The 144,179-nt window shown below is 45.3% G+C and overlaps 2 protein-coding genes across 3 annotated transcripts in view; both read right to left on the minus strand.

The window, feature by feature from the left end:
* Positions 1-30,284: 30,284 nt before the first annotated feature.
* Positions 30,285-68,522, minus strand: LOC106606328 (cdc42 effector protein 4). 2 transcript variants are annotated; one of them, XM_082976325.1, is made up of 2 exons: positions 68,199-68,522; positions 30,285-37,922 (listed from the first exon to the last, which is right to left on the minus strand). In XM_082976325.1, the coding sequence occupies exon 2, from the start codon at positions 37,711-37,713 to the stop codon at positions 36,607-36,609; it is 1,107 nt and encodes a 368-aa protein (XP_082832451.1). In that variant the 5' UTR covers positions 37,714-37,922; positions 68,199-68,522; the 3' UTR covers positions 30,285-36,606. The 2 variants fall into 2 exon arrangements, with proteins under 2 accessions (XP_082832451.1, XP_014057957.1); XM_014202482.3 differs by lacking the exon at positions 68,199-68,522 and adding an exon at positions 42,278-51,638.
* A 7,218-nt stretch (positions 68,523-75,740) lies between these two features.
* LOC106594110 (protein sidekick-2) overlaps positions 75,741-144,179 on the minus strand; it is a 150,533-nt gene continuing 82,094 nt past the window's right edge. The window contains exons 15-44 of the mRNA XM_082976327.1: positions 134,904-135,044; positions 134,528-134,709; positions 134,173-134,288; positions 133,733-133,928; positions 132,757-132,855; positions 131,135-131,326; positions 129,083-129,204; positions 128,597-128,706; positions 127,962-128,112; positions 125,453-125,690; positions 125,236-125,351; positions 124,855-125,044; positions 124,470-124,568; positions 123,561-123,755; positions 121,819-122,020; positions 120,984-121,087; positions 115,567-115,637; positions 115,258-115,393; positions 114,905-114,961; positions 114,317-114,418; positions 114,039-114,154; positions 111,487-111,673; positions 104,819-104,956; positions 99,209-99,370; positions 95,155-95,280; positions 94,835-94,999; positions 94,429-94,569; positions 91,780-91,924; positions 84,065-84,194; positions 75,741-78,115 (exon numbers count right to left, since the gene is read on the minus strand). Of these exons, the coding sequence (XP_082832453.1) occupies positions 77,582-78,115; positions 84,065-84,194; positions 91,780-91,924; positions 94,429-94,569; positions 94,835-94,999; positions 95,155-95,280; positions 99,209-99,370; positions 104,819-104,956; positions 111,487-111,673; positions 114,039-114,154; positions 114,317-114,418; positions 114,905-114,961; positions 115,258-115,393; positions 115,567-115,637; positions 120,984-121,087; positions 121,819-122,020; positions 123,561-123,755; positions 124,470-124,568; positions 124,855-125,044; positions 125,236-125,351; positions 125,453-125,690; positions 127,962-128,112; positions 128,597-128,706; positions 129,083-129,204; positions 131,135-131,326; positions 132,757-132,855; positions 133,733-133,928; positions 134,173-134,288; positions 134,528-134,709; positions 134,904-135,044 (4,663 nt within the window). The 3' untranslated portion in view covers positions 75,741-77,581. The remainder of the gene's footprint in view (positions 78,116-84,064; positions 84,195-91,779; positions 91,925-94,428; positions 94,570-94,834; positions 95,000-95,154; positions 95,281-99,208; positions 99,371-104,818; positions 104,957-111,486; positions 111,674-114,038; positions 114,155-114,316; positions 114,419-114,904; positions 114,962-115,257; positions 115,394-115,566; positions 115,638-120,983; positions 121,088-121,818; positions 122,021-123,560; positions 123,756-124,469; positions 124,569-124,854; positions 125,045-125,235; positions 125,352-125,452; positions 125,691-127,961; positions 128,113-128,596; positions 128,707-129,082; positions 129,205-131,134; positions 131,327-132,756; positions 132,856-133,732; positions 133,929-134,172; positions 134,289-134,527; positions 134,710-134,903; positions 135,045-144,179) is intronic.

The following is a 144,179-nucleotide window of genomic DNA, read 5'->3' on the forward strand; positions in this document are numbered from 1 at the left end:
GTCTAGACTGTGTACTATAGTAATGACTACATATTGTCTCTCTCTGTCTAGACTGTGTACTATAGTAATGACTACATACTGTCTCTGTCTAGACTGTGTACTATAGTAATGACTACATATTGTCTCTCTCTGTCTAGACTGTGTTCTATAGTAATGACTACATATTGTCTCTGTCTAGACTGTGTACTATAGTAATGACTACATATTGTCTCTGTCTAGACTGTGTTCTATAGTAATGACTACATATTGTCTCTGTCTAGACAGTGTTCTATAGTAATGACTACATATTGTCTCTCTCTGTCTAGACTGTGTTCTATAGTAATGACTACATATTGTCTCTCTCTGTCTAGACTGTGTTCTATAGTAATGACTACATATTGTCTCTCTCTGTCTAGACTGTGTACTATAGTAATGACTACATATTGTCTCTGTCTAGACTGTGTTCTATAGTAATGACTACATATTGTCTCTCTCTGTCTAGACTGTGATCTATAGTAATGACTACATATTGTCTCTCTCTGTCTAGACTGTGTTCTATAGTAATGACTACATATTGTCTCTGTCTAGACTGTGTTCTATAGTAATGACTACATATTGTCTCTGTCTAGACTGTGTTCTATAGTAATCACTACATATCGTCTCTGTTTAGACTGTGTTCTATAGTAATGACTACATATTGTCTCTCTCTGTCTAGACTGTGTACTATAGTAATGACTACATATTGTCTCTCTCTGTCTAGACTGTGTTCTATAGTAATGACTACATATTGTCTCTGTCTAGACTGTGTTCTATAGTAGTGACTACATATTGTCTCTCTCTGTCTAGACTGTGTACTATAGTAATGACTACATATTGTCTCTCTCTGTCTAGACTGTGTTCTATCGTAATGACTACATATTGTCTCTCTCTGTCTAGACTGTGTTCTATAGTAATGACTACATATTGTCTCTCTCTGTCTAGACTGTGTTCTATAGTAATGACTACATATTGTCTCTCTCTGTCTAGACTGTGTTCTGTAGTAATGAATACATATTGTCTCTGTCTAGACTTAGTACTATAGTAATGACTACATATTGTATCTCTCTGTCTAGACTGTGTACTATAGTAATGACTACATATTGTCTCTGTCTAGACTGTGTACTATATTAATGACTACATATTGTCTCTGTCTAGACTGTGTACTATAGTAATGACTACATATTGTCTCTCTCTGTCTAGACTGTGTTCTATAGTAATGACTACATATTGTCTCTCTCTGTCTAGACTGTGTACTATAGTAATGACTACATATTGTCTCTCTGTCTAGACTGTGTTCTATAGTAATGACTACATATTGTCTCTCTCTGTCTAGACTGTGTTCTATAGTAATGACTACATATTGTCTCTGTCTAGACTGTGTTCTATAGTAATGACTACATATTGTCTCTCTCTGTCTAGACTGTGTTCTATAGTAATGACTACATATTGTCTCTCTCTGTCTAGACTGTGTACTATAGTAATGACTACATATTGTCTCTCTCTGTCTAGACTGTGTTCTATAGTAATGACTACATATTGTCTCTGTCTAGACTGTGTACTATAGTAATGACTACATATTGTCTCTGTCTGTCTAGACTGTGTACTATAGTAATGACTACATATTGTCTCTGTCTAGACTGTGTTCTATAGTAATGACTACATATTGTCTCTCTCTGTCTAGACTGTGATCTATAGTAATGACTACATATTGTCTCTCTCTGTCTAGACTGTGTTCTATAGTAATGACTACATATTGTCTCTGTCTAGACTGTGTTCTATAGTAATGACTACATATTGTCTCTGTCTGTTTAGACTGTGTGCTATAGTAATGACTACATATTGTCTCTGTCTAGACTGTGTTCTATAGTAATGACTACATATTGTCTCTCTCTGTCTAGACTGTGTACTATAGTAATGACTACATATTGTCTCTGTCTAGACTGTGTTCTATAGTAATGACTACATATTGTCTCTGTCTAGACTGTGTTCTATAGTAATGACTACATATTGTCTCTCTCTGTCTAGACTGTGTTCTATAGTAATGACTACATATTGTCTCTGTCTAGACTGTGTTCTATAGTAATGACTACATATTGTCTCTGTCTAGACTGTGTTCTATAGTAATGACTACATATTGTCTCTCTCTGTATAGACTGTGTACTATAGTAATGACTACATATCGTCTCTGTCTAGACTGTGTTCTATAGTAATGACTACATATTTTCTCTGTCTAGACTGTGTTCTATAGTAATGACTACATATTGTCTCTCTCTGTCTAGACTGTGTACTATAGTAATGACTACATATTGTCTCTGTCTAGACTGTGTACTATAGTAATGACTACATATTGTCTCTGTCTAGACTGTGTTCTATAGTAATGACTACATATTGTCTCTGTCTAGACTGTGTTCTATAGTAATGACTACATATTGTCTCTCTCTGTCTAGAATGTGTACTATAGTAATGACTACATATTGTCTCTGTCTAGACTGTGTTCTATAGTAATGACTACATATTGTCTCTGTCTGTCTAGACTGTGTACTATAGTAATGACTACATATTGTCTCTGTCTATACTGTGTTCTATAGTAATGACTACATATTGTCTCTCTCTGTCTAGACTGTGTACTATAGTAATGACTACATATTGTCTCTGTCTAGACTGTGTTCTATAGTAATGACTACATATTGTCTCTGTCTAGACTGTGTTCTATAGTAATGACTACATATTGTCTCTGTCTAGACAGTGTTCTATAGTAATGACTACATATTGTCTCTCTCTGTCTAGACTGTGTTCTATAGTAATGACTACATATTGTCTCTCTCTGTCTAGACTGTGTTCTATAGTAATGACTACATATTGTCTCTCTCTGTCTAGACTGTGTACTATAGTAATGACTACATATTGTCTCTGTCTAGACTGTGTTCTATAGTAATGACTACATATTGTCTCTCTCTGTCTAGACTGTGATCTATAGTAATGACTACATATTGTCTCTCTCTGTCTAGACTGTGTTCTATAGTAATGACTACATATTGTCTCTGTCTAGACTGTGTTCTATAGTAATGACTACATATTGTCTCTGTCTAGACTGTGTTCTATAGTAATCACTACATATCGTCTCTGTTTAGACTGTGTTCTATAGTAATGACTACATATTGTCTCTCTCTGTCTAGACTGTGTACTATAGTAATGACTACATATTGTCTCTCTCTGTCTAGACTGTGTTCTATAGTAATGACTACATATTGTCTCTGTCTAGACTGTGTTCTATAGTAGTGACTACATATTGTCTCTCTCTGTCTAGACTGTGTACTATAGTAATGACTACATATTGTCTCTCTCTGTCTAGACTGTGTTCTATCGTAATGACTACATATTGTCTCTCTCTGTCTAGACTGTGTTCTATAGTAATGACTACATATTGTCTCTCTCTGTCTAGACTGTGTTCTATAGTAATGACTACATATTGTCTCTCTCTGTCTAGACTGTGTTCTGTAGTAATGAATACATATTGTCTCTGTCTAGACTTAGTACTATAGTAATGACTACATATTGTATCTCTCTGTCTAGACTGTGTACTATAGTAATGACTACATATTGTCTCTGTCTAGACTGTGTACTATATTAATGACTACATATTGTCTCTGTCTAGACTGTGTACTATAGTAATGACTACATATTGTCTCTCTCTGTCTAGACTGTGTTCTATAGTAATGACTACATATTGTCTCTCTCTGTCTAGACTGTGTACTATAGTAATGACTACATATTGTCTCTCTGTCTAGACTGTGTTCTATAGTAATGACTACATATTGTCTCTCTCTGTCTAGACTGTGTTCTATAGTAATGACTACATATTGTCTCTGTCTAGACTGTGTTCTATAGTAATGACTACATATTGTCTCTCTCTGTCTAGACTGTGTTCTATAGTAATGACTACATATTGTCTCTCTCTGTCTAGACTGTGTACTATAGTAATGACTACATATTGTCTCTCTCTGTCTAGACTGTGTTCTATAGTAATGACTACATATTGTCTCTGTCTAGACTGTGTACTATAGTAATGACTACATATTGTCTCTGTCTGTCTAGACTGTGTACTATAGTAATGACTACATATTGTCTCTGTCTAGACTGTGTTCTATAGTAATGACTACATATTGTCTCTCTCTGTCTAGACTGTGATCTATAGTAATGACTACATATTGTCTCTCTCTGTCTAGACTGTGTTCTATAGTAATGACTACATATTGTCTCTGTCTAGACTGTGTTCTATAGTAATGACTACATATTGTCTCTGTCTGTTTAGACTGTGTGCTATAGTAATGACTACATATTGTCTCTGTCTAGACTGTGTTCTATAGTAATGACTACATATTGTCTCTCTCTGTCTAGACTGTGTACTATAGTAATGACTACATATTGTCTCTGTCTAGACTGTGTTCTATAGTAATGACTACATATTGTCTCTGTCTAGACTGTGTTCTATAGTAATGACTACATATTGTCTCTCTCTGTCTAGACTGTGTTCTATAGTAATGACTACATATTGTCTCTGTCTAGACTGTGTTCTATAGTAATGACTACATATTGTCTCTGTCTAGACTGTGTTCTATAGTAATGACTACATATTGTCTCTCTCTGTATAGACTGTGTACTATAGTAATGACTACATATCGTCTCTGTCTAGACTGTGTTCTATAGTAATGACTACATATTTTCTCTGTCTAGACTGTGTTCTATAGTAATGACTACATATTGTCTCTCTCTGTCTAGACTGTGTACTATAGTAATGACTACATATTGTCTCTGTCTAGACTGTGTACTATAGTAATGACTACATATTGTCTCTGTCTAGACTGTGTTCTATAGTAATGACTACATATTGTCTCTGTCTAGACTGTGTTCTATAGTAATGACTACATATTGTCTCTCTCTGTCTAGAATGTGTACTATAGTAATGACTACATATTGTCTCTGTCTAGACTGTGTTCTATAGTAATGACTACATATTGTCTCTGTCTGTCTAGACTGTGTACTATAGTAATGACTACATATTGTCTCTGTCTATACTGTGTTCTATAGTAATGACTACATATTGTCTCTCTCTGTCTAGACTGTGTACTATAGTAATGACTACATATTGTCTCTGTCTAGACTGTGTTCTATAGTAATGACTACATATTGTCTCTGTCTAGACTGTGTTCTATAGTAATGACTACATATTGTCTCTGTCTAGACTGTGTTCTATAGTAATGACTACATATTGTCTCTGTCTAGACTGTGTTCTATAGTAATGACTACATATTGTCTCTCTCTGTCTAGACTGTGTACTATAGTAATGACTACATATTGTCTCTGTCTAGACTGTGTTCTATAGTAATGACTACATATTGTCTCTGTCTAGACTGTGTTCTATAGTAATGACTACATATTGTCTCTCTCTGTCTAGAATGTGTACTATAGTAATGACTACATATTGTCTCTGTCTAGACTGTGTTCTATAGTAATGACTACATATTGTCTCTGTCTCTCTAGACTGTGTACTATAGTAATGACTACATATTGTCTCTGTCTAGACTGTGTTCTATAGTAATGACTACATATTGTCTCTCTCTGTCTAGACTGTGTACTATAGTAATGACTACATATTGTCTCTGTCTAGACTGTGTTCTATAGTAATGACTACATATTGTCTCTGTCTAGACTGTGTTCTATAGTAATGACTACATATTGTCTCTGTCTAGACTGTGTACTATAGTAATGACTACATATTGTCTCTCTCTGTCTAGACTGTGTACTATAGTAATGACTACATATTGTCTCTCTCTGTCTAGACTGTGTTCTATAGAAATGACTACATATTGTCTCTCTCTGTCTAGACTGTGTACTATAGTAATGACTACATATTGTCTCTCTCTGTCTAGACTGTGTTCTATAGTAATGACTACATATTGTCTCTGTCTAGACTGTGTTCTATAGTAATGACTACATATTGTCTCTGTCTAGACTGTGTTCTATAGTAATGACTACATATTGTCTCTCTCTGTCTAGACTGTGTACTATAGTAATGAATACATATTGTCTCTGTCTAGACTGTGTACTATAGTAATGACTACATATTGTCTCTGTCTAGACTGTGTTCTATAGTAATGACTACATATTGTCTCTGTCTAGACTGTGTTCTATAGTAATTACTACATATTGTCTCTCTCTGTCTAGACTGTGTACTATAGTAATGACTACATATTGTCTCTCTCTGTCTAGACTGTGTACTATAGTAATGACTACATATTGTCTCTGTCTAGACTGTGTTCTATCGTAATGACTACATATTGTCTCTCTCTGTCTAGACTGTGTTCTATAGTAATGAATACATATTGTCTCTGTCTAGACTGTGTACTATAGTAATGACTACATATTGTCTCTCTCTGTCTAGACTGTGTACTATAGTAATGACTACATATTGTCTCTGTCTAGACTGTGTACTATAGTAATGACTACATATTGTCTCTCTCTGTCTAGACTGTGTACTATAGTAATGACTACATATTGTCTCTGTCTAGACTGTGTACTATAGTAATGACTACATATTGTCTCTCTCTGTCTAGACTGTGTTCTATAGTAATGACTACATATTGTCTCTCTCTGTCTAGACTGTGTTCTATAGTAATGACTACATATTGTCTCTGTCTAGACTGTGTACTATAGTAATGACTACATATTGTCTTTGTCTAGACTGTGTTCTATAGTAATGACTACATATTGTCTCTCTCTGTCTAGACTGTGTACTATAGTAATGACTACATATTGTCTCTGTCTAGACTGTGTTCTATAGTAATGACTACATATTGTCTCTCTCTGTCTAGACTGTGTTCTATAGTAATGACTACATATTGTCTCTCTCTGTCTAGACTGTGTACTATAGTAAAGACTACATATTGTCTCTCTCTGTCTAGACTGTGTACTATAGTAATGACTACATATTGTCTCTGTCTAGACTGTGTTCTATAGTAATGACTACATATTGTCTCTGTCTAGACTGTGTACTATAGTAATGACTACATATTGTCTCTGTCTAGACTGTGTACTATAGTAATGACTACATATTGTCTCTGTCTAGACTGTGTTCTATAGTAATGAATACATATTGTCTCTCTCTGTCTAGACTGTGTTCTATAGTAATGACTACATATTGTCTCTCTCTGTCTAGACTGTGTTCTATAGTAATGAATACATATTGTCTCTGTCTAGACTGTGTTCTATAGTAATGACTACATATTGTCTCTCTCTGTCTAGACTGTGTACTATAGTAATGACTACATATTGTCTCTGTCTAGACTGTGTACTATAGTAATGACTACATATTGTCTCTCTCTGTCTAGACTGTGTTCTATAGTAATGACTACATATTGTCTCTCTCTGTCTAGACTGTGTTCTATAGTAATGAATACATATTGTCTCTGTCTAGACTGTGTTCTATAGTAATGACTACATATTGTCTCTCTCTGTCTAGACTGTGTTCTGTAGTAATGACTACATATTGTCTCTGTCTAGACTGTGTTCTATAGTAATGACTACATATTGTCTCCCTCTGTCTAGACTATGTTCTATAGTAATGACTACATATTGTCTCTCTCTGTCTAGACTGTGTACTATAGTAATGACTACATATTGTCTCTGTCTAGACTGTGTACTATAGTAATGACTACATATTGTCTCCCTCTGTCTAGACTGTGTTCTATGGTATTGACTACATATTCTCTCTGTCTAGACTGTGTTCTATAATAATGACTACATATTGTCTCTCTCTGTCTAGACTGTGTTCTATAGTATTGACTACATATTGTCTCCCTCTGTCTAGACTGTGTTCTATCGTAATGACTACATATTGTCTCTCTCTGTCTAGACTGTGTTCTATAGTAATGACTACATATTGTCTCTCTCTGTCTAGACTGTTTTCTATAGTAATGACTACATATTGTCTCTCTCTGTCTAGACTGTGTTCTATAGTAATGACTACATATTGTCTCTCTGTCTAGACTGTGTTCTATAGTAATGACTACATATTGTCTCTCTCTGTCTAGACTGTGTTCTATAGTAATGACTACATATTGTCTCTGTCTAGACTGTGTTCTATAGTAATGACTACATATTTTCTCTCTCTGTCTAGACTGTGTTCTATAGTAATGACTACATATTGTCTCTGTCTAGACTGTGTTCTATAGTAATGACTACATATTGTCTCCCTCTGTCTAGACTGTGTTCTATAGTAATGACTACCTATTGTCTCTCTCTGTCTAGACTGTGTTCTATAGTAATGACTACATATTGTCTCTCTCTGTCTAGACTGTGTACTATAGTAATGACTACATATTGTCTCTGTCTAGACTGTGTACTATAGTAATGACTACATATTGTCTCCCTCTGTCTAGACTGTGTTCTATGGTATTGACTACATATTGTCTCTGTCTAGACTGTGTTCTATAATAATGACTACATATTGTCTCTCTCTGTCTAGACTGTGTTCTATAGTATTGACTACATATTGTCTCCCTCTGTCTAGACTGTGTTCTATCGTAATGACTACATATTGTCTCTCTCTGTCTAGACTGTGTTCTATAGTAATGACTACATATTGTCTCTCTCTGTCTAGACTGTGTTCTATAGTAATGACTACATATTGTCTCTCTCTGTCTAGACTGTGTTCTATAGTAATGACTACATATTGTCTCTGTCTAGACTGTGTTCTATAGTAATGACTACATATTGTCTCTGTGTAGACTGTTGTCTATAGTACTGACTACATATTGTCTCTCTCTGTCTAGACTGTGTTCTATAGTAATGACTACATATTGTCTCTCTCTGTCTAGACTGTGTACTATAGTAATGACTACATATTGTCTCTGTCTGGACTGTGTTCTATAGTAATGACTACATATTGTCTCTGTCTAGACTGTGTTCTATAGTAATGACTACATATTGTCTCTGTCTAGACTGTGTTCTATAGTAATGAATACATATTGTCTCTGTCTAGACTGTGTTCTATAGTAATGACTACATATTGTCTCTGTCTAGACTGTGTTCTATAGTAATGAATACATATTGTCTCTCTCTGTCTAGACTGTGTACTATAGTAATGACTACCTATTGTCTCTCTCTGTCTAGACTGTGTTCTATAGTAATGACTACATATTGTCTCTGTCTAGACTGTGTACTATAGTAATGACTACATATTGTCTCTCTCTGTCTAGACTGTGTTCGATAGTAATGACTACATATTGTGTCTGTCTAGACTGTGTTCTATAGTAATGACTACATATTGTCTCTCTCTGTATAGACTGTGTACTACATTAATGACTACATATTGTCTCTGTTTAGACTGTGTACTATAGTAATGACTACATATTGTCTCTGTCTAGACTGTGTTCTATAGTAATGACTACATATTGTCTCTCTCTGTCTAGACTGTGTTCTATAGTAATGACTACATATTGTCTCCCTCTGTCTAGACTGTGTTCTATAGTAATGACTACATATTGTCTCTCTCTGTCTAGACTGTGTTCTATAGTAATGACTACATAGTCTCTCTCTGTGTCTGTCTAGACTGTGTACTATAGTAATGACTACATATTGTCTCTGTCTAGACTGTGTTCTATAGTAATGACTACATATTGTCTCTCTCTGTCTAGACTGTGTACTATAGTAATGACTACATATTGTCTCTGTCTAGACTGTGTTCTATAGTAGTGACTACATATTGTCTCTCTCTGTCTAGACTGTGTTCTATAGTAATGACTACATATTGTCTCTGTCTAGACTGTGTTCTATAGTAATGACTACATATTGTCTCCCTCTGTCTAGACTGTGTTCTATAGTAATGACTACATATTGTCTCTCTCTGTCTAGACTGTGTTCTATAGTAATGACTACATATTGTCTCTGTCTAGACTGTGTACTATAGTAATGACTACATATTGTCTCTCTCTGTCTAGATTGTGTTCTATAGTAATGACTACATATTGTCTCTGTCTAGACTGTGTTCTATAGTAATGACTACATATTGTCTCTCTCTGTATAGACTGTGTACTATATTAATGACTACATATTGTCTCTGTTTAGACTGTGTACTATAGTAATGACTACATATTGTCTCTCTCTGTCTAGACTGTGTTCTATAGTAATGACTACATAGTCTCTCTCTGTCTAGACTGTGTTCTATGGTATTGACTACATATTGTCTCTGTCTAGACTGTGTTCTATAGTAATGACTACATATTGTCTCTGTCTAGACTGTGTACTATAGTAATGACTACATATTGTCTCGGTCTAGACTGTGTTCTATAGTAATGACTACATATTGTCTCTCTAGACTGTGTTCTATAGTAATGACTACATATTGTCTCTGTCTAGACTGTGTACTATAGTAATGAATACATATTGTCTCTCTCTGTCTAGACTGTGTTCTATAGTAATGACTACATATTGTCTCTGCCTAGACTGTGTTCTATAGTAATGACTTCATATTGTCTCTGTCTAGACTGTTTACTATAGTAATGACTACATATTGTCTCTGTCTAGACTGTGTACTATAGTAATGACTACATATTGTCTCTCTCTGTCTAGACTGTGTACTATAGTAATGACTACATATTTTCTCTGTCTAGACTCTGTACTATGGTAATGATTACATATGGTCTCTCTCTCTGAAGTGAATGTTGTAGTGTCATGTAAATGAAGAGCTAACATGGCTGTCATAGAATGTTGTAGAGTCATGTAAATGAAGAGTCTAACATGGCTGTATAGAATGTTGTAGTGTCATGTAAATGAAGAGTCTAACATGGCTGTATAGAATGTTGTAGTGTCATGTAAATGAAGAGTCTAACATGGCTGTATAGAATGTTGTAGTGTCATGTAAATGAAGATCTAACATGGCTGTATAGAATGTTGTAGTGTCATGTAAATGAAGAGTTAACATGGCTGTATAGAATGTTGTAGTGTCATGTAAATGAAGATCTAACATGGCTGTATAGAATGTTGTAGTGTCATGTAAATGAAGATCTAACATGGCTGTCATAGAATGTTGTAGTGTCATGTAAATGAAGAGTTAACATGGCTGTCATAGAATGTTGTAGAGTCATGTAAATGCATCATAATGCAGAAACATCATTGTCCCAACTCTCTGAATACACGACTCTGGATATAACTAAGAGCTGTACAGAGGGGCTGTAGCAGCAGGCTGTTACGAGGGGCTGTAACGACGGGCTGAATCGAGGGGCTGTAGCAGCAGGATGCAATGAGGGGCTTGCCTGCCTGTTGGTCACATCTCTGTAGAGACCATATGTCATATAAACTCAGCAAAAAAATAAACGTCCTCACTGTCAACTGCGTTTATTTTCAGCATAGTTAACATGTGTAAATATTAAATAAATATATAAAAAATATATAAATATGAACATAACAAGATTCAACAACTGAGACATAAACTGAACAAGTTCCACAGACATGTGACTAACAGAAATTGAATAATGTGTCCCTGAACAAAGGGGAGGGTCAAAATCAACAGTCAGTATCTGGTGTGGCCACCAGCTGCAATAAGTACTGCAGTGCATCTCATCCTCATGGACTGCACCAGATTTACCAGTTCTTGCTGTGAGATGTTACCCCACTCTTCCACCAAGGCACCTGCAAGTTCCCGGACATTTCTGTGGGGAATGGCCTTAGCCCTCACCCTCCGATCCAACAGGTCCCAGACGTGCTCAATGGGATTGAGATCCGGGCTCTTCGCTGGCCATGGCAGAACACTGACATTCCTGTGTCTTGCAGGAAATCATGCACAGAACGAGTAGTATGGCTGGTGGCATTGTCATGCTGGAGGGTCATGTCAGGATGAGCCTGCAGGAAGGGTACCACATGAGGGAGGAGGACACAGCGTTGAGGATTGCCTGCAATGACATCTAGCTCAGTCCGATGATGCTGTGACACACTGCCCCAGACCATGGCGGACCCTCCACCTGCAAATCGATCCCGATACAGAGTACAAGCCTCGGTGTAATGCTCATTCCTTCGACGATAAACACAAATCCGACCATCACCCCTGGTGAGACAAAACCGCGACTTGTCAGTGAAGAGCACTTTTTGCCAGTCCTGTCTGGTCCAGCGACGGTGGGTTTGTGCCCATAGGCGACGTTGTTTCCGGTGATGTCTGGTGAGGACCTGCCTTACAACAGGCCTACAAGCCCTCAGTCCAGCCTCTCTCAGCCTATTGCGGTCAGTCTGAGCACTGATGGAGGGATTGTGCGTTCCTGGTGTAACTCGTGCAGTTGTTGCTGCTATCCTGTACCTGTCCCGCATGTGTGATGTTCGGATGTACCGATCCTGTGCAGGTGTTGTTACACGTGGTCTGCCACTGCGAGAATGATCAGCTGTCCGTCCTGTCTCCCTGTAGCACTGTCTTAGGTGTCTCACAGCACGGACATTGCAATTTTTTTCCCTGGCCACATCTGCAGTCCTCATGCCTCCTTGCAGCATGCCTAACGTTCACGCAGATGAGCAGGGACCCTGGGCATCTTTCTTTTGGTGTTTTTCAGAGTCAGTAGAAAGGCCTCTTTAGTGTCCTACGTTTTCATAACTGTGACCTTAATTGCCTACCGTCTGTAAGCTGTTAGTGTCTTAACGACCGTTCCACAGGTGCATGTTCATGAATTGTTTATGGTTCATTGAACAAGCATGGGAAACAGTGTTTAAACCCTTTACAATGAAAATCTGTGAAGTTATTTGGATTTTTACAAATTATCTTTGAAAGACAGGGTCCTGAAAAAAGGCCGTTTCCTTTTTTGCTGAGTTTAGAATGCGTTCCTTGTCCTGCAGACATGGACCATGCTGTCCTTTGAGCGGCGACGGAGAGACTGGTAGGGGCGGAAGTGAGGGATCAAGAAGGGTACTTTCCTATAGGCCAGCATTAATCCTTGACCCCACCCAACGACCCTCTATATAAATCTTCCAGTTAGACCACCAACCATCAATGGGCTGCAGATTCATGTCTTTGGTAATATGAGCTGAATTAGAGGCATCACAGGGCTTCTGTTCCATAGCAATGCACTTCCTCTTGTTAAATGGTCACAGGCTTATTGAAAGATAGACCTATTTAAATAGGGTAACATTCTTTTTATAATCAGTACAAATGCAGCAAAAAGGAAAACTGCACAGGCAATAGGATTAGCTGATAACTGCACAGGCAATAGGATTAGCTGATAACTGTACATGCATATCTCTCAAATACACTCTTAAAGACTTCCGGATTGGTGAATAGAAGTTATTTAAAGCCACAGTCTCCCACAGCCCACACCTCTCTGACTTCAGCCTTGGCCCTATAGAAAGGGACTGGCCCACATCTCTCGGACTTCAGCCTTGGCTCTATAGAGGGGGACTGGCCCACATCTCTCGGACGTCAGCCTTGGCCCTATAGAAGGGGACTGGCCCACACCTCTCTGACTTCAGCCTTGGCCCTATAGAAGGGGCTGGCCCACACCTCCTGACTTCAGCCCTATAGAAGGGGACTGGCCCACACCTCTCTGACTTCAGCCTTGGCCCTATAGAAGGGGACTGGCCCACACCTCTCTGACTTCAGCCTTGGCCCTATAGAAGGGGCTGGCCCACACCTCCTGACTTCAGCCCTATAGAAGGGGACTGGCCCACACCTCTCTGACTTCAGCCTTGGCCCTATAGAAGGGGACTGGCCCACACCTCTCTGACTTCAGCCTTGGCCCTATAGAAGGGGACTGGCCCACACCTCTCTGACTTAAGCCTTGGCCCTATAGAAGGGGACTGGCCCACACCTCTCTGACTTCAGCCTTGGCCCTATAGAGGGGGAATGGCCCACACCTCCTGACTTCAGCCCTATAGAAGGGGACTGGGGTCGCCTCCCGAATGGCACCCTATTCCTTATTTAGTGCACTACGTTTGACCAGGGCCCATGGGGTTCTGTACATATCTTTATTGGCTGTTTTGGGAACAGTCTGTCCAGTGTTTTCATAGGGCAAACCACGGTGATGTCATCCTGCCTGCATGGACCCAGTTAATATCAGCAGTATTGGCAGAGCTGAGTGTATGTGTGTGTTCAGCAAGCCCAGATAACATTGCAGACTATTCTATTACTGTGACATCACATCCTGTTAAAAAATATTTTAAAAGGCTCAGTAAGAGCCCTATGGGCCCTAATCAGAAGTAGCCATTTGGAACACAGCCTCAGAGATCACTGATTGCATGGTGGAAACATTGCCTTGTCCTTGTTCCTCCTCAGCAGATCTCAGTAGCCTTATGAATCAAGGTGGCTGTGGGATTGAAGGCCACACACTCACACTGATACGAACTGTCAGTGCTCTACACATAGGAGGGGTACAAACCACACGTACTGAGGGATATAAACTACTACTTTCCTCATCGTCACAGAGTTGGAGAGGAGAAGGGGGAAGTACTGCAGGGTTCTGGCTCTCTGAACAACTATATACGCCAGGAACTGACTCCACACACACACACACACACACACACACACACACACACACACACACACACACACACACACACACACACACACACACACACACACACACACACACACACACACACACACACACACACACACACACACACACACACACACACACACACACACACACACACAGCCTTGCTCTTCTGTGACCAGCTGTCTTTGGGCTGCCAGCTCTGATTGGCTCAGTACACTTAACAGGTCCCGTGGCTGTGTGTCTTAGTGTGCGCGATTGTGTGTGCGGGTGTGTATATGCACAGTGCATCTCAGTGAATGCTCTTCTCCAGTAGAGAGTGTAGTATCAGAGGAACAGACTGCAGAAGTACAAAACGTTTTTCTCATCCACAGTATTCAAACATCCCTTTGAGCTCACGTCCAGCCATCATATCTAGTATTCATCTGATGTTGATGTAATATTGTGAAGCACAGTATAGTCTGAACGTCTATGAGGAGATTTATACAAAGTTGACTAAATGCAAACAGTGAGGGACAGACACAAAAAGGTGTGTGTGTGTGTGAGCGCGCTCCAGAGCTGCCATGATAAAGACTGTCTATCAGACTAGAGCTCCAGACCTGCCATGATAGACTGTCTATCAGACCAGAGCTTCAGAGCTGCCATGATAAAGACTGTCTATCAGACCAGAGCTCCAGAGCTGCCATGATAGACTGTCTATCAGACCAGAGCTCCAGAGCTGCCATGATAAAGACTGTCTATCAGACCAGAGCTCCAGAGCTGCCATGATAGACTGTCTATCCAAGCATCACTACTCTGTCCCTTCACCTGTGTTTGTTTACTTTGATTGTAGAAAGTCCAAACAGACTCAGCTAAATCAACTAGTGCAGTGGTTCCCAAACTCTTAGTCCCGTATCCCTTCAGACATTGAACCTACAGCTGTGTTCCCCCTCTAGCACCAGGGTTAGCGCACTCACAAATATAGTGTTTTTGACATCATTGTAACCCTGCCACACACAGAAAAGAGTCTGTCTTAAATCATTTTCCACACACAGTCTGTGCCTGTATTTAGTTTTCATGCCAGTGAGGGCTGAGAATCCACTCTCACATAGGTACATGGTTGCAAAGGGCATCAGTGTCTTAACAGTGTGATTTGGCAAGGCAGGATACTCTGAGCACAGCCCAATCCAGAAATCTGGCAGTGGCTTCTGATTAAATTACATTTTCACAGAACCGCTTGTTGCAATTTTGATGAGGCTCTCTTGTTCAGATATCGGTTAGTGGACTGGAGGCAGGGCATGAAAGGGATAACGAATCCAGTTGTTTGTGTCATCCATTTCAGGAAAGTACCTGTGTAATTGCGCACCCAACTCACTCAGGTGCTTCGCTATATCACATTTGACATTGTCCGTAAGCTTGAGTTCATTTGCACACAAACAAAATCATACAATGATGGAAAGACCTGTGTGATGTCCTTGTTAAGGCAGACAGAGAAGAGCTCCAACTTCTTAATCATAGCCTCAATTTTGTCCCGCACATTGAATATAGTTGCGGAGAGTCCCTAGATTCAGATCATTCAGGCGAGAAAAAACATCACCCAGATAGGCCAGTCATGTGAGAAACTTGTCATCATGCAAGCGGTCAGACAACTTTAAGCTTGTCTCTCAATTTAACAAAAACGTGTCAATACTTTGACCCTTGATAACCAGCGCACTTCTGTATGTTGTAAAAGCGTTACATGGTCACTGCCCATATCATTGCATAACGCAGAAAATACACGAGAGTTCAGGGGCCTTGCTTTAACAAAGTTAACCATTTTCACTGTCGTGTCCAAAACGTCTTTCAAGCTGTCAGGCATTCCCTTGGCAGCAAGAGCCTCTCGGTGGATGCTGCAGTGTACCCAAGTAGTGTCGGGAGCAACTGTTTGCACGCTCGTTACCACTCCACTATGTCTCCCTGTCATGACTTTTGTGCCATCAGTACAGATACCAGCACATCTTGACCACCAAAGTCCATTTGATGTCACAAAGCTGTCCTGTACTTTAAAAATATCCTCTCCTGTTGTCCTGGTTTGCAGAAGAGGACATCTTCCTTAATTTACCCCACATAAACGTAATGGACATATACCAGGAGCTGTGCCAGGCCCGCCACGTCTGTTGACTCATCCAGCTGTAACGCATGGAATTTACTGGCTTATATGCGAAGCAGTATTTGTTTCAAAACATCTCCTGCCATGTCACTGGTGCGTCGTGAAAAGGTGTTGTTTGATGAAGTTTGTCTATATAGTTTTTTTGGCCTTTTCCCCCAGCATTGTCCCAGTCATATCCACGGCAGCAGGAAGAATTAAGTCCTCCACAATAGTATGCCACTCGGTAGCTCACCATATAAGACGCTTCTAGCCCCTTCTTATTAATGGTATCTGTTGCTTTTATACATGTCTTACTACTCGAAAGTCGTCTTAACTCTCGCTCAAAAAACTCCTGTGGCTAATTTTTCAAATTGGCATGTTTTGTTTCTAAATGTCTGCACAAGAGTGAAGGTTTCATCGAGTTATGAGATAGTACTTTCGCAGATATAACACACTGTGGCTGAGGAAAGACACTACTCCCAATATAAGTGAACCCCAAATCAATGTAGTTCTCCAACGTCCCTGTCTGTTGTTCAGTGCTTTCCCGGGTAAGGGGGCAGTAGCTCTTCGGCTGCATCAGATTCACAACTGTCAGTGTCCATGCTAGCTGGGCTAACAACAAATGTAGAATTACTGATGCTAGCATTGGATGTGCTCGTGGAAGCAGAACAACTTGTGTCGTCGACAGGTGCAGGTGTAGTACTGCTGGTAGTAGCAGTACTAGTAGCAGTACTACCAGTAGAGCTGGTACAGTGAGGGAAAAAAGTATTTGATCCCCTGCTGATTTTGTACGTTTGCCCACTGACAAAGAAAGGATCAGTCTATAATTTTAATGGTAGGTTTATTTGAACAGTGAGAGACAGAATAACAACAAAAAAATCCAGAAAAACACATGTCAAAAATGTTATAAATTGATTTGCATTTTAATGAGGGAAATAAGTATTTGACCCCTCTGCAAAACATGACTTAGTACTTGGTGGCAAAAGCCTTGTTGGCAATCACAGAGGTCAGGCGTTTCTTGTAGTTGGCCACCAGGTTTGCACACATCTCATGAGGGATTTTGTCCCACTCCTCTTTGCAAATCTTCTCCAAGTCATTAAGGTTTCGAGGCTGATGTTTGGCAACTTGAACCTTGAGCTCCCTCCACAGATTTTCTATGGGATTAAGGTCTGGAGACTGACTAGGCCACTCCAGGACCTTAATGTGCTTCTTCTTGAGCCACTCCTTTGTTGCCTTGGCCGTGTGTTTTGGGTCATTGTCATGCTGGAATACCCATCCACGACCCATTTTCAATGCCCTGGCTGAGGGAAGGAGGTTCTCACCCAAGATTTGATGGTACATGGCTCCGTCCGTCGTCCCTTTGATGCGGTGAAGTTGTCCTGTCCCCTTAACAGAAAAACACCCCCAAAGCATAATGTTTCCACCTCCATGTTTGACAGTGGGGATGGTGTTCTTGGGGTCATAGGCAGCATTCCTCCTCCTCCAAACACGGCAAGTTGAGTTGATGCCAAAGAGCTCCATTTTGGTCATCTGACCACAACACTTTCACCCAGGTGTCCTCCGAATCATTCAGATGTTCATTGGCAAACTTCAGACGGGCATGTATATGTGCTTTCTTGAGCAGGGGGACCTTGTGGCAGCTGCAGGATTTCAGTCCTTCACGGCGTAGTGTGTTACAATTGTTTTCTTGGTGACTATGGTCCCAGCTGCCTTGAGATCATTGACAAGATCCTCCCGTGTAGTTCTGGGCTGATTCCTCACCATTCTCATGATCATTGCAACTCCACGAGGTGAGATCTTGCATGGAGCCCCAGGCCGAAGGAGATTGACAGTTCTTTTGTGTTTCTTCCATTTGCGAATAATCACACCAACTGTTGTCACCTTCTCACCAAGCTGCTTGGCGATGGTCTTGTAGCCCATTCCAGCCTTGTGTAGGTCTACAATCTTGTCCCTGACATCCTTGGAGAGCTCTTTGGTCTTGGCCATGGTGGAGAGTTTGGAATCTGATTGATTCATTGCTTCTGTGGACAGGTGTCTTTTATACAGGTAACAAACTGAGATTAGGAGCACTCCCTTTAAGAGTGTGCTCCTAATCTCAGCTCGTTACCTGTATAAAAGACACCTGGGAGCCAGAAATCTTTCTGATTGAGAGGGGGTCAAATACTTATTTCCCTCATTAAAATGCAAATCAATTTATAACATTTTTGACATGCGTTTTTCTGGACTTTTTTGTTGTTATTCTGTCTCACTGTTCAAATAAACCTACCATTAAAATTATAGACTGATCATTTCTTTGTCAGTGGGCAAACGTACAAAATCAGCAGGAGATCAAATACTTTTTTCCCTCACTGTATGTGTCTCTATGGACGTGTGTCTTACTTTTTTTAACCATCAATTCATTTTCGAGCAAACGGAATTAGCAGCAGCTACGTTTGGCTACATACAGTCCGTTAGTGGATTTCCCGCGAGAGAGTAACGGTTAATGTGATTGGATGTTAATTATTTGACTAGGCTACCTATATTTGACATTGTGTTGTTATTTTGCTGAACACTAGATGGTTTCATTTTATTTTTGGCAGTGAAACGAGGAATCTCAGGCGAGACAAAAACCTCACCCAGACAGTAAAAAAAAAAGTGAATCACATTTTTATTTGGCGTACCCCAACGGCATTGTACTTACCCCAGTTTGGGAATACCTGAACTAGTGTATCTGTCATTCTCAAAAGAAAAACTGAGAAAGATACAGACTCAGCTAAATCAACTAGTCTATCTGTCATTCTCAAAAGAAAAACTGAGAAAGATGTCTAAGGCTTTAAGGGCTGTGAGAGTGGGTGTGTGTTTGCAGAATGAGAGAGTCTGTGTGTATGTGCATGTGAGAGAGCTAACAGAAAGGGTGTGGGAGGGAGAGAGAGAGAGAGAGAGAGAGAGAGAGAGAGAGGGACAGAGAGTGAGGGAGGGACAGACAGACAGATAGAGAGAGAGAGGGCGTGTCAGAGAGAGAGAGCGGGACAGAGAGAGCGGGCGGGTCAGAGAGAGAGGGCGGGACAGAGAAGCATAAGACAGACAGTCAGAATGTGTTTGTGTAATATAATAATCACCCAGGTCTCTCATCTGCTGCTGTCTCTATTCTCCTCCTTCCTGAGAAGAGAAGAGAAGAGAAGAGAAGAGATGAGGGGAGTAGTGGAGGAGTAGAGGGGTGGAGGAGAGGAGGAGGGGAGTGAAAGAGGAATGGGTGAAGGGGAGTTGTGGAGTGGTGTAGGAACGGAGGAGTGAGGGAGTTGTGGAATGGAGGAGAGGAGGAGTGTGATGTAGAGGGGTGTAGAAGAGGAGGAGTGTGATGTAGAGGGGTGTGGAAGAGGAGGAGTGTGATGGAGAGAAGTGGAGAGGAGGAGTGTGATGTGGAGGAGAGGAGGAGTGTGATGAGGAGGAGTGTGATGGAGAGAAGTGGAGGAGAGGAGGTAGTGTGATGTGGAGGGGTGTAAAAGAGAAGAAGTGTGATGTGGAGGAGAGGAGGAGTGTGATGGAGGAGAGTAGGAGTGTGATGTGGAGGAGAGTGATGAGGAGGAGTGTGATGGAGAGAAGTGGAGGAGAGGAGGAGTGTGATGTGGAGGGGTGTAAAAGAGGAGAAGTGTGATGTGGAGGAGAGGAGGAGTGTGATGGAGGAGAGTAGGAGTGTGATGTGGAGGAGAGGAGGAGTGTGATGGAGAGGGGGAGTGTGATGTGGGGGTGTAGAAGAGGGGGAGTGTGATGTGGAGGAGAGGAGGAGTGTGATGGAGGAGAGTAGGAGTGTGATGTGGAGGAGAGGGGGAGTGTGATGTGGAGGGGTGTAGAAGAGGAAGAGTGTGATGTGGAGGAGAGGAGGAGTGTGATGGAGAGGGGTGGAGGAGAGGAGGAGTGTGATGTGGAGCAGAGGGGGAGTGTGATGTGGAGGGGTGTAGAAGAGGAAGAGTGTGATGGAGAGGGGCGGAGGAGAGGAGGAGTGTGATGTGGAGGAGAGGGGGAGTGTGATGTGGAGGGGTGTAGAAGGGGAAGAGTGTGATGTGGAGGAGAGGAGGAGTGTGATGGAGAGGGGTGGAGGAGAGGAGGAGTGTGATGTGGAGGGGTGTAGAAGAGGAAGAGTGTGATGTGGAGGAGAGGAGGAGTGTGATGGAGAGGGGTGGAGGAGAGGAGGAGTGTGACGTAGGGAGGTGGAGACAGCAGGGTGAAGTCATACTGTTATTGGCCCCTGGGATGGGAGGAGAGGACACACATGCATGCACACAACCCCACTATTCACTCTCTCTCTCTCTCTCTGTCTCTCCCTGACCCCCCCACACACATCCATACACAGTGATAGGAGTCACACATATGGTGAGCAGTGCAGGGTGTGTTTATGTAGCTGTGAGAGCAGAGATCTAGGTTCTGCTGCATGCCTGAGATGCCTGGGATGTGACATGCTTGAGGGGTTGGCCTCTGAGACTGGGGTGGCCCCTGTCACCCCAGGGGGGCTCAAAAGGGGGGCTCAAAAATATATATTAAAAAAACTACTTTCTGGGCCTCCCGAGTGGCGCAGCTGTCTAAGACACTGCATCACAGTGCTAGAGGCGTCACTACAGATCTGGGTTTGATCCCAGGCTGTGTCACAACCAGACGTAATCAGGAGTCCCATAGGGCGGCACACAATTGTCCCAGCGTCGTCCAGGTTAGGGGAGGGTTTGGCCGTGGGGGCTTTACTTAGCTCATCGCGCTCTAGCAACTCCTTGTGGCGGTCCGGGCTCCTGCAGGCTGACCACCGTGTTTCCTCGGACACATTGGTGCGGCTGGCTTCTGGGTTAAGCGAGCGGGTGTTAAGAAGCACGGTTTGGCGGGTCATGTTTCTGAGAATACATGACTTGACCTTCGCCTCCCGAGCCCGTTGGGGAGTTGCAGCGATGAGACGAGAGGTAACAGCGCTCACTGTTTCCTCTAGTGGCCACTTTCCATGACATCTCCCGACATCCTCAGACATGGATGAACGTCGAATACTGACTTGTATCGCGGGTGACCTGCCTGCTCCCCTTGGGGTGTGACCAGGGTGGCCTCTGTGTCTTATGGTCCCACCAGCTGGATGTTGTCTGGAGACCTACGGGGTTATGGCTATCGTCAGTCTGTCTACCCAGGGTTAGGGCTATCATCAGTCTGTCTACCCAGGGTTAGGGCTATCGTCCGTCTGTCTACCCAGGGTTAGAGCTATCATCCTTCTGTCTACCCAGGGTTAGGGCTATCATCCGTCTGTCTACCCAGGGTTAGGGCTATCATCCGTCTGTCTACCCAGGGTTAGGGCTATCATCCGTCTGTCTACCCAGGGTTAGAGCTATCATCCGTCTGTCTACCCAGGGTTAGAGCTATCATCCATCTGTCTACCCAGGGTTAGGGCTATCATCCGTCTGTCTACCCAGGGTTAGGGCTATCATCCGTCTGTCTACCCAGGGTTAGAGCTATCATCCGTCTGTCTACCCAGGGTTAGGGCTATCATCCGTCTGTCTACCCAGGGTTAGAGCTATCATCCATCTGTCTACCCAGGGTTAGGGCTATCATCCGTCTGTCTACCCAGGGTTAGAGCTATCATCCGTCTGTCTACCCAGGGTTAGGGCTATCATCCATCTGTCTACCCAGGGTTAGAGCTATCATCCGTCTGTCTACCCAGGGTTAGAGCTATCATCCGTCTGTCTACCCAGGGTTAGGGCTATCATCCGTCTGTCTACCCAGGGTTAGAGCTATCATCAGTCTGTCTACTACTTAAGGGGAGATACGTCTCCTTTCTGCTATTTGACATCACTAGGACAACCCAATTCATCTGTTCTAGACAACCTAATTCATCTGTTCTAGACAACCTGGTTCATCTGTTCTAGACAACCTGGTTCATCTGTTCTAGACAACCTGGTTCATCTGTTCTAGACAACCTGGTTCATCTGTTCTAGACAACCTGGTTCATCTGTTCTGGACAACCTAGTTCATCTGTTCTGGACAACCTAGTTAATCTGTCCTGGACAACCTAGTTCATCTGTCCTGGAGAACCTAGTTCATCTGTCCTGGACAACCTAGTTAATCTGTCCTGGACAACCTAGTTCATCTGTTCTGGACAACCTAGTTCATCTGTTCTGGACAACCTCGTTCATCTGTTCTGGACAACCTAGTTCATCTGTCCTGGACAACCTAGTTCATCTGTTCTGGACAACCTAGTTCATCTGTTCTGGACAACCTCGTTCATCTGTTCTGGACAACCTAATTCATCTGTTCTAGACAACCTAATTCATCTGTTCTGGACAACCTAATTCATCTGTTCTGGACAACCTAATTCATCTGTTCTAGACAACCTAATTCATCTGTTCTAGACAACCTAATTCATCTGTTCTAGACAACCTGGTTCATCTGTTCTGGACAACCTAATTCATCTGTTCTAGACAACCTAATTCATCTGTTCTGGACAACCTAGTTCATCTGTTCTGGACAACCTGGTTCATCTGTTCTGGACAACCTAATTCATCTGTTCTAGACAACCTAATTCATCTGTTCTGGACAACCTAGTTCATCTGTTCTGGACAACCTAATTCATCTGTTCTAGAAAACCTAGTTCATCTGTTCTAGACAAACTACTTCATCTGGTCTAGACAACCTGGTTCATCTGCTATCTCCGTTTCCTTCCCCCCTACTACTTATCTCTGTTTCCTTCTCTCATTGATTGACAGCTGCTTTGGCATCATGACACATGTGATTTAGTATGTCCAAACACACACGTATGTGGATCTTTATCATGTCACTCTTGCTTAAAGACCAGACATTCTCTTTTGACAATAAAGGGTTGATTTATTACTAATCTTTCCCTGTTTGCACATGTAAATACTGTACAAGGCCTCTTACCAACATACAGTACGAGGCCTCTCGCAAACATACAGTACAGTACGAGGCCTCTCGCAAACATACAGTACGAGGCCTCTCGCAAACATACAGTACGAGGCCTCTCGCAAACATACAGTACGAGGCCTCTCGCAAACATACAGTACGAGGCCTCTCGCAAACATACAGTACGAGGCCTCTCGCAAACATACAGTACGAGGCCTCTCGCAAACATACAGTACGAGGCCTCTCACTAACATACAGTACAAGGCATCTCACAAACATACAGTACGAGGCCTCTCACAAACATACAGTACAAGGCATCTCACAAACATACAGTACGAGGCCTCTCACCAACACAGTACAAGTACCAACGTACAGTACAGTATTCCCACTCCCAGATACGCACCATTTTTACATGAACATTTTAGCAGACACTCTAATCCAGAGATACTTACAGTAGTGATTTTCATATACATTTGACTATTTGTTCATACTGGTCCCCGTGGGAATCAAACCACCCTGGCGTTGCATGTGCCATGCTCTACCAACTGATCCACACAGGACCCACCACCCTGGCGTTGCATGTGCCATGCTCTACCAACTGATCCACACAGGACCCACCACCCTGGCGTTGCATGTGCCATGCTCTACCAACTGAGCCACACGGGACCATGTGTGTATATTTGGTCATAGACACTGAATGTGTAGCAGACCCTGGGAAAATCTGTCTGGATGGCATTCAGATCTTCCTTCTCTCACCCCAACCTCAAACACACACACCCCTCTCCCTCCCTTAGCAAAATCTGGATTGCAGCAGAAACTGTATGTTTTGGAGCCATAAAACAGCACCCACAAACTCTGCAGACAGCCAAGACAAAATAGGATCTGCTATGGGTGGGGGGGGATTTTGGGGAGTGGTTCAGTTAGGTCTAGTATGGAGGAAGAGAATTACACTCTAGGGAATGTAACATGCATGTGTGTGTGTGCATGCATGTAGGAGGGGAAGAGAGGGAACAACAGCCAGGCTAAAAACAGTTGTAAACAATCAATCATTCTGTTCCTGGTTCTCTCTCCCATCCCCCACCTCCAACTCCAATCCCTCTCTCCTTCCTTCCTTCCCTCCATCCCTCTTCCTTTCCTCCCTTCCTTCCTTCCTTCCTCCCTTCCTTCCTTCCTTCCTTCCTTCCTTCCTTCCTTCCTTCCCTTCCTACCTCCTCCCGCCCTCTCTCCCTCCTTTCCCAGTTCTTTTTACCAGCAGGTTGCTTAATGCTTTCCAGATTTTCGCATGCGGTCGCCCTGGAAGCATTGCAAGGCTACGTCCCAAATAACACCCTAGTCCCTATATAGTGCACTACTTTTGAGCAGGGCCCATAGGAACTCAGCCCAAGTCTGATCATGGAATTTGGCAAAAAGGCTGTTATGTCCCGCCAGGGGTTACATAGGGGAACTCACTGGAAGGCTGTGATCACCCCCTAGTGGTGGAAAGAGAGAATAACAGTTCAGGGAGTGATGAAAAAAATGGCAATGAACATTTTCCCCATGTACTTTTAAAGTTGGATGTCTAACACTACAAATATGTCAACGTTGCAATTATAACCAAATGTGATTTCCTGAGATCAGTCTGTCCCCCAAGAAGAGATTATAGCCTAAGCTGAATTACATAATAACCAATGCCATAGACTTAAAATGTTTGTAACAGTTTGTGCATTGAAACAAACAGATGTCATCAGAGAGAAAAACAGTCAAACAACTCTAACATCCTGTAGACTGATCTAACGTTTCCATTGTTCCAGACACACCCCTCTCCATGTTTTTCCTCCAGAGTCCACTAGGTGGCAGAAGACAACAGTCAGAGAGGAAGGCTAAGGCCTGGGTGGAAGTTTATTTTTAACCTTTAACTAGGCAAATTGAGTTAAGAACAAATTCTTATTTACAATGACGGCCTACCCCGGCCAAACCCGGACAACGCTGGGCCAATTGTGCGCCGCCCTATGGGACTCCCAATCACAGCCGGTTGTGACACAGCCTGGAATCGAACCAGGTCTGTAGTGACACCTTTAGCACTGAGATGCAGTGCCTTATACTGCTGCGCCACTCAGGAGCGTGTAGAGGCTGGAGGTTGATTTGGAATTCAACTTGATGATAATGATGGAATCTGAATTCAGTGACTTGGAGAACACCTGCAGAAATACGGACACAAAAAGATAGTGAGAATTTAGAATTGCATGTATCTGGTGGACAGGACAGGACATCATGTGGCTGGTGGCACCTTAATTGGGGAGGACAGGCTCAAAGTAACGGCTGGAACAGAATCCTCCCCTCACCAGCCTCCTGTGATCTGCATGCCCAAACAGACATACAGTAAACCAAAATGGCCTAAACACACATACCGTAACCACTAATGGTTTATATACAGTTAGACAGAACAAGGATCAATTAAGGCACTCCGTTTTGTATTGATCGCCATCATCAATAACCATAATCAATACTAAATGTTTTAACTCAGGCCATCAGGATAATGGAAGTGTTCCAATGGGCACCCTGTTCCCTTTTTGACCAGGCCCCAAAAGTAGTGTACTATGTAGGGAATAGGGAGCTATTTGGAACAGAGCCCTAGCAGTGGAGGAATGACCAGGATTGGAAGAGCAGTTAGACAGAGAAATCGAGGGAGGGAGGGAGGGAGGGAAAGAGATAGAACAGCGGTTCCTCTCGCATTGGAGGAACACCCAGCAGTACAGAGGGGATGGAGAAGGATAAGACAGGCAGAGAGAAAGAGGAGAGGAGGGAGGGAGAGAAAGAGATAGAACAGCTGTTAAGTGATTGAGATATGGAGCTGTACAAGGACGGATGCATTTCAATGGGGGAGGAGACCCAGTCCATCATAAAGCACCAGAGAGAGTGAACTGTAGAATTAGAATGAGGAGTTCTAGGAGCCATCAGGTCTGACCTCTGCTGCACCTTGGTGGCTGGTGTATGTATTCCTGGGTGGTGTATATGTACACTACCGGTCAAAAGTTTTAGAACACCTACTCATTCAAGGGTTTTGCTTTATTTGTAATATTTTCCACATTGTAGAATATTTTTTGTCCATTAAAATAACATCAAATTGATCATAAATACAGTGTAGACATTGTTAATGTGGTAAATGACTAATGTTACTGAAAACGGCTGATTTTTAATGGAATATCTACATAGGCGTAGAGAGGCCCATTAACAGCAACCATCACTCCTGTGTTCCAATGGCACGTTGTGTTAGCTAATCCAAGTTTATCATTTTAAAAGGCTAATTGGTCATTAGAAAACCCTTTTGCAATTATGTTAGCACAGTTGAAAACTGTTGTTCTGATTAAAAAAGCAATAAAACTGGCCTTCTCTAGACTAGTTGAGTATCTGGAGCATCAACATTTGTGGGTTTGATTACAGGCTCAAAATGGCCAGAAACAAAGAACCTGAAACTCGTCAGTCTATTTTTGTTCTGAAAAATTAAGGCTAATTAAGGTGTATGCCTCTGTATGCCTGGGTGCTCCCGTTCTCCCAGATTTGATGGTGCCTTCTCCCAACTGCTGTTTTCAGATTTCTCCACAAGTTTTCAATGGGATTTAGATCTGGCCTCTTCAGAACAGTCCAGTGTTTTGTCTTGAACCCTTCCTGGGTGCTTTTTGAAGTGTGTTTGGGGTCATTGTTCTGCTGGAAGACCCATGACCTTTAACGGAGACCCAGCTTTCTGACACTGGGATCAACATTGGCTCCAAAATGCCTTGGTATTCTCCTGATTTCATGATGCAATGCACACGTTCAAAGCAACCCCCCCCCCCCCCCCCCAAAAAAAAAAATCACTGAACCTCCTCATTGTTAGACTGTAGGGAAGGTGTTATTTTCTTTGAAGGCTTAATTTTATTTTCTGTAAACATTGAGATGGTTTGCTTTACCAAAAAGCTCTAATTTGGTCTCATCTGTCCACAGGACATTCTCCAAGAATGATTTTTGCATGTTCACATGTGTTTTGGCAAATTGAAGTCAGTCTTTCTTATGTCTTTCTCTCAGCAGTGGGGCCTCCGGGCTCCTACCATATAACTCCCTTCTTTGAGTTGGTGACGGATGGTGCGAGTTGAAACTTTCGTACCTTCTGTCTGAAGGTCAGCTTGAATCTGTGTGGCAGTTGATCGAGGTGCAATCTCCACCATTCTAACAATCCTTCGTTGCAATCTTCCATAAAATTCTCTTGCGGCCACGTCCAGGTAGGTTGGCGACAGTGGCATGGGCCTTAAATTTCTTGATAACATTACATGTGGTAGAAACAGGAACGTCAAGGTCTCTGGAGATGGACTTGTAGCCTTGATTGTCCATGCTTGGCTACAATCTTCTCTGACCTTGAATAACTCAGTTTCTTTTCTTTTCTCCATGCTCATTGCGGTACACACAGTGACAACAAAACAGGAGAATGAGTCCTTTTCTCTATTCAAACTGGTTGAATGAGTGATTTTTATATTGAAGGCACCTGCAACTCACCAAAGGTGAGTTCAATTCCAAAGTAAAGGAGAATCACTTGCTTGAAATACTTCTGGAAGGTGCAAATAATATTGTCTGGGACATTTTAGGATTTATTTGTGGAATAAGCTAACATTTACTCAATTACTTCGATTTTTTTGTTTTGTTCAACTGCAAACCAAATACATACATATGTGGATAGCAGAATACTTTTAAAAATTATTTTCAAGTTTTCTGGAAGAAATTGTGCATTATTTGAAAAAAGTGCAAGGGTGCCAATATTTTTGGCCATGACTGTATGCCTGAGTGTAGGATGACATTTTTTTATTATTATTTTTTTACCCCTTTTCCGCTCCAATTTCGTGGTATCCAATTGGTAGTAGTTATGGCCTTGTCTCATCGCTGCAACTCCCGTACGGACTCGAGAGAGGCGAAGGTCGAGAGCCATGCGTCCTCCGAAACACAACCAAGCCGCACTGCTTCTTGACACAATGCACATCCAACCCGGAAGCCAGCCGCACCAATGTGTCGGAGGAAACACCGTGCACCTGGCGACCTGGTCAGCGTGCACTGCGCCCGTCCCGCCACAGGAGTCGCTAGTACGCGATGAGACAAGGATATCCCTGCTGGCCAAACCCTCCCTAACCCGGACAATTGTGCGCCGCCCCATGGGCCTCCCGGTAGCAGCCAGATGCGACAGAGCCTGGGCTCGAACCCAGAATCTCTGGTGGCACAGCTAGCACTGCGATGCAGTGCCTTAGACCACTGCGCCACCCGGAAGAGCCTCAGAAACTTATACCACAGGCTTACACAACACACACATTGCAAAACACACAAACATCTGATCACTAAAACCTTTCCATACACAAACATCTGATCACTAAAACCTTTCCATACACAAACTGGCAGGGAAAGGGGAATCCAGAAAAAGGTGACTGGTTGTCTATCAGGGCCTCTGTGTACAGATAAATAAAAATATCAAACTAGTTGTCTGTCAGGGCAGAGCCTCCATGAACAGATACATCAAACTGGTTGTCGATCAGGGCAGAGCCTCCATGAACAGATACATCAAACTGGTTGTCTATCAGGACCTCCATGAACAGATACATCAAACTGGTTGTCTGTCAGGACCTCCATGAACAGATTCAGTACAGTCATGTTGACAGTAGGACCCTCCTCCATCCTCCCCAAGGCCCCAGCTGAGTTCACCCAGCCCTCAGAGCAGCAGCCTAACAAACAGCCGTCACATCAGATCTGTGTTCATCCATCCAGCCAGCCACCCCCGGCAGGGAACAGGAGGTAGGACAAAGATATTCCCAATCCCGGTCTCCATGACTGCCTGCTCCTTTGACCCCTCCCCCATTACTGATCCTCCAGAATCATCATTATTAGACAACTACATTTACATGTACCATGAATTTAACCTGCAGAAATGGTGCTGATCACAAACAGACCGAACATATAAACAAAGTACTGTCCTCTTCCCTCTGGTCCTTCCCCTGCCCTCCTCCCTCTGGTCCTGTCCTCCTCCCTCTGGTCCTGCCCCAGGGCCTGTCCCTCCTCCCCTCTCGGTCCTGCCCCAGGGCCTGTCCTCCTCCCTCTGGTCCTCCCCCTGTCCTCCATCCTCTGGTCCTACCCTAGGGTCTGTCCTCCTCCCTCTGGTCCTGCCCCAGGGCCTGTCCTCCTCCCTCTGGTCCTCCCCCTGTCCTCCATCCTCTGGTCCTACCCCAGGGCCTGTCCTCCATCCTCTGGTCCTGCCCCAGGGCCTGTCCTCCTCCCTCTGGTCCTGCCCCAGGGCCTGTCCTCCTCCCTCTGGTCCTGCCCCAGGGCCTGTCCTCCTCCCTCTGGTCCATGGTCCAGCCCAAGTCAACACCAACACTGATGCTTTTAGTTTGTTAGCTGAGACATGTATAGTACATGTAACTGTCTGTCAGTGGCTGACAAGGGGATGCTACTCTTCAAGAACCAATACAAACAAATGAAGACATAAGGGTTGAAACATTGACAAAGCACCTGGGAGAATAGGCTGCGTTTACACCAGGCAGACCTATTCTGATCCTTCACCCAATTATTGGCAAAAGATCTGATCCGATTGGTCAAAAGACAAATTAGTGGAAAAAAAGATCAGAATTGAGCTGCCTGTGTAAGCACAGCCTTAGAGAGTTTGTTTACCATTTGTAGAACATATTTGATCCCGTAAGCATCTGCTTCAAAACACGGCAGGTGAATACAGTACGTCAGAAAGCAAACACAGCAACATGACTCTAAAACATACCAGACGGGTGGAGTAATGATGGACAGCTTGTATTTTATTACAAAATAGAGCAGTTATTTGGGAGAGTAAGGAGAGCGTGTAAACATACATTATTCATACAAAGACAAAGAATAGCAAGAGATAAAATACAGCTTCAACACAAATATACGTAGGCAATAGCAACAGAATCCTACATTTTGCTTTCATTGCAGCCTCATGATTTTAAACTTGGGTAATTGTGAATATTTGACTGTTAGTGTTAAAGTGGAGAGAGAACTGTGAATATAGCCTCAACCAGACTGACTCAACCAGGCTACTATGACTATACTGTAACAAATAAATTCTCTGTTTTTCCATTTTCTTTTCTAGGAGATAAAATGTTGAAACAATCACAGTATTTATTTCTGGCTCGACTGAAATCAGAGAGGGAGCCTTTAATAACTGATAAAAAAGTACAATGTTGATTAATCATAGAGGCAGAGCCAGAATATTTGACCTTTAACTGGATATCTACAGTGATTAACCAATCAAGGAGGAAGGACCAGGAGTCTTTGCAGGCTCTCATAACTTTGAGCTTCATAACCAAAGTTATGTGATTATATTACTGATGCACATTGGTCAGTCTTAGGATTCGTCCAAAATGGCACCCCATTCCCTTTACAGTACACTACTTCTGGTCCCTAGTGCACTATATAGGGAATATGGTGCCATTTGGGATGAATGGACCCTGGTTATTCCCTATGGACCCTGGTAAAAAGTAGGTCACTATATAGGAAATATGGTGCGATTTGGGACGTAGACCGAGTTATGACTGAGAATTAATATAGACGTCACTATTATGATACCTGGAATAACATCTGTTCACTGGCATATTCACTCACTGCTGCACACACTAGGAAAATGACAAATCTCACACAGTGTAAAAAAGTAACAGTCAGCCACCTTAATGCATCCCTGTACAGATAGATACCTGTGAAGCAGCCTCTTCTTCTTCTTCAATAATGCTTTTCTTTCTGAAGCCAGACACACATATTTATACACAGGGGCGAATCTTTGGTTTGAGAAGTGGGGGGGAACACATCAACATTTCTTTTTTTAATCCAGTCAGATAAACACTCCAAACAGCCTACCCAACCTCTCGGAGGCATCCGCATGGTCCTAAACCACACCGTTGCCTCATTTAGTATCACATTCCAATGATAAACCTGGGGGGGTCAAAAATACAATTTCAGAATGTGGGGGGGACATGTCCCCCCTGTCTCCAGTGAAAGTTGCGCCCCTGTTTATACACGTCTTTCATTAACACTTCCTGTAATTAAATACACATTTTAAAAACAGATATTCTCTGTCTGTATGTCCAGATACAAAGCATCATCAACATGTTACAGACCACCACACAGTTAGTGTCTGGTTTAACAGAGCAGAGCTTGCTGATGCGTCGATGTGGTTCAACAAAACATAAGGCTATAATTACCAGCCAGGATCGTATTTAGGTGGAACATTTTTTGTATTTTAATTTTTTTAAATTGAGAGATTCTACATGAACGTCTCCAATAACAACACAAAATGTTCATTTTCTATTGCAAAACATTTTGCTACGGTGTGCCCTAATGAACACTAAAAAGGTCCAGTTCAATAGTGAGACAGCTGGACCGTCCTAGTGGGGGCCATAGAGGTGAGTGAGAACAGCATCCCAAATGGCATCCTTTATAGTGCACTATCTTGGACCCGGGCCTACAGGGCCCAATGTAGGGAACAGGGTGCCATTTGGGATGCAACGGACATGTTGATGCAGCCAGGCCAGGTGCACTAGACTACTGCAGCTATGAACAGTTTCTAACTCTCTTTTTAAGTGGGGAAGGAAGGAAGTGGTTAGCTGTTATTATCAGACACTCTGTAGCCTGTTAGCTCTGACATGATTGCAGAACCTGACTGACACACACTTGCAGAAGGATTTTCATTGCAGGGAAATATAGACAAATAATAGGCAAATAGATCAAAGAATTTGCATCCGAATTTCACAAAACTGATCTAACCTGATCTGCAGGTGGAGAAAGAGGAACACAAACATCTCTTCAGTTTGGTGTACACACACTTCTCTCTGCTCTAAAAGTCCTGCTGTAACCAGTGTTTGATAATCGCCACAGGCCCTATGCTTCCATCGGTCTGCTTTACGACCCTCCTAACACTAGTTTACCAACAGCATCAGGCTGGGAGAGTTAAGGCTAATCTCTCAATGCTAGGTAAACAGGGGAAAATCTCCTCCCGCCCATGTTATACAGTCCACTTTATTACAGGAAATGACAAGAGGTTGAGGCACAAACACCAACCAACAAATAGGTGACTTGTGTAACATGTCACAGCAACGAACGTGTGTAACGTCACAGCAACAAACGTGTGTAACGTGTCACAGATAATGTGAGGAAAATGTTAGATAGAATGTGAAACAGAACTGGTGTTGATGTAACAATGAACTAACTAGATGATCTATCGTTCTGACAGGTAGCAGGCTCTAGTGAAATGAAATGAGAGGTTGACTGTGTGATATTAGGTTGCTTCTTGTGTAAATATTTTCTGTCTGGATTTTAATGATTTGTATGTTCATTTCATTCACTAGAGCTAGCAGGCTCCAGTCACGACCTTATAGCTAGCAGGCTCCAGTCACGACCTTATAGCTAGCAGGCTCCAGTCACGACCTTATAGCTAGCAGGCTCCAGTCACGACCTTATAGCTAGCAGGCTCCAGTCACGACCTAATAGCTGGCAGGCTCCAGTCACGACCTAATAGCTGGCAGGCTCCAGTCACGACCTTATAGCTGGCAGGCTCCAGTCACGACGCTTATAGCTGGCAGGCTCTAGTCAAGATGCTATAGCTAGCAGGCTCTAGTCAAGATGCTATAGCTAGCAGGCTCTAGTCAAGATGCTATACACTACTGTTCAAAAGTTTAATGGAATATCTACATAGGCGGACAGAGGCCCATTATCAGCAACCATTACTCCTGTGTTCCAATGGCACGTTTTGTTAGCTAATCCAAGTTTATAATTTAAAAAAATGTAATTGATCATTAGAAAACCCTTTTGCAATTATGTTAGCACAGCTGAAAACTGTTGTTCTGATTAAAGAAGCAATAATACTGGCCTTCTTTAGACTAGCTGAGTATCTGGAGCATCAGCACTTGTGGGTTCGATTACAGGCTCAAAATGGCCAGAAACAAAGGATTTTCTTCTGAAACTCGTCAGTCTATTCTTGTTCTGAGAAATGACGCATGGCTCTTCATGAAGGCCATGCGAGAAATTGCCAAGAAACTGAAGATCTCGTACAACGCTGTGTACTACTCCCTTCACAGAACAGCGCAAACAGGCGCTAACCAGAATAGAAAGAGGAGTGGGAGGCCCCAGTGCACAACTGAGCAAGAGGACAAGTACATTAGAGTGTCTAGTTTGAGAAACAGACGCCTCACACGTCCTCAACTGGCAGCTTCATTAAATAGTACCCGCAAAACACCAGTCTCAATATCAACAGTGAAGAGGCGACTCCGGGATGCTGGCCTTCTAGGCAGAGTTGTTAAAGAAAAAGCCATATCTCAAACTTGCCAATAAAAAGAAAAGATTGGCAAAAGAACAGACACTGGACAGAGGAAGATTGGAAAAAAATTGTTATGGACAGACTAATCTAAGTTCGAGGTGTTCGGATCACAAAGAACATTCGTGAAATGCAGAAAAAAAATGAAAAGATACTGGAGGAGTGCTTGACGCCACCTGTCAAGCATGGTGGAGGCAATGTGATGGTCGGGGGTGTTTTGGTGGTGATAAAGTGGGAGATTTGTTCAGGGTAAAAGGGATCTTGAAGAAGGAAGGCTTTCACTCCATTTTACAACGCCATACCTTGTGGACAGCACTTAATTGTAGCCAATTTCCTCCTACAACAGGACAATGACCCAAAGCACAGCCCCAAACTATGCAATAACTATTTAGGGAAGAAGCAGTCAGCTGGTATTCTGTCTATAATGGAGCGGCCAGCACAGTCACCAGATCTCAACCCTATTGAGCTGTTGTGGGAGCAGCTTGACCGTATGGTATGTAAGAAGTGCCCATCAAGCCAATCCAATTTGTGGTACCAGTACGGGAAAAAACATGTATGAAATGTATGCATTCTCTACTGTAAGTCGCTCTGGATAAGAGAGTCTGCTAAATGACTAAAATGTCAATGTAAAATGTGGTAGGTGCTTCAGGAAGCATGAGTTGAAATCTCTTCAGATTACCTCAACAAATTGACAACTAGAATGCCAAAGGTCTGCAAGGCTGTAATTGCTGCAAATGGAGGATTATTTGACGAAAGCAAAGTATGAAGGACACTTATTTCAATTAAAAATCATTATTTATAACCTTGTCAACATCTTGACTATATTTCCTATTCATTTTGCAACTCATTTCAGGTATGTTTTAATGGAAAACAAGGACATTTTTAAGTGACCCCAAACTTTTGAACAGTAGTGTAGCTAGCAGGCTCTAGTCACAATGTCGTAGCTGGCAGGCTCTAGTCACAATGTTGTAGCTGGCAGGCTCTAGTCAATGTTGTAGCTAGCAGGCTCTAGTCCAATGTTGTAGCTGGCAGGCTCTAGTCACAATGTTGTAGCTGGCAGGCTCTAGTCACAATGTTGTAGCTAACAGGCTCTAGTCACAATGTTATAGCTGGCAGGCTCTAGTCACGATGTTATAGCTGGCAGGCTCTAGTCACGATGTTATAGCTGGCAGGCTCTAGTCACAATGTTATAGCTGGCAGGCTCTAGTCACAATGTTATAGCTGGCAGGCTCTAGTCACAATGTTATAGCTGGCAGGCTCTAGTCACAATGTTATAGCTCGCAGGCTCTAGTCACAATGTTATAGCTGGCAGGCTCTAGTCACAATGTGATGGGTAGCAGGCTCTAGTCACAATGTGATGGGTAGCAGGCTCTAGTAAAGATTCTCTACCAGGCTCTAGCATGGAAAAAGCCTCATCACAGCTGGTGGAGTGATACACACAACACAAGCCTTTTATTGTGACAGACAGGCAGCCAGGTCCCCATCACCGCGGTAACAGTAGCTCGCTGTTCCGGCCAGACCACTTGATTACACCAACACAGTTACACTTAATAGGCCGAGAGGAGCACAGAACAAGAGAGGAGATGCATCATATGAAATGGCACAGATTATCAATGAAGAAAAGCCCTTATTATTATGACACATGTAAGGGGAATGAATAGCACTGGACAGAGGCTTAATAAAGTCATGTTGTTTATCAAAATGTTATTATCTTAAGTGTCTCTGCTAAATTCATGAGTTCACACACTTGGACTTCTCTTCCATGTCAGTTCTCTCAGTGTACAGACAGACAGACAGTAGCTGTAATGTGGTGTGTGTGAGGGAGGGAGAAGTTAGCAAACTGTTCTGTATGTAACAGATGGGGGTTGTATTCATCCAGAAGGAGCCAGTGTCCTACAGACTGTTTTTCCCTTTCCCCCTAAAGCAGGATCCCAGTCCACAGATCCCAGTCCACATGACTATGTCCAGATGTTTGTATTCTCACAGGAAGGATAGAGGAAGCAGTAGCAGTTTCTTCTATTTAATTCAACACGTCATCCACACTACCAGAGGTGCTGTACTATAACCCTTCTATCCAGACTAGACAGAGTAGAGTTTCATCCACTGTATTAGTTTGTTGTTGTATCAACATGTCCTTCACTCTACCAGAGGTACTGCTACTGCACTGTGATCCATATCCACCCAGTATAGACTGTACATCGCTGTCATAATATATGTGCCTTTATAGAGTGGTTTCATCCATAGTAGTAATTCATTCATTCCTGTATCAACTCAACACGTCCACAACATCCTGTAAGCCATCCAGTCTATACGTCTCTGTTGTGATGTGGGACTTTATACTGTACTGAATCTATCCATCTGTACTCATCCATATCCATCCAGTACTGAATCTATCCATCTGTACTCATCCATATCCTTCCAGCATAGAATCTATCCATCTGTACTCATCCATATCCTTCCAGCATAGAATCTATCCATCTGTACTCATCCATATCCATCCAGCATAGAATCTATCCATCTGTACTCATCCATATCCATCCAGCATAGAATCTATCCATCTGTACTCATCCATATCCATCCAGTATAGAATCTATCCATCTGTACTCATCCATATGCATCCAGTATAGAATCTATCCATCTGTACTCATCCATATCCATCCAGCATAGAATCTATCCATCTGTACTCATCCATATCCATCCAGTATAGAATCTATCCATCTGTATTAATCCACACTTATGCGCTCCGTATATGGTTTGAGCTTGTACGTCTTGTTTCATACACGGATCTCATCATCCTCGTCCTCCAAGAAGGAAGAAAACTTTTCCAGCTCCTCCTCCTCAGGTGGGGCGCTGAAAGTGGCGCTGTCCGTCTCCCCCCTGTGGAGCTGTCCGGCTGGTTTCTCCTGCTCCACGTGGGTGGAGCCAGAGGCGGAGCTGGACACAGAACAGGTATCTAATTGGTGCTGCAGGTGTTTAGGGCGGGGCTCTGGGGTGTACTCTGGGGTGTAGGGTGCTCCCTCGTCCTCTCCCACCTCAGGTTCTACAGAGCTGGTTGGACTCACAGGTACAGGGACCGCCTCCTCCTGCAGCTGCAGTAGGTCAGCTTCCGGTTCCTCTTCTCCCTCCTCCTCTCCTCCCACCTCCCTCCCCAGGAGTAGTGTAGGAGAGGCCCGTCCCTCACTGCTCTTCCCCTCCTCGTATCCCAGATCATCATCCTCCTTCTCCATCACCCCCAGGATGTCCCCCAACATGGAGGGCCCCAGGTCGATGTGGAACGACATGACCGACACAGCGTGCTTCATCCCCCCTCCGTAGTACCCGCGGCTGGGGCTTGGCAGGTCAGTCAGCTCCCCAAAGCTCCTCTCATCCAGCTCCAGAGAGCGTGCCCCAGCAGCGGCCCCATTAGACGGCCTGGTACCTCCACCTCCATCCTGCTCATTCAGTTGTTTCAGTGGGCTGGACGAGAGGCTCTTAGGCACCCTGTGTCCTCCATCAACATGGTCACCGTTTTCATCATTGAGGAAGGGGAGTGACATGGCGTTCTTCACGAAGGTGGGCGAGCCACCGGGTGGCGCTAGCGAGCAGTCTCTCTGGTCCACTCTGGTGACGGACTGGGAGCGTTTGCTGCTGCGGAAGGTTCTGGATAAAAGCCCCGGGCGGGGGGAGTGGGGATGGGCCTGGGGTTTGGCCTGGTGGGGGGCCTCCCCGGAGTGGGTGGAGAGGAAAGAGGTGTCCCCGAAAGCGTCCCCGCTGCGCCCCACGTGCATGGTGTGGCGGAAGTCCCCCAGGGGAGCACTGATCATCTCCCGGGTCAGGTCCACACGGGAGCGGCGCTGTTTGGTCTGGGACGAACCAGATACCAGCTGCTTTAGGATGGGCATGGTTGAGGTCACACACACAGAGTCTGTCACACAGACACAGTCAGTCAGTCAGTCAGTCAGTCAGTCAATAGCCCAGAAGGACAGATCTCTCTCTTTGTAAGGAGTTCAAAGATAGAAGTGTTTGGGAAGTCTTCAAGGTAGATCCGTGTCACACTCATTGCAGTCCCCAGAAACAATAACACATTTCTTCAGTTCCAGGGTGGCTCAATCTGAAAAGAGGGGAAAACAAGATTAGATATATATGATCATGACAAGACATTCTTTCATACCATGTCATCATATCATTGCTCTGAAACAAGAGTGGATAACAACGTGTTTTAGATAAAAACAAACTCAGATCTGACACCCCTTTATAATGGACCAGTGGTCCAGTCCAGTCTCCTGATGCATCCCAAACACCCCTCTATAACTGATCAGTGGTTCAGTCTAGAGGTCGACTGATTAAAAATCAGCATGGCCGATTAATAAGGGCTGATTTCAAGTTTTCATAACAATCATCAATCAGCGTTTTTGGACGCCGATTATATTGCAATCCACGAGGAAACGGCGTGGCAGGCTGATCACCTGTTATGTGAGTGTAGAGTCAAAAGGACCTTGTGGCTGCAAGGAGCCAAGGTAAGTTGCTAGCTAGCATTAAACATATCTTATAAAAAACAAATCAATCTTCACATAATCACTAGTTAAAGTAGTAATATCATCAACCATGTGTAGTTAACTAGTGATTATGTGAAGATTGATTGTTTTTTATAAGATACGTTTAATGCTAGCTAGCAACTTACCTTGGCTCCTTGCAGCCACAAGGTCCTTTTGACTCTACACTCACATAACAGGTGATCAGCCTGCCACGCCGTTTCCTCATGGATTGCAATATAATCGGCGGGACAAGCTAGTTAAAGTAGTAATATCATCAACCATGTGTAGTTAACTAGCTTGTCCTGCGTTGCATATAATCGATGCGGTGCCTGTTAATTTATCATCGAATCACAGTCTACTTTGCTAAACAGGTGATGATTTAACAAAAGCGCATTGCCGAAAAAGCACAATCGTTGCACGAATGTACCTAACCATAAACATCAATGCCTTTCTTAAAATCAATACACATAAGTATATATTTTTAAACCTGCATATTTAGTGAAGAGATTCATGTTAGCAGGCAATATTAACTAGGGAAATTATGTCACTTCTCTTGCGTTCAGTGCAAGCAGAGTATATGAAACAGTTTGGACTAGAGGTCGACCGATTAATTAGGGCCGATTTCAAGTTTTCATAACAATCGGTATTTTTGGACACTGATTACATTGCACTCCACGAGGAGACTGCGTGGCAGGCTGACTACCTGTTACGCGAGTGCAGCAAGGAGCCAAGGTAAGGTGGTAGCTAGCATTAAACGTATCTTATAAAAAATAATCAATCAATCTTAACATAATCACTAGTTAACTACACATGGTTGATGATATTACTACTTTATCTAGCCTGTCCTGCGTTGCATATAATCGATGCGGTGCCTGTTAATTTCTCATCGAATCACAGCCTACTTCGCCAAACGGGTGATTTAACTACCGCATTCACGAAAAAAAAGCACTGTTGTTGCACCAATGTACCTAACCATAAACATCAACGCCTTTCTTAAAATCTATACACAAGTATATATTTTTAAACCTGCATATTTAGTTAATATTGCTTGCTAAAATGAATTTATTTTAACTAGGGAAATTGTGTCACTTCTCTTGCGTTCTGTGCAACAGAGTCAGGGTATATGCAGCAGTTTGGGCCGCCTGGCTCGTTGTGAACTGTGAAGACTATTTCTTCCTAACAAAGACAGCCGACTTCTCCAAACGGGGGATGATTTAACAAAAGCGAATTTGCGAAAAAAGCACAATCGTTGCACCAATGTACCGAACCATAAACATCAACGCCTTTCTTAAAATCAATACACAAGTATATATTTTTAAACCTGCATATTTAGTTAAAAGAAATTCAGGTTAGCAGGCAATATTAAACTTGGGAAATTGTGTCACTTCTCTTGCGTTCATTGCACGCAGAGTCAGGGTATAGGTGGCACCCTATTCCCTACATAGTGCACTACTTTAGACCAGGGCTCTATGGCACCCTATTCCCTACATAGTGCACTACTTTAGACCAGGACCTATTGGGCTCTGCACAAAAGAAGTGTACTATTATAGGGTATATTTGGGGCACATCCATGGTTTTTTTTAAAGTGCATTGAAAATGACATTGAACTGTAGGGGAGTATACTGCCACCATGCATTGAAATTGAGGTTCAAAACCCCAGTACTATATGAACACAGAAAGGAAGGGCCAAACTAGACCACAATATTACTGATTATCACAGTATTACTGATTGAACTGTCTTTGTGTTCTTGTTTGTCTGACTGACATGGAGGGATCTCTCTCCGGCACCTGGTGGTGCAGCAGGAGACTGGACTGTACCACTGCTACATTATAGAGGGGTGTTTGGGATGCATCAGGAGACTGGACTGGAAAAGCCAAAAGCCCAGAAAAGTCCTATATGAACCCAGAGAACCCAGAGAGAAAGAGACAAACTGTTAAACCCCAGACCAGGCCTATATAAACACACAGAGAAAGAGCCAAACTGTTAAACCCCAGACCACAGTGTTATATCTAGCTTAGCTGTCATAGAACGCACATCTGCACAGTTTCACATTGTACATCACTCTGTCGTTTCATGACATGTGCCACTCATTCTGACAACCCATTCATCTGTAGAGCAGCACACTGTCGTAAACCATAACAACGTACAGTACGACAAACAGCACACTGTCGTAAACTAAAAGCAGCATGGTCTCTATATCAGCCTGAACACAGAGAGAAAGAGCCAAAATGTTGCCAATGGCCTTTAATACTACTTAATGGTGGAAAAAGCTAAATGTTCTATTTTGACTTTGAAAATGTCCTTGTCATCGTTGTAGACACAACAGTAGCATAATGTAGTGTAAACAGTGAAAAATAGCCTCGACCGGAGGGGGAAAACAAAACATCATCTTTCTTGACACTATAGTGGTGGAACCAGTGAGAAACAGCCTTGACCGGAGGGAATAGACCAGATCAGGCTGATATAGAGACCATGCTGCTTTTAGTGAACAGACCAGATCAGGCTGATATAGAGCCCATGCTGCTTTTAGTGAACAGACCAGCTCAGGCTGATATAGAGACCATGCTGCTTTTAGTGAACAGACCAGATCAGGCTGATATAGAGACCATGCTGCTTTTAGTGAACAGACCAGCTCAGGCTGATATAGAGACCATGCTGCTTTTAGTGAACAGACCAGCTCAGGCTGATATAGAGACCATGCTGCTTTTAGTGAACAGACCAGCTCAGGCTGATATAGAGACCATGCTGCTTTTAGTGAACAGACCAGATCAGGCTGATATAGAGACCATGCTGCTTTTAGTGAACAGACCAGATCAGGCTGATATAGAGACCATGCTGCTTTTAGTGAACAGACCAGATCAGGCTGATATAGAGCCCATGCTGCTTTTAGTGAACAGACCAGATCAGGCTGATATAGAGGCCATGCTGCTTTTAGTGAACAGACCAGATCAGGCTGATATAGAGCCCATGCTGCTTTTAGTGAACAGACAGAACTATGCCCTTCAGCTAGGGAAGGCAGGTGATGCAGTAGGAGTGTGTGTGTGTGTGTGTGTGTGTGTGTGTGTGTACTCAGAGCATTCCTCCAGGAGACAGAGATGAGTCCTGACAGGCAGCTGACCTGACAACGCACATTACTGCATCACTGTTATGACCTGCAGTGTTCAGACCAGACTCTTCTACTGCCCTGACCTCACCCCTATAGTCACCCCCAGGCTGCAGCTATAGTCACCCCCAGGCTGCAGCTATAGTCACCCCCAGGCTGCAGCTATAGTCACCACCAGGCTGCAGCTATAGTCACCCCAGGTTGCTGACCTGAAGGAGAGGAGCAGTACAATATTAAACAGGTTGGTTAATAGAAAGAGCTGCAGTGTTTCAGTGAAACATGTGAAAGTCAACCAGGAAACATAGTCACAGATGAAAATGATGCAACATGCCATGCTGAAAGCCCATCCTAATAAGAGTCCCTACAAATCAATATGTACCACACACAGGCCTACATACATAGTACACAAATGATTACACACTCAAATACTGCCTCAACCCATCACCCATGTACTGACCTGCTCCACTGCTTCAACCCATCACCCATGTACTGACCTGCTCCACTGCTTCAACCCATCACCCATGTACTGACCTGCTCCACTGCTTCAACCCATCACCCATGTACTGACCTGCTCCACTGCTTCAACCCATCACCCATGTACTGACCTGCTCCACTGCTTCAACCCATCACCCATGTACTGACCTGCTCCACTGCTTCAACCCATCACCCATGTACTGACCGGCTCCACTGCTTCAACCCATCACCCATGTACTGACCTGCTCCACTGCTTCAACCCATCACCCATGTACTGACCTGCTCCACTGCTTCAACCCATCACCCATGTACTGACCTGCTCCACTGCTTCAACCCATCACCCATGTACTGACCTGCTCCACTGTCAATCCCTGTATCTGATCTGATCACGCGGCTGTCTTTTCCTTTGTGTACTCCATTCAGGCTTTACTCCTCACTCCTTCCAGATCGCTCTCCTCCTAGCTCTGCTTTCATAACACATTTAGAAAGTCTCGGTTTAGGATGGGTGGTGGGGAGGAAGCCACAGATTTTGACTGTCGAGGTTTCCTGGTAGCAGGCAGCAGTGTGCAGCCCAGCAGAGCCGTCGACCTCGTTCTCTCTCCGAGGCTCCGCCCCTCTGCCAGTCGAGGCACAGCCTCAATCCACTTCCTGTTTATAATGCCCTCACCTGCTGTTGTCTCCACGGCAACCCCACTCCTGCTGCTTCTGTCTCCGTGGTTACCCCCCCCCCCCCTGCAAGGCAAGCGGACGACCCTACTTCCTGTCTGTGTGAATGTCTGAGGGCTGCAGAGGCATCAAGCGTGTGTGTGTGTGTGTGTGTGTGTGTGTGTGTGTGTGTGCGCGTGCGTGTGTGTGTACACATTGCAGAGGCATCAAGTGTGTGTGCTGCAAAATACATTTTGGGGAATATTCAGAGGTGGAAATGTTCCGTGGGAATACATGGGAATTAACTGGAAAACATGAGAATTAACAGAAATATATGCAAGTTAATATTAAATAGATGTTTTTTGCATTGGATATATTTACCATATCATATGGAGACAAACAAACCTTTTACCTTATCATAAGAAGACATAATAGCAAATGATTAAATACTTCCATAGAAATTAAAAAAAATATATATATAGTTACGAATTGAACTTTCATTAAATGAGTTGACTCTTCACATGGGATGATTTCACTGAACAACAAAAGAAAGGGAATATTGAATGATCCATTGCATCTCCCAAAAACATTTTCAACATACATCTGTAAAAAGATAGTCTAAAAACTAAAGCTTTGGTTGTCTTCCTCTCAGACTTCCATGTCTTCTCCCTGGACCTCCTCATTGTCCACCTCTTGAACATCAGACTCTGAGGCCTCATCTTCACTGTCATTTTCCAACCTTATTGAGGATGGCTCGTTGTCAGGGTCAAAAAGCCTCAAAATTGCCCGGATGGCCACCAATTTTTCAACCCTTGTATTGGTCAGCCTGATGCGCGCTTTGGTGTGTGTGTGTTCCCAAACAAGGACCAGTTGTGCTCTGAGGCAGCTGATCTTGGTGGGATTTGGAGGATGATGGAGGCAACAGGAAAGAGCCTCAGATCCACAAAGTCCACTCCATCAGATGGCTGATGAGATATGTTGGCACGACTGCCATATTGCATCTCCATCCCAATGCCCTTGCTTGGAAGTATACTCCGCCAGACTGCCAAGAACCTTGCCCTCATCCAGGCCAAGGTGGCGAGACACGGTAGTGATGACACCATAGACCTTGTTGATCTCTGCACCAGACAGGATGCTCTTGCCAGCATACTTGAGGTCCAACATGTACGCTGCGACGTGTATGGGCTTCAGGCAGAAGTCTTCACGCTTTTTTATGTATTTCAGAACTGCTATTTCCTCTGCTTGGAGCAACAGGGCAGTACGGATTTCTTCTCTTACATCTGCAAGCAGAGTTCGAACATCAGACAGGATGGCATTGTCTCCCTCAATCTGTGCAATGGCTACTGCTATAGGTTTCAGGAGTTTCGGGCTGTTTACCACTCTCTCCCAAAATACATCATCCAGGAGGATCCTCTTGATAGGGCTGTCCATATCGGCAGACGGGGGCGGCAGGGTAGCCTAGTGGTTAGAGCGTTGGACTAATGACCGAAAGGTTGCAAGTTCGAATCCCCAAGCTGACAAGGTACAAATCTGTCGTTCTGCCCCTGAACAAGGCAGTTAATCCTAGGCCGTCATTGAAAATAAGAATTTGTTCTTAACCTCTCTGGGGTATGTGGGACGCTAGCGTGACACACTATTCAAAAGCCAGTGAAGAAATAGCAGGGCGGCAAATTCAAAACAAAAATCTCAATTCAAATTTCTCAAACATACAATTTTAAAGAAACACTTCTCGTTAATCCAACCACATTGTCCGATTTCAAAAAGGCTTTACGGCAAAAGCATAACATTAGATTATGTTAGGACAGCGCCGAGACAAGAAAAACCACACAGCCATTTTCCAAGCAAGGAGAGGCGTCACAAAAAACCAGAAATACAGCTAAAATGAATCACTAACCTTTGATGATTTTCATCAGATGGCACTCATAGGACTTCATGTTACACAATACATGTATGTTTTGCTCGATAAAGTTCATATTTATATCCAAAAATCCCATTTTACATTGGCTTGCAATGTTCAGAAATGTTTTGCCTCCCAAAACTTCCGGTAAATGAGCACATCAATTTACAGAAATACTCATCATAAACGTTGATCAAATATTCAACAGTTATTCAAAGAATTATAGATGCACTTCTCCTTAATGCAACTGCTGTGTCAGATTTCAAAAAAGCTTTACGGCGAAAGCAAATTTTGCAATAATCTGAGTACAGTGCTCCGATATCAAAACAAGCCATACAGATAGCCGCCATTTTGGAGTCAACAGAAATGACAAAAATTACATTATAAATATTCACTTACCTTTGATGATCTTCATCAGAATGCACTCCCAGGAATCCCAGTTCCACAGTAAATGTTTGTTTTGTTCGATAAAGTCCATAATTTATGTCCAAATACCTCCTTTTTGTTCGCGCGTTTAGTCCACTACTCCAAATGCAGGAAGCGCGCGCAAAATGTCACGAAGTCCAAAAAAGTTATATTTACGTTCGTAGAAACATGTCAAACGATGTATAGCATCAATCTTTAGGATGTTTTTATCATAAATCTTCAGTAATATTCCAACCGGACAATTCCAATGTCTTCAAAAAAGAAAAGGAACACAGCTAACTCTCACGTGAGCGCACGCCACTGAACTCATGTCATTTTCTCAGTCATCTGACTCCAGGACCTCTTATTCTCTCCCCAGTCACAGTGGAAGTATGAAAGAACGTTCTAAAGACTGTTGACATCTAGTGGAAGCCTTTGGAAGTGCAAAATGAACCCTAAGTCACTGTATACTGTTTAGGCAATCACTTGAAAAACTACAAACCTCAGATTTCCACACTTCCTGGTTGAATTTTTCTCAGGTTTTCGCCTGCCATATGAGTTCTGTTATACTCACAGACATCATTCAAACAGTTTTAGAAACTTCAGAGTGTTTTCAATTGAAACATGTATGGAAACAGGTGGATTAACACTCCTCAGTTAACAGGCTCGAGCAAGCTAAAACCCACATGGTAGCAAAAACTAACTAGCAGAAATTGTTTACAAGTTATAAATGATTTAAACACACTTTGCTATAGGCTACTATTTACTAGTTAACAAAAAAAGAATGTCATAAAATATATTCACCCCACCCAGTATTGTAATCAAAACTTACCAGAAAGCATGTAGTCCTTGGTTCAGACAGTGTAGTAGTGCATCTCATTAGTGTAGTAGTGCATCTCATTAGTGTGCAAGATCTTGAGAATCAGATGTACATGTGGTGGAAGAATGCACTGTGCATGCAGAGGGAAAGTTTAACTAAAATATGGCACAATATCTAGAATTGCCTTATGTGTATCCCACAAAAAAAGGTTCACTTATTTTTTTGTTTGACCTTTATTTAACAATAATATCAGTAGCTTCATTATACTTTTACTTTATTTAACTAGGCAAGTCAGTTAAGAACAAATTCTTATTTTCAATGACGGCCTAGGAACAGTGGGTTAACTGCCCTGTTCAGGCGCAGAACAACAGATTTTTACCTTGTCAGCTCAGGGATTCGATCTTGCAACCTTCCTGTTACTAGTCCAACGCTCTCACCACTAGGCTACCGGCTAAATGTAAGCAAAATCTTGGAAAGTTTCTGACCCTTTGCAACCCTATCTACACCAGATGTCCTCTTTCTGATCGACGCAAGATGCCCTCTTTCTTACAAGAAGTCATTTGAGCAGTGAAAAGCCATAGCTTGCCGGTCCCTGGTTTGGAAAAGACTGAGAAACACTGCACTGATATTCACCACAAGTAATACATTTGATAAGATACCCACTTCACCTTGCTTTTCTTGGTACACACTGCACAGCATGTTCAAATCCTGACTAATATAGTGAAAGTATATCAGTAGTTTCCTGATGTCAGAGAAATCCATTATGACACCGACTGCACATATGTTGGCAGCCAAATAGCTTGATCTAATAACACCAGCCATGTTTTGGAACAACATCCATCTAGCTGTAGTGAGTAAATAATAGTGTTTTAGTTTCCATGACAAGTGATGTTTCTGTTGATAGGCTGGTCTAAAGCACACAAATACAGGGGCTAAAGCGGATACATACCCAAACATGTTTGTTGTTACCCAGCATCCTCCACTGACATGTTTGTATGGAAAGAAAATGGAAGCAGGAATAATTAAAAGCATGCCAGACAAAGACAGCTGTATATTTATGAGACACTGCTTCTGGGTGGCATGATGATCTGACAGGAAAGCAACCAGTACATGAAAGATGTAGTAGTCCAATAGTTTCTTACCAAGAAAGCCCTACCTCTGCTGCCACATGTCCTCCCTCCCTCTACTCCTCCCCTCAGGCCTCAAGCATACACTCACCATCTATACTCTCCATCTATGCTCTCTCTCCCTCCCTCTCTCCCTCTCTCTACTCCACCCTTCAGGCCTCAAGCACACGCTGCCTTAATTTCACCTGACATGGGGACCCAGGTGTTAAGTTTACTACAAGCTCTACGCAAACTCAAGAGTCTGAAGATTGCGATGTCGTTTTCTTTTGTCACAAAAAAGGGGCGGCTCCTTGTAATACGCTCCGGCATTCGACTGACTTTTTTACTACGAAAACATTTTGAAACGCGTATCAGGCCTTCCACAGACGTGGGGGCAGTGTTGTCACTTGGTTCCTAGATCTGATCTATACAATATATAGGCTATTCATCAAAGAAGCCTATTTTGCATTGATAACCAAATATAATCTCAGCGAATGTTCAAACAGTAAACCAAACAACAAGAATGTAACTAATTTATTTACTTATTTTGTACATAATGTTGCCGCTACCATTTCTTATGACCAAAAATTATTTCTAGACTGCGATTCAGGACTGCGATTACTCACCACGGACTAGCAGAATCCTCTTTTTCCTTTCACAACTCTGACGAGCCCGACACGAAGGATATGCTGCTTCCTCGGGAACAGGCCCCAATCCCCGTGATCTGCGTGAAGAGGAGGTGGAGAAAGAGGGGCCGAAGGTCCGGCTGCCTTCTGAGAATTCGCAGGCGATCTAATAAAACACCCACTTCCCTCCATTCTGCTAGCAAACATGCAATCTTTGGAAAATAAAATCGAGGAGTTATTGGGAAGATTAAACTACCAGTGGGACATTAAAAACAGCAACATCTTATTCTTCACGGAGTCGTGGCTGAACGACATCACCACCATACAGCTGGCTGGTTATACGATGTACCGGCAGGATAGAACAGCGGTGTCTGGTAAGACAAGGGGCGGCGGTCTATGTATTTTTGTAAACAATAGCTGGTGCACGATATCGGAGGAAGTCTCGAGCTATTGCTCACCTGAGGTAGAGTTTCTCATGATAAGCTGTAGACCACACTTCCTACCGAGAGAGTTTTCATCTGTATTCTTTGTAGCTGTTTACATACCACCACAGACAGAGTCTGGCACTAAGACAGCATTGAATGAGCTGTATTCCTCCATAAGCAAACAAGAAATCGCTCACCCAGAGGTGGCGCTCCTAGTAGCCGGGGACTTTAATGCAGGGAAACTTAAATCAGTTTTACCAAATTTCTATCAGCATGTTAAATGTGCAACCAGAGGAAAAATAATTCTGGACCACCTATTCTTCACACACAGACGCATACAAAGCTCTCCTTCGCCCTCCATTTGGCAAATCTGACCATAATTCTATCCTCCCGATTCCTGCTTACAAGCTAAAATTAAAGCAGGAAGCACCAGTGACTAGATCAATATAAAAAAAAAAAAGTGGTCAGATGAAGCAGATGCTAAGCTACAGGACTTATGCTAGCACAGACTGGAATATGTTCCGGGATTCCTCCGATGGCATTGAGAAGTACAGCACATCAGTCATTGGCTTCATCAATAACTGCATCGACGATGTCAACCCCACAGTGACCGTACCTACATACCCCAACCAGAAGCCATGGATTACAGGCAACATCCGCACTGAGCTAAAGGCTAGAGCTATGCCCTCCGACAAACCATCAAACAGGCAAAGAATCAATACAGGACTAAGATCAAATCGTACTACACCAGCTGACACTCGTCGGATGTGGCAGGGCTTGCAAACCATTACAAACTACAAGGGGCAGCACAGCTGAGAGCTGCCCAGTGACACAAACCTACCAGACGAGCTAAACTACTTCTATGCTCGTTTTGAGTATAATAACACTGAAATGCATGAGAGCACCAGCTGTTCCGGAAGACTGTGTGATCACGCTCTCCGCAGCCGATGTGAGTAAGACCTTTAAACAGGTCAACATTCACAAGGCCGCAGGGCCAGATGGATTACCAGGACGTGTACTGCGAGCATGCGCTGACCAATTGGCAAGTGTCTTCACTGACATTTTCAACCTCTCCCTGTCCGAGTCCGTAATACCAACATGTTTTAAGCTGATCACCATAGTGTTCTTGGGCAAAGTGACTAAGATAACCTGCTTAAACGACTACCGACCCATAGCACTCACATCAGTAGCCATGAAGTGCCTTGAAAGGCTGGTCATGGCTCACATCAACACCATCATCCCAGAAACCCTAGACCCACTCCAATTTGCATACCGCCCCAACAGATCCATAGATGATGCAATCTCTTTTGCACTCCACACTGCCCTTTCCCACCTGGACAAAAGGAACACCTATGTGAGAATGCTATTCACTGACTACAGCTCAGCGTTCAACACCATAGTGCCATCAAAGCTCATCAATAAGCTAAGGACCCTGGGGCTAAACACCTCCCTCAGCAACTGGATCCTGAACTTCCTGACGGGCCGCCCCCAGGTGGTAAGGGTTAGAACACATCCGCCATGCTGATCCTCAACACGGGCCCCTCAGGGATGCGTAATCAGTTTGCTCCTGTACTCCCTGTTCCCTCATGACTGCACGGCCAGGCACGACTCCAACACCATCATTGAATTTGCCGATGACACAACAGTGGTAGGCCTGATCACCGACAGTGACGAGACAGCCTCAAAGAAGGAGGTCAGAGACCTGGCCGTGTGGTGCCAAAACAACAACCTCATCGACGGGGCTGCAGTGGAGCAGGTTGAGAGCTTCAAGTTCCTTGGTGTCCACATCACCAACAAATGAACTAACATGGTCCAAGCACACCAAGACAGTTGTGAAGAGGGCATGACAAAACCTATTCCCCCTCAGGAGACTGAAAATATTTGGCATGGATCCTCAGATCCTCAAAAAGGTTGTACAGCTGCACCATCGAGAGCATCCGGACTGGTTGCGTCACTGCTTGATATGGCAACTGCTCGGCTTCCGACCACAAGGCACTACAGAGGGTAGTGCGTACGGTCCAGTGCATCACCGGGGCCAAGTTTCCTGCCACCCAGGACCTCTATACCAGGCGGTGTCAGAGGAAGGCCCTAAAAATTGTCAGACTCCAGCCACCCTAGTCATAGACTGTTCTCTCTGCTACCGAACGGCAAGTGGTACCGGAGCGCCAAGTCTAGGTCCAAGAGGCTTCTAAACAGCTTCTACCCCTAAGCCATAAGACTCCTGAACATCTAATCAAATGGCTACCCAGACTATTTGCAGTGCCCCCTCCCCCTCTTTTACACTGCTGCTCTCTGTTGTCATCTATGCATTATCACTTTAATAAAACTCTACCTACATGTACAAACTACCTCAAATAACCGGTGTCCCCGCACATTGACACTGTCAGTACCCCCCTGTATATAGTCTCGCTGTTGTTATTTCACTGCTGCTCTTTAATTACTTGTTACTTTTCTCTCCTTTCTGTATTTTTTGAAACTGCATTGTTGGTTAGGGGCTCGTAAGTAAGCATTTCACTGTAAGGTCTACACCTGTTGTCTTCGGCGCATGTGACTAATACAATTTGATTTGATTTTAAAAGGCTAGCAAGTTTATGTTTTTACCCAAGCTAAAACCAGCTAGTCGGGATGCCTGCTAGCTACTACTTGCAAGGGAAGGCGAATCATTCATAAGCAAATGCCATTCTATAATACACTTTTGCGAAAGGGTTATAAACCACAATTTGCAAAGACCAAGACCCCTCTACTTTCACTGCAAATGTGGGTAGCTGTACAAGACTGTGTGCGTTGAATGTCAGATCATCAGTTGAGATGTTTCACAGTATGTTATGCATGGTTCATCTCTGACATCCTGCTAGCTCAGGCCCCATAATTCACTTCTGGGTCAAAGGTCAGAGTCGTGCTGAGTGTGTTGGGGTGTGGGAGGAAGGCATGTTTAGTCTGAATGTCTCTCTCCACCCTTTTTGATCTTTCTTTCTCATTATCTCTCTCGCTCTACCGCTCTCTCTCTGAACATTGTGAAATATGGTTTGCAACATACAGACTATGGGATATTCAAGTATTTAAATCCCATAGGGGATAATGAATACTTTAGTACAGTGGTGACAGAACACTGCAATCTATGAATGTCCATTAACCTGTTGGGGCTAGGGGGCAGTATTTGCACGGCCGGATAAAAAACACATACCCGATTTAAACTGGTTACTACTCTTGCCCAGAAACAAGAATATGCATATAATTAGTAGATTTGGATAGAAAACACTCTAAAGTTTCTAAAACAGTTTGAATGGTGTCTGAGTATAACAGAACTCATATGGCAGGCCAAAACCTGAGAAGATTCCATACAGGAAGTGCCCTGTCTGACAATTTGTTGTCCTTCTGTTGCATCTTTATCGAAAATACAGCATTTATGCTGTAACGTGACATTTTCTAAGGCTTCCATTGGCTCTCTAAAGCCGCCAGAAAGTGGAATGGGGTGTCTGCTGTCTCTGGGCAAAGAACAGCAGGAGAGTTTGTGAGTGGTCAGCCTGGGGACAGTGAGACTGAGAAGCGCGTTCACGAGAATTCTCCATTTTTTTCTTTCAGCCTTTGAATGAATACAACGTCGCCCGGTTGGAATATAATCGCTATTTTCCAAGGTAAATAGCATAAAAATTGATTTTAAACAGCGTTTGACATGCTTCTAAGTACGGTAATGGAATATTTTTAAAAAAATTGTCATGAAATGCGCTCGCACGTTACCCTTCGGATAGTGACCTGAACGCATGAACAAAACTGAGGTATTTAGATATAACTATGGATTATTTGGAACCAAAACAACATTTGTTGTTGAAGTAGAAGTCCTGGGAGTGCATTCTGATGAAGAACAGCAAAGGTAATCCAATTTTTCAAATAGTAATTCTGAGTTTAGTGAGCCCCAAACTTGGTGGGTGTCAAAATAGCTAGCCGTGATGGCCGAGCTATGTACTCAGAATATTGCAAAATGTGCTTTCGCCAAAAAGCCATTTTAAAATCTGACACCGCGATTGCATAAAGGAGTTCTGTATCTATAATTCTTAAAATAATTATGTTTTTTGTGAACGCTAATCATGAGTAATTTAGTAAATTCACCGGAAGTTTGCGGTGGGTATGCTAGTTCTGAACATCACATGCTAATGTAAAAAGCTGTTTTTTTTATATAAATATGAACTTGATTGAACAAAACATGCATGTATTGTATAACATAATGTCCTAGGAGTGTCATCTGATGAAGATCAAAGGTTAGTGCTGCATTTAGCTGTGGTTTTGGTTTTTGTGACATATGCTTGCTTTGAAAATGGCTGTGTGATTATTTTTGGCAGGGTACACTCCTGACATAATCTAATGTTTTGCTTTCGCTGTAAAGCCTTTTTGAAATCGGACAATGTGGTTAGATTAACGAGAGTCTTGTCTTTAAAATGGTGTAAAATAGTCATATGTTTGAGAAATTGAAGTTATAGCATTTGAGGTATTTGTATTTCGCGCCACGCGATTCCACTGGCTGTTGACTAGGGTTAAAGTACAGACAGACACCCCAGCTGTTTCTATTCTCTGTGTTCTGGCCCACGTGACATGGATGTTGCATTTTGTTAAAGAGCATGTGTGTGTGTTGTAAACGTGTGTTTGAAAAGTCAATTCCCAAGCAGTGACCCCAGAGTTCCCACGGTGACTCACCAACAGCCTTCACACACACACACACACACACACACACACACACGTTCCAAAATATGTTCCTCTTTTCCTCATCATGTGACATCTGGTCAGGAAGACACATTCTGGAATTCCAGAGGCTTTTCCCAACAGTATTCTTACCCTGGGAACGCCATGGAAATGCCGTGTTAACTTTGGCTGCTTCCCAAAGGGTACCCTATTCCCTATGTAGTGCACTTCTTTTGACCAGAGCCCATAGGGCCCATCACTATACAGGAAATAGGGTGCCATTTGGGGACGTGCACTCTAAATGTTAGGTGTTTATAGGTTACAAGACAGAATGAACACCGTATAGGTCTGAGGAGGGTTGTAAGCCTGACTGGGGTATAATTCTGCTTCATTAAGACCCAACATTATGGGGAGAGATAGCCCTGAACACTAAGGCATCATGAGAAAGGCCAATGAGTGGGTTCCACAAGGCTTTAGCTTTCAGCTTCCTCTAAACAGACAGATTTCCTCCACTTGAATCAGAGTGAATTAGAGGCAAAACACACTTGGCTTGATTGAGTTGAAAGACAAATGCTGTTGAGTTGTACTGTAGTTACTAAAATAAGTTATTCCGTCCCACACACCCACTGTGAGGAAATGACAGCAGTAACAGTCGCTGTGGGAGCTGTAACCTGAGTTACGAGGAGAAACATTCACTAATCTCCATTCATAAATAACACTGTGCATTATGTTTTACAACCCTCTACTGAATACCTCATCCACTTCTTCAGATTACAGAACTCTACATTACTAACAGCCCAGCTTCATTAGAGGGAGTTTACGATACAGCTTCCTGGGTTTCAGGACTGACATCATTCTTCACATCCTTTCAATACACTCACACACCATTCATGAACATGACTCCTACATACCATTTCCTTAATTGAGTATTGACAATACTTGACACACTTCCCTGATAATCAATTTCTCCAGAGTGTATCCCCCTCCCCCACCATGCAGCCCATCCAACCCCAGAGAAGGTGGTATCCCCCTCCCCCACCATGTGGCCCATCCAACCCCAGAGAAGGTGGTATCCCCCTCCCCCACCATGTGGCCCATCCAACCCCAGAGAAGGTGGTATCCCCCTCCCCCACCATGCGGCCCATCCAACCCCAGAGAAGGTGGTATCCCCCTCCCCCACCATGCGGCCCATCCAACCCCAGAGAAGGTGGTATCCCCCTCCCCCACCATGCGGCCCATCCAACCCCAGAGAAGGTGGTATCCCCCTCCCCCACCATGCGGCCCATCCAACCCCAGAGAAGGTGGTATCCCCCTCCCCCACCATGCGGCCCATCCAACCCCAGAGAAGGTGGTATCCCCCTCCCCCACCATGCGGCCCATCCAACCCCAGAGAAGGTGGGATCACCCTCCCCCACCATGCGGCCCATCCAACCCCAGAGAAGGTGGGATCACCCTCGCATATGGCCCAATCCACAAGACCTGGAAATAGGGACCGGCTATGGCGGCTCGGCAGGCTTGTTCTAGATGTTCATTCTACACAGGCATGGATTACCCTAAACTGGGTTTCTTCAGAGATCTGCCTCTTATCCCAGTCATTCCCCAGACTGTTGGACATACATAAGACCTGGGAATAAGAACAGACTAGAATAGTCTTCTTCAATCTTTTACAGTACAGTCCTCCAGCTACTGATGACATTGGAAGTTCCCAGACATCGGTGACCTGGGTTATATTACATGATTCTTGCCACTACTCCCAGTAATTCACCAGACCGTTGGTCTCTGCTAGATGTCGGTCTCTACTGCACCAAGTAACTTAGCAGGCTGCTGGGGCTGTGCCAGAGTCCTAGCAGGCTGCTGGGGCTGTGCCAGAGTCCTAGCAGGCTGCTGGGGCTGTGCCAGAGTCCTAGCAGGCTGCTGGGGCTGTGCCAGAGTCCTATACATGGATCTAGAGAGGTTTCTGTCTTAACGTTCTGAGAGTGCCACTTTCTCCTCAGTAGCCAAGTGATAAGACTCTGTAGCCACTGCCACACTTCCGAGTTACACGGGTTTATTTCGGACAGGTTTTTAAACCTATGAAGATGTCCAGTGAAAGCAGATACAGCATTTGTTTGACACCACACCACAATACCGACTTGGATGCTCACTATCCTGAACGCTAATCAATTAAAACATCTGAAATTCGCTGCTCTGTTTTGTTTGTTTACGGCGGGTCATTTCATAGGGAACTGTCACTCTAGTATTGTTACATCACCAACATCTAGAGAATAAAGACGTTACCATGGCAGCCCTTCTCAAACCTGGACAAACTCTTAATGTATGCCTCTGGGTCGTGCTACACAGCCACTTACCAGAGCTGAACGTCCCATTTAGAAGAGGAACAGCCCAAACACATCAGAGAGGAACAGCCCATTATCTCTCCATCAGACCAACAGGGTGGGACCATGCAGACAGCAGCACAATAATCACTTACAGTCGGGGGCGTCATTTTAATGGAGCATGTTGCACTTTCAAGAAATGCTCATTTTCGATGAATCACTGATAGCCAAATAGATGTTCTATATTTAGAAGTCTGTCTAGGATAAATTGTCATGGCGTACAAAACAGGCCTTTCTGTTGGCTAGACTGATGTCCAGAGTATATAGGCCAGAGCCAGACTAAATATAGACCCCAGTGTGAGCTGGTTACTCCTCTGTCTCACCTCACACCTCCACCCACACAGAGGTGTGTGTTGTGAACCAACCCTGTGGTGTGAACGGACGCCGTAGTGTTAAACCAAGGTGCTGCCATCACCTCCAACCATCAGCGCTCACCTAACGTGTGTGTGTGTGTGTGGTCATCAGCATTGCATGCTCGTGTCACACCTCCCACACGGACAACAGAGGGGAGGCAGCGTGTTCTATGGAATGCTGCTCTCTCCTCTCAGTCAAGATGTTTCTACTAGGTGATGGTTGAGTTTCAAATAGCAGCCTGTTCCCTATATAGTGCACTACTTCTGACCAGAGCCCGATGGGGCCTAGTGCACCCTACGGGCGATCCTGCATGGGTTTAAAAGATAAGCCTGAAAGCTAAACAAAGTTCGTTCAACTATGGCTTGTTGTTACAAGGTGTTGTTTGTAAGGTCAAAAGTAGTGCACTAATACAGGGGAATAGGGTGCTATTTGTGACGTAGACTCCATGTGCTGTGACCTCTGTCCTGTTACTGAGCTGCTGTTTAAACACTGACAAGAACTGCAGGTGACTAAACCTCCAAAACACCACCAGGAAGAAGGAAAACAATTACAGAGGAACAGGGTCAGGGAGGAAGGAAGAGAGGGACGGGGTCAGGGGGAGGGAGGGGAAGAGAGGGACGGGGTCGGGGAGGAGGGAGGAAGGAAGAGAGGGACGGAGTCAGGGAGGGACGAAGGAAGAGAGGGACGGGGTCAGGGAGGGAGGAAGGAAGAGAGAAATGGGGTCAGGGAGTGAGGAAGGAAGAGAGAAATGGGGTCAGGGAGTGAGGAAGGAAGAGAGAAATGGGGTCAGGGAGGAGGAAGAGGGACGGGGTCAGGAAGAGAGGGACGGGGTCAGGAAGAGAAGGAAGTGATAGACGGGGTCAGGGGCGGAGGAAGAGAGGGACGGGGTCAGGGGCGGAGGAAGAGAGGGACAGCAGTGGCTTCTTCCACACCATTCTTGTTTAGTGTTTTACATATCGTAAACTCGTCAACAGAGATATTAGCATGTTCCAGAGATTTCTGTAAGTCTTTAGTTGACACACTAGGATTCTTCTTAACCTCACTGAGCATTCTGCGTCATCTTCCAGTCATCTTTGCAGGACGGCCACTCCTAGAGAGAATAGCAACAGTGCTGAACTTTCTCCATTTATAGACAATTTGTCTTACCATGGTCTGATGAACATCAAGGCTTTTAGAGATATTTTTGTAACCCTTCCCAGCTTTATGCAAGTTAAAATTCTTAATCTTAGGTCTTCTGAGATATCTTTTGTTCGGGGCATGGATCACATCAGGCAATGCTTCTAGTGAATAGGGTTGCAAAGGGTGGGAAACTTTCTGGTGAATTTCCCCGGAAATTTCCATGGGAAGTTAAGCCCCGGAATTTGGGGTATTTTGCTTAAATTCAACAAAAGAAAAATGTGCTTATAACAGTGAGCCTTTTTTTGTGGGATACACATAAGGCAATTCTAGGTCTTATGTCATATTTTGGTTAAACTATCCCCAATTCAATGGAATTGCAACCCTCTGCATTCTTCCATCACATGTGCAGTGCATTCTTCCACCACGTACAGCTGATTCTCAAGATCTTGCACACTAATGAGATGCTACAGAGCCCACACTACTACACTGTCTGACCCAAGGACTACACACTTTCTGGTAAGTTTTGATTACAATACTGGGTGGGGTGAATATATATTGCATACATGATTTTTTGTTAACTAGTAAATAGTAGCCTACAGCAAAGTGTGTTTAAATCATTTCTAACTTTCTGCTAGTTCGTTTTTGCTACCATGTGGGTTTTAGCTTGCGCCATGCTGGGGAGTGTTAATTCACCTGTTTCCATACATGTTTCAATTGAAAACATTTATCTTACAAAGGAGTTGTTTAATCTAACTGCTTAACAATTTATCTGTACGTGTAGTTGTGTGGGTTTTTTTACTCATTTTTTCCTAATCTTTACAGGAAAATGTCATGGGCACGATCTGATGTGTGGAGACATTTCACTGGTACATTTGCAAATACTGTGCCAAATCATGTGTGAAGAATGCAACAAAGATGCAGAATCATCTGGGCCAGTGCATAAAGTTCCCTCAGCGATTACAACCTCTGACAAAAGTCCCTCTTACTTCTATTCGAGGTGAAAATGATGAATCAGACACCGTATCAATAGCAACAGCTCATGGTCCTCCTGGAATCACAAGTTTTTTTGACTCAATGGAGGAACGTAATCAGAGAAATTATGAATGTCTTGCTCGAGCTATGTATGCAACTGGTTCACCTCCGATGCTCACAGGCAATGTGTATTGGAAGAGATTTCTGAATGTTTTTGCCCAGCATACACCCCTCCAACCAGACATGCTTTATCTACTCATTTGCTGGATGCAGAGTTCAAGTGAAGGTCAAGCAAATCATAGAGAAAGCAGACTGTATTGCAATCATCTCTGATGGGTGGTCGAATGTTCGTGGGCAAGGAATAATTAACTACATCATCTCCACCCCTCAACCAGTATTCTACAAGAGCACAGACAAGGGACAACAGACACACCGGTCTCTACATTGCAGATGAGCTGAAGGCAGTCATCAATGACCTTGGACCACAGAAGGTATTTGCACTGGTGACCGACAATGCTGCGAACATGAAGGCTGCTTGGTCAAAAGTGGAGGAGTCCTACCCTCACGCAACACCCATTAGCTGTGCTGCTCATGCATTGAATCTGCTCCTCAAGGAAATCATGACACTGAAAACAATGGATACACTCTACAAGAGAGCCAAGGAAATGGCTAGGTATGTGAAGGGTCATCAAGTTATAGCAGCAATCTACCTCACCAAGCAAAGTGAGAAGAATAAGAGCACCACATTGAAGCTGCCCAGCAACACTCGTTGGGGTGGTGTTGTCATCATGTTTGACAGTCTCCTGGAGGGGAAGGAGTCTCTCCAAGAAATGGCCATATCACAGTCTGCCGATATGGACAGCGCCATCAAGAGGATCCTCCTGGATGATGTATTTTGGGAGAGAGTGGTAAGCAGCCTGAAACTCCTGAAACCTATAGCAGTAGCCATTGCACAGATTGAGGGAGACAATGCCATCCTGTCTGATGTTCAGACTCTGCTTGCAGATGTAAGAGAAGAAATCCGTACTGCCCTGCCCTGTTGCTCCAAGCAGAGGAAACAGCAGTTCTGAAATACATCAAAAAGCGTGAAGACTTCTGCCTGAAGCCCATATACGCCGCAGCGTACATGTTGGACCTCAAGTATGCTGGCAAGAGCATCCTGTCTGGTGCAGAGATCAACAAGGTCTATGGTGTCATCACTACCGTGTCTCGCCACCTTGGCCTGGATGAGGGCAAGGTTCTTGGCAGTCTGGCGGAGTATACTTCCAAGCAAGGGCATTGGGATGGAGATGCAATATGGCAGTCGTGCCAACATATCTCATCAGCCACCTGATGGAGTGGACTTTGTGGATCTGAGGCTCTTTCCTGTTGCCTCCATCATCCTCCAAATCCCACCAACATCAGCTGCCTCAGAGCGCAACTGGTCCTTGTTTGGGAACACACACACACCAAAGCGCGCAACAAGCTGACCAATACAAGGGTTGAAAAATTGGTGGCCATCCGGGCAATTTTGAGGCTTTTTGAGCCTGACAACAAGCCATCCTCAATAAGGTTGGAAAATGACAGTGAAGATGAGGCCTCAGAGTCTGATGTTCAAGAGGTGGACAATGAGGAGGTCCAGGGAGAAGACATGGAAGTTTGAGGAAGACAACCAAAGCTTTAGTTTCTAGACTATAATTTTATAGATGCAATGGATCATTGGGGATCATTCAATATTCCCTTACTTTTGTTGTTCAGTGAAATCATCTCATGTGAAGAGTCAACTCATTTATATAAAGTTCAATTCGTAACTAAATGTAGATTTTTTTTTGTTATATTGGAAGTATTTAATCATTTGCCATTATGTCTACTGATGATAAGGTAAAAGGTTTGTTTGTCTCCATATATGTTATGGTAAATATTAGAGGTCGACCGATTAAATCGGAATGGCCAATTAATTACGATCGATTTCAAGTTTATGACAATCGGTATTTTTGGCCACGATTTGCCGATTATTCTTTTTTGCCGATTTTTATTTTATATTTTTTTATTTATTTTTTAAACCTTTATTTAACTAGGCAGGTCAGTTAAAGAACACATTCTTATTTTCAATGACGGCCTAGGAACGGTGGGTTAACTGCCTTGTTCAGGGGCAGAACGACAGATTTTTACCTTGTCAGCTTGGGGATGCAACCTTACGTTAACTAGCCCAACGCTCTAACCACCTGCTTTACGTTGCCAAGGTAAGTTGCTAGCTAGCATTAAACTTATCTTATAAAAAAAACAATCAATCAATCATAAACGCTAGTTAACTACACATGGTTGATGATATTACTAGTTTATCTAGCCTGTCCTGCTTTGCATATAATTGAGGTGGTACGCATTCGTGAAAAAGGACTGTCTTTGCTCCGACGTGTACCTAACCATAAACATCAATGTCTTTCTTAAAATCAATACACAAGTATATATTTTTAAACCTGCATATTTGGTTAATATTGCCTGCTAACATGAATTTCTTTTAACTAGGGAAAATGTGTCACTTCTCTTGCAAACAGAGTCAGGGTATATGCAGCAGTTTGGGACGCCTGGCTTGTTGCGAACTGTGAAGACTATTTCTTCCTAACAAAGACAGCAGACTTCGCCAAACGGGGATGATTTAACAAAAGCGCATTTGCGAAAAAAAGCACAATCGTTGCACGACTGTACCTTACCATAAACATCAATGCCTTTCTTAAAATCAATACACAGAAGTATATATTTTTAAACCTGCATATTTAGCTAAAAGAAATCCAGGTTAGCAGGCAATATTAACCAGGTGAAATTGTGTCAGTTCTCTTGCGTTCGTTGCACACAGAATCAGGGTATACAGAATCTGGCTCGTTGCGAACTAATTTGCCAGAATTTTACGGAACTATGAAATAACATTGTAGGTTGTGCGATGTAACAGGAATATTTAGACTTATGGATGCCACACGTTAGATAAAATACGTAACGGTTTCGTATGTCACTGAAAGAATAATGTTTTCGAGATGATAGTCTTCCAGATTTGACCATATTAATGACCTAAGGTTTATTATATTATAGTTAAGTCTATGATTTGATAGAGCAGTCTGAGTGAGCGGTGGTAGGCAGCAGCAGGCTCGTAATAGTCAAAGGTATATGGTTTAGAGAGAAATAGTTGACGCGTCATAATTCCTGTAATAACTTGCGGCTGAACTTGAAAGGGGTTCCTTCGTTATTTTACCGTTCATGTCTTCCATAGAGAATGTCTTGATCTACTTCAAATAAGGTCTGTGTTTTGTGCTTAAACCGCCTCGGTGTTTTGATACCCATGTAAATCTCACTAGGTAACGTTTGTCAACATATTTTCATAAATCAACTCCACAAAAAAAACGTTCTTCGCTTATATTGATCAGAGTTATATCCTATGGATATCTACACAGTTATAAAATTGGCAAGGTGGTGTAAGCCTAAACCAAACACAGACCTTATTTTAAGTTAATCTAAAAATATCCTATGGAATAAATGAAGGAACCGCTTTTCAGATTTTGCTAGAAGGTGTCATGGGAATTATGACTCGCACTTTGGTAGTCAATTCTTACCATGCCCATTATTAAAATAGGATTTCCTGCATATAGAAATTACAGTTTTTGTTTTCAGCATTCATCACAGGTAACTTAAACTCCATTTTTATTATTCAAACAGTTGAGAGTATTTGTCTCCTAAGCAGACTCTTCAGTATCGTCGTCACTTCAGAGCTGTGTGTGTGTGTGTGTGTGTATATGTATATATATATATATATATATATATATATATATATATATATATACTCTAACAAACATCTCTAATCTCGTCTCATTGTTTGCACTCCAGACTCCTGTTTTCAATTAGCTTTTGGAGAAGTCATTAGCCTAGGGGTTCACATACTTTTTCCAACCTGCACTATGAATGTTTAAATGATATATTCAATATAGACAACAACAATACAATAATTTGTGTGTTATTAGTTTAAGCACACTGTGTTTGTCTGTTGTTGTGACATAGATGAAGATCAGATCAAATCTGATGACCAATTAATGCAGAAATCCTGGTAATTCCAGAGGGTTTATACATACTTGTTCTTGCCACTGTACACACACAGGCATTATATTCAATTAACTCTGCAACTAACAATTCACTTTTCTCACAACTGCCACCAGTTTGGCGACCAATACATTTACAACAAAGACATAGTAGGATAATTAATGTGTTTAAAGAAAACAAAAGGATATTTCATGCAGAAACCCTCATTAAATACCAATCATTTTCACTAAGTTGATTTTGTATTCAGGATAATGATTTACAGCTTTGTCGTGCTATTATTATTTTTTTTAAATCTTATATATCTTTGAATATTTGACATGCGATAAGGCCACACAGAGGGCCGGAGATAATTACACACGTGTGAAAATCTGAAGGACCCAAAAGGGACACTAGATGTCTTGTGAAAAAATTACATAAAATCCTTGAACGTCACCAAAATGCTGGTAGTTTACTGGTAAACGTTGACATTTTCCAGTAATATACCCTCCCTTTGCAACCGTTGCACAGAGTGATGTAATGGCACTGAGTGTGGCATCTAGAAGTAAACAGGCAGAGGCTTTCAGAGGGGACACCTCCCTCCATGGCATCTAGAAGTAAACAGGCAGAGGCTTTCAGAGGGGACACCTCCCACCATGGCATTTAGAAGACTTACTACACAGCCTAAAGAGAGTGGGCACAGTGAGGGAGATTACAACAGAGTGGAACTCCGGAACATTCAAGGAATATTAAAATGCATTCTAATTCTCAGCCATTTAAAATTATACACTTGGAGGTTATATCAGAAGTAAGATATGGGGGATGGTTAAGTTTTCCTCCTTAAAATTACTGCTGTCCTCAGTTCCTAAACCACAAGGCTTGGCCTTCCAGTTCACCAGCTGGACCAAAGACTTGACCTCATTGGTTGGACTAATTGGTGAACATCTGAGACACACGTCCATGGCTGTTGAACTGTGTTCTGCATTGCACAGCGCTAAAGGAATGTTCCTAATTACACTAGAAAGATAAGTTAACTGACATCAGTTAGCTTTACATGGCAATTACTGGTGACACACTGTGGCGGTACAGGGGAGTGTGTGTGTGTGTGTATAAAGGTCTGAGCCGACAGGAAGGGCTGGGGGAGTAGGAGTCTCCCATCTCAATAGAAATTAACTCGGACACACACACCAATCCAAACAAATAAACAGACATTCATCTAAAACAACCAGCAGCAATAAGGTTTTAATGACGTTGTACTGTACTTCTAAACTGTACTCCTAAACTGTACTCCTAAACTGTACTGTACTTCTAAACTGTACTTCTAAACTGTACTTCTAAACTGTACTTCTAAACTGTACTGTACTTCTAAACTGTACTTCTAAACTGTACTTCTAAACTGAACTTCTAAACTGTACTGTACTTCTAAACTGTACTCCTAAACTGTACTGTACTTCTAAACTGTACTGTACTTCTAAACTGTACGTGCTTCCTGACCTTTCACTGTTACCTGTGCTTTAGATGCATCATGATGTTGACACTCATCTGTTCAGAGCGAGCAGAGGACCGTGTAATGATGAGAGAGCGTAGAGGACCGTGTAATGATGAGAGAGCGTAGAGGACCGTGTAATGATGAGAGAGCGTAGAGGACCGTGTAATGATGAGAGAGCGTAGAGGACCGTGTAATGATGAGAGAGCGTAGAGGACCGTGTAATGATGAGAGAGCGTAGAGGACCGTGTAATGATGAGAGAGCATAGAGGACCGTGTAATGATGAGAGAGCATAGAGGACCGTGTAATGATGAGAGAGCGTAGAGGACCGTGTAATGATGAGAGAGCGTAGAGGACCGTGTAATGATGAGAGAGCGTAGAGGACCGTGTAATGATGAGAGAGCGTAGAGGACCGTGTAATGATGAGAGAGCGTAGAGGACCGTGTAATGATGAGAGAGCGTAGAGGACCGTGTAATGATGAGAGTGTAGAGGACCGTGTAATGATGAGAGAGCGTAGAGGACCGTGTAATGATGAGAGAGCGTAGAGGACCGTGTAATGATGAGAGAGCGTAGAGGACCGTGTAATGATGAGAGAGCGTAGAGGACCGTGTAATGATGAGAGTGTAGAGGACCGTGTAATGAGAGAGTGTAGAGGACCGTGTAATGATGAGAGAGCGCAGAGGACCGTGTACTGATGAGAGAGCGCAGAGGACCGTGTACTGATGAGAGAGCGCAGAGGACCGTGTAATGATGAGAGAGCGCAGAGGACCGTATAATGATGAGAGAGCGCAGAGGACCGTATAATGAGAGAGCGCAGAGGACCGTATAATGATGAGAGAGCGTAGAGGACCGTGTAATGATGAGAGAGCGTAGAGGACCGTATAATGATGAGAGAGAGTGTAGAGGACCGTATAATGATGAGAGAGAGTGTAGAGGACCGTATAATGATGAGAGAGAGTGTAGAGGACCGTGTAATGATGAGAGAGAGTGTAGAGGACCGTGTAATGATGAGAGAGAGTGTAGAGGACCGTGTAATGATGAGAGAGTGCAGAGGACCGTGTAATGATGAGAGAGTGCAGAGGACCGTATAATGATGAGAGAGTGTAGAGGACCGTATAATGATGAGAGAGTGTAGAGGACCGTATAATGATGAGAGAGTGTAGAGGACCGTATAATGATGAGAGAGTGTAGAGGACCGTATAATGATGAGAGAGTGTAGAGGACCGTGTAATGATGAGAGAGTGTAGAGGACCGTGTAATGATGAGAGAGTGTAGAGGACCGTGTAATGATGAGAGAGTGTAGAGGAGCGTATAATGATGAGAGAGTGTAGAGGAGCGTATAATGATGAGAGAGTGTAGAGGAGCGTATAATGATGAGAGAGTGTAGAGGAGCGTATAATGATGAGAGAGTGTAGAGGAGCGTATAATGATGAGAGAGTGTAGAGGACCGTGTAATGATGAGAGAGTGTAGAGGACCGTGTAATGATGAGAGAGTGTAGAGGACCGTATAATGATGAGAGAGTGTAGAGGACCGTGTAATGATGAGAGAGTGTAGAGGACCGTGTAATGATGAGAGAGTGTAGAGGACTGTATAATGATGAGAGAGTGTAGAGGACTGTATAATGATGAGAGAGCAGAGGACTGAATAATGAGTCAGATGTCCTCAGGACCCCAGATAGCAGGGGGTTGCTGAATAAACATTTCCTCTGGCTTGTGAACAAACTCTACTATCACACTAGTATGCTCTCACACACTATTACTATCAGGCCTGAAACAAGAGGGTCCCAGGAACAAACACAGTATTCACAGTGACATTTGAGACTCACCAAACCCCCTTGGAATATAGATGTTGGGGCAACATAACAGGGGTTACATACAGTTTGCAGTGAACTAATGAACCAAAGCTCAAAGGTTAGCTCCTGTGCACAAATCATGGACCTAGTTAGTTACAGACCCTTAGAACCGTGTGCCAAAAGCACGGTCAAATGATGTCTGCATCCTAAACAACACCCTATTCCCTAGCAGGATCTTATGTAGAGCACTATAGGGGACAGGGTTTCAGCTGGTATACAGTCTATAGGGGACAGGGTGTCAGCTGGGATACAGTCTATAGGGGACAGGGTGTTAGTTGGGATACAGACTATAGAGGACAGGGTGTTAGTTGGGATACAGACTATAGAGGACAGGGTGTTAGTTGGGATACAGACTATAGGGGGACAGGGTGTCAGCTGGGATACAACCTGTCAGAACAGTAAACAGTCAGGATCAGAGGAGGGATACAACCTGTCAGAACAGTAAACAGTCAGGATCAGAGGAGGGATACAACCTGTCAGAACAGTAAACAGTCAGGATCAGAGGAGGGATACAACCTGTCAGAACAGTAAACAGTCAGGATCAGAGGAGGGATACAACCTGTCAGAACAGTAAACAGTCAGGATCAGAGGAGGGATACAACCTGTCAGAACAGTAAACAGTCAGGATCAGAGGAGGGATACAACCTGTCAGAACAGTAAACAGTCAGGATCAGAGGAGGGGAACCAATGATAAAGATGGATCCATTCCAACCTCAAAGCGTCCCTGGTCGCTGAAAGACCTACTTCTATGTGTTGAACTGGCAACATCAGTCACCCAAACTACAGGGTACAACCCTTCACCACATACTCAGCATCATTCAGCTCAGTGTCGCAGTCCGCAGAGACATTCCTAGGAGAAAATAACACTGTTGGAATTTCCTGGAACGTCAACCCCCCCACACACACACGTTCTATGAAAGAGTTCAGTTTAAAGCATGATGCATGGCCTTTCCCCCCCCCCCCCCCCCCCAACAACACAGTGCTGTGGTGAAAGCCACAACACAGTGCTGTGGTGAAAGCCACAACACAGTGCTGTGGTGAAAGCCACAACACAGTGCTGTGGTGAAAGCCACAACACAGTGCTGTGGTGAAAGCCAGAACACAGTGCTGTGGTGAAAGCCAGAACACAGTGCTGTGGTGAAAGCCAGAACACAGTGCTGTGGTGAAAGACAGAACACAGTGCTGTGGTGAAAGACAGAACACAGTGCTGTGGTGAAAGCCACGAACACAGTGCTGTGGTGAAAGACAGAACACAGTGCTGTGGTGAAAGACAGAACACAGTGCTGTGGTGAAAGACAGAACACAGTGCTGTGGTGAAAGCCAGAACACAGTGCTGTGGTGAAAGCCAGAACACAGTGCTGTGGTGAAAGCCAGAACACAGTGCTGTGGTGAAAGCCAGAACACAGTGCTGTGGTGAAAGCCAGAACACAGTGCTGTGGTGAAAGCCAGAACACAGTGCTGTGGTGAAAGCCAGAACACAGTGCTGTGGTGAAAGCCAGAACACAGTGCTGTGGTGAAAGCCAGAACACAGTGCTGTGGTGAAAGCCAGAACACAGTGCTGTGGTGAAAGCCACAACACAGTGCTGTGGTGAAAGCCACAACACAGTGCTGTGGTGAAAGACAGAACACAGTGCTGTGGTGAAAGACAGAACACAGTGCTGTGGTGAAAGACAGAACACAGTGCTGTGGTGAAAGACAGAACACAGTGCTGTGGTGAAAGACAGAACACAGTGCTGTGGTGAAAGACAGAACACAGTGCTGTGGTGAAAGACAGAACACAGTGCTGTGGTGAAAGACAGAACACAGTGCGTGGTGAAAGACAGCACAGGCGGGGGACAGTGCGTGGTGAAAGACAGAACACAGTGCGTGGTGAAAGACAGAACACAGCGGTTCACAGCTACCACACAGGAACACAGACAAATGAAAAGATCCATTAATTTAATGACAGTTGAAACATTTGATTTATCTTTGATTCAACAAAACGGAAGAAACCTGAGTGAAACTTGGGGTAGGCAACTACCTAAATTTGTCCAATGAGAAACGATTGGTTTGGTTGAATTTTCCGTTGCACATTTTTTTAATAAAGTTTAGCCCTAATAACCACAACACCCCATGGTCCATTATGACAGGAGGACCAGAGGTCTGTGTCCCAAATGGCTCCCTATCCGTCCCTATGGGCCCTGGTCAGAAGTAGTGCACCGTATAGTTACTATGGTGCCATTTGGAACACAGACAGTAGAGGACTTCCAGCCAATGAGCTGATCTGATGCCATGACTGACAGCCATGCCCAGTGACACAGATCTGGTTGCCATGTCAACAGTCTCTGGCTGGGAGGGTAATGGTTTGGGAGAATGGGATGCACATTGAGCAGTGTACCAGCGCATACGCACACACGACGAGAAGCTAAACAGTAGGTGAACTGTCTGCTACAAAGTGTGTGTGTGTGCGCACACACACAGTTTTGGACTTAACAGGGTCAGTTTGTCCATTCTGTCACCAACAGTTCCACTTTATCTAATGTCTGTTGGTTAATGATTGAACAATTCTCTGGCCTGAGATCCAAACTCACCACTACCAATGCTGCAGAATGAGTTGGCAAAAATGCATTTTCTCCCATTCTGTCAAATGCATGTTCTTTAAGAAAGTGCTCTGGTGCAACCAATTAGTAGTTAGGCTATCAAAGAGGACGTTGTTCGTGAACATGGTATGATGGAGTACATCAGAAAAGATTTCACCGGAGTCACCATCATCATAGATTTAGGCCACCATGCTCCCCTAGTCTAGACAACCTATCCAGGAGCTAAACCACTGCCTTCAATACAACCGATACTTTTCTTTTTACCATAATACAAAGTGAGTCGCACCATATTTCCTTGAATTCCTTTAAGTTACACAACTTCTAAATGAATCAGTCGAATATAAAGTTAAGAAATATGAAAATAATTAGAATTCTAACAGAAAACCTAAAACACAATCTTATTGTATTGATTTCAAAACGCAAAGCAAATGATCATGAAGCCAGACACAGAAAAGGCAACAAAGTAACACGAGCCTATTTCTACTGACTACCGTCATTTTTGCAACATCGTTGCATTCAATAAACAGGCACCCGGCAGCGCCCAAAACCACTGCATGTTGCAATGGTCTGTTCTTTGTAATGTGGGGAATAGTCTACACTCGACAGAAAGGGGATAACTAGTCCAATGAACTTGTTAAAAAGAGAATCATGAAATGACTGGTTTAACTAGGGTTTCAACACGGCGGAGGATCACTGACGAGGGAACAATAAGTAGCCTGGTTGATGATTACAAAAGCGTCTCCCCTCCCAATATTCACCCCCCGTGGTCCCCCTATCTGCGCTCCTGTCTGTTTGTAAGCTGTATGCACTATGATCAAGACGGAATAAAAGATCCACAAGTAAGTATTTTTTTAATGAATCTAATATAAAGCGCATGCATAGGCCACCCGGAACTCACCGTGAAAAGCATCCCATTCACAAGGCGTTGATCCGCGTGACAGTTTCAACGGGTCCCCAGGTTCAAGACAAGAGCGCGTTCATCACACAACGTTGGCTTGTCTTGTAGTAGGCTAGGATCCGCTCAACAACGGGACCAGGCAAACTGTAGAGAATATATACCCTATCGACTATTCCAAACTCCCAATTCTATTATTTTATTTTTTAAAAACAACACCAACATAAGATAGTGAAGTTGATTTCCAGAGTAAAATAGTAGCTATGATGTGTCCTCTGTGCTTCTGTCAGGGGTGGCTGTACACCGGTGCAACGTTCATCACGTTTCCACTCCTTTCGTGAGTCTGACCACGCCCCTCCCACATGGCGTCTTAAAGCGATACAGGGGTATTCTAGAATTCAGGCTATTCTCACTTTACTGAGACCGACCGCATGTTTTCCAAACGGAGATGTGCAGTGAATGATTGTCACATTCAAATTTGTGTGTGTGTGTGGCAACGGGTACCATATCTCACACAGCCAAAGGAGGGGAAAGGTAGTCCTATAGTCACATGACTTACTGCCCAGGGAGGGGAAAGGTAGGTCTATAGTCACATGACTTACTGCCCAGGGAGGGGAAAGGTAGGCCTATAGTCACATGACTTACTGCCCAGGGAGGGGAAAGGTAGGCCTATAGTCACATGACTTACTGCCCAGGGAGGGGATAGGTAGGTCTATAGTCACATGACTTACTGCCCAGGGAGGGGAAAGGTAGGCCTATAGTCACATGACTTACTGCCCAGGGAGGGGATAGGTAGGCCTATAGTCACATGACTTACTGCCCAGGGAGGGGAAAGGTAGTCCTATAGTCACATGACTTACTGCCCAGGGAGGGGAAAGGTAGGTCTATAGTCACATGACTTACTGCCCAGGGAGGGGATAGGTAGGCCTATAGTCACATGACTTACTGCCCAGGGAGGGGAAAGGTAGGCCTATAGTCACATGACTTACTGCCCAGGGAGGGGAAAGGTAGTCCTATAGTCACATGACTTACTGCCCAGGGAGGGGAAAGGTAGGTCTATAGTCACATGACTTACTGCCCAGGGAGGGGATAGGTAGGCCTATAGTCACATGACTTACTGCCCAGGGAGGGGATAGGTAGGCCTATAGTCACATGACTTACTGCCCAGGGAGGGGAAAGGTAGTCCTATAGTCACATGACTTACGAAGTTGATTTCCAATAGGTGCAGGATTTCTAGAACACAGGGGCATGACCCGCATGCGTTGTTGAGGTGGGTGGAAGTATGCTGGGGGGTATGCAGTCTATCAACAGATTCATCATGATAGCAGATTCATTACGATAGGGTCACCCAGAGGGACCGAGCATTGCGTTTGGTTCAACTCAGGGGCGTGAGAGGTACCATGTTTTAGCCTATGGAAAAGGGCTCCTCTAAAGGGGGTGATAACAGACTTTAAGTAGAGGATGCACAGTTTAAGAGGAAGGTTCCTGGTATGTGTGAGGCCGGACGGCTTATGGCGTCAGCATGCTTCAGTTTGGCTGGCGCTTAGCCTAACTCGGCTAGCCGAATCCGAACGAGTGTGCTCGCATACGCCCTTAAAAGACCTATACTTGAAAAATGAGAATAAAGTGGCAATAGTACTGTTTGTCCATTTTGAGACGTCGTATATTTCCTCAAAATATAATTAATCTAAGATAACTGAAGAAATCTCTAATTAATTTAGACGTTTTGCAGAGGAGATTTTAGTCTCGTAAGAAAAAATGGCGGACATCAGAACTTTTAAAAAAAATCAAAAAGCGACTTTTTCAAATCCGGCTAGTCTCATGCAAGAGATCACAGGCTTGACTAGTCAGATTTGCGGGGGAGTGATCAACCGCGGCTCTATCCATGGTGCTGAATCTATGCTTGTGCTGCTATTGTTAGTCTGTTTATTAAACGCAGCATCGGATATGCCACAGTAAGCGGGTTATCATAATCTAAAAACAGCCACAACCTTTCCAAATCCCCCTGATAGCCAGGTACAAGGGGAGAGAAAAGGACTTAACAAGCTGGTTAACATCTTTCAGTCAAAGGTAGACTCAAACTAATGTCATTTTCACTAGGCTGTAATAATAACCACATCATATTTTACCGCTCAGCCAACAGAGCTTCATAGGCCTACTTTTAAAACCAGGCTACATCAACTAAATGAGGTATAATTACGTCAGAATTACGTCAGTTGAACAGGAATACCCAGGATGCCCGGGAGAAGCTTGCAAATTTCTTACAGAATTGGTAGATTTGATGGAAAATATTCAACCTTATTCAGAACCATATGGTCCTCAAAGTTTTAGTGAGCGTACCCAGCCCAAGGTCCATCTGAAGGTCTTCTGCAGTTCATTCATTCGGCCGTTCGTTCTGCACGTTGTGTTTTGGCCTAACAATCCAGGTTAGAGTTAGCATCCCACACCTGGCCTAACAATCCAGGTTAGAGGAACCATCCCACACCTGGCCTAACAATCCAGGTTAGAGGAACCATCCTACACCTGGCCTAACAATCCAGGTTAGAGGAACCATCCCAGACCTGGCCTAACAATCCAGGTTAGAGGAACCATCCCAGACCTGGCCTAACAATCCAGGTTAGAGGAACCATCCCAGACCTGGCCTAACAATCCAGGTTAGAGTAAGCATCCCACACCTGGCCTAACAATCCAGGTTAGAGTAACCATCCCAGACCTGGCCTAACAATCCAGGTTAGAGTAAGCATCCCACACCTGGCCTAACAATCCAGGTTAGAGGAACCATCCTACACCTGGCCTAACAATCCGGGTTAGAGTAAGCATCCCACACCTGGCCTAACAATCCAGGTTAGAGTAAGCATCCCACACCTGGCCTAACAATCCAGGTTAGAGTAACCATCCCAGACCTGGCCTAACAATCCAGGTTAGAGTAAGCATCCTACACATGGCCTAACAATCCAGGTTAGAATAACCATCCTACACCTGGCCTAACAATCCAGGTTAGAGTAAGCATCCTACACCTGGCATAACAATCCAGGTTAGAGTAAGCATCCTACACCTGGCCTAACAATCCAGGTTAGAGTAACCATCCCACACCTGGCCTAACAATCCAGGTTAGAATAGCCATCCTACACCTGGCCTAACAATCCAGGTTAGAGGAACCATCCTACACCTGGCCTAACAATCCAGGTTAGAGGAACCATCCCAGACCTGGCCTAACAATCCAGGTTAGAGGAACCATCCCAGACCTGGCCTAACAATCCAGGTTAGAGTAAGCATCCTACACCTGGCCTAACAATCCAGGTTAGAGGAACCATCCTACACCTGGCATAACAATCCAGGTTAGAGTAAGCATCCTACACCTGGCCTAACAATCCAGGTTAGAGTAAGCATCCTACACCTGGCCTAACAATCCAGGTTAGAGTAACCATCCTACACCTGGCCTAACAATCCAGGTTAGAATAACCATCCTACACCTGGCCTAACAATCCAGGTTAGAGGAACCAGCCCAGACCTGGCCTAACAATCCAGGTTAGAGTAAGCATCCTACACCTGGCCTAACAATCCAGGTTAGAGGAACCATCCTACACCTGGCATAACAATCCAGGTTAGAGTAAGCATCCTACACCTGGCCTAACAATCCAGGTTAGAGTAAGCATCCTACACCTGGCCTAACAATCCAGGTTAGAGTAACCATCCTACACCTGGCCTAACAATCCAGGTTAGAATAACCATCCTACACCTGGCCTAACAATCCAGGTTAGAGTAAGCATCCCATACCTGGCCTAACAATCCAGGTTAGAGTAAGCATCCTACACCTGGCCTAACAATCCAGGTTAGAGTAAGCATCCCATACCTGGCATAACAATCCAGGTTAGAGTAAGCATACAACACCTGGCCTAACAATCCAGGTTAGAGTAAGCATCCCACACCTGGCCTAACAATCCAGGTTAGAGTAAGCATACAACACCTGGCCTAACAATCCAGGTTAGAGTAAGCATCCCAGACCTGGCCTAACAATCCAGGTTAGAATAACCATCCTACACCTGGCCTAACAATCCAGGTTAGAATAACCATCCTACACCTGGCCTAACAATCCAGGTTAGAGTAAGCATCCCCTACCTGGCCTAACAATCCAGGTTAGAATAACCATCCTACACCTGGCCTAACAATCCAGGTTAGAATAACCATCCTACACCTGGCCTAACAATGTCTGTGATGATATGGCCATTAGACTATATAGTTATTCAGAATCAGCCCCCTCTGTTACTCTGACTGGCAGGGCTGCTGTTGAGTGATAGATGATGACACTAGAAAAAACTAATGTTCAAGTCACTAGGAAAGAACAGTCAGTGAATTAATTCATCATCTCTATCCATAGTATGATTTAGGAAAATACTTTTTCAGACAATTCAATTGTTGTAAAAGATGCGTGATGAACTTTATGATGACAAGCACTTTACTGTAAACTCCCCCCTTATCCCCCTCTCTCTTTCTCCTCCCTCATGTACTTTCTGCAATGAAATGAACAGCATGATGGACTGTATTTAAACAGCCAATGTCCATCAGTCATATTTTATAGCCATTTCCTTTCCTTGTTGGCCGAGTTCCCAGTGTATTCTTTCTTTCTCTCTCTCTCGCTCTCTCCCACTCTCTCTTTCTCCCACTCTCTTTCTCTTTCTCCCTCTCTTTCCCTTTCTTCCTCTCTTTCTCTTTCTTTCTTCCCCTCTCTCTTTCGCTCTCTGTCTCTCTCTCTCTCTCGCTCTCTGCTCTCTCTCTCTCTCTCTCTCTCTCTCTCTCTCTCTCTCTCTCTCTCTCTCTCTCTCCCTCTCTCCCTCACTCCATCCGGCTCCTGGCCCTGTGAGTTGGATCTTAATGAGAATCTCTAGACAACTGCAGTGCTCTGTTTGGGTTTGTGGATGCATTAACGATTTGCCAAGGATCTGTCTTTCTGTCCAATTACTGCCGTCAGAGGAGGGCTTCTGCAAAATATAAGCTTTCTGGAGCTTCCTGTGGATTGTAGACCGGGCCTCTCATTTCGTTGTACCCACCTCTCTCTCTCTCTCTCTCTCTCTCTCTCTCTCTCTCTCTCTCTCAACCCCTCTCTCTTTTTGTTGTCTCTCGTCTCTCTCCTTCCCCTCTACTAAGGATACAGATTTTCCGGTTAGAAAGAAAGAGATTATCTCCAGGCTTACTATCCCACCCTCCCCCTTTCATCCTCCCTTCTCCCCTTTCATCTCCCTTCTCCCCTGTCATCCCCCATTCTCCTCTATCAATCTCCCTACTCCCTGTCATCCCCCACTCTCCCCTTTCATCCTCCCTTCTCCCCTGTCATCCCCCATTCTCCCCTATCAATCTCCCTACTCCCCTGTCATCCCCCATTCTCCCCTGTCATCCTCCCTTCTCCCCTGTCATCCCCCATTCTCCCCTATCATCCTCCCTTCTCCCCTGTCATCCCCCATTCTCCCTATCATCCCCTTCTCCCCTGTCATTCCCCATTCTCCCCTATCATCCCCTTCTCCCGTCATCCCCCATTCTCCCCTATCACCCCCTTCTCCCCTGTCATCCTCTTCTCCCCTGTCATCTCCCCTTCTCCCCTATCATCCTCTTCTCCCCTGTCATCCCCCCTTCTCCCCTGTCATCCCCCTTCTCCCCTGTCATCCTCCCTTCTCCCTGTCATCCCCCCTTCTCCCCTGTCATCCTCCCTTCTCCTTGTCATCCCCCTTCTCCCCTGTCATCCCCCCTTCTCCCCTGTCATCCCCATTTCTCCCATGTCATCCCCCTTCTCCCCTGTCATCCCCCCTTCTCCCCTGTCATCCCCATTTCTCCCATGTCATCCCCCTTCTCCCCTGTCATCCCCCCTTCTCCCCTGTCATCCCCATTTCTCCCATGTCATCCCCCTTCTCCCCTGTCATCCTCCCTTCTCCCCTGTCATCCTCCCTTCTCCTTGTCATCCCCCTTCTCCCCTGTCATCCCCCCTTCTCCCCTGTCATCCCCATTTCTCCCATGTCATCCCCCTTCTCCCCTTCTCCCCTGTCATCCCCCCTTTTCACCTGTCATCCCCCTTCTCCCCTGTCATCCTCCCTTCTCCCCTGTCATCCTCCCTTCTCCCCTGTCATCCTCCCTTCTCCCCTGTCATCCCCCTTCTCCCCTGTCATCCCCCCTTCTCCCCTGTCATCCCCCCTTCTCCCCTGTCATCCTCCCTTCTCCCCTGTCATCCTCCCTTCTCCCCTGTCATCCCCCTTCTCCCCTGTCATCCTCCCTTCTCCCCTGTCATCCTCCCTTCTCCCCTGTCATCCTCCCTTCTCCCCTGTCATCCTCCCTTCTCCCCTGTCAGCCCTACTCCCCTGTTCTGTCTCTGTCTCTTTTCTGTTCTGTCTCTGTCTCAGTCACTTTTCTGTTCTGTTCTGTCTCAGTCACTTTTCTGTTCTGTCTCTGTCTCAGTCACTTTTCTGTTCTGTTCTGTCTCAGTCACTTTTCTGTTCTGTCTCTGTCTCTGTCACTTTTCTGTTCTGTCACTCTCTTTTCTGTTCTGTTCTGTCTCTGTCACCTTTCTGTTCTGTCACCCTCTTTTCTGTTCTGTTCTGTCTCTGTCTCAGTCACCTTTCTGTTCTGTCACCCTCTTTTCTGTTCTGTTCTGTCTCTGTCACCTTTCTGTTCTGTCACCCTCTTTTCTGTTCTGTTCTGTCTCTGTCTCAGTCACCTTTCTGTTCTGTCACCCTCTTTTCTGTTCTGTTCCGTCTCTGCTCTGTCTCTGCTCTGTTCTGTCACCCTCTTTTCTGTTCTGTCTCTGTCTCTGCTCTGTCTCTGCTCTGTTCTGTCTCGTCTCTGTCTCGTCTCTGTCTCTTCTCTTCTCTGTCCCTGTCTCATCTCGGCTCGGCTCTGTTCTGTCTCTGTCCATGTCTCATCTCGGCTCTGTTCGGTCTCTGTCCCTGTCTGCTCTGTCTCTGCTCTGTCTCTGTCCTGTCTCTGCTCTGTCTCTGATGTGGCTGGGAAGAATCAGGTCAGCTATCTGCCTATTAGCATCTAGTGTCAGTCATCTTTATGGCTCTGGCTCTGACAGAGTTGTGTTCTATGTGAAGGAGGATGGGGTTCTTTCAGTAGTGTTGCCTAGCTACTGTACATAAACATGGACAAGTTCATGTTATTCATACTTCAACATATTACTGATTATTTAACTTTATCGAGTGCCTTGATATCTGCTCCAGACCTATGAGGCTGATCCTGATTATTTAACTTTAGCGAGTGCCTTGATATCTGCTCCAGACCTATGAGGCTGAACCTGATTATTTAACTTTAGCGAGTGCCTTGATATCTGCTCCAGACCTATGAGGCTGAACCTGATTATTTAACTTTAGTGAGTGCCTTGATATCTGCTCCAGACCTATGAGGCTGAACCTGATTATTTAACTTTAGCGAGTGCCTTGATATCTGCTCCAGACCTATGAGGCTGACCTTTCAGGTAGAAACTGAATAAACTGCAGGAACATTCAACAGAGTCTGGGTATCTATTTCAAGGCTTACAATTTGAGGCATTCAAAGAAACAATTTGTAGAAAATAAAATAATTTATTGTTGCAGTAGTACCATGGTCATGTGGTTCTGATGTGTACAGTGAGTTTCAGCACACAACAACACAGGTGATATAAGTGTCCTTATGGACCTTTAATGTGATCAGGCACCTTCTTCCAATGGTTTCCATCCCGTTAGAAATGTCCCATAATACTTTGGTCAAATGAATATTATAATACAACAAATGTGGGTGTTTATCTATGTATAGGTGGAATTAAGCCTAAATCATATTGTAAAGTGTTGAAAAACCACATTCAACATTATGCAGTTGCAGAGGAATGTACTGTAGCTGTAAGCACACAGATAACATTATGCAATACTTTTTTAATGAGATTGATAACATTACCATTACAGAAGTGATTGATAGATACCATTAAGAAATAAATATCTGTTCATCAAAATGAAGACAAATGCATATCACATATGTACATATAAAATAGCAACAATGTTTTGGGTTTAAGTGAGAAGAACATCAAAGGTGTTGAAGCCGTTGTAGCTGATTGAGTGTCGTGGTACCAAATGTCATTCGTCATGTTACAGTTGACTCTTACGTTTGTCCTTGGTTCATATTTCTAGCCCACATTGAGTCTTTTCCCCTTTAATTGTGTTTTCTGTCATTCTCTGTAAGACATAGTCCACAGTCCACTGATCCTTTGTGATGTGGTACTGTTCTCTTGTTCATATAGGCTGCACTTTAAATACTAATTTCCTGGTTCACGTGTCGTGGCTGTCATGTAAAATACTATTATTAATGTGCCAAGCATCATAAACATTCTGAATGATTGTCTTTTAAAACAAAATGAAACTCTCTCTCTCTCTCTCTCTCTCTCTCTGTCACACTCACTCTTTCTCTCTCTCACTCTCTCTTGCTCAATCATACACACACACACACACACACACACACACACACACACACACACACACACACACACACACACACACACACACACACACACACACACACACACACACACACACACACACACACGGGAGAGCGAAAAAATAATATCTAAGATGCCTGCAATGTTTACTATAATATCGAGAGAACACCTTTAAAAATAGTTGTCATTAAGAAACAAGCAGAAAAAAATGTAAACCAACTACAACAAAAGAATCCCCTTTTCACTATGAGCTAAAGTGAGCTGTACGGCGCTGGCCAGGTTACACATCCACTATAGTAGATGGAACCATGTTGGACAGGATCATGTGAAAAGAAACTGTCCAAGCCAGCACAGTAGGGTTCAGGGTCAGCCCTATAGTGTGAATGAGGGCTAGCCAGCCCAATAGGGCTCAGGGTCAGCCCTATAGTGTGAATGAGGGCTAGCCAGCCCAATAGGGCTCAGGGTCAGCCCTATAGTGTGAATGAGGGCTAGCCAGCCCAATAGGGCTCAGGGTCAGCCCTATAGTGTGAATGAGGGCTAGCCAGCCCAATAGGGCTCAGGGTCAGCCCTATAGTGTGAATGAGGGCTAGCCAGCCCAATAGGGCTCAGGGTCAGCTCTATAGTGTGAATGAGGGCTAGCCAGCCCCAATAGGGCTCAGGGTCAGCCCTATAGTGTGAATGAGGGGTAGCCAGCCGAATAGAGCTCAGGGTCAGCCCTATAGTGTGAATGAGGGGTAGCCAGCACAGTAGGGCTCAGGGTCAGCCCTATAGTGTGAATGAGGGGTAGCCAGACCAATAGAGCTCAGGGTCAGCCCTATAGTGTGAATGAGGGGTAGCCAGACCAATAGAGCTCAGGGTCAGCCCTATAGTGTGAATGAGGGATAAAAGAGACCTCTGGGATGTATGTTCCTACTGGGAGCAGTGTGTTAAACGTGGTTCAAACGAAAGAGGAGAATCCCGCGGTAGGAGGCTGCTGCGTGGAGGAACAGCCCAGGCTGCTTGGAGGCCTACTGCTGTACAGGAGGGTCCCATGCTGGCTGGGGGGTTCAGACACAGAACAGGACAGCAGCGAGGGAGTGGGAGTCCGGCTGCCCTTTGGCCTGAATAGTGTGCCCTGACACTGGGGTGCCAGACCCTGGATGAGACCCCCTTGGCTATGGAGCCCCTGGAGGCCCTGGGGCTGGGGGGATGGAGAGAGGGCCCGGGGCAGCAGGGGGGGTAGTGGGGGCAGGGGTGGAGGGTGTCTCGGGGTGGTGTTGGTGGTGGGCTGGATGGGGTCCTGATCATCCAGGGGGTGGGGGTGCAGCGGCTCTGGCTGGGTATATCCGTAGGCCGGGGGGCGGGAGACGCCCTTCTGCTGGCGGCGCCAGGAGTTATAGTAGGTGGGGTCACTGATGTAGTGGTTGACAAAGGAGTGGGTCTTCGGCTGCCCACCCCGGTTCTGATCCACCTCGTACTCGCTGTCGCTGCCCTGGGGTTGGACAAAAAGGAATAGTGGTTTTAGTTGAGGAATGAGAACTTAGTCGGTGTAGATACTAGCTACATCAAACACAGATAAGGAGTGAGAACGGTGGGAACGGTGGGTGTAGATACTAGCTACATCAAACACAGTTTCAGATAAGGAGTGAGAACGGTGGGTGTAGATACTAGCTAAATCAAACACAGTTTCAGATAAGGAGTGAAAACGGTGGGTGTAGATACTAGCTAAATCAAACACAGTTTCAGATAAGGAGTGAGAATGGTGGGTGTAGATACTAGCTAAATCAAACACAGTTTCAGATAAGGAGTGAGAACGGTGGGTGTAGATACTAGCTACATCAAACACAGTTTCAGATAAGGAGTGAGAACGGTGGGTGTAGATACTAGCTACATCAAACACAGTTTCAGATAAGGAGTGAGAACGGTGGGTGTAGATACTAGCTACATCAAACACAGTTTCAGATAAGGAGTGAGAACGGTGGGTGTAGATACTAGCTACATCAAGCACAGTTTCAGATAAGGAGTGAGAACGGGGGATGTAGATACTAGCTACATCAAGCACAGTTTCAGATAAGGAGTGAGAACGGGGGATGTAGATACTAGCTACATCAAATACAGTTTCAGATAACACAATAGGAAGATTAAGACTTCCTATGGGAATTATGATTCATTGTCAACCTGATTTACTAAAGGCTTTGTTCTACAGGTCTAAAGGGCATGATTACAAACAAGTAATAATGGTCTTCATCTAACTGAGAAAACTCAAGACTGTGGATTAGGCTACTACTATCTGTGATCTGTCTCCCAGCAGCTAACACACAGGTGACAGACAGCTAACACACAGGTGACAGACAGCTAACACACAGGTGACAGACAGCTAACACACAGCTAACAGACAGCTAACACACAGCTAACACACAGCTGACAGACAGCTAAAACACATCTAACAGACAGCTAACACACAGCTAACACACAGCTAACAGACAGCTAACAGACAGCTAACAGACAGCTAACACACAGCTAACAGACAGATAACACACAGCTAACAGACAGCTAACACACAGCTAACAGACAGCTAACAGACAGCAGGACCTACTACTATCTGGGATCTGTCTTCCAGCAGCTAACACACAGCTAACAGACAGCTAACACACATCTAACAGAGAGCTAACACACAGCTAACAGACAGCAGGACCTCACCCAAAGCCCTGAGGAGCACCGATCTGATACGTGTAAACAAGAGTCTCCTATAGATGGACAGAGAACAATACAACTATCACAGGAGGATGGTGGCACCTCAATTACGGAGGATGGGCTCGTGGTAATGGCTGGAGCGGAATGAGTGGAATGGTTTCCATCTGTTTGATGCGGTTTCATTCGCTCCGTTCCAGACATTAATCTGAAATGTCTTCCAAGCCACTGAACTTTATTACATCTGCTGAGAAGAGAGGGAGAACACTGGGAAGAGAGGGAGAGCGCTGGAAAGAGAGGGAGAATGCTGGGAAGAGAGGGAGAATGCTGGGAAGAGAGGAAGAACGCTGGAAAGAGAGGGAGAACGCTGGAAAGAGAGGGAGAACGCTGGGAAGAGAGGGAGAACGCTGGGAAGAGAGGGAGAACACTAGGAAGAGACAGAGAACGCTGGGAAGAGAGGGAGAATGCTGATTAGAGAGGGAGAACGCTGAGAAGAGAGGGGGAACGCTGGGAAGAGAGGGAGAACGCTGGGAAGAGAGGGAGAACGCTGGGAAGAGAGGGAGAACGCTGAGAAGAGAGGGAGAACACTGGGAAGAGAGGGAGAACGCAGGAAAGAGAAGGAGAACGCTGGAAAGAGAGGTAGAACGCTGGGAAGAGAGGGAGAATGCTGAGAAGAGAGGGAGAATGCTCGGAAGAGAGGGAGAACACTAGGAAGAGACGGAGAACGCTGGGAAGAGAGGGAGAATGCTGATTAGAGAGGGAGAATGCTCGGAAGAGAGGGAGAACGCTGGGAAGAGAGGGAGAACGCTGGGAAGAGAGGGAGAATGCTGAGAAGAGAGGGAGAATGCTCGGAAGAGAGGGAGAACACTAGCAAGAGACGGAGAACGCTGGGAAGAGAGGGAGAATGCTGATTAGAGAGGGAGAACGCTGAGAAGAGAGGGAGAATGCTGGGAAGAGAGGGAGAATGCTGGGAAGAGAGAGAATGCTGGGAAGAGAGGGAGAACGCTGGAAAGAGAGGGAGAACGCTGGAAAGAGAGGGAGAACGCTGGGAAGAGAGGGAGAACGCTGGGAAGAGAGGGAGAACACTAGGAAGAGACGGAGAACGCTGGGAAGAGAGGGAGAACGCTGGGAAGAGAGGGAGAACACTAGGAAGAGACGGAGAACGCTGGGAAGAGAGGGAGAATGCTGATTAGAGAGGGAGAATGCTGAGAAGAGAGGGAGAATGCTGAGAAGAGAGGGAGAATGCTGATTAGAGAGGGAGAACGCTGACAAAAGAGGGAGAACACTAGGAAGAGACGGAGAACGCTGGGAAGAGAGGGAGAATGCTGATTAGAGAGGGAGAACGCTGATTAGAGAGGGAGAACGCTGAGAAGAGAGGGAGAACAATGGGAAGAGAGGGAGAACGCTGGGAAGAGAGGGAGAACGCTGGGAAGAGAAGGAGAATGCTGAGAAGAGAGGGAGAACACTGGGAAGAGAGGGAGAACGCAGGAAAGAGAAGGAGAACGCTGGAAAGAGAGGGAGAACGCTGGGAAGAGAAGGAGAACGCTGGAAAGAGAGGGAGAACGCTGGGAAGAGAGGGAGAACACTAGGAAGAGACGGAGAATGCTGGGAAGAGAGGGAGAATGCTGATTAGAGAGGGAGAACGCTGAGAAGAGAGGGAGAACGCTGGGAAGAGAGGGAGAACGCTGGGAAGAGAGAGAGAATGCTGAGAAGAGAGGGAGAATGCTCGGAAGAGAGGGAGAACACTAGCAAGAGACGGAGAACGCTGGGAAGAGAGGGAGAATGCTGATTAGAGAGGGAGAATGCTGAGAAGAGAGGGAGAATGCTGGGAAGAGAGGGAGAACGCTGGGAAGAGAGGGAGAACGCTGGAAAGAGAGGGAGAATGCTGGGAAGAGAGGGAGAACGATGGAAAGAGAGAGAATGCCGGGACGAGAGGGAGAATGCTGGGAAGAGAGGGAGAACGCTGGAAAGAGAGGGAGAACGCTGGGAAGAAAGGGGTTACGCTGGGAAGAGAGGGAACGTTGGGGAGAGAGGGGAGGGTATGGGACTCTGTCAGAGTAACATCTGTAACATCTGTCTTCCAACACCCTGGCTGTCTGTGTTTGCAGCTACCTGTACAGCACAGTCACAACATTGTTCAACCCAACTCTGAATAAACACTGCTCTCTCTCCAAGGAGCCCCAAACTACTGTTATTCTACTCCCCTGCATGGCAGTTACTGTTTACCTGACACTAAGACAAATAAATGAACTGTCTCTTTCCTGCTGGAAACTACAACATCTGTCTGTCTAGCTAATAGACCATTAATACTGCTGAGGGTACAGGGGATAGGATGACACACACACACACACACACATTTAGATTTGTTGTTCTTTGGTAAGATAGAACAAGTTTAATTTTAAACGTTTTTGTTTGACCTGATCGTACGATGTGCTTACATATGTGACATCATGATTGCTGTGCACAAAGGAGCCAATTAGAAGGATGTATTGCTTTACAGCATGTTACTATTGAACCTTCTCAATGTCCCTGAACAGTCTGTTTCACTATTCTACATGCTACACCTGGGTTCTCATTCTATTTTGTTCCTTATCCTTGTTTGAGCTCTGTATGATTGAGCTTACCTGGTGCAATGGAACCAACAGAATAGTCCTAAAAGTGCAAAACTCAGTCTGCTACACACTGACACGTCAAGTACCCCAGATTAACATGACATTTCCTGTTTGAGTCTGAGAATGAACTGGTACTGAAGCCATGAGGGGTTGAGGACATGAGAATCAGACAAATCCTTCCTTCCCATGGGATAAATAATAACTCATATAAAAACAGAGAAAGAGAGAGTGAGAAAGGGGGGGATAGAGAGGGGGAGAGAAAGAGAAAAAGGGTGGAAAGACAGAGAGAGACATAATGATAAATAAGAAACTCAGAGTGGGAGGGAGAAATGTCAGTCATGTCAGCTATCTTATGTCAATAACAGGCCATTCTAGTTGGTGGTGACACACTTGAAACTGACCCCTCGTACTGACAATGTATTGGTTCTGACTTGAAACTGACCCCTCGTACTGACAATGTATTGGTTCTGACTTGAAACTGACCCCTCGTACTGACAATGTATTGGTTCTGACTTGAAACTGACCCCTCGTACTGACAATGTATTGGTTCTGACTTGAAACTGACCCCTCGTACTGACAATGTATTGGTTCTGACTTGAAACTGACCCCTCGTACTGACAATGTATTGGTTCTGACTTGAAACTGAGCCCTCGTACTGACAATGTATTGGTTCTGACTTGAAACTGAGCCCTCGTACTGACAATGTATTGGTTCTGACTTGAAACGGACCCCTCGTACTGACAATGTATTGGTTCTGACTTGAAACGGACCCCTCGTACTGACAATGTATTGGTTCTGACTTGAAACTGACCCCTCGTACTGACAATGTATTGGTTCTGACTTGAAACTGACCCCTCGTACTGACAATGTATTGGTTCTGACTTGAAACTGACCCCTCGTACTGACAATGTATTGGTTCTGACTTGAAACTGACCCCTCGTACTGACAATGTATTGGTGCTCACTTGAAACTGACCCCTCGTACTGACAATGTATTGGTTCTGACCAGTTCTACATGAGAGGGGGGAAGGTGAGGATATAACAAGACATTACAATAGTTAAAGACGTTACAGTGATCGCTAAACTCTGACAGAATTCAGCTCATGATGGGTTTATGTACTGTACCTGTCGGCTACAGTAACTGTACCTGTAGGCTACAGTAACTGTACCTGTCGGCTACAGTAACTGTACCTGTCGGCTACAGTAACTGTACCTGTCGGCTACAGTAACTGTACCTGTCGGCTACAGTAACTCTACCTGTCGTCTACAGTAACTGTACCTGTAGTCTACAGTAACTGTACCTGTCGGCTACAGTAACTGTACCTGTCGGCTACAGTAACTGTACCTGTCAGCTACAGTAACTGTACCTGTCGGCTACAGTAACTGTACCTGTCGGCTACAGTAACTGTACCTGTAGTCTACAGTAACTGTACCTGTCGGCTACAGTAACTGTACCTGTAGTCTACAGTAACTGTACCTGTAGGATATAGTAACTGTACCTGTAGGCTACAGTAACTGTACCTGTAGGATATAGTAACTGTACCTGTCGTCTACAGTAACTGTACCTCTCGCCTACAGTAACTGTACCTGTCGACTACAGTAACTGTACCTGTTGTCTACAGTAACTGTACCTATCGGCTACAGTAACTGTGCCTCTGAGTCTGATATCTCAGAGGGCTTCTCAGTCAGGCTGCTGTAATCTACAGTAACTGTACCTATCGGCTATAGTAACTGTACCTGTCCCCTACAGTAACTGTACCTGTAGTCTACAGTAACTGTACTTGTCGTCTACAGTAACTGTACCTGTAATCTACAGTAACTGTACCTGTGAGTCTGATATCTCAGAAGGCTTCTCAGTCAGGCTGCTGTCATCTACAGTAACTGTACCTGTCGTCTACAGTAACTGTACCTGTGGGTCTGATATCTCAGAAGGCTTCTCAGTCAGGCTGCTGTAATCTACAGTAACTGTACCTGTCGTCTACAGTAACTGTACCTGTTGTCTACGGTAACTGTACCTGTGAGTCTGACATCTCAGAGGGCTTCTCAGTCAGGCTGCTGTAATCTACAGTAACTGTACCTGTGAGTCTGATATCTCAGAGGGCTTCTCAGTCAGGCTGCTGTAATCTACAGTAACTGTACCTGTGAGTCTGATATCTCAGAGGGCTTCTCAGTCAGGCTGCTGTTCTCTGCAGGGATCAGATCGTTATACTTGGTACTGACATCTTCATCAGAGTAGTGTAGACTGCCTGGACTGGGCCTCGGGGGAGACCTGGAGAGAGGAGGGGGGAAAGAGGAGGGGGGGAAAGAGAAAGAGGGAGAGGGAAAGAGAGAGAGAAAGACAAATACAGAGAGAGAAATTCAAGGTCAATTTTAAGTGTTAGACAACTTGGTATTGTTTCTCTGTTACAGTCTTATCTAACAGTTGGAAAGTCAAACACATCGTGAGGTTGACAGCATAGCCCACTGACCATGACAGTTCTTTAAGTCACTTTGTTAGTGTCCTGAATAGAAAACATTCAGTGACCATCCTCAGTCATGTAGACTACAGAATGTCTTCTGAACTATTCAAGCTTGCTGCTCATAGAACTCCAAGTTCTCCCTTTCCATTAAGTTGAGTGGCTCGGCCTATTGGCTGTTTTCCATAATGTATTGTTGTTTGTTTCCTCAGTGCAGTCTCTTAGTCAGCCAGTCAGCCAGTCAGTCAGCTAGCTAGCCAGCCAGCCATTCTGCCAGTGCAGTCAGTCAGCCAGTCAGTCTGTCAGTGCAGTCAGTCAGTCAGTGCAGTCAGTCAGTCAGTCAGTCAGTCAGTCAGTCAGTCAGTCAGTCAGTCAGTCAGTCAGTCAGTCAGTCAGTCTCTCTGTCAGTCTGTCTCTCTGCCAGTCTCTCTGTCAGTCAGTCAGTCAATCTCTCTGTCAGTCAGTCAGTCAGTCAGTCTGTCAGTCTGTCTCCCCACAGTCAGTCTCTCTGTCAGTCAGTCTTTCTGCCAGTCTCTCTGTCAGTCAGTCAGTCAGTCAGTCAGTCAGTCAGTCAGTCAATCTCTCTGTCAGTCAGTCAGTCAGTTAGTCAGTCAGTCAGTCAGTCTATCAGTCAGTCAGTCTTGAGGACAGCCTACAAAGTCTGTAGTAGGAACTCAAGTTACACTTTATATAAGAGGTCAACACAACGCTGCTGCCTTGACATTCAACAGGCTTCCTTCTGCTTGTGTTCTGTTGAGTGTCAAGTTACACTTTACATAAGAGGTCAACACAACGCTGCTGCCTTGACATTCAACAGGCTTCCTTCTGCTTGTGTTCTGTTGAGTGTCAAGTTACACTTTATATAAGAGGTCAACACAACGCTGCTGCCTTGACATTCAACAGGCTTCCTTCTGCTTGTGTTCTGTTGAGTGTCAAGTTACACTTTACATGAGGTCAACACAACGCTGCTGCCTTGACATTCAACAGGCTTCCTTCTGCCTGTGTTCTGTTGAGTGTTTGTCACAGCGTCAGACAAAAGCCAGTTATTATTGGTCAGGACAGACCCTGCTCCTCTGGTCCTCTTGGCACAGATCTCCGTTGAGACACATGGAGCAGCTCTGTGAGAGTTCTTAGTGCACATGGCACCCTATATTCCTTATAGTCCCTATATAGTGCACAACTTTAGACCAGAGCCTATGGTAAAAAAGTAGTGCACTATATAGGGAATAGGGTGCCATTTGGAACGCATATTATTACATATATACACTAGATGAAAGACAGGAGTGCTGTTTTGAAGCCACCACGCATTCATCTTGGCACTCCCCCAACCTAGTAAAAAATATTTTGGAAGCTTTAGAAAAGCAGTTATTTTCTTCTATTACAGGCACCTTAATGCAGATACTTTTAAATTATATTATGTCCTTGAAACATTTCATTGAAATACTGTAGATATGGTTTACCCCAGCCTATCAGAGCTGGGGTAAACAACCTGTAGTATGGTTCTACTGGGCCTATCAGAGCTGGGGTAAACAACCTGTAGTATGGTTCTACTGGGCCTATCAGAGCTGGGGTAAACAACCTGTAGTATGGTTCTACTGGGCCTATCAGAGCTGGGGTAAACAACCTGTAGTATGGTTCTACTGGGCCTATCAGAGCTGGGGTAAACAACCTGTAGTATGGTTCTACTGGGCCTATCAGAGCTGGGGTAAACAACCTGTAGTATGGTTCTACTGGGCCTATCAGAGCTGGGGTAAACAACCTGTAGTATGGTTCTACTGGGCCTATCAGAGCTGGGGTAAACAACCTGTAGTATGGTTCTACTGGGCCTATCAGAGCTGGGGTAAACAACATGTGGTATGGTTCTACTGGGCCTATCAGAGCTGGGGTAAACAACATGTGGTATGGTTCTACTGGGCCTATCAGAGCTGGGGTAAACAACCTGTGGTATGGTTGGTCATGTGTTGCGGCGCTAAGCTAACGGACCTCATGGTGGTTGAGATATTAAGATATAGTGTTAGGTTCAGAGTCCGATTCCTCCAGTGCAGGGGAAACCAGAGTGAGGCCGTGTCTCAAATGGCACCCTGTTACATATTGGTCCTGGTCAAAAGAAGTGCACTATATAGGGAATAGAGTGATATTTGGGACTCAATCAGGGTGGTTTTGCAGTGCACCCATTATGGAGGAATGTGTTAGATGGATGGAGGTTGGGGGAGGGGGTGGGGACAGTGCTGGTCTCTTCCTGACTGAGGAGGCCCGGGACGGGGATCAAAGGAACCAGTGCTGCATCCTGCCTCCCTTCTCTCTGAAGTGCTCCAGTCGGGTGCAGCTTCGTTAACGACCGGCTGCCCTGAGAGGGAGAGGGTGGGGTGAGGGTGGAGGATGGGATGGAAGGAAGGAGGTAGAGAGGGAGAGAGGAGTAGAAGTGATGGGGGAAGGCAGGAGGGGAGGAATGAGGAAATGGGTAGGCAGTACTGATCAATTATTTAAACTCTCTGTTTCCTAATGCCTCTGAATTTTAAGTTTCTCCTTCATCACAACTTCCCTCCTCCTCATGTCAACTTCCCTCCTTCCCTCCCAAATCCTTTTGTTGCCTTAACCCTTTCATAGACTACACTGTTATGTGATGTCTTCCAAACGCCTTAGCCAATCTCAATGATTTAGCCATTTCATGTGGCCTATGTAAAGGTCCCCTTGTAACCTGGTACGTGAAAGATAGCACTGGAGACAGAGCCGTCATCAGTTTAATGTGGTTTAAATGGCTCTGCGGTACAAGCCGTGTCAGGCTCACCTCTTTTCCACCTTTATGCACCAAATGATTCTAATCTCATATAAAGACAATGACTGGTTTCTGTACTTCATTAGTATTTTGTACAGATTGACCTCACAAACCTATTTTCTTTGAGCTGTTGCAGCATGTCTCCGACGTTAAGCCCACAGATGTAAACTACTGATGTGAGGGAGCGAGAGAGACGGAAAGAGAAATGGAGAGAAATAAAGAGATAAAGATAGATAGAGAGGAAGCGTGGTCTAGACCTTCAGAGATACAACCCTACAGTAAACATCTCAGACCTCATCCTGGACTTCAACAGAACAGACTACAGTAAACATCTCAGACCTCATCCTGGCCTTCAACAGAACAGACTACAGTAAACATCTCAGACCTCATCCTGGCCTTCAACAGAACAGACTACAGTAAACATCTCAGACCTCATCCTGGCCTTCAACAGAACAGACTACAGTAAACATCTCAGACCTCATCCTGGCCTTCAACAGAACATACTACAGTAAACATCTCAGACCTCATCCTGGCCTTCAACAGAACAGACTACAGTAAACATCTCAGACCTCATCCTGGACTTCAAAAGAACAGACTACAGTAAACATCTCAGACCTCATCCTGGCCTTCAACAGAACAGACTACAGTAAACATCTCAGACCTCATCCTGGCCTTCAACAGAACAGACTACAGTAAACATCTCAGACCTCATCCTGGCCTTCAACAGAGTAGACTACAGTAAACATCTCGGACCTCATCCTGGCCTTCAACAGAACAGACTACAGTAAACATCTCAGACCTCATCCTGGACTTCAACAGAACAGACTACAGTAAACATCTCAGACTTCATCCTGGCCTTCAACAGAACAGACTACAGTAAACATCTCAGACCTCATCCTGGCCTTCAACAGAACAGACTACAGTAAACATCTCAGACCTCATCCTGGCCTTCAACAGAACAGACTACAGTAAACATCTCGGACCTCATCCTGGCCTTCAACAGAACAGACTACAGTAAACATCTCAGACCTCATCCTGGACTTCAACAGAACAGACTACAGTAAACATCTCAGACTTCATCCTGGCCTTCAACAGAACAGACTACAGTAAACATCTCAGACCTCATCCTGGCCTTCAACAGAACAGACTACAGTAAACATCTCAGACCTCATCCTGGCCTTCAACAGAACAGACTACAGTAAACATCTCAGACCTCATCCTGGCCTTCAACAGAACAGGCTACAGTAAACATCTCAGACCTCATCCTGGCCTTCAACAGAACAGACTACAGTAAACATCTCAGACCTCATCCTGGACTTCAACAGAACAGACTACAGTAAACATCTCAGACCTCATGCTGGCCTTCAACAGAACAGACTACAGTAAACATCTCAGACCTCATCCTGGCCTTAAACAGAATAGACTACAGTAAACATTTCAGACCTCATCCTGGCCTTCAACAGAACAGACTACAGTAAACATCTCAGACTTCATCCTGGCCTTCAACAGAACAGACTACAGTAAACATCTCCACAGATCTCACCTGGCCTTCAACAGAACATACATTACGGTGGAGAAAATCAATGACCTAACAGATGTTTTTCTGCTTTACTTTATGTACTTGATGACTGAGGGGCCCCTAGAAGGAAAGGGTCATTTTCCTTGACCTGCACTCCTGAAATAACTTTGTAATATGTGAACAGTGAATACGGTTAGTTACCCCAGTCATTGGCCATGAAAAGCAACCCAAAGGCCCTGGCCCTGGATCTATCTGTCTATTCATTGAGTTCAGACCTAATCAACAGAGAGAGAAGTCTTCCATGAGGGAAATCTTTAAAGGGGTTTGTGTCCGGTGATCAGTCTGCCTTACCCCCCTTCTTCCTCCTCTCTCCCCCTGCCTTACCCCCTCTCCTTCCTCCTCTCTCCCCCTGCCTTACCCCCCCCTCCTTCCTCCTCTCTCCCCCTGCCTTACCCCCCCTCCTTCCTCCTCTCTCCCCCTGCCTTACCCCCTCTCCTTCCTCCTCTCTCCCCCTGCCTTACCCCCCCCTCCTTCCTCCTCTCTCCCCCTGCCTTACCCCCCCTCCTTCCTCCTCTCTCCCCCTGCCTTACCCCCTCTCCTTCCTCCTCTCTCCCCCTGCCTTACCCCCCCCTCCTTCCTCCTCTCTCCCCCTGCCTTACCCCCCCTCCTTCCTCCTCTCTCCCCCTGCCTTACCCCCTCTCCTTCCTCCTCTCTCCCCCTGCCTTACCCCCCCTCCTTCCTCCTCTCTCCCCCTGCCTTACCCCCTCTCCTTCCTCCTCTCTCCCCCTGCCTTACCCCCCCCTCCTTCCTCCTCTCTCCCCCTGGCTTACCCCGTCTCCTTCCTCCTCTCTCCCCCTGCCTTACCCCCTCTCATTCCTCCTCACTGCCCCTGCCTTACCCCCGTCTCCTTCCTCCTCTCTCCCCCTGCCTTACCCCTGCCTTAACCCCACTCTCTCCACCTGCCTTAACCCCCCCTCCTTCCTCCTCTCTCCCCCTGCCTTACCCCGTCTCCTTCAACCTCTCTCCCCCTGCCTTACCTCCCTCTCCTTCCTCCTCTCTCCCCCTGCCTTACCCCCTCTCCTTCCTCCTCTCTCCCCCGCCTTACCCCCTCTCATTCCTCCTCTCTCCCCCTGCCTTACCCCCCTCTCCTTCCTCCTCTCTCCCCCTGCCTTACCCCCTCCTTCCTCCTCTCTCCCCCTGCCTTACCCCCTCTCATTCCTCCTCTCTCCCCCTGCCTTACCCCCCTCTCCTTCCTCCTCTCTCCCTCTGCCTTACCCCCTCTCCTTCCTCTCTCCCCTGGCTTACCCCCCTTTCCTTCCTCCTCTCTCCCCCTGCCTTACCTCCCTCTCCTTCCTCCTCTCTCCCCCTGCATTACCCCCTCTCTCTGCCCATGCCCTACCCTTTCTCCTTCCTCTCTCCTCCTCCTCCTCCTCCTCCTCCTGCCCTACCCCCTCTCCTTCCTCACCCACCTCTCTCCCTGCCTGTGCTTCAATACAGACACCTCAGTCCTTCCACACAGATCAGAGAGAGAAAGCACAACAGAACATAACCCATGATGGAGCTGATGCTGTATGTATAATTGGTTCATCAGACTGTATAACAGCTAATCCATCACTCCATCCATCCTGTGGTTGTTATTGTCTGAAGATAAAGAGGCATGTTTCAACTGCAGTTGATCTCCTGATTAATCTTCTTCCAAATCAATCAGTATGCACTGAGCATGTGAGCTTTAATCTCAGCCATGACCCCTCAGAATGAGAGCTATTATCTCAGCCATGACCCCTCAGAATGAGAGCTTTAATCTCAGCCATGACCCCTCAGAATGAGAGCTATTATCTCAGCCATGACCCCTCAGAATGAGAGCTTTAATCTCAGCCATGACCCCTCAGAATGAGAGCTATTATCTCAGCCATGACCCCTCAGAATGTGAGCCTAATCTTTGCCATGACTCAGCCTCAGAATAGATGGTTTAATCTGAACCTTGACCCTCAGAACAGATGGTTTATTGTGAAACATGGTGCCGTTTGGTAGCCTAGTAGTTAGGACGTTGGGCCAGTAACTGAAAGGTTGCAAGATCAAATCCCCGAGCTGACAAGGTAATAATCTGTCGTTCTCTCACTGAACAAGGCAGTTAACCCACTGTTCCTAGGCCATCATTGTAAATAAGAATTTGTTCTTAACTGATTTGCCTAGTTAAATAAAATAAAAACATGACCCTCATAATAGATGGTTTACTGTGAAATATGACCCTCAGAATAGATGGTTTACTGTGAAACATGACCCTCATAATAGATGGTTTACTGTGAAACATGACCCTCAGAATAGATGGTTTACTGTGAAACATGACCCTCATAATAGATGGTTTACTGTGAAACATGACCCTCAGAATAGATGGTTTACTGTGAAACATGACCCTTAGAATAGATGGTTTACTGTGAAACATGACCCTCAGAATAGATGGTTTACTGTGAAACATGACCCTCAGAATAGATGGTTTACTGTGAAACATGACCCTCAGAATAGATGGTTTACTGTGAAACATGACCCTCATAATAGATGGTTTACTGTGAAACATGACCCTCATAATAGATGGTTTACTGTGAAACATGACCCTCAGAATAGATGGTTTACTGTGAAACATGACCCTCAGAATAGATGGTTTACTGTGAAACATGACCCTCAGAATAGATGGTTTACTGTGAAACATGACCCTTAGAATAGATGGTTTACTGTGAAACATGACCCTCATAATAGATGGTTTACTGTGAAACATGACCCTTAGAATAGATGGTTTACTGTGAAACATGACCCTTAGAATAGATGGTTTACTGTGAAACATGACCCTCATAATAGATGGTTTACTGTGAAACATGACCCTTAGAATAGATGCTTTACAACTATTTGAGCTTTAGAAAAGAGTAGAATACAACAACAAATAGACATCATGCAGAAATCATCTGTGTGTGAATTGACTGTGTGTGTGTATGTGTGTGTGTGTGTGTGTGTGTGTGTGTGTGTGTGTGTGTGTGTGTGTGTGTGTGTGTGTGTGTGTGTGTGTGTGTGTGTGTGTGTGTGTGTGTGTGTGCGTGTGTGTGTTACTGACCGTGTGTAGATGCCGTTCTTGCGGCAGAAGGAGTTCTTGACAGACAGGCGTCTGTTGTTGAGTTCTAGGGCGGGGAAACGGCCCTCGTCCAGCCTGACCATCTCCCCATGGGACAGGGGCAGGGAGGTGCTGTTACTGTGGCTCCCTAGGTGGGGGTAAGATGACACTGGGAGAAGGTTAGTCCATTGTAGGGGCAGGGCACACACACAAGCTAAATGCCTTCTATGCTCGCTTCGAGGAAAGCAACACTGAACCATGTATGAGAGCACCAGCTGTTCCAGATGACTGTGTGATCACGCTCTCCATAGCCGATGTGAGTAAGACCTTTTAACAGGTTAACATTCACAAGGACGCAGGGCCAGATGGATTACCAGGACGCACTCAGAGCATGCGCTGACCAACTGGCAAGTATCTTCACTGACATTTTCAATCTCTCCCTGACCCAGTCTATAATACATACATGTTTCAAGTAGACCACCATAGTCCCTGTGCCCAGAAGGCCTACATGACCATCGCCCCAGAGCACTCACATCGATAGCTGTGAAATTATTTTTGAAAGGCTGGTCTTGCTCACATCAACACCATCAATGATTTAGCACTAAGGTTAATCAGCAGTCTCACTATAAAACCTTTATTGTTAGAGACTCTACTGAGCTGCCAGGCCCTGATCCAACAAAACCATGTTTTGACTGACCCACATGCCCAAATATATACCCTCATACACAGTATAAATCAATCAAATTCAATCAAATTTATTTATAAAGCCCTTCTTACATCAGCTGATGTCACAAAGTGCTGTACAGAAACCCAGCCTAAAACCCCAAACAGCAAGCAATGCAGGTGTAGAAGCACGGTGGCTAGGAAAAACTCCCTAGAAAGGCCAGAACCTAGGAAGAAACCTAGAGAGGAACCAGGCTATGAGGGGTGGCCAGTCCTCTTCTGGCTGTGCCGGGTGGAGATTATAACAGAACATGGCCAAGATGTTCAAATGTTCATAGATGACCAGCAGGGTCAAATAATAATAATCACAGTGGTTGTCGAGGGTGCAACAGGTCAGCACCTCAGGAGTAAATGTCAGTTGGCTTTTCATAGCCGATCATTGAGAGTATCTCTACCGCTCCTGCTGTCTGTAGAGAGTTGAAAACAGCAGGTCTGGGACAGGTAGCACGTCCGGTGAACAGGTCAGTGTTTAGGGGGCAGTGACCTCTCCTCTCTCTTCCTCCTGGCTGGTTAGTGTGACTCACCATGCTGGTGCTTGGTCCTGGTGGTAAGTTTGGACCACAGTAAAACAAACAACTTGTCAGTGGTACAAAATGGCTGTGTTGCCAGTGGTGGCTGGGGGGTAGCTGGGGGTGCAGGCTCTAAAAGGGGCTCTTTGTGTCCCAGAAAAACATGGTCCTTGTCTCTCCTGGACCAGCCAAAGCCCTGTTGACTGACCCCTGACCCCTACAGGACCCCTGGACACTATAGGACCACTCTCAACACCACACTAAATACTAACGGGGCATTGCAAGGTAATGGTGTGAGATCACAGCAGGCTTGACCTCTCTTCCACTCCTTCCTCTCTCCTGTTTCTCACCCTCTCTGTCTATGCTTCCCTTCCTCTCTCCTGTTCCTCTCCCCCTCTCTTTCTCTCCATCCCTGTGAGTTCTAACAGGTCATTATCAAGTGATTATTTTACTGGATTTGGCCATCAGTGCTCCCACAAAAAATGCAGAGGAGGAGCAGTGGCAGTCAACCCGTGATGCCAGAGTCCAACAGTGATTTAACCTGGGATGACTCAGCAGAGCGTCAGTCTGGCACTGTGGGGTTAGGGACAGAAGTCACACACAGTGTACTGACTGAATGACTATTGGCTTAAACATCAGAACAAACCCTGAACACTCACACTGGCAGATCGATACACATTCTTACTAAACAGGGGACAATAATGACCTCTCGTCTCTCATTCTCCTGTCTACCTGTGCTTATGTAAGGCACTTTGTGACAACTGTTACTGTTAAATGGGCTATAATTGAATTTGATAGTGCTTTTAGCTTGGTCTTATATTACAATGGTCATGCTGTATTTTTATAATTGTATAAATAGTTTTCAGATGTTCCAATCACGACTGATGGACCTGGGCTATTCTCCTAACGGGACAGCTTCTCAGACACAGATTAAGACTAGTCCTGGACTGAAAAGATAGATCAATGGTGAATTGCCATCGAAACATAATTTTTTTGTCCAGGACTAGTCGGTGTCCGGGAAACCGCCCCTCAAAAGTATCAATAACTTGGGAATGGAATGTTGGGAATGGAATGTTGGGAATGGAATATTGGGAATGGAATGTTGGGAATGGAATGTTGGGAATGGAATATTGGGAATGGAATGTTGGGAATGGAATATTGGGAATGGAATGTTGGGAATGGAATGTTGGGAATGGAATATTGGGAATGGAATGTTGGGAATGGAATATTGGGAATGGAATGTTGGGAATGGAATGTTGGGAATGGAATATTGGGAATGGACTGTTGGGAATGGAATGTTGGGAATGGAATGTTGGGAATAGAATGTTGGGAATGGAATGTTGGGAATGGAACAAAAAGTTGAAAGAAACACGAATCAGAGAGGACAGTTACACATGGAGCAGTTCTCTGTGTTGTCTACCTGAGTCAGCCTTCTTGGTGTACTTCTTACTCTGGCCCCTGATGATGAGGATGAAGATGAGGAGGAGGATGAAGATTAGGCCCACCAGAGCGATGACCACCAGGAACCACCACTCTTCATAGAAGGGAGACACTTTCTGGGCTGGAGATGAGAGTCACAAGAGAGCTAGATAACAGACATCTGTACCAAGAGGAAGAACAAGTCACTAACTAAACCTATACTGTATGGGCTGGTTTCCCGGACCTAGATGGAGACAAGTACAGAGTTAAAATGTAAGTCAAATAGAAATTCCATTGGTTAAAATAGTTTTTAGTCCTGGAATAGGCTCAATCCAGGTCTGGGAAAGGCATCCATATGTATGTTGTAATATTCAGACATTTATTATAACTGAGCAAGCATAACTAACCAGAGATAGAGGGTGAAGGAGCACTGGGGGAGCCATAGCCGTAGTCGTTGACCCCAATGACCCGGAAGTCATAAGTAACCCCTTCTCTCAGCATGTCCAGGTTCAGTGTGTATGATGTCACTTCCTTTGGAATGTCTTTGATGAGGATATCCCACAGTCCTTCATCTAGAGGGGAGCAGGAAATACAGAGTGTTTGATTGAGCCTGCCTGGAGTCCCAGTAGGGTGGGTTTTGCACTTTCACACTATTCCACTGGTTCCATTGGTTCCATTGGTTCAGTTGCAACAGGCAAGCCTAAGGTCTAATATCCCTTGGACTCACCAGAGGGCCTGGCCTCAATGACGTAGCGTGTAATGGGAGCTCGGCCTGGGTCTCCACTGGTCCAGTGTAGGGTGAGGGCCGTGCCGTACCGGGAGATAAAGGGTTCACCTGGAGGGCCTGGGGCTCCTGGAGGGGAGGGGTGGGGAGAGGAGGGGAGGGGAGAGGATGGGAGGGGTGGAGACAGGAGGGGAGGAGGGGGGAGTGGTGAGGGGAGGGGAGAGGATGGGAGGGGTGGGGAGAGGAGGAGGGGGGAGTGGTGAGGGGAGAAAAGGGGATGGTTGGGATAGGAGAGGAGGGGAGGGGTGGGGAGAGGAGTGGATGGGTAGGGAGAGGAGGGAAGGGAAGGAGAGAGGAGGGGATGGGTAGGGAGAGGAGAGGAGGGGAGAGGATGGGAGGGGTGGAGACAGGAGGGGAGGGGTGGGGAGAGGAGTGGATGGGTAGGGAGAGGAGGGAAGGGAAGGGGAGAGGAGGGGAGGGGTGAGGAGTGGATGGGTAGGGAGAGGAGGGAAGGGAAGGGGAGAGGAGGGGATGGGTAGGGAGAGGAGAGGAGGGAAGGGGAGAGGAGGGGTGGAGTGAAGTGGGTAGATGAGGGGAGCAGGGCAGGATATGTACATACTGTAAAACGACAAACAGAGCACTGACAAAGCCAGCAGTAGGGAGAAAACATTTTAAAACTTCTTTAATCAGGGAAGTACTAGCTGAACTTGTCCAATAAGAACACAGATCTTCATTTTCTGTGGCAAAACATCTCGCTATATTGTTCCCTACTGAACACGACCTATGACCAGCCAGGCTACCTTCCCCTGGTCCGGTAGTGATGTTAGCTGGACCAGAGATACTGTGTTACATACCTTCTCCTGGTCTGGTAGTGATGTTAGCTGGACCAGAGATACTGTGTTACACACCTTCTCCTGGTCCGGTAGTGATGTTAGCTGGACCAGAGATACTGTGTTACACACCTTCTCCTGGTCCGGTAGTGATGTTAGCTGGACCAGAGATACTCTGTTACATACCTTCTCCTGGTCCGGTAGTGATGTTAGCTGGACCAGAGATACTGTGTTACATACCTTCTCCTGGTCTGGTAGTGATGATAGCTGGACCAGAGATACTGTGTTACACACCTTCTCCTGGTAGCTGGACCAGAGATACTGTGTTACACACCTTCTCCTGGCAGCTGGACCAGTGATACTGTGTTACATACCTTCTCCTGGTCCGGTAGTGATGATAGCTGGACCAGAGATACTGTATTACACACCTTCTCCTGGTAGCTGGACCAGAGATACTGTGTTACACACCTTCTCCTGGTAGGTGGACCAGAGATACTGTGTTACATACCTTCTCCTGGTCCGGTAGTGATGTTAGCTGGACCAGAGATACTGTGTTACACACCTTCTCCTGGTAGCTGGACCAGAGATACTGTGTTACACACCTTGTCCTGGTAGCTGGACCAGAGATACTGTGTTACACACCTTCTCCTGGTAGCTGGACCAGAGATATTGTGTTACACACCTTCTCCTGGTCCGGTAGTGATGTTAGCTGGACCAGAGATACTGTGTTACATACCTTCTCCTGGTCCGGTAGTGATGTTAGCTGGACCAGAGATACTGTGTTACACACCTTCTCCTGGTCCGGTAGTGATGTTAGCTGGACCAGAGATACTGTGTTACATACCTTCTCCTGGTCTGGTAGTGATGTTAGCTGGACCAGAGATACTGTGTTACACACCCTCTCCTGGTCCGGTAGTGATGTTAGCTGGACCAGAGATACTGTGTTACACACCTTCTCCTGGTCTGGTAGTGATGTTAGCTGGACCAGAGATACTGTGTTACACACCTTCTCCTGGTCCGGTAGTGATGTTAGCTGGACCAGAGATACTCTGTTACATACCTTCTCCTGGTCCGGTAGTGATGTTAGCTGGATCAGAGATACTGTGTTACATACCTTCTCCTGGTCCGGTAGTGATGTTAGCTGGACCAGAGATACTGTGTTACATACCTTCTCCTGGTCTGGTAGTGATGATAGCTGGACCAGAGATACTGTGTTACACACCTTCTCCTGGTAGCTGGACCAGAGATACTGTGTTACAGACCTTCTCCTGGCAGCTGGACCAGTGATACTGTGTTACATACCTTCTCCTGGTCCGGTAGTGATGATAGCTGGACCAGAGATACTGTATTACACACCTTCTCCTGGTAGCTGGACCAGAGATACTGTGTTACACACCTTCTCCTGGTAGCTGGACCAGAGATACTGTGTTACATACCTTCTCCTGGTCCGGTAGTGATGTTAGCTGGACCAGAGATACTGTGTTACACACCTTCTCCTGGTAGCTGGACCAGAGATACTGTGTTACACACCTTGTCCTGGTAGCTGGACCAGAGATACTGTGTTACACACCTTCTCCTGGTAGCTGGACCAGAGATACTGTGTTACACACCTTCTCCTGGTCCGGTAGTGATGTTAGCTGGACCAGAGATACTGTGTTACACACCTTCTCCTGGTCCGGTAGTGATGTTAGCTGGACCAGAGATACTGTGTTACACACCTTCTCCTGGTAGCTGGACCAGAGATACTGTGTTACATACCTTCTCCTGGTCCGGTAGTGATGATAGCTGGACCAGAGATACTGTGTTACACACCTTCTCCTGGTCCATTAGTGATGTTAGCTGGACCAGAGATACTGTGTTACATACCTTCTCCTGGTCCGGTAGTGATGTTAGCTGGACCAGAGATACTGTGTTACAGACCTTCTCCTGGTAGCTGGACCAGAGATACTGTGTTACACACCTTCTCCTGGTAGCTGGACCAGAGATACTGTGTTACAAACCTTCTCCTGGTCTGGTAGTGATCTTAGCTGGACCAGAGATACTGTGTTACACACATTCTCCTGGTAGCTGGACCAGAGATACTGTGTTACACACCTTCTCCTGGTAGCTGGACCAGAGATATTGTGTTACACACCTTCTCCTGGTCCGGTAGTGATGTTAGCTGGACCAGAGATACTGTGTTACATACCTTCTCCTGGTCTGGTAGTGATGTTAGCTGGACCAGAGATACTGTGTTACACACCTTCTCCTGGTAGCTGGACCAGCGATACTGTGTTACACACCTTCTCCTGGTCCGGTAGTGATGATAGCTGGACCAGAGATACTGTGTTACACACCTTCTCCTGGTCCGGTAGTGATGTTAGCTGGACCAGAGATACTCTGTAACATACCTTCTCCTGGTAGCTGGACCAGAGATACTGTGTTACACACCTTCTCCTGGTCCGGTAGTGATGTTAGCTGGACCAGAGATACTGTGTTACTACACACCTTCTCCTGTTCCGGTAGTGATGTTAGCTGGACCAGAGATACTGTGTTACACACCTTCTCCTGGTCCGGTAGTGATGTTAGCTGGACCAGAGATACTGTGTTACACACCTTTTCCTGGTAGCTGGACCAGAGATACTGTGTTACACACCATCTCCTGGTAGCTGGACCAGAGATACTGTGTTACACACCTTCTCCTGGTCTGGTAGTGATGTTAGCTGGACCAGAGATACTGTGTTACACACCTTCTCCTGGTAGCTGGACCAGAGATACTGTGTTACATACCTTCTCCTGGTCCGGTAGTGATGTTAGCTGGACCAGAGATACTGTGTTACACACCTTCTCCTGGTAGCTGGACCAGAGATACTGTGTTACACACCTTCTCCTGGTCTGGTAGTGATGTTAGCTGGACCAGAGATACTGTGTTACACACCTTCTCCTGGTAGCTGGACCAGAGATACTGTGTTACATACCTTCTCCTGGTCCGGTAGTGATGTTAGCTGGACCAGAGATACTGTGTTACACACCTTCTCCTGGTCTGGTAGTGATGTTAGCTGGACCAGAGATACTGTGTTACATACCTTCTCCTGGTCTGGTAGTGATGTTAGCTGGACCAGAGATACTGTGTTACATACCTTCTCCTGGTCTGGTAGTGATGTTAGCTGGACCAGTGATACTGTGTTACATACCTTCTCCTGGTCTGGTAGTGATGTTAGCTGGACCAGAGATACTGTGTTACATACCTTCTCCTGGTCCGGTAGTGATGTTAGCCTCCACCTCCGGCCCGTAGGTGAGTGTCTTGGCTCGGATCCTGAAGTTATAGGTCACCCCGTCAGCCAGGTCCTTAATCTTCATCCACAGGGGGGTGCTGCCCTTCACGTCCACTGTGACTATCTTACTAACACCTGGAATGGAGCGGAGAGGAGACAGAGAGGAGTCAGTATAGAGATACAGGCTGGAGATACTGGAGGCTAGAAGCTACACAACATACGCTAAATATACAGTGTCTTCGGAAAGTATTCAGACCCCTTGAATTCTTCCACATTTTTTTACGTCATAGCCTTTTTATAAAATGTATTAAATAAAAAAGAATCCTCAGCAATCTACACACAATACCCCATAATGACAATGCGAAAACAAGTTTAGATATTTTTGCAAATTCATAAAAAATAAAAAATACTGAAATACCTTATATTCATAAGTATTCTAACCCTTTGCTGTGACACTCGAAATTCAGCTCAGGTGCATCCTGTTTCCATTGATCATCCTTGAGATGTTCCTACAACTTGATTTGAGTCAACCTGTGGTAAATTCAATTGACTGGACATGATTTAGAAAGGCACACACCTGTCTATATAAGGTCCCACTGTTGACAATGCATGTCAGAGCAAAAACCAAGCCTTGAGGTCAAAGGAATTGTCTGTAGAGCTCTGAGACAGGATTGGGTCGAGGCAGGGATCTGGGGAAGGGTACCAAAACATTTCTGGAGCATTGAAGGTCCCCCAGAACACAGTTGCCTCTATTATTCTTAAATGGAAGAAGTTTGGAACCACCGAGACTCTGTCTAGAGCTGGCCGCCCAGGCAAACTGAGCAATCGGGGGAGAAGGGCCTTGGTCAGGGAGGTGACCAAAAACCCGACGGTCAGAGCTCTAGAGTTCCTTTGTGGAGATGGGAGAACCTTTCAGAAGGACAACCATCTTTGCAGCACTCCAGAGTGGCCAGACAGAAGCCATTCATCAGTAAAAGGCACATGAAAGTCTGCTTGGAGTTTGCCAAAAGGCACCTAAAGACTCTTAGACCATGAGGAACAAGATTCTCTGGTCTGATGAAATCAAGATTTGCCTGAATGCCAAGAGTCAAATCTAGAGGAAACCTGGCACCATCCCTACGGTGAAGCATGGTGGTGGCAGCATCATGCTGTGGGGATGTTTTTCATCGGTAGTGACTGGGAGACTAGTCAGGATCGAGGTAAAGATGAACGGAGCAAAGTACAGAGAGATCCTTGATGAAAACCTGTTTCAGAGCGCTCACGACCTCAGACTGGGGCGAAGGTTCACCTTCCAACAGGACAATGACCCTAAGCACACAGCCAAGACAACACAGGAGTGGCTTCGGGACAAGTCTCTGAATGTCCTTGAGTGGCCCAGCCAGAGCCCAGACTTGAACCGGATCTAACATCTCTGGACATCTGAAAATAGCCCCATCCAAACAGACAGAGCTTGAGAGGATCTGCAGAGAAGAATGAGAGAAACTCCCCAAATACAGGTGTGCCAAGCTGGTAGCATCATACCCAAGAAGACTCGAGGCTGTAATCGCTGCCAAAGGTGCTTCAACAAAGTACTGAGTAAAGGGTCTGAATACTTATGTAACTGTGATATTTCAGTTGTATATATTCAATATATTTACAAAAATGTCTAAAATCTGTTGTTGCTTTGGGTATTGTGTGTTGATTAATGAGTGAAAAAAAAACTATTTAATCAATTTTAGAATAAGGCTGTAATGTAACAAATGTGGAAAAAGTCAAAGGGTCTGAATACTTTCTGAATGCACTAGGCCACACACCACTATACATGGACAGACAAGCAGACCTTTGCACACACTCAAGGACACACAAAACACATTAACACAAGGACACACAACCTACATATCACACTTTTCCACCTCCCTACTGACAGTTCATGGTAGCACCTTTCCACCTCCCTGCTGTCAGTTCATGGTAGCACCTTTCCACCTCCCTACTGACAGTTCATGGTAGCACCTTTCCACCTCCATACTGACAGTTCATGGTAGCACCTTTCCACTGCCCTACTGACAGTTCATGGTAGCACCTTTCCACCTCCCTGCTGACAGTTCATGGTAGCACCTTTCCACCTCCCTACTGACAGTTCATGGTAGAACCTTTCCACCTCCCTACTGACAGTTCATGGTAGCACATTTCCCCCTCCCTACTGACAGTTCATGATAGCACCTTTCCACCTCCCTACTGACAGTTCATGGTAGGACCTTTCCAACTCCCTGCTGACAGTTCATGGTAGCACCTTTCCACCTCCCTACTGACAGTTCATGGTAGCACCTTTCCACCTCCATACTGACAGTTCATGGTAGCACCTTTCCACCTCCCTACTGACAGTTCATGGTAGCACCTTTCTACCTCCCTACTGACAGTTCGTGGTAGCACCTTTCCACCGCCCTACTGACAGTTCATGGTAGCACCTTTCCACCTCCATACTGACAGTTCGTGGTAGCACCTTTCCACCTCCCTACTGACAGTTCATGGTAGCACCTTTCCACCTCCCTACTGACAGTTCATGGTAGCACCTTTCCACCTCCCTACTGACAGTTCATGGTAGCACCTTTCCATCTCCCTGCTGTCAGTTCATGGTAGCACCTTTCCACCTCCCTGCTGACAGTTCATGGTAGCACCTTTCTACCTCCCTACTGACAGTTCATGGTAGCACCTTTCCACCTCCCTACTGACAGTTCAGGGTAGCACCTTTCCACTTCCCTACTGACAGTTCAGGGTAGCACCTTTCCACCTCCCTACTGACAGTTCATGGTAGCACCTTTCCACCTCCCTACTGACAGTTCGTGGTAGCACCTTTCCACCTCCCTACTGACAGTTCATGGTAGCACCTTTCCACCTCCCTACTGACAGTTCATGGTAGGACCTTTCCACCTCCCTACTGACAGTTCATGGTAGCACCTTTCCACCGCCCTACTGACAGTTCATGGTAGCACCTTTCCACCTCCATACTGACAGTTCATGGTAGCACCTTTCCACCTCCCTACTGACAGTTCATGGTAGCACCTTTCCAACTCCCTACTGACAGTTCATGGTAGCACCTTTCCACCTCCCTACTGACAGTTCATGGTAGCACCTTTCCATCTCCCTGCTGTCAGTTCATGGTAGCACCTTTCCACCTCCCTGCTGACAGTTCATGGTAGCACCTTTCCACCTCCCTACTGACAGTTCATGGTAGCACCTTTCTACCTCCCTACTGACAGTTCATGGTAGCACCTTTCTACCTCCCTACTGACAGTTCATGGTAGCACCTTTCCCCCTCCCTGCTGACAGTTCATGGTAGCACCTTTCTACCTCCCTACTGACAGTTCATGGTATCACCTTTCCACCTCCCTGCTGACAGTTCATGGTAGCACCTTTCCACCTCCCTGCTGACAGTTCATGGTAGCACCTTTCCACCTCCCTACTGACAGTTCATGGTAGCACCTTTCTACCTCCCTACTGACAGTTCATGGTAGCACCTTTCCACCTCCCTACTGACAGTTCATGGTAGCACCTTTCCACCTCCCTACTGACAGTTCATGGTAGGACCTTTCCACCTCCCTACTGACAGTTCATGGTAGCACCTTTCCACCGCCCTACTGACAGTTCATGGTAGCACCTTTCCACCTCCATACTGACAGTTCATGGTAGCACCTTTCCACCTCCCTACTGACAGTTCATGGTAGCACCTTTCCAACTCCCTACTGACAGTTCATGGTAGCACCTTTCCACCTCCCTACTGACAGTTCATGGTAGCACCTTTCCATCTCCCTGCTGTCAGTTCATGGTAGCACCTTTCCACCTCCCTGCTGACAGTTCATGGTAGCACCTTTCCACCTCCCTACTGACAGTTCATGGTAGCACCTTTCTACCTCCCTACTGACAGTTCATGGTAGCACCTTTCTACCTCCCTACTGACAGTTCATGGTAGCACCTTTCCCCCTCCCTGCTGACAGTTCATGGTAGCACCTTTCTACCTCCCTACTGACAGTTCATGGTATCACCTTTCCACCTCCCTGCTGACAGTTCATGGTAGCACCTTTCCACCTCCCTGCTGACAGTTCATGGTAGCACCTTTCCACCTCCCTACTGACAGTTCATGGTAGCACCTTTCCACCTCCCTACTGACAGTTCGTGGTAGCACCTTTCCACCTCCCTACTGACAGTTCGTGGTAGCACCTTTCCAACTCCCTACTGACAGTTCATGGTAGCACCTTTCCACCTCCCTACTGACAGTTCATGGTAAATGAGCGTGAGTGTCCCTAATAAACAGATGTGACCTATCACTGCACCCCTCCAGATAGAGAGACATGTTCCTCCACCATCCCAGATCCTGCTGTGCCTCTTTCTCTCCCACAAGGCCGACTGCTCTAGGGGCCAGATAGAACCCATTAGTGGCCAACAGGCCTGGGACCACAGAGGTTCTCTACCTCCCATTCCCAAACCATCACCCCTGTCTGTTCCTAATTACTAAGGAATCTGGAGACCCAAACACACATACCAGCTATTAGCTGCGTTTTCTCTCAACAGGAGAGAGAGGAAGTTGTAAACAAGCTGACTGCATGTGGCCACAGGGTCGGCATAGACCTACCCAGCTGTAACAGATTAGGACACCAATCTAAGACCATGAAAGTGGTGGTGCTAGCTTATGACTGTAAATCATCTCACAGACTGATAGTAAACTATCTAGCTATCTGGGTAGTTTAAAGGCATAACAAAGTAACTAACAGCCTTCCAGCCTTCCAGGCTCCAGAGGTTCTCACCGTCCATGGGTGTGTGAGTGTGTGTTTGTGTGTGTTTGTTTGTTTGTCTGTGTGTACATGTTTGCGTGCGTGTGTGTGAGTGTGTGTGTGTGTATATGTAAGTGTGTGTTTCTCACCATCCATGAGCCTGTGTGTGTGTGTGTGTGTGTGTGTGTGTGTGTGTGTGTGTGTGTGTGCATAAGTTCATGTGTGTGTGTGTTTTCTCACTATCAACACTCGTGTGTGTGTGCGTGTGTGTTTGTGTCTCACCATCCATGAGACTGTGTGTGTGAGTGTCTGTGCGCATGCGTTCATGTGTGTGTGTGTGTTTTCTCACTATCAACACGCGTGTGTGTGTGTGTGTCTCACCATCAACAGGTGTGTGTGTGTGTCTCACCATCAACAGGTGTGTGTGTGTGTCTCACCATCAACAGGTGTGTGTGTGTGTCTCACCATCAACAGGTGTGTGTGTGTGTCTCACCATCAACAGTGTGTGTGTGTGTGTGTGTGTGTGTGTGTGTGTGTGTGTGTGTGTGTGTGTGTGTGTGTGTGTGTGTGTGTGTGTGTGTGTGTGTGTGTGTGTGTGTGTGTGTCTCACCATCAACAGGTGTGTGTGTGTGTCTCACCATCAACAGGTGTGTGTGTGTGTCTCACTTTCAACAGGTGTGTGTGTGTCTCACCATCAACAGGTGTGTGTGTGTGTCTCACCATCAACAAGTGTGTGTGTGTCGTACCATCAACAGGTGTGTGTGTGTCTCACCATCAACAGGTGTGTGTGTGTGTGTGTCTCACCATCAACAGGTGTGTGTGTGTGTGTGTGTCTCACCATCAACAGGTGTGCAGGGCTCGTAGACCAGGCGGTAGCCCTCGATGATGCCGTTGGCCTGGCCTGGCTCTCCCCACGACATGTTGACTGACGTGGTGGTCAGCTCACTGAAGTGGAGGAAGCTGGGTCTACTGGGGGCTGGAGAGGAGGAGGAGGGGGAGAGGGAGGAGAGGGAGGAGAGAGGGGAGGAGATAGAGAGGGAAAGAGAGACACAGGAGAGGGAGAGGAGAGGGAATGAGAGAGAGAGAAAGAGAGCCATGGTTAGGGAAGGACACTTAGGCTGGCACACCATGGTCCTGTCAGGTCCTAGATCACGTGACAACTCCCTCCATCCGGGATATGCTGTTGTACAAGTCAAACACACTACTGAAAGCCTTATCTGGAAAGCCACTATGTGATTGAGTTTAGTCCATATCCTGGCAGTCTGCTTCATTCATCAAAGTCATTATACTGAAGCAATACTAGTATTATTCTTGGGGACTGGGAATGATACAATCATCCATTCATCCCCTGACCTTCCAGAAGTTATGTGAGAATTCTGCATTAAATTGCCAAGGCTTGGGTTGGCTCCTCTCCCAGTTACCCTGCAGAGCAGAGAGGAGTGGGGAGCCAGAATATTCTGCAGTCTCTCTGTTTTAACTCCAGAGCCCTGCAGAGCAGAGAGGAGCAGGGAGCCAGAATATTCTGTGGTCTCCTCAGTACTTCATCCCCTCTGCCTCTCTCTGCAATGTCACAGTCCTTCAAGAGGCCGGGTGGCCAGGCTGGCTGCGGGAAACACCAGAGGAATTCATTCTGTAAACTGATTCCCCTCTAGAAACCACAGAGGATGTTTTAGTGTGTTTGTCTGCAGGGGGGTGACTGACTGAACACAGGCCTCTTTGTGTCTGTCAGTAGTGTGGCTGGACCTGGGTCAGAACAACCCAATCCACATGTGTCCCCCTCACTCTACAGTACTAGAGTTGAATGGCGAGAACACGGTTACTGAGATTTACCGAGGGCTAAAATCAAATCAAATCAAATGTTATTTGTCACATGCGCCGAATACAACAGGTGTAGACTTTACCGTGAAATGATTACTGACAAGCCCTTAACCAACAATGCAGTTCTCTCTATTTACCGCCCAAAACCACTCCATTTTCCCAGGATAAATAACTGCGAGAAACCAGTAAATTATAATAAATCATTTACATGAACAGCATGACGTGAAATGGAACTGTTTAATGATATGCGTTGTCTAAATCTGGATTGTCTACGGCCTTCTCTCTGGTCACTGCATGATGACTCATCAACGCTCAGGCTGGGGACCGGCAGCCCATCTCAGTACGTAGACCTATCATCTCATGGTAACCTTTTGTTCTTGTGACAGGTAGGCCTACATTTGCTGCAGCACAGCCTACGCTACAGTAATATAATGACCGAATGCGTGTCTAATTTACCCATGTCCATCTGGCTTTCAGGGGTCAGCTTATGTTTTAAATGTAAAGATGTTTATTTTTTTTGCAGCTGCAGTTTTAAAACCCTCCTATATAGTTGCTTTAGATCAGTGTATGAGACAGCACACTCTCACTGTCTTTCACTATCAAACAATTCCATTCAAATGGCATCTAAAGTACAGAATCCTGTTCTAGATTGATATATAGGCCCATATACAGATGGCCTAGCCTACGTCTTTCAGGAAATACATTTAGCCTCATATTTAGCTAATGAATGATGGGTGATGCATCATGAGCTTCTAACTTATAGCCTCGGTGTCTTGTGCAAAACGCACACACCTGTGCTCCGCTGGCCTGTCTCCTTAAACGCTCCTTACTGTAGCTCTTGGAGTCCTATGCAGGAAAAACTAGACTAGCTTGCTGGACATCCTTTTGTAGCATTTCTTATACCAATAGACTATTCTAAGAGGGACGCAAAACTCTTGTTTTCTGAATGTTAAATACAGCAGCCATAGAACTCACTGGTAGTCTGAAAGAAGAACAGCCAGTAGAACTCACTGGTAGTCTGAAAGAAGAACAGCCAGTAGAACTCACTGGTAGTCTGAAAGAAGAACAGCCAGTAGAACTCACTGGTCGTCTGAAAGAAGAACAGCCAGTATAACTCACTGGTCGTCTGAAAGAAGAGCAGCCAGTAGAACTCACTGGTAGTCTGAAAGAAGAGCAGCCAGTAGAACTCACTGGTAGTCTGAAAGAAGAACAGCCAGTAGAACTCACTGGTAGTCTGAAAGAAGAGCAGCCAGTAGAAGTCACTGGTCGTCTGAAAGAAGAGCAGCCAGTAGAACTCACTGGTAGTCTGAAAGAAGAGCAGCCAGTAGAACTCACTGGTAGTCTGAAAGAAGAGCAGCCAGTAGAACTCACTGGTAGTCTGAAAGAAGAGCAGCCAGTAGAACTCACTGGTAGTCTAATAGAAGAACAGCCAGTAGAACGCACTGGTAGTCTGAAAGAAGAACAGCCAGTAGAACTCACTGGTAGTCTGATAGAAGAACAGCCAGTAGAACTCACTGGTCGTCTGAAAGAAGAACAGCCAATAGAACTCACTGGTCGTATGAAAGAAGAGCAGCCAGTAGAAGTCACTGGTCGTCTGAAAGAAGAACAGCCAGTAGAACTCACTGGTAGTCTGAAAGAAGAGCAGCCAGTAGAACTCACTGGTCGTCTGAAAGAAGAGCAGTCAGTAGAACTCACTGGCCGTCTGAAAGAAGAGCAGCCAGTAGAACTCACTGGTAGTCTGAAAGAAGAGCAGTCAGTAGAACTCACTGGTAGTCTGAAAGAAGAACAGCCAGTAGAACTCACTGGTAGTCTGAAAGAAGAGCAGCCAGTAGAACTCACTGGTAGTCTGAAAGAAGAGCAGTCAGTAGAACTCACTGGTAGTCTGAAAGAAGAGCAGTCAGTAGAACTCACTGGCCGTCTGAAAGAAGAGCAGCCAGTAGAACTCACTGGTAGTCTGAAAGAAGAGCAGTCAGTAGAACTCACTGGTAGTCTGAAAGAAGAGCAGCCAGTAGAACTCACTGGCCGTCTGAAAGAAGAGCAGCCAGTATAATTCACTGGTAGTCTGAAAGAAGAGCAGCCAGTATAATTCACTGGTAGTCTGAAAGAAGAGCAGCCAGTATAATTCACTGGTAGTCTGAAAGAAGAGCAGCCAGTATAATTCACTGGTAGTCTGAAAGAAGAGCAGCCAGTAGAACTCACTGGTAGTCTGAAAGAAGAGCAGCCAGTAGAACTCACTGGTAGTCTGAAAGAAGAGCAGCCAGTAGAACTCACTGGTAGTCTGAAAGAAGAGCAGCCAGTAGAACTCACTGGTAGTCTGAAAGAAGAGCAGCCAGTATAACTCACTGGTAGTCTGAAAGAAGAGCAGTCAGTAGAACTCACTGGCCGTCTGAAAGAAGAGCAGCCAGTAGAACTCACTGGTAGTCTGAAAGAAGAGCAGTCAGTAGAACTCACTGGTAGTCTGAAAGAAGAGCAGCCAGTAGAACTCACTGGCCGTCTGAAAGAAGAGCAGCCAGTATAATTCACTGGTAGTCTGAAAGAAGAGCAGCCAGTATAATTCACTGGTAGTCTGAAAGAAGAGCAGCCAGTATAATTCACTGGTAGTCTGAAAGAAGAGCAGCCAGTAGAACTCACTGGTAGTCTGAAAGAAGAGCAGCCAGTAGAACTCACTGGTAGTCTGAAAGAAGAGCAGCCAGTAGAACTCACTGGTAGTCTGAAAGAAGAGCAGCCAGTAGAACTCACTGGTAGTCTGAAAGAAGAGCAGCCAGTATAATTCACTGGTAGTCTGAAAGAAGAGCAGCCAGTAGAACTCACTGGTCGTCTGAAAGAAGAGTGAACGTGTGATGGCGGGAGGCTGTAGTAGTTATTTATTCAGACCCATAACCAACCACTCATTCTTCATGAAGAGAAGTGAAAGCCCTCTGCATCTCATTCTAGTCCTGCATTATTCAAGGATGTGATTAGAAGGATGAAGATAAAGACAATGAAATGTATTTCATTTAACTGTTGAAAGCGAGGAAGTAATGAGGCAACAATAGAGAGAGAAAGAGGAGGAAGGCTAATAACATTAGGGGAAATGTTATGAAAGGTATATATGCGTCAGCCTACCAATTATACAAATAGGCCCTATTATATTTCTAAATTAAATCTAATTCGCTAGCCTATACTTGTAACTTTGTAGGCCGCATGTGCTGCACCAGAATCGCATGTGCTGCACCAGAAGCACGTAATCCCAGTCCATATAATACAGTATAATACAATACAGTACAGTAATACAGTTCACACTCAAAAATATTTGCCTACTGGAGCTAGTTTCATGTATTTACCCAAGAGAGCATATAGCTAGCTACATCTATGGGCTTTATTTTTTATTTCTATCAAATCCAGACAGTATATGCTTCATATGCTTTTCAATAAATGTCCGGTTTTGGCGGGAAATACTGGGTTACCCAAGAGAAAAGTGATTTATTCTCAGGATGAAACATTTGTAAAATACTGGGAAAATATTCAATCCTATACAGTACCATCCTCCTCCTTCTCCCCTCCTCCTCCTCCTCCATGAAAACGTTAGTAGTAGCTGTCAAATACTTATCAATAAGACTCAAACCCCCCCTCACCCCCTTGACTGTAAGTTCCCACATCCTGGGTCCAAACTTGTCCCATATATGTCCTATTTACTATAAGGGAAAGGGACAACATTGACGGTTACACAATCTGTATTGTGCAGTACGTGTCCCTGGTGCGGAATACCAGTGACTCAAGCTGACAGCTCTCATCCGTTACTCCTGGAGTGGGCACAGGATCCTGAGAATATCCTTCAAACTGAACTGGGACGTGAGAACAGAGAGGGCACAGGGTCCTGAGAATATCCTTCAAACTGAACTGGGACTTGAGGACAGAGAGGGCACAGGGTCCTGAGAATATCCTTCAAACTGAACTGGGACTTGAGGACAGAGAGGGCACAGGGTCCTGAGAATATCCTTCAAACTGAACTGGGACTTGAGGACAGAGAGGGCACAGGGTCCTGAGAATATCCTTCAAACTGAACTGGGACTTGAGGACAGAGAGGGCACAGGGTCCTGAGAATATCCTTCAAACTGAACTGGGACTTGAGGACAGAGAGGGCACAGGGTCCTGAGAATATCCTTCAAACTGAACTGGGACTTGAGGACAGAGAGGGCACAGGGTCCTGAGAATATCCTTCAAACTGAACTGGGACTTGAGAACAGAGAGGACACAGGGTCCTGAGAATATCCTTCAAACTGAACTGGGACTTGAGAACAGAGAGGACACAGGGTCCTGAGAATATCCTTCAAACTGAACTGGGACTTGAGGACACAGGGTCCTGAGAATATCCTTCAAACTGAACTGGGACTTGAGGACAGAGAGGGCACAGGGTCCTGAGAATATCCTTCAAACTGAACTGGGACTTGAGGACAGAGAGGGCACAGGGTCCTGAGAATATCCTTCAAACTGAACTGGGACTTGAGGACAGAGAGGGCACAGGGTCCTGAGAATATTCTTCTAACTGAACTGGGATTTGAGAACAGAGAGGACACAGGGTCCTGATAATATCCTTCAAACTGAACTGGGACTTGAGAACAGAGAGGACACAGGGTCCTGAGAATATCCTTCAAACTGAACTGGGACTTGAGAACAGAGAGGACACAGGGTCCTGAGAATATCCTTCAAACTGAACTGGGACTTGAGGACACAGGGTCCTGAGAATATCCTTCAAACTGAACTGGGACTTGAGGACAGAGAGGGCACAGGGTCCTGAGAATATCCTTCAAACTGAACTGGGACTTGAGAACAGAGAGGACACAGGGTCCTGAGAATATCCTTCAAACTGAACTGGGACTTGAGGACACAGGGTCCTGAGAATATCCTTCAAACTGAACTGGGACTTGAGAACAGAGAGGACACAGGGTCCTGAGAATATCCTTCAAACTGAACTGGGACTTGAGAACAGAGAGGGCACAGGGTCCTGAGAATATCATTCAAACTGAACTGGGACTTGAGGACAGAGAGAGAGAGAGAGAGAGGAATGAAGACAGACAGACAGACAGACAGACAGACAGACAGACAGACAGACAGACAGACAGACAGACAGACAGACAGACAGACAGACAGACAGACAGACAGACAGACAGACAGACAGACAGACAGACAGACAGACAGACAGACAGACAGACAGACAGACAGACAGACAGACAGACAGACAGACAGACAGACAGGAGTAGCACAGTTACAGTACAGATAGTTACACAGTGTGTAGTGCATACTACTGAGAACCACTGAGTCAGAGCTGAAAGCTCTCATCCGTTTCTCATGCAGTGCTACTGTGGCTGGGAACAGGGTCCTGAGCATATCCTTCAAACTGGCACTTGAGAACATTGGAACAGTGAGTGGGAGAGAGGGCGATAGAAAGAGACGGGAGATAGAAAGAGACAGAAGAAGAGGGAGCCTAATGGTGGTGGGTAGCACAGATACAGTAGTAGATGTGATGCAGTGCTCCTACTCTTACTGTAACTCTGTACTGTACAACTGACGGGCTCTAACCCAGTCGCTCTGGCTTAGAGCTCACCTGCTTGTTGAGAACGCCCTCTGGTGGGCAATACCACATATACTGTAGGTGATGTGTCTGTGTGTGTCAGTGTCCATGTGTGTGTGTGTGTGCATGGCCCTTACCAGCCTGTTGTGTTCGGCCCCTGGTCGGGGGACTCCGGGGCCCGTCCCCTGCTGCGTTGAAGGCTGCGACACTGATCATGTATGTGGTATAGCCAGTCAGGTTCTTAATCTTGACCCCTAGCTCTGGGAGGAACATGGTACGCAGTCTCTCTGTCTCATTCTGCAGCTGGAACTCCCAGAAGTAGATCTAGAATACATGAGGAAGGGTCAGAGGTTATATTCAGATAGATCTAGAATACATGATGAAGGGTCAGAGGTTAAATTCAGATAGATCTAGAATACATGATGAAGGGTCAGAGGTTAAATTCAGATAGATCTATAATACATGATGAAGGGTCAGAGGTTAAATTCAGATAGATCTAGAATACATGATGAAGGGTCAGAGGTTAAATTCAGATAGATCTAGAATACATGATGAAGGGTCAGAGGTTAAATTCAGATAGATCTAGAATACATGATGAAGGGTCAGAGGTTAAATTCAGATAGATCTAGAATACATGATGAAGGGTCAGAGGTTAAATTCAGATAGATCTATAATACATGATGAAGGGTCAGAGGTTATATTCAGATAGATTTATAATACATGATGAAGGGTCAGAGGTTATATTCAGATAGAGCTAGAATACATGATGAAGGGTCAGAGGTTAAATTCAGATAGATCTATAATACATGATGAAGGGTCAGAGGTTATATTCAGATAGAGCTAGAATACATGATGAAGGGTCAGAGGTTATATTCAGATAGAGCTAGAATACATGATGAAGGGTCAGAGGTTATATTCAGATAGATTTATAATACATGATGAAGGGTCAGAGGTTATATTCAGATAGATCTATAATACATGATGAAGGGTCAGAGGTTATATTCAGATAGAGCTAGAATACATGATGAAGGGTCAGAGGTTATATTCAGATAGAGCTAGAATACATGATGAAGGGTCAGAGGTTATATTCAGATAGAGCTAGAATACATGATGAAGGGTCAGAGGTTATATTCAGATAGAGCTAGAATACATGATGAAGGGTCAGAGGTTATATTGACATTCAGACAGTTGTTTCACTTACTTCATCTATTGCTTAGTGTGTTGCGTGTTGTGTTGTGTTGTGTTGTGTGTGTGTGTGTGTGTGTGTGTGTGTGTGTGTGTGTGTGTGTGTGTGTGTGTGTGTGTGTGTGTGTGTGTGTGTGTGTGTGTGTGTGTGTGTGTGTGTGTGTGTGATTGACCGGTTGGATCAGATGTACCAGTCCTGGAACAGATCAAGTGGAACCAGCTTGGTCTAGGAGAGGTTTGACAAACACTGTTCTACAGTATGGTATACTACAGTATGGTATACTACAGACCCACATGTTCTATAGTATGGTACACTACAGTACAGTATACTACAGACCCACATGTTCTACAGTATGGTATACTACAGTATGGTATAGTACAGTATGGTATACTACATACCCACATGTTCTACAGTATGGTATACTACAGTATGGTATACTACAGACCCACATGTTCTACAGTATGGTATACTACAGACCCACATGTTCTACAGTATGATATACTACAGTATGGTATACTACAGTACGGTATACTACAGGCCCATATGTTCTACAGTATGGTATACTACAGTACAGTATACTACAGACCCACAAGTTCTACAGTATGGTATACTACGACGGTATGCCCCGCTCAGTAGGCTACAGTATGGTATACTACAGACCCACAAGTTCTACAGTATGGTATACTACAGTACGGTATAATATAGACCCACATGTTCTACAGTATGGTATACTACAGTACAGTATACTACAGACCCACATGTTCTACAGTATGATATACTACAGTATGGTATACTACAGTACGGTATAATATAGACCCACATGTTCTATAGTATGGTACACTACAGTACAGTATACTACAGACCCACATGTTCTACAGTATGGTATACTACAGTATGGTATACTACAGACCCACATGTTCTACAGTATGGTATACTACAGTACGGTATAATATAGACCCACATGTTCTACAGTATGGTATACTACAGTACAGTATACTACAGACCCACATGTTCTACAGTATGGTATACTACAGTACAGTATACTACAGACCCACATGTTCTACAGTATGGTATACTACAGTAGGGTATACCACAGTATGGTATACTACATACCCACATGTTCTACAGTATGGTATACTACAGTATGGTATACTACAGACCCACATGTTCTACAGTATGGTATACTACAGTATGGTATACTACAGTACGGTATAATATAGACCCACATGTTCTACAGTATGGTATACTACGAGGGTCCACGAGGTATACTACAGACCCACATGTTCTACAGTATGGTATACTACAGTAGGGTATACCACAGTATGGTATACTACAGACCCACATGTTCTACAGTATGGTATACTACAGACCCACATGTTCTACAGTATGGTATACTACAGTATGGTATACTACAGTATGGTGGTATACTACAGTATGGTATACTACATACCCACATGTTAGAAGTGGTTCAGGTTAAGTGATTGCCCAAATTGTGATCCTCACCTTGTACCCCTGTATGTCTCCATTCTGAGAGTCAAGAGGGGGCGGGCTCCATGTGACATCCAGCTGGGTGGCTGTTGATGATTGGATGGTCACAGATTGGGGCGGGGCTGTTGGAACTGGAGTGGAGGATAAACATTCAATAGTGATAGTGATATTCGTCAGACCAGGTCCAATTCATATGTCGAATACCTTTAAATAGTTGAGCTGTGCTTGGGTTCGTTTTCCAGAACAGTGGAACCACTAGGGACAATAAAGTTGATCTCATCATCGCTTCTTACCTGCCTCTCCTACAAACACTTCCTGTGGTGTGCTGGTAGGCCCCTCTCCCACGGCGTTGTACACACTTAGGCGGATCTCATAACGCTTGTGTTTACTCAAGTCTGTGGGGGGAGAAACACAGAAAGAGTTGTCCACAAATGGCCTGGGAGGACCATCCAACAGCAGTGGAACTGGTCATACAACTATATGAGCAGGAAAGGAAAAGCAGAGATAAAGTGAAGAGGTCAAAGGTCAGGACACACCTGATGAGGAAGAGGTAAAACAACACCATGACAGGATAGTTAAATATTAAGACAAATGAGGAAGAGCAGAGATGTGGGGATGTTGGCAAACACACACTGACATAAACATACGTTTACATACACAGATGAATGTCAGGCAGACAGACAGAGAGAGAGAGAGAGAGACAGAGAGAGAGAGAGAGAGAGAGAGGAGGCTGCTGAGGGGAGGACGGGTCATCATAAGGGCCAGAACGGAGCGAATGGAAACATGTGTCTGATGTACTTGATACCATTCCACTAATTCTGCTCCAGCCATTACCATGAGCCCCTCCTCCCCACCAGCCTCCTGTGATACAGTGGACTTACTATCCAGCTCGTACTGGGTGAGAGAGGACTCGCTCAGGTTCCTCACACTGTAGGGGGCTAGAGGGTGACGGACCAGGGTGGGAGGGGTGAGAAAGGAGGGAGGACAGAACACAGGGAGTCAGGGCAGCCACCATAAAGAGGCAGAGAGAGGGGGAGGAGAGAGAGGGGGAGGAGAGAGAGGGAGGAAAGAGAGAGGGAGGAGAGAGAGAGAGAGGGAGGAGAGAGAGAGAGAGGGAGCAGACTGATGTTAGGTATTCATGGTAACGTGTGAACAGAGTAGACCCACAGTCACCCAAATGCTGAGAGCTGAGGAAAAGGTTAAGGAAACAAACAGAGGTCAGAGGTCAACTCACCGGTGAGCTCGGCCCAGTTGGAGGCGGGGCTGTTGATGGTTCGTATGGTGAAGCTACGGAGGTGGTCGTATTGTAACTCCCGGTATCGTACCCTGAACCCCAGCAGTACCCCATTTATCTGCTTCTCAGCAGGCGGCTGGAGGGGGGATCAGTCACATTTATTTATAAAGACCTTTTTATATCCACAGTCCTACATCAACAAAGTGTTTCACATTAAACCCAGCCTAGACCACCAGACTTAAAAACAACACAGTGGCAAGGAAACTATCTAGAAGAGAGAAAACTGCACCTTACAAATGTACCGCTTACCTCCCATCGGACCAGCACCGACGTGGTGGTGTGGGGTGTAACAGAAAGGATTGTGGGAGCTTTGTCTGGGGCTGTGTGGAGACAGATATAGGGGTATCGTTGAACTGGTGGACTGTATAAACACTTGCACACACACACACACACACACACACACACACACACACACACACACACACACACACACACACACACACACACACACACACACACACACACACACGCACACAGTAGGGCTATTGTGTCAACAAGCACAAGCAGTGTGATTGTCTGACGCTCAGTATGAGATCATCAGCAGTGGACAGTGTACTTCTGTTTTACAACAGGCCATATTGATAACACTTCCTAATGCTTTGAAACACAACACAGAGTGGCTGCTCTCACAGCTGCCACTGCTGAAGTATGGTGTGTACAGTCAACCAATCAGAGAGACAGCAATGGCTGCCTAGTGAGGAGGACTGTCTGTCTCCCAGTACAGTGGAGTGACTAGACACAGGTCTCATGAGGATAACCCAGCAAAAACAGCATTGAATCAACATCAACCTGGGTTCAAATAGTTGACAGTTTGGCTCAATGAAACCAACGAAATAGTTCCTCATTTGAAAAACCCTGTCCATCTGGCACTACAGGCAGACTTAAGCAAACTCTCAAAACCCTGTCCATCTGGCACTACAGGCAGACTTAAGCAAACTCTCAAAACCCTGTCCATCTGGCACCACAGGAAGACTTAAGCAAACTCTCAAAACCCTGTCCATCTGGCACTACAGGAAGACTTAAGCAAACTCTCAAAACCCTGTCCATCTGGCACTACAGGCAGACTTAAGCAAACTCTCAAAACCCTGTCCATCTGGCACTACAGGCAGACTTAAGCAAACTTTCAAAACCCTGTCCATCTGGCACTACAGGCAGACTTAAGCAAACTCTCAAAACCCTGTCCATCTGGCACTACAGGCAGACTTAAGCAAACTCTCAAAACCCTGTCCATCTGGCACTACAGGCAGACTTAAGCAAACTCTCAAAACCCTGTCCATCTGGCACCACAGGCAGACTTAAGCAAACTCTCAAAACCCTGTCCATCTGGCACCACAGGCAGACTTAAGCAAACTCTCAAAACCCTGTCCATCTGGCACCACAGGCAGACTTAAGCAAACTCTCAAAACCCTGTCCATCTGGCACCACAGGAAGACTTAAGCAAACTCTCAAAACCCTGTCCATCTGGCACCACAGGCAGACTTAAGCAAACTCTCAAAACCCTGTCCATCTGGCACCACAGGAAGACTTAAGCAAACTCTCAAAACCCTGTCCATCTGGCACCACAGGCAGACTTAAGCAAACTCTCAAAACCCTGTCCATCTGGCACCACAGGCAGACTTAAGCAAACTCTCAAAACCCTGTCCATCTGGCACCACAGGAAGACTTAAGCAAACTCTCAAAACCCTGTCCATCTGGCACTACAGGCAGACTTAAGCAAACTCTCAAAACCCTGTCCATCTGGCACTACAGGCAGACTTAAGCAAACTCTCAAAACCCTGTCCATCTGGCACCACAGGAAGACTTAAGCAAACTCTCAAAACCCTGTCCATCTGGCACTACAGGCAGACTTAAGCAAACTCTCAAAACCCTGTCCATCTGGCACCACAGGCAGACTTAAGCAAACTCTCAAAACCCTGTCCATCTGGCACCACAGGCAGACTTAAGCAAACTCTCAAAACCCTGTCCATCTGGCACCACAGGCAGACTTAAGCAAACTCTCAAAACCCTGTCCATCTGGCACCACAGGCAGACTTAAGCAAACTCTCAAAACCCTGTCCATCTGGCACCACAGGCAGACTTAAGCAAACTCTCAAAACCCTGTCCATCTGGCACCACAGGCAGACTTAAGCAAACTCTCAAAACCCTGTCCATCTGGCACCACAGGCAGACTTAAGCAAACTCTCAAAACCCTGTCCATCTGGCACCACAGGCAGACTTAAGCAAACTCAAAACCCTGTCCATCTGGCACCACAGGAAGACTTAAGCAAACTCTCAAAACCCTGTCCATCTGGCACTACAGGCAGACTTAAGCAAACTCTCAAAACCCTGTCCATCTGGCACCACAGGCAGACTTAAGCAAACTCTCAAAACCCTGTCCATCTGGCACTACAGGCAGACTTAAGCAAACTCTCAAAACCCTGTCCATCTGGCACCACAGGCAGACTTAAGCAAACTCTCAAAACCCTGTCCATCTGGCACCACAGGCAGACTTAAGCAAACTCTCAAAACCCTGTCCATCTGGCACCACAGGCAGACTTAAGCAAACTCTCAAAACCCTGTCCATCTGGCACCACAGGCAGACTTAAGCAAACTCTCAAAACCCTGTCCATCTGGCACCACAGGCAGACTTAAGCAAACTCTCAAAACCCTGTCCATCTGGCACCACAGGCAGACTTAAGCAAACTCTCAAAACCCTGTCCATCTGGCACCACAGGAAGACTTAAGCAAACTCTCAAAACCCTGTCCATCTGGCACCACAGGCAGACTTAAGCAAACTCTCAAAACCCTGTCCATCTGGCACCACAGGAAGACTTAAGCAAACTCTCAAAACCCTGTCCATCTGGCACCACAGGCAGACTTAAGCAAACTCTCAAAACCCTGTCCATCTGGCACCACAGGCAGACTTAAGCAAACTCTCAAAACCCTGTCCATCTGGCACCACAGGCAGACTTAAGCAAACTCTCAAAACCCTGTCCATCTGGCACCACAGGAAGACTTAAGCAAACTCTCAAAACCCTGTCCATCTGGCACCACAGGCAGACTTAAGCAAACTCTCAAAACCCTGTCCATCTGGCACCACAGGAAGACTTAAGCAAACTCTCAAAACCCTGTCCATCTGGCACCACAGGCAGACTTAAGCAAACTCTCAAAACCCTGTCCATCTGGCACCACAGGCAGACTTAAGCAAACTCTCAAAACCCTGTCCATCTGGCACCACAGGCAGACTTAAGCAAACTCAAAACCCTGTCCATCTGGCACCACAGGAAGACTTAAGCAAACTCTCAAAACCCTGTCCATCTGGCACTACAGGCAGACTTAAGCAAACTCTCAAAACCCTGTCCATCTGGCACTACAGGCAGACTTAAGCAAACTCTCAAAACCCTGTCCATCTGGCACCACAGGCAGACTTAAGCAAACTCTCAAAACCCTGTCCATCTGGCACTACAGGCAGACTTAAGCAAACTCTCAAAACCCTGTCCATCTGGCACCACAGGCAGACTTAAGCAAACTCTCAAAACCCTGTCCATCTGGCACCACAGGCAGACTTAAGCAAACTCTCAAAACCCTGTCCATCTGGCACCACAGGCAGACTTAAGCAAACTCTCAAAACCCTGTCCATCTGGCACCACAGGAAGACTTAAGCAAACTCTCAAAACCCTGTCCATCTGGCACCACAGGCAGACTTAAGCAAACTCTCAAAACCCTGTCCATCTGGCACCACAGGCAGACTTAAGCAAACTCTCAAAACCCTGTCCATCTGGCACCACAGGCAGACTTAAGCAAACTCTCAAAACCCTGTCCATCTGGCACCACAGGCAGACTTAAGCAAACTCAAAACCCTGTCCATCTGGCACCACAGGAAGACTTAAGCAAACTCTCAAAACCCTGTCCATCTGGCACTACAGGCAGACTTAAGCAAACTCTCAAAACCCTGTCCATCTGGCACTACAGGCAGACTTAAGCAAACTCTCAAAACCCTGTCCATCTGGCACCACAGGCAGACTTAAGCAAACTCTCAAAACCCTGTCCATCTGGCACTACAGGCAGACTTAAGCAAACTCTCAAAACCCTGTCCATCTGGCACTACAGGCAGACTTAAGCAAACTCTCAAAACCCTGTTCATCTGGCACTACAGGCAGACTTAAGCAAACTCTCAAAACCCTGTTCATCTGGCACTACAGGCAGACTTAAGCAAACTCTCAAAACCCTGTCCATCTGGCACCACAGGCAGACTTAAGCAAACCTCAAAACCCTGTCCATCTGGCACCACAGGAAGACTTAAGCAAACTCTCAAAACCCTGTCCATCTGGCACTACAGGCAGACTTAAGCAAACTCTCAAAACCCTGTCCATCTGGCACCACAGGCAGACTTAAGCAAACTCTCAAAACCCTGTCCATCTGGCACCACAGGAAGACTTAAGCAAACTCTCAAAACCCTGTCCATCTGGCACCACAGGCAGACTTAAGCAAACTCTCAAAACCCTGTCCATCTGGCACCACAGGCAGACTTAAGCAAACTCTCAAAACCCTGTCCATCTGGCACCACAGGCAGACTTAAGCAAACTCTCAAAACCCTGTCCATCTGGCACCACAGGCAGACTTAAGCAAACTCTCAAAACCCTGTCCATCTGGCACCACAGGCAGACTTAAGCAAACTCTCAAAACCCTGTCCATCTGGCACTACAGGCAGACTTAAGCAAACTCTCAAAACCCTGTCCATCTGGCACCACAGGCAGACTTAAGCAAACTCTCAAAACCCTGTCCATCTGGCACTACAGGCAGACTTAAGCAAACTCTCAAAACCCTGTCCATCTGGCACTACAGGCAGACTTAAGCAAACTCTCAAAACCCTGTCCATCTGGCACTACAGGCAGACTTAAGCAAACTCTCAAAACCCTGTCCATCTGGCACCACAGGCAGACTTAAGCAAACTCTCAAAACCCTGTCCATCTGGCACTACAGGCAGACTTAAGCAAACTCTCAAAACCCTGTCCATCTGGCACCACAGGCAGACTTAAGCAAACTCAAAACCCTGTCCATCTGGCACCACAGGAAGACTTAAGCAAACTCTCAAAACCCTGTCCATCTGGCACTACAGGCAGACTTAAGCAAACTCTCAAAACCCTGTCCATCTGGCACTACAGGCAGACTTAAGCAAACTCTCAAAACCCTGTCCATCTGGCACTACAGGCAGACTTAAGCAAACTCTCAAAACCCTGTCCATCTGGCACCACAGGCAGACTTAAGCAAACTCTCAAAACCCTGTCCATCAGGTACTACAGGCAGACTTAAGCAAACTCTCAAAACCCTGTCCATCTGGCACTACAGGCAAACTTAAGCAAACTCTCAAAACCCTGTCCATCTGGCACTACAGGCAGACTTAAGCAAACTCTCAAAACCCTGTCCATCTGGCACCACAGGCAGACTTAAGCAAACTCTCAAAACCCTGTCCATCAGGCACTACAGGCAGACTTAAGCAAACTCTCAAAACCCTGTCCATCAGGTACTACAGGCAGACTTAAGCAAACTCTCAAAACCCTGTCCATCAGGTACTACAGGCAGACTTAAGCAAACTCTCAAAATATTTGTACGATTTGAAAAAGGTTTTGGAAAGCGAGTTTGCAGGGCTACGGAGTCAGTCAGTCTCATTTCCATGATGTCCTTACCGTCCTGTTGCGTGGTGACAGCCTCACTCTCCTGGCTGTACTCACTGTCCCCGATGTCGTTGGTGGCTTTCACTCGGAACTGGTAGGAGGTGAACGGCTTGAGGCTGGCAGGAGAGAATGTCTCCTGTCAGTTCACTTATGTCTTCAACCTAGAGTTATCCTAGACATGTACTAGATAGTGTGGTAACACTGTGTTTAAAGGCTGCCTACATAAACACATTCATAACCCTACATAAACACATTCATAACCCCACATAACACATTCATAACCCTACATAACACATTCATAACCCTACATAACACATTCATAACCCTACATAAACACATTCATAACCCTACATAACACATTCATAACCCTACATAAACACATTCATAACCCCACATAACACATTCATAACCCTACATAAACACATTCATAACCCTACATAACACATTCATAACCCCACATAACACATTCATAACCCTACATAACACATTCATAACCCTACAACACATTCATTACCCTACATAAACACATCCATAACTCTACATAACACATTCATAACCCTACATAACACATTCATAACCCCACATAACACATTCATAACCCCACATAACACATTCATAACCGTACAACACATTCACCCTCTACCCTACCGATAACACATTCATAACCCTACAACACATTCATTACCCTACATAAACAAAAAACATAACCCTACATGAACACATTCCTTTAAATGTGAATAAAGTTTCTCTGCCCTCTCACCAGCACTAGATAGGGTACTAGGTATTGTGCTAGGTAGTGCATTAGTGAGGGTGCTAGGAAGGGTACTAGGTAGGGTGTGTACTGTACCTGTCCACTATGTAGGAGCTGGCCTCGTGGTTGACCGATGCAGAGTGGACAGTCCAGTTACTGTCTGGTAGCTCTCTGTACTGCACCGTGTAGTATCGGACAGGTGACAGGCCGTCGCTACCTGGTTCCCATGACAACATCACGCTGCGCGCCTGCACGTCCTCCTGGGGCACTGTGGGACGGCTGGCTGGCTGGGGCCGCGCTGAGGGGGCGGGGCAAACACACACTGTCAATCACCGTTCCCATACATAACCGCAATGACTGTAATAAATATGTAAATCAATGAATGACTAAATTAATAAATCGATGTAAATAAATAGATGCAAAAATACAAATATAAATAAATAAACACATGAATAAATAAACACATGAAAACATAAATAATATGTCAAATAATAAATAAAGGAAGTAAATAATTGAAAGCTACATTATGTTTGTACTATTTCCTCCCCAGTCGGGTCAGTACCTACCTCTCTTCTCTGTAGTGACCACCAGGGCCTCTGCAGCCTCCCCCCAGCACTATTTCCTCCCGTCGGGTCAGTACCTACCTCTCTTCTCTGTAGTGACCACCAGGGCCTCTGCAGCCTCCCCCCAGCACTATTTCCTCCCGTCGGGTCAGTACCTACCTCTCTTCTCTGTAGTGACCACCAGGGCCTCTGCAGCCTCCCCCCAGCCCTATTTCCTCCCCAGTCGGGTCAGTACCTACCTCTCTTCTCTGTAGTGACCACCAGGGCCTCTGCAGCCTCCCCCCAGCACTATTTCCTCCCGTCGGGTCAGTACCTACCTCTCTTCTCTGTAGTGACCACCAGGGCCTCTGCAGCCTCCCCCCAGCACTAGTTCCTCCCCAGTCGGGTCAGTACCTACCTCTCCTCTCTGTAGTGACCACCAGGGCCTCTGCAGCCTCCCCGCAGCACTATTTCCTCCCCAGTCGGGTCAGTACCTACCTCTCCTCTCTGTAGTGACCACCAGGGCCTCTGCAGCCTCCCCCCAGCACTAGTTCCTCCCCAGTCGGGTCAGTACCTACCTCTCTTCTCTGTAGTGACCACCAGGGCCTCTGCAGCCTCCCCCCAGCACTATTTCCTCCCGTCGGGTCAGTACCTACCTCTCTTCTCTGTAGTGACCACCAGGGCCTCTGCAGCCTCCCCCCAGCACTAGTTCCTCCCCAGTCGGGTCAGTACCTACCTCTCCTCTCTGTAGTGACCACCAGGGCCTCTGCAGCCTCCCCGCAGCACTATTTCCTCCCCAGTCGGGTCAGTACCTACCTCTCCTCTCTGTAGTGACCACCAGGGCCTCTGCAGCCTCCCCCCAGCCATATTTCCTCCCCAGTCGGGTCAGTACCTACCTCTCTTCTCTGTAGTGACCACCAGGGCCTCTGCAGCCTCCCCCCAGCACTATTTCCTCCCCAGTCGGGTCAGTACCTACCTCTCTTCTCTGTAGTGACCACCAGGGCCTCTGCAGCCTCCCCCCAGCCCTATTTCCTCCCCAGTCGGGTCAGTACCTACCTCTCCTCTCTGTAGTGACCACCAGGGCCTCTGCAGCCTCCCCGCAGCACTATTTCCTCCCCAGTCGGGTCAGTACCTACCTCTCCTCTCTGTAGTGACCACCAGGGCCTCTGCAGCCTCCCCCCAGCCCTATTTCCTCCCCAGTCGGGTCAGTACCTACCTCTCTTCTCTGTAGTGACCACCAGGGCCTCTGCAGCCTCCCCCCAGCACTAGTTCCTCCCCAGTCGGGTCAGTACCTACCTCTCTTCTCTGTAGTGACCACCAGGGCCTCTGCAGCCTCCCCCCAGCCCTTGCGTGTCTGAGCGGTGAGGCGGAACACGTAGACGGACTCTGGTTTCAGTCCAGATGCTGTATACTGTCGTGCACTGGGGCTCAGCACGTCCACAGTGGCAGCGTTGCTATTAGAGGTGTTCCGTCTGTGTGTGATCTGATAGGCTAGGTCGGAGAGAGGAACATGACGATTCAGTACGGGAAACGATCTGTTGACGACCTAAAATGTTGAAATGTTGTCAATAAAGAACATGGACATAGATTGCATAGTGTCTTAGAGGAACCAAGGACAACGTAATAAACAGAATGTGGTTAGTGTCTTGGTATGAGAGCTTGGACCCTGAGATACAGAGCCCCTGTGGTTTAGATACAGCAGTAGGTGGTTAGTGTCTTGGTATGAGAGCTTGGACCCTGAGATACAGAGCCCCTGTGGTTTAGATACAGCAGTAGGTGGTTAGTGTCTTGGTATGAGAGCTTGGACCCTGAGATACAGAGCCCCTGTGGTTTAGATACAGCAGTAGGTGGTTAGTGTCTTGGTATGAGAGCTTGGACCCTGAGATACAGAGCCCCTGTGGTTTAGATACAGCAGTAGGTGGTTAGTGTCTTGGTATGAGAGCTTGGACCCTGAGATACAGAGCCCCTGTGGTTTAGATACAGCAGTAGGTGGTTAGTGTCTTGGTATGAGAGCTTAGGGACCCTGAGATACAGAGCCCCTGTGGTTTAGATACAGCAGTAGGTGGTTAGTGTCTTGGTATGAGAGCTTAGGGACCCTGAGATACAGAGCCCCTGTGGTTTAGATACAGCCGTTAGTTAGAAATACTACTACCTGTTAGGATAATGGATGTATAGAGGGGGAGGGGGCTGTGGTAGTAGACGTACCCAGGATGATGCCGTTAGGCTGGGCAGGAGGCTGCCAGATGAGCCTGACTGAGCCGGTCCTCACCTCTGGGAACAGGATGCCCACTGGAGGACCTGGGACTGTGGAGACAGAGGGAGGAACATGGGTTAGGAGGACAGTACCAACACAACAGTACTGTGTCCACGTTGATCTAGTTGAGCTTACCTTTATCAATACAATTACAGAATAGAGGATAACAGGACCAGTGGTTCTGGCTGAGGGTAGAATAGTCTTGATGTGGCCAGTAGCCTCCTTTAGGGGGGCCCCTTCATTGCCGTGTTTATCTCAACAGGCTAACACAGTGTTGTGGCGTGCAGGACACCCGGGTTTTGAACCCAAGGTATTAGGTCAGTGAGTAATGCTCACCATCGTCCAGGGTCCTCTCCAGGATGGACGGCCTGCTGCTCCTGCCGTCTCCTATCCGTGTGAAGGCCAGAACCTGGATCTCATACAGCACGTACTTCCCCATACCACTCAACTGAACACTGTGGCTGGTGTTCCCCTCCACCACCCAGTACTGAGGGACAGAGTCTGAACCCTTGTCCTTGTACACCACCTGGGAGACCACGGGGACAATGGGTAATAGTGAGTGTGTTTGTTTAGGTTCCTGTTTAGGTGTCGTGTGTGTGTGTGTGTGTGTGTGTGTGTGTGTGTGTGTGTGTGTGTGTGTGTGTGTGTGTGTGTGTGTGTGTGTGTGTGTGTGTGTGTGTGTGTGTGTGTGTGGGTGTGTGTGTGTGTGGCACTGACCTTGTATCCCAGGATGAGTCCGTTGCGGTCAGTCTGAGGGACCTCCCCCCAGCGGACCAGGATGCTGCTGGAAGTCGTGGCGAAGGCTGACACATTGGTGGGACCACAGGATGGCACTACACAGGGGCCAGAGGTTAGAATACAGCCTGTGTGTATTCAGTATAAGTGTGTTAATGTGTGTGTAGTATGAGTGTGTTAGCTGTCTCCCCAGTCTTACCAGACTCTCTGGTTCTGCCCTGGACAGGCTGGCTCCAGGGCCCAGAACCCATGCCGTTGATGGCCTGAACCCTGACTTCGTACTCTGTCCACTCCTCCAGGTCCTCTATGGTAAACTCCCTCTCCAGCCGGTCACTGATGACATGGGATAGGACCCCTTCCTTAGATGCCGCTCTGGAGTACTGAACCCGGTAACCCACCAACTCCTGGTCCCCATTGTACTCCCACTCTGGAAGAGGCTGGAAAGAGAGGAGGTGGGGAGGAAGGTTGAGAGGGTATGATACACACTGACTGACAGAGAAACAGAGACTGACTGAGAGAGAAACAGAGACTGACTGACAGAGAGACAGAGAAACAGAGACTGACTGACAGAGAACAGAGATTGACTGACAGAGAGACAGAGATACAGAGACTGACTGACAGAGAAACAGAGATACAGAGACTGACTGACAGAGAGACAGAGACTGACTGACAGAGAAACAGAGATACAGAAACTGACTGACAGAGAGGCAGAGATGGACTGACAGAGAGACAGAGATACAGAGACTGACTAACAGAGAGACAGAGTCTGACTGACAAAGAGACAGAGATACAGAGAGACAGAGACTGATTGACAGAGAAACAGAGAGACAGAGACTGACTAACAGAGAGACAGAGTCTGACTGACAGAGAGACAGAGATACAGAGACTGACTAACAGAGAGACAGAGTCTGACTGACAGAGAGACAGAGATACAGAGACTGACTAACAGAGAGACAGAGTCTGACTGACAGAGAGACAGAGATACAGAGAGACAGAGACCCTGACAGAGATACAGAGATACAGAGACTCTGACAGAGAGACAGAGATACAGAGACTCTGACAGAGAGACAGAGATACAGAGACTCTGACAGAGATACAGAGACGGACTGACAGAGATACAGAGATACAGAGACTGACTGACAGAGATACAGAGATACAGAGACGGACTGACAGAGATACAGAGATACAGAGACTGACTAACAGAGAGACAGAGTCTGACTGACAGAGAGACAGAGATACAGAGACTCTGACAGAGATACAGAGATACAGAGACTCTGACAGAGATACAGAGATACAGAGACTCTGACAGAGATACAGAGATACAGAGACTCTGACAGAGATACAGAGATACAGAGACGGACTGACAGAGATACAGATGGATTGACAGCGAAACAGAGACTCTGACAGAGATACAGAGACCAACTGACAGAGAAACAGAGATACAGAGACTCTGACAGAGAGACAGAGACCAACTGACAGAGAAACAGAGATACAGAGACTCTGACAGAGAGACAGAGACTGACTGACAGAGAAACAGATGGATTGACAGCGAAACAGAGACTCTGACAGAGATACAGAGACCAACTGACAGAGAGACAGAGATACAGAGACTCTGACAGAGATACTGAGACTGACTGACAGAGAGACAGACGGACTGACAGAGAAACAGAGATTCAGAGACTGACTGACAGAGAGACAGAGATACAGAGACTGACTGACAGAGAGACAGAGATACAGAGACTCTGACAGAGATACAGAGACTGACTGACAGAGAGACAGACGGACTGACAGAGACTGACAGAGAAACAGAGAGACAGAGACTGACTGAGAGAGAAACAGAGATACAGAGAGACAGAGACTGACTGAGAGAGAAACAGAGATACAGAGAGACAGAGACTGACTGACAGAGAAACAGAGAAACAAAGAGACAGAGACTGACTGACAGAGAAACAGAGATACAGAGACTGACTGACAGAGAAACAGACGGATTGACAGAGAAACAGAGACTCTGACAGAGATACAGAGATACAGAGACTGACTGACAGAGAGACAGAGATAGAGACTCTGACAGAGATACAGAGATACAGAGATACAGAGACTAACTGACAGAGAGACAGAGATACAGAGACGGACTGACAGAGAAACAGAGATACTGAGAAACAGAGATACAGAGACTGACTAAAAGAGAAACAGAGATACAGAGACTGACTGACAGAGAGACAGCGATACAGAGACTGACTGACAGAGAAACAGAGATACAGACAGACAGAGAAACAGAGAAACAGAGATACAGAGACGGACTGACAGAGAAACAGAGATACAGAGATACAGAGAGACAGAGACTGACAGAGAAACAGAGATACAGAGAGACAGAGACTGACTGACTGACTGACTGAGAAACAGAGATACAGAGAAACAGAGACTGACAGAGAAACAGAGAGACAGAGACTGATTGACAGAGAAACAGATATACAGAGAGACAGAGACTGACTGACAGAGAAACAGATATACAGAGAGACAGAGACTGACTGACAGAGAAACAGAGATACAGAGAAACAGAGACTGACAGAGATACAGAGAGACAGAGACTGACAGAGAAACAGAGATACAGAGAGACAGAGACTGACTGACAGAGAAACAGATATTGTGTACATGCATGTCTGTGTTCCTTGTGCCCTTATGAGGAAAACAATCTAGTCAGGACGCACCACCCATCGGAGCCAGAGGCTGGTCTCTGAGGCTGTTCGGAGGGTGACGTTGTAGGGGGAGATATCTGGAGGAGCCTGCAGGGTCTGGATCTTCCTGGAGGGCTGGCTGGGAGGACTGGTCCCCACTATGTTCACCTGGCGCATACGGAACCTACAGGGGAGGACAGACAGGAAGGTATGAATGTCAACATGGGTTTGACAGGATGTTCTGGTAGGAGCTATGCTTACAACATGGGGACACAGGAATCAGGGTTGGGGACCAATTCCAATTCAATTCAGAGGGTATGGACTTTTTTGCTCATGAATTGAATGTTGATCCCTTTGAAGTGGAATAGAGTCCAACTCTGATGGGTGTATTGTGTGGTAAGTATGTGACTACCAGAATAACTATGTGAGTACGTTTATCAGGTGTAATGTTAGGTACCTGTTGTAGCTGTACTAGTGATGTTGTACTGTATCTATAGGAGGTGTAGTGTTAGGTACCTGTTGTAGCTGTACTAGTGATGTTGTACTGTATCTATAGGAGGTGTAGTGTTAGGTACCTGTTGTAGCTGTACTAGTGATGTTGTACTGTATCTATAGGAGGTGTAGTGTTAGGTACCTGTTGTAGCTGTACTAGTGATGTTGTACTGTACCTATAGGAGGTGTAGGGGTTCAGTTCCAGGACCTCCAGGGAACGGGCATCAGGCTCGTTGGGCAACTGGTGGACCATCACCCACTCCTCATTCTCCCCGATTATACCAATCTAGAGAGGGTATAATGATGGGGGTGGGGGGGAGAGGGAGGGAGGGAGGGAGATAGAGAGAGAGAGTGCAAGGGAGATAGAGAGAAGAGAGAGGGAGAGAAAGAGAGAGGGAGAGAGAGAGAGAGAAGAGAGAGGGAGAGAAAGAGAGAGAGAAAGAGAGAGAGAAGAGAGAGTGAGAGAGAGAGAGAGAGAGAGAGAGAGAGAAGAGAGAGGGAGAGAAAGAGAGAGAGAGAAAGAGAGAGAGAAGAGAGAGTGAGAGAGAGAGAGAGAGAGAGAGAGAGAGACTATGATTTTTTAAATTCACTTAAAGTTTGATTGATTGATTGCTCCCTTGCTTGATTCATTGATTTATTGATTGATTGGATGTGTCTCCCACCTGTGCCTCGACCTGCCAGCGTGAGATGGATGTCTTGCCGTCATAGCCAGGTTTAAACTGCAGGGCCACAGAGCGGGGGCCGATGTTGGAGATGGCTATGTTGGTTGGCGGGCCTGGCATCTCTGTATAGGGAGGAGGAAAGAAACAATGAGATCAGGGACGGAGATAAAGGAGGAGAGACAGTGAGATCAGGGATGGAGATAAAGTAGGAGAGACAGTGAGATCAGGGACAGAGATAAAGGAGGAGAGACACAGTGAGATCAGGGACGGAGATAAAGGAGGAGAGACACAGTGAGATCAGGGACGGAGATAAAGGAGGAGAGACACAGTGAGATCAGGGACGGAGATAAAGGAGGAGAGACACAGTGAGATCAGGGACGGAGATAAAGGAGGAGAGACACAGTGAGATCAGGGATGGAGATAAAGTAGGAGAGACAGTGAGATCAGGGACAGAGATAAAGGAGGAGAGACACAGTGAGATCAGGGACGGAGATAAAGGAGGAGAGACACAGTGAGATCAGGGACGGAGATAAAGGAGGAGAGACACAGTGAGATCAGGGATGGAGATAAAGGAGGAGAGACACAGTGAGATCAGGGATGGGGATAAAGGAGGAGAGACAGTGAGATCAGGTACGGAGATAAAGGAGGAGAGACACAGTGAGATCAGGGATGGAGATAAAGGAGGAGAGACAGTGAGATGAGGGATGGAGATAAAGGAGGAGAGACACAGTGAGATCAGGGATGGAGATAAAGGAGGAGAGACAGTGAGATCAGGTACGGAGATAAAGGAGGAGAGACACAGTGAGATCAGGGACGGAGATAAAGGAGGAGAGACACAGTGAGATCAGGGATGGAGATAAAGGAGGAGAGACAGTGAGATCAGGTACGGAGATAAAGGAGGAGAGACACAGTGAGATCAGGGACGGAGACAAAGGAGGAGAGACACAGTGAGATCAAGGATGGAGATAAAGGAGGAGAGACAGTGAGATCAGGGATGGAGATAAAGGAAGAGGGACAAAGTGAGTCACACCAAAAATCATAAGAGCATTTGGCTGGGGTTAGGGAATGGCTGGGGTTAGGGGACTGGGGTAGGGTTAGGGGAGTGAGGTTATGGTTAGGGGGGAGGAACTAACCTGGGGGTATAGTTAGGGGGAGGAAGTAACCTGGGGGTATAGTTAGGGGGAGGTACTAACCTGGGGGTATAGTTAGGGGGAGGTACTAACCTGGGGGGGTTAGGGGGAGGTACTGACCTGGGGGAGGGTTAGGGGGAGGTACTAACCTGGGGATAGGGTTAGGGGGAGGTACTAACCTGGGGGTTGAGTTAGGGGGAGGTACTAACCTGGGGGAGGGTTAGGGGGAGGTACTAACCTGGGGGTAGAGTTAGGGGGAGGTACTAACCTGGGGGTAGAGTTAGGGGGAGGTACTGACCTGAGGGTAGAGTTAGGGGGAGGTACTGACCTGGGGGTAGAGTTAGGGGGAGGTACTGACCTGGGGGTAGAGTTAGGGGGAGGTACTAACCTGGGGGTAGAGTTAGGGGGAGGTACTAACCTGGGGAGGGTTAGGGGGAGGTACTAACCTGGGGGTAGAGTTAGGGGGAGGTACTGACCTGGGGGTAGAGTTAGGGGGAGGTACTGACCTGGGGGTAGAGTTAGGGGGAGGTACTGACCTGGGGGTAGAGTTAGGGGGAGGTACTAACCTGGGGGTAGAGTTAGGGGGAGGTACTGACCTGGGGGTAGAGTTAGGGGGAGGTACTGACCTGGGGGTAGAGTTAGGGGGAGGTACTAACCTGGGGGTAGAGTTAGGGGGAGGTACTAACCTGGGGAGGGTTAGGGGGAGGTACTAACCTGGGGGTAGAGTTAGGGGGAGGTACTGACCTGGGGGTAGAGTTAGGGGGAGGTACTGACCTGGGGGTAGAGTTAGGGGGAGGTACTAACCTGGGGGAGGGTTAGGGGGAGGGACTAACCTGGGGGTAGAGTTAGGGGGAGGAACTAACCTGGGGGTAGAGTTAGGGGGAGGTACTAACCTGGGGGAGGGTTAGGGGGAGGTACTAACCTGGGGGAACTCCAGATGATATAGTAGAAGAAGACAGTTGACCCTGTCCCTTGGAGGTCATCCCAGCCACCTGGATGGTGTAGGTGGTGAGGGCGGTCAGCCCGGTGACTCGGTACTCCTGGGTCAGGTTAGGGAGGTAGTGGGTTACCCGGGTGTTGGTCCGGTTAAACTCCTCCCACGAGATACGGTAGCCTGTAGGAGAGGGACATCACAGCTGGTTAGACTGATACAGAGGACATATGAAGACTACAATACAATACTGTAGGAGAGAGACATCACAGCTGGTTAGACTGATACAGAAGACATATGAACAGACTACAATACAATACTGTAGGAGAGGGACATCACAGCTGGTTAGACTGATACAGAGGACATATGAAGACTACAATACAATACTGTAGGAGAGAGACATCACAGCTGGTTAGACTGATACAGAGGACATATGAAGACTAGAATACAATACTGTAGGAGAGGGACATCACAGCTGGTTAGACTGATACAGAGGACATATGAAGACTACAATACAATACTGTAGGAGAGAGACATCACAGCTGGTTAGACTGATACAGAAGACATATGAAGACTACAATACAATACTGTAGGAGAGGGACATCACAGCTGGTTAGACTGATACAGAGGACATATGAAGACTAGAATACAATACTGTAGGAGAGAGACATCACAGCTGGTTAGACTGATACAGAGGACATATGAAGACTAGAATACAATACTGTAGGAGAGAGACATCACAGCTGGTTAGACTGATACAGAGGACATATGAAGACTACAATACAATACTGTAGGAGAGAGACATCACAGCTGGTTAGACTGATACAGAGGACATATGAACAGACTACAATACAATACTGTAGGAGAGAGACATCACAGCTGGTTAGACTGATACAGAGGACATATGAACAGACTACAATACAATACTGTAGGAGAGAGACATCACAGCTGGTTAGACTGATACAGAGGACATATGAACAGACTACAATACAATACTGTAGGAGAGAGACATCACAGCTGGTTAGACTGATACAGAGGACATATGAACAGACTAGAATACAATACTGTAGGAGAGAGACATCACAGCTGGTTAGACTGATACAGAGGACATATGAACAGACTACAATACAATACTGTAGGAGAGGGACATCACAGCTGGTTAGACTGATACAGAGGACATATGAACAGACTAGAATACAACTGACTAGGTATCCCCCTTTCCCTATAGAAGCGAATAGAATGGAATAGAATAGATCTTTGTTGGCCATTTGCACAGAAATGGATACTTTAGCAACCACAGTACCCAACCAAACACAGCACACATCCAACAAACAGGGTCAACCATAGACCATGCCTACAGTAGGCCTAGTTATCTGTGAGGACTCTGATCTTCTAGTTGGGGTCTTTCCAGAGAGGGTTAGGGTTAGATACTCTACTATACTAGGTGAAGTACCTGTGAGGACTCCATTCTTCTTGTTGAGGTCTTTCCAGAGAGGGTTATTGTTAGATACTCTACTATACTAGGTACAGTACCTGTGAGGACTCCATTCTTCTCATTGAGGTCTTTCCAGAGAGGGTTATTGTTAGATACTCTACTATACTAGGTACAGTACCTGTGAGGACTCCATTCTTCTCATTGGGGTCTTTCCAGCTGACCTTCAGAGATGTGTCCAGGATCTCTGTAAAGCTCAGGTGACCAACGGCACCAGGCGCTGGACACACACAAGGCAAGGATTATACAGTGAGTGTCCAGTATGTTTAGTGCACAAGTATCGTATACTTTAGAGTAGTACCATATACTTTACAGTAGTACCATATACTTTACAGTAGTACCATATACCTTAAAGTAGTACCATATACTTTGCAGTAGTACCATATACTTTACAGTAGTTTCATATACTTTGCAGAAGTACCATATCATTTGCAGTATTACCATATACTTTGCAGTAGTACCATATACTTTATAGTAGTGCCATATACTTTGCAGTTGTACCATATACTTTACAGTAGTACCAAATACTTTGCAGTTGTACCATATACCAAATACTTTACAGTAGTACCATATACTTTGCAGTAGTATCATATACTTTCCAGTATTACCACATACTTTACAGTTGTACCATATACCATATACTTTGCAGAAGTACCATATACTTTGCAGTAGTATCATATACTTTACAGTAGTATCATATACTTTACAGTAGTACCATATAATTTACAGTAGTACCATATATTTTACAGTAGTGTTTTGGGTCTGTAATAGTTTGTAATACCCTTTTTACCCGGGCCAATTTGTGACAGACTGAGTTGTACTGCGCTGGCCCAGTTACGCATACAAAGAATATCTGAGCCAACACAGACAGTCTGGGGCCTTCGGGTCGATAGAATAATGTGGAAATAGAACTGCTTTTGTCTGTGCCTGTGAGACAGTGTCTTCGTGAGTGCCTACAGGTTTGGTATAATTATGTGATTGTGGTACTCACTGTCTTCGTGAATGCCTACAGGATTGGTATAATTATGTGACTGTAGTACTCACTGTCTTCATGAGTGCCTACAGGTTTGGTATAGTTATGTGACTGTGGTACTCACTGTCTTCGTGAGTGCGTAGTCTTTGAGGCGGGCTGCGAGGGCCGTCTCCAGGCGTAGTGAAACACAGGACAGAGGTGTAGTACTCTGTGAACTTCTTCAGTCCCGTCACGTAGCCCACATGCACGCTGTCCTGGAAGTTAGGTCTCACTGTCACCATGGTAACATCCTCCTCCTGACCCGCCTCCCACGCCAACAGCTGTAAACAGACAGAGGGATAGTTTAAAAATGTCATAAGAGAAAAAACAACAAAACACTGCAGCTGGTTTATAGTAATCTGTTGAGGCACTGGTACGTCTAATGCTGGAGAATGCAGTTCTTATTCTAACCACTAGAGGGCAGTGTATGACAGTACAGAGATGTATTTACAGAACAGGTCGTTCTCCTGCACATCCAATAAGAATATTTGTCTCTGGTAAGGGTCTCTGCTCTCTGTTGCCCACCTTGTATCCCTGGTTGATGCCGTTGATGAACTGAGGGCTAGGAGCTGACCAGGTCAGTCTGACTGTAGAGGAGTTGAATGGCTCAGCCTGGACATTACCTGGTGGGACAGTGGGGACTGGGAAAGAGATGGAGGGAGATACGAGAGAGAGAGAGAGAAAACATGAGGTAGGAAGAGAAGGAGGATGACTGAATAACCGGCCCTCAGAAAGCTGCAGAGGAGCTTCTGGCTCGGCGTGGGCTTGTTGTGGTTCTATGTTCCACAGAGAGCTAAGAGAAGTACGTCACTTCTCAAACCTTAAAGCTGGAGAACTATGTTTACCATGTGACTGTGAAATGGACTTCATCCATCCTCACCTCCCTGCAGGGTCCACTCTGTAACCTTGTGGCTGTAGGTACCCCTCCCAGCCCTGTTGTAGGCTGCCACCTCAATCTCATAGTTAGTCCAGATGATGAGGTCCTCCAGGAGTAGGTTATTCTGGTCTGGCCTGGTGATGTTCTTCATCTGACAGTCCACTGGTAGACCTGACAGACAGTACCTAGGAGGGGAGAGAGAGAGGGATGGTTAGACAGTGCAGAAAGGGGAAAGTGAGGGTGAAAAGACATGGAAGGAGAGGAGGAAGACATTAGGATTGTGACCATGACCCAAGTGGTGTTATACAGGTTAATAACCAAGAGGAATGTCATTGACCCCCTCCATCTTCAACCTGGACCAATCTGCTCTGTGTCTCACCTGATGATGTATCCCTGGAGCGGTCCATTCTGGTGGCTCTCCGGGGGTGGTTGCCACTGGATCATGATGGACTGGTTGGTACGACCACTGGCAATCACCGTCTGAGGAGGGGCACTGGGAGGCTCCTCTGGTAGAGAGAGTCTGGTGGGAGAGATGGAGGGAGAGAGAGGGAGAGAGAGAAGTGTTTCTGAATATTTCCATGTCTTTTCGTTATGTAATCGTTAAAAGAGAGAGTGTGTGTGTGTGTATGTGTGTGTGTGTGTGTGTGTGTGTGTGTGTGTGTGTGTGTGTGTGTGTGTGTGTGTGTGTGTGTGTGTGTGTGTGTGTGTGTGTGTGTGTGTGTGTGTGTGTGTGTGTGTGTGTGTGTGTGAGTTGGTCAGACCATCATTGTCACTGATCTCTCTAACTAAGGGCTGTCTGTGTCTATGCCACAGTAAAAGGCTCTGTGATATCTCTCCCTCAGAGAGCTGTCTCTTCAGCTCAGCTACCATCAAAGAAGTCATGGGCTGCGTCCCAAATGACTCTGTAGTCCATTTAGAGTGCAGTAGAGCCCTATAGGTCCTGGTCAAATGTAGTACAATGTAAAGGGAAAAGAGAGCCGTTTGGGATGCATATGCAGTTAAAGCAGGCTAACGCCACTGAAGGATTCCAGTGAGACTTCATTAAAGTTGACATCTCAATTTCTCTTCTGTGCATAGAAACAGAGAAGTACTGTTCTGGAGCATAGACAGAGGCAGAGAGAGAGAGAGATATTTGTTCATTTTGCCTTTTGTACTTCAACTATTTGCACATTGTTATAACACTGTACATAGTTATAATATGACATTTGAAATGTCTTTATTCTTTTGGCAATGTAAAAATATGTTTTCCATGCTAGTAAAGCCCATTGAAATGAATTGAATTGAATTGAGAGAGAGCGATTAAGAGAGGGAGGTAGGGTGAAGGATAAAGCAGTCTTTAGGATCAAAGGAGGATGTGTGGAGAGGGAGAAAGATAGAAAGAGGGATGGATGGAAAGCCAGACAGATAGGAGGAAGGGAGGGGTTGTAGTAGTTAGTATGTCTCTGAGGGTGTGTAGTAGTTAGTATGTCTCTGAGGGTGTGTAGTAGTTAGTATGTCTCTGAGGGTGTGTAGTAGTTAGTATGTCTCTGAGGGTGTGTAGTAGTTAGTATGTCTCTGAGGATGTGTAGTAGTTAATGTCTCTGAGGGTGTGTAGTAGTTAATATGTCTCTGAGGGTGTGTAGTAGTTAATATGTCTCTGAGGGTGTGTAGTAGTTAATATGTCTCTGAGGGTGTGTAGTAGTTAGTATGTCTCTGAGGATGTGTAGAAGTTAGTATGTCTCTGAGGATGTGTAGTAGTTAGTATGTCTCTGAGGATGTGTAGTAGTTAGTATGTCTCTGAGGATGTGTGTAGTAGTTAATATGTCTCTGAGGGTGTGTAGTAGTTAGTATGTCTCTGAGGGTGTGTAGTAGTTAATATGTCTCTGAGGGTGTGTAGTAGTTAGTATGTCTCTGAGGGTGTGTAGTAGTTAGTATGTCTCTGAGGGTGTGTAGTAGTTAATATGTCTCTGAGGGTGTGTAGTAGTTAGTATGTCTCTGAGGATGTGTGTAGTAGTTAGTATGTCTCTGAGGGTGTGTAGTAGTTAGTATGTCTCTGAGGATGTGTAGAAGTTAGTATGTCTCTGAGGGTGTGTAGTAGTTTCTGTGTCTCTGAGGGTGTGTAGTAGTTAGTATGTCTCTGAGGATGTGTAGAAGTTAGTATGTCTCTGAGGGTGTGTAGTAGTTAGTATGTCTCTGAGGATGTGTGTAGTAGTTAGTATGTCTCTGAGGATGTGTGTAGTAGTTAGTATGTCTCTGAGGATGTGAAGTAGTTAATGTCTCTGAGGGTGTGTAGTAGTTAATGTCTCTGAGGGTGTGTAGTAGTTAATGTCTCTGAGGGTGTGTAGTAGTTAATGTCTCTGAGGGTGTGTAGTAGTTAGTATGTCTCTGAGGATGTGTAGTAGTTAGTATGTCTCTGAGGATGTGTGTAGTAGTTAGTATGTCTCTGAGGGTGTGTAGTAGTTAGTGTGTCTCTGAGGGTGTGTAGTAGTTAGTATGTCTCTGAGGGTGTGTGTATTAGTTAGTATGTCTCTGAGGGTGTGTAGTAGTTAGTATGTATCTGAGTGTGTGTAGTAGTTAGTATGTCTCTGAGGGTGTGTAGTAGTTAGTATGTCTCTGGGGGTGTGTAGTAGTTAGTATGTCTCTGAGGGTGTGTAGTAGTTAGTATATCTCTGAGGATGTGTAGTAGTTAGTTGTCTCTGAGGGTGTGTAGTAGTTAGTATGTCTCTGAGGGTGTGTAGTAGTTAGTATATCTCTGAGGATGTGTGTAGTAGTTAGTATGTCTCTGAGGGTGTGTAGTAGTTAATATGTCTCTGAGGGTGTGTAGTAGTTAGTATGTCTCTGAGGGTGTGTAGTAGTTAGTATGTCTCTGAGGGTGTGTAGTAGTTAGTATGTCTCTGATGATGTGTGTAGTAGTTAGTATGTCTCTGAGGGTGTGTAGTAGTTAGTGTGTCTCTGAGGGTGTGTAGTAGTTAATATGTCTCTGAGGGTGTGTAGAAGTTAGTATGTCTCTGAGGGTGTGTAGTAGTTAGTATGTCTCTGAGGGTGTGTAGTAGTTAGTATGTCTCTGAGGATGTGTAGTAGTTAGTGTGTCTCTGAGGGTGTGTGTAGTAGTTAGTATGTCTCAGAGGGTGTGTAGTAGTTAGTATGTCTCTGAGGGTGTGTAGTAGTTAGTATGTCTCTGAGGGTGTGTAGTAGTTAGTATGTCTCTGAGGATGTGTAGTAGTTAGTATGTCTCTTAGGGTGTGTAGTAGTTAGTATGTCTCTGAGGGTGTGTAGTAGTTAATATATCCCTGAGGGTGTGTAGTAGTTAGTATGTCTCTGAGGGTGTGTAGTAGTTAGTATGTCTCTGAAGATGTGTGTGGTAGTTAGTATGTCTCTGAGGATGTGTAGTAGTTAGTGTGTCTCTGAGGATGTGTGTAGTAGTTAGTATGTCTCTGAGGATGTGTGTAGTAGTTAGTATGTCTCTGAGGGTGTGTAGTAGTTAGTGTGTCTCTGAGGATGTGTAGTAGTTAATATGTCTCTGAGGGTGTGTAGTAGTTAGTATGTCTCTGAGGATGTGTAGTAGTTAATATGTCTCTGAGGGTGTGCAGTAGTTAATATGACTCTGAGGGTGTGTAGTAGTTAGTATATCTCTGAGGGTGTGTAGTAGATAGTATGTCTCTGAGGATGTGTAGTAGTTAGTATGTCTCTGAGGGTGTGTAGTAGTTAGTATGTCTCTGAGGGTGTGTAGTAGTTAGTATGTCTCTGAGGGTGTGTAGTAGTTAATATGTCTCTGAGGGTGTGTAGTAGTTAGTATGTCTCTGAGGATGTGTGTAGTAGTTAGTATGTCTCTGAGGGTGTGTAGTAGTTAGTATGTCTCTGAGGATGTGTAGAAGTTAGTATGTCTCTGAGGGTGTGTAGTAGTTTCTGTGTCTCTGAGGGTGTGTAGTAGTTAGTATGTCTCTGAGGATGTGTAGAAGTTAGTATGTCTCTGAGGGTGTGTAGTAGTTAGTATGTCTCTGAGGATGTGTGTAGTAGTTAGTATGTCTCTGAGGATGTGTGTAGTAGTTAGTATGTCTCTGAGGATGTGAAGTAGTTAATGTCTCTGAGGGTGTGTAGTAGTTAATGTCTCTGAGGGTGTGTAGTAGTTAATGTCTCTGAGGGTGTGTAGTAGTTAATGTCTCTGAGGGTGTGTAGTAGTTAGTATGTCTCTGAGGATGTGTAGTAGTTAGTATGTCTCTGAGGATGTGTGTAGTAGTTAGTATGTCTCTGAGGGTGTGTAGTAGTTAGTATGTCTCTGAGGGTGTGTAGTAGTTAGTATGTCTCTGAGGGTGTGTGTATTAGTTAGTATGTCTCTGAGGGTGTGTAGTAGTTAGTATGTATCTGAGTGTGTGTAGTAGTTAGTATGTCTCTGAGGGTGTGTAGTAGTTAGTATGTCTCTGGGGGTGTGTAGTAGTTAGTATGTCTCTGAGGGTGTGTAGTAGTTAGTATATCTCTGAGGATGTGTAGTAGTTAGTTGTCTCTGAGGGTGTGTAGTAGTTAGTATGTCTCTGAGGGTGTGTAGTAGTTAGTATATCTCTGAGGATGTGTGTAGTAGTTAGTATGTCTCTGAGGGTGTGTAGTAGTTAATATGTCTCTGAGGGTGTGTAGTAGTTAGTATGTCTCTGAGGGTGTGTAGTAGTTAGTATGTCTCTGAGGGTGTGTAGTAGTTAGTATGTCTCTGATGATGTGTGTAGTAGTTAGTATGTCTCTGAGGGTGTGTAGTAGTTAGTGTGTCTCTGAGGGTGTGTAGTAGTTAATATGTCTCTGAGGGTGTGTAGAAGTTAGTATGTCTCTGAGGGTGTGTAGTAGTTAGTATGTCTCTGAGGGTGTGTAGTAGTTAGTATGTCTCTGAGGATGTGTAGTAGTTAGTGTGTCTCTGAGGGTGTGTGTAGTAGTTAGTATGTCTCAGAGGGTGTGTAGTAGTTAGTATGTCTCTGAGGGTGTGTAGTAGTTAGTATGTCTCTGAGGGTGTGTAGTAGTTAGTATGTCTCTGAGGATGTGTAGTAGTTAGTATGTCTCTTAGGGTGTGTAGTAGTTAGTATGTCTCTGAGGGTGTGTAGTAGTTAATATATCCCTGAGGGTGTGTAGTAGTTAGTATGTCTCTGAGGGTGTGTAGTAGTTAGTATGTCTCTGAAGATGTGTGTGGTAGTTAGTATGTCTCTGAGGATGTGTAGTAGTTAGTGTGTCTCTGAGGATGTGTGTAGTAGTTAGTATGTCTCTGAGGATGTGTGTAGTAGTTAGTATGTCTCTGAGGGTGTGTAGTAGTTAGTGTGTCTCTGAGGATGTGTAGTAGTTAATATGTCTCTGAGGGTGTGTAGTAGTTAGTATGTCTCTGAGGATGTGTAGTAGTTAATATGTCTCTGAGGGTGTGCAGTAGTTAATATGACTCTGAGGGTGTGTAGTAGTTAGTATATCTCTGAGGGTGTGTAGTAGATAGTATGTCTCTGAGGATGTGTAGTAGTTAGTATGTCTCTGAGGGTGTGTAGTAGTTAGTATGTCTCTGAGGATGTGTAATAGTTAGTATGTCTCTGAGGGTGTGTAGTAGTTAGTATGTCTCTGAGGGTGTGTAGTAGTTAATATGTATCTGAGGGTGTGTAGTAGTTAGTATGTCTCTGAGGGTGTGTAGTTGTTAGTATGTCTCTGAGGATGTGTAGTATTTAGTATGTCTCTGAGGGTGTGTAGTAGTTAGTGAGTCTCTGAGGATGTGTGTAGTAGTTAGTATGTCTCTGAGGATGTGTAGTAGTTAATATGTCTCTGAGGGTGTGTAGTAGTTAGTATGTCTCTGAGGATGTGTAGTAGTTAGTATGTCTCTGAGGATGTGTAGTAGTTAGTGTGTCTCTGAGGGTGTGTAGTAGTTAGTATGTCTCTGAGGATGTGTAGTAGTTAGTATGTCTCTGAGGGTGTGTAGTAGTTAGTATGTCTCTGAGGGTGTGTAGTAGTTAGTATGTCTCTGAGGGTGTGTAGTAGTTAGTATGTCTCTGAAGGTGTGTAGTAGTTAATATGTCTCTGAGGGTGTGTAGTAGTTAGTATGTCTCTGAGGGTGTGTAGTTGTTAGTATGTCTCTGAGGATGTGTAGTAGTTAGTGTGTCTCTGAGGATGTGTGTAGTAGTTAGTATGTCTCTGAGGGTGTGTAGTAGTTAGTATGTCTCTGAGGATGTGAATTAGTTAGTATGTCTCTGAGGATGTGTGTAGTAGTTAGTATGTCTCTGAGGATGTGTAGTAGTTAGTGTGTCTCTGAGGATGTGTGTAGTAGTTAGTATGTCTCTGAGGATGTGTAGTAGTTAATGTCTCTGAGGGTGTGTAGTAGTTAATGTCTCTGAGGGTGTTTAGTAGTTAATGTCTCTGAGGGTGTGTAGTAGTTAATGTCTCTGAGTGTGTATAGTAGTTAGTATGTCTCTGAGGATGAGTAGTAGTTAGTATGTCTCTGAGGATGTGTGTAGTAGTTAGTATGTCTCTGAGGATGTGTAGTAGTTAATGTCTCTGAGGGTGTGTAGTAGTTAATGTCTCTGAGGGTGTGTAGTAGTTAATGTCTCTGAGGGTGTGTAGTAGTTAATGTCTCTGAGTGTGTATAGTAGTTAGTATGTCTCTGAGGATGAGTAGTAGTTAGTATGTCTCTGAGGATGTGTGTAGTAGTTACTATGTCTCTGAGGGTGTGTAGTAGTTAGTATGTCTCTGAGGGTGTGTAGTAGTTAGTATGTCTCTGAGGGTGTGTGTATTAGTTAGTATGTCTCTGAGGTTGTGTAGTAGTTAGTATGTCTCTGAGGGTGTGTAGTAGTTAGTATGTCTCTGAGGGTGTGTAGTAGTTAGTATGTCTCTGAGGGTGTGTAGTAGTTAGTGTGTATCTGAGGATGTGTGTAGTAGTTAGTATGTCTCTGAGGATGTGTAGTAGTTAATGTCTCTGAGGGTGTGTAGTAGTTCATGTCTCTGAGGGTGTGTAGTAGTTAATGTCTCTGAGGGTGTGTAGTAGTTAATGTCTCTGAGTGTGTATAGTAGTTAGTATGTCTCTGAGGATGTGTAGTAGTGAGTGTGTCTCTGAGGATGTGTGTAGTAGTTAGTATGTCTCTGAGGGTGTGTAGTAGTTAGTATGTCTCTGAAGGTGTGTAGTAGTTATTGTGTCTCTGAGGATGTGTGTAGTAGTTAGTATGTCTCTGAAGGTGTGTAGTAGTTAGTATGTCTCTGAGGATGTGTAGTAGTTAGTATGTCTCTGAGGATGTGTGTAGTAGTTAGTATGTCTCTGAGGATGTGTAGTAGTTAATGTCTCTGAGGGTGTGTAGTACTTCATGTCTCTGAGGGTGTGTAGTAGTTAGTATGTCTCTGAGGGTGTGTAGTAGTTAGTATGTCTCTGAGGGTGTGTAGTAGTTACTGTGTATCTGAGGATGTGTGTAGTAGTTAGTATGTCTCTGAGGATGTGTAGTAGTTAATGTCTCTGAGGGTGTGTAGTAGTTCATGTCTCTGAGGGTGTGTAGTAGTTAATGTCTCTGAGGGTGTGTAGTAGTTAATGTCTCTGAGTGTGTATAGTAGTTAGTATGTCTCTGAGGATGTGTAGTAGTTAGTATGTCTCTGAGGGTGTGTAGTAGTTAGTATGTCTCTGAAGGTGTGTAGTAGTTAGTGTGTCTCTGAGGATGTGTGTAGTAGTTAGTATGTCTCTGAAGGTGTGTAGTAGTTAGTATGTCTCTGAGGATGTGTAGTAGTTAGTATGTCTCTGAGGATGTGTGTAGTAGTTACTATGTCTCTGAGGGTGTGTAGAAGTTAGTATGTCTCTGAGGGTGTGTAGTAGTTAGTATGTCTCTGAGGGTGTGTGTATTAGTTAGTATGTCTCTGAGGTTGTGTAGTAGTTAGTATGTCTCTGAGGGTGTGTAGTAGTTAGTATGTCTCTGAGGGTGTGTAGTAGTTAGTATGTCTCTGAGGGTGTGTAGTAGTTAGTGTGTCTCTGAGGATGTGTGTAGTAGTTAGTATGTCTCTGAGGATGTGTGTAGTAGTTAATGTCTCTGAGGGTGTGTAGTAGTTAATGTCTCTGAGGGTGTGTAGTAGTTAATGTCTCTGAGGGTGTGTAGTAGTTAATGTCTCTGAGGATGTGTAGTAGTTAGTATGTCTCTGAGGATGTGTAGTAGTGAGTGTGTCTCTGAGGATGTGTGTAGTAGTTAGTATGTCTCTGAGGGTGTGTAGTAGTTAGTATGTCTCTGAAGGTGTGAAGTAGTTAGTGTGTCTCTGAGGATGTGTGTAGTAGTTAGTATGTCTCTGAAGGTGTGTAGTAGTTAGTATGTCTCTGAGGATGTGTAGTAGTTAGTATGTCTCTGAGGATGTGTGTAGTAGTTAGTATGTCTCTGAGGATGTGTAGTAGTTAGTATGTCTCTGAGGGTGTGTAGTAGTTAGTATGTCTCTGATGATGTGTGAAGTAGTTAGTATGTCAATGAGGGTGTGTAGTAGTTAGTGTGTCTCTGAGGGTGTGTAGTAGTTAATATGTCTCTGAGGGTGTGTAGAAGTTAGTATGTCTCTGAGGGTGTGTAGTAGTTAGTATGTCTCTGAGGGTGTGTAGTAGTTAGTATGTCTCTGAGGGTGTGTAGTAGTTAGTATGTCTCTGAGGATGTGTAGTAGTTAGTAAGTCTCTGAGGGTGTGTAGTAGTTAGTATGTCTCTGAGGGTGTGTAGTAGTGAATATGTCTCAGAGGGTGTGTAGTAGTTAGTATGTCTCTGAGGGTGTGTAGTAGTTAGTATGTCTCTGAGGGTGTGTAGTAGTTAGTATGTCTCTGAGGATGTGTAGTAGTTAGTATGTCTCTGAGGGTGTGTAGTAGTTAGTATGTCTCTGAGGGTGTGTAGTAGTTAGTATGTCTCTGAAAGTGTGTAGTAGTTAGTATGTCTCTGAGTGTGTGTAGTAGTTAGTATGTCTCTGAGGGTGTGTAGTAGTTAATATGTCTCTGAGGGTGTGTCGTAGTTAGTGTGTCTCTGAGGATGTGTGTAGTAGTTAGTATGTCTCTGAGGGTGTGTAGTAGTTAGTAAGTCTCTGAGGATGTGTAGTATTTAGTATGTCTCTGAGGGTGTGTAGTAGTTAGTGTGTCTCTGAGGATGTGTGTCGTAGTTAGTATGTCTCTGAGGGTGTGTAGTAGTTAGTATGTCCCTGAGGGTGTGTAGTAGTTAATATGTCCCTGAGGGTGTGTAGTAGTTAGTATGTCTCTGACGGTGTGTAGTAGTTAGTATGTCTCTGAAGATGTGTGTGGTAGTTAGTATGTCTCTGAGGATGTGTAGTAGTTAGTGTGTCTCTGAGGATGTGTGTAGTAGTTAGTATGTCTCTGAGGGTGTGTAGTAGTTAGTATGTCTCTGAGGGTGTGTAGTAGTTAGTAGGTCTCTGAGGGTGTGTAGTAGTTAGTATGTCTCTGAGGGTGTGTAGTAGTTAGTATGTCTCTGAGGGTGTGTAGTAGTTAATATGTCCCTGAGGGTGTGTAGTAGTTAGTATGTCTCTGAGGGTGTGTAGTAGTTAGTATGTCTCTGATGATGTGTGTAGTAGTTAGTATGTCTCTGAAGATGTGTGTGGTAGTTAGTATGTCTCTGAGGATGTGTAGTAGTTAGTGTGTCTCTGAGGGTGTGTAGTAGTTAATATGTCTCTGAGGGTGTGTAGTAGTTAGTATGTCTCTGAGGATGTGTAGTAGTTAGTATGTCTC

Source organism: Salmo salar, chromosome 06 (assembly GCF_965601325.2).
Source record: "Salmo salar chromosome 06, fSalSal1, whole genome shotgun sequence".
Lineage (NCBI taxonomy): Eukaryota > Metazoa > Chordata > Actinopteri > Salmoniformes > Salmonidae > Salmo > Salmo salar.

Coding starts and splice junctions, on each gene's coding strand:
- LOC106606328 (XM_082976325.1), bottom strand. CDS start 37,713: ATGCCCATCCTAAAGCAGCTGGTATCTGGTTCGTCCCAGACCAAACAG.